This window comes from Pseudopipra pipra, chromosome 2 (genome assembly GCF_036250125.1).
Source record: "Pseudopipra pipra isolate bDixPip1 chromosome 2, bDixPip1.hap1, whole genome shotgun sequence".
Lineage (NCBI taxonomy): Eukaryota > Metazoa > Chordata > Aves > Passeriformes > Pipridae > Pseudopipra > Pseudopipra pipra.
In genome coordinates this window covers 44,840,792-44,960,714 of record NC_087550.1, presented here as the reverse complement: position 1 = coordinate 44,960,714, position 119,923 = coordinate 44,840,792, and the positions used below count along the sequence as shown (strand labels likewise).

General features: G+C 38.3%; 1 protein-coding gene across 9 annotated transcripts; it reads right to left on the bottom strand.

The window, feature by feature from the left end:
- Positions 1-11,394: 11,394 nt before the first annotated feature.
- ZMYM2 (zinc finger MYM-type containing 2) lies at positions 11,395-96,963 on the bottom strand. Of its 9 annotated transcripts, none has more exons than XM_064645295.1 (26): positions 96,884-96,963; positions 95,803-95,860; positions 77,548-77,663; positions 75,864-76,365; positions 75,506-75,599; positions 70,878-71,163; positions 66,853-67,018; positions 65,810-66,022; positions 53,525-53,675; positions 52,681-52,796; positions 48,020-48,136; positions 47,297-47,447; positions 36,298-36,470; positions 30,168-30,333; positions 29,327-29,361; positions 27,518-27,647; positions 27,231-27,346; positions 26,186-26,369; positions 24,698-24,808; positions 22,738-22,832; positions 21,418-21,586; positions 20,360-20,511; positions 16,639-16,753; positions 15,282-15,533; positions 14,820-14,940; positions 11,395-12,240 (listed from the first exon to the last, which is right to left on the bottom strand). In XM_064645295.1, the coding sequence occupies exons 4-26, from the start codon at positions 76,353-76,355 to the stop codon at positions 12,048-12,050; spliced, it is 3,798 nt and encodes a 1,265-aa protein (XP_064501365.1). In that variant the 5' UTR covers positions 76,356-76,365; positions 77,548-77,663; positions 95,803-95,860; positions 96,884-96,963; the 3' UTR covers positions 11,395-12,047. The 9 variants fall into 9 exon arrangements, with proteins under 9 accessions (XP_064501365.1, XP_064501366.1, XP_064501358.1 ...); XM_064645296.1 differs by lacking the exon at positions 96,884-96,963 and adding an exon at positions 96,197-96,286 and having other exon boundaries at positions 75,864-76,362; XM_064645288.1 differs by having other exon boundaries at positions 75,506-76,365.
- Between the last annotated feature and the right edge of the window lie 22,960 nt (positions 96,964-119,923).

Genomic DNA, 119,923 nt, shown 5'->3' with positions numbered 1-119,923 from the left:
GAAAGAGAGCTCAGTCCCTGGCTGCTCATGAAGGAAGTGTCATGAAAATCACTTTCTCATAAAGTGGCACAGTACTCACATTAGGCTGCAGCCTTTCCCATCTCACACCCAGTCACCTCTCCCAAGATTTGGTGTTGACTCCCAACCTCTCCTTCCATGCCGAGGGAGTCAAATGTGAAATCATCGCTGCACGAGTCAGTCCTCCTTCAGGCCAGGTATACCCACACACCCCCTGGCTGGCTGCAGGTCTCCTGCAGTGCTCTGCTGCCTTGCTTCATTCTGCTCTTGTCTGTCACACAGGAAAGAAAAATGTATAGTGTAAAATTCCCACCACCCCCTAACTGCTTTATAATTTTATATTTTTGTTTGAATTTTTCTGGTTAACATTGGCCCTGCTTTATTATAGCACACCCATATGGTTGGAAACCAGCAGCACTGAAAATGAAGCTTAGGCAAATAAGAGAGTTGAAATTAGGCTACTGTTTTCCCCGTCATTCTTAAATAAAATTGATTTCTTTTGCTTGTTAACAATACTATCTAATTATTGTATCTCATTTCACTCTAATATGAAACTCTCTGGGACCTGCATTGTCCATGTTCCTGAGTTTTCACAGAGTTAACAAAAATGTGGTTACATCAAGCTTTCATTGTATGTGGTGTCAGTGATGTGCTGAGGGCTTTGTTAGGCACTGGCTGTGCACACACCCACGTGACCGTCTCAGACACTTCACACAATGGCATAAAAAGTCTCGTCAGCAACACCAAATTTGTCAAAAAAAAAGAAAGAAAAAGATTTCAAACAACTGTCTTCTCTTGGAAAAGCATATATTTTAGTAGAAAGCTCTGATGTATCATTTGTATTTAATGCTTTTTTGCCTCACTGGGAAACATGCAATGGCTGCACAGTGGTCTGTCTTCCCTCATGTATCACCAGCTAATTTGCCTGGCACTGCCAGTGAGATTGTTTTACAGCACTTGGAACACTAAGTACCTGAAAATTATGTTGCAAATTAGTAAAAATTATGAAGTAGCATTATATATAAGCTACCTGCCTGCTGACACATATTGTTTCTTCTGTAAAGATGACAAACTTGAAACCCAAGACTTACGGAAGTCAAACCTGGCAGACACTACACAGTATACAGTAAACAGAGTTAATGTTCCTATTTACAGAAAAAAACCCTGATTTCTTATCGTAACTGAGAAATAGAATCACGTATGCCCACAGAGCTATATACAAACCTCATAGAAGCAGATGTCACTGCTTTCCTTTCCTGCAATAAATACCTCCAAGTCCTTCTCAGCAGGGCTGCTCTCCATCTGTTCATCCCCCAGTCTGTATTGATACTGGGGATTGCCTTCAGGTGTGTCAAACACACCCCTTAGCTTGGTGTCATCTGAAAACTTGCTGAGGGTGCATTCAATCCCACTGTCCATATAATTGATGAAGACATTAAACTGTGGTGGTCCCAACACGGACCTCTGAGGGGCATCACTTTTTGCTGATGTCCATCTTTGCACGTATGCAAAAAAACTGGAGCAGCCCTGCAAACTGCTGGGCAGCCGCAGTGGGGAGACTATTTGGTGAAATAGTTTTGGCTAGCAACCCCTTTTTCAGACCCTTTGCTGCACAAGCTCAGGGTGAAGCCTTGGAGTTAAGAAAACTTGCTCAGATTTCTGCTCTGTGGCAGTAACCTCGTGCTGGAAAAAGTGCTCACAGTTCCTGTCCTACCTCCTTTCCACTTTGGCTTTCTGGGTTATGCCAAGCAGTAAGGTTAGTGGCAAAAATCCCTGTCAGCAACTGGTCTAGTCCTAAAGGGTCCATCCAAGTGGACCTCAGTTTGGGTGGTGGTCACCAGCCAGTCAATTTGGTTTCAGGTCACATGGGTCTGCTGCAAGGATGGACCTTCTCCAGCAGACTGGGCTCCACCCAAAATCCACCTATGCTGTAATGTTTTGGCATAGAATAGGCAGAGCCTCTAGGACAGACAGAGAAAGCATAAAATGGGCAGAAGTGGGGTTCAAAGCACTGACATAAAGGAGGGGAAACCTGTGCTTTCTTCCCTATTGAGCACACCACTTATGTGTTATATTCAGTAATGGTTTCACGTACAAATTGCATAAGCCTTAAATCAGTAGTGTAACAATTTGGAAAAGTTTAGGTATTTCTTTGGTTTGTTGGCTATTGTGTTCACACCACTGAAAAGAGAGTAGATGCCTTCTCACAGAGACTATTTCTGAGTTCCAGGGAGGGATGTGTACCTACAGGCTTAAACTACCATGGAAACAACTCTAAAATAAGATTCCTTACTTGAAGAAGGATGCGCTTGTATTTTCCTGAGTTTCATGCATCAAACATCAAACAGCTGATGTAGAATTTTTTTTTTTTTTCTATGTCGTCACAAATTATCTGCAGGGAAAAAATATGAGTTCCTCTTTCAATATCAGCATTCCTTAGCCAGGCTTTATCCTATTCACACAAGACATAGTTCAGTATGGGATGAGCCTAAAGAGCTGCCTTCTAAAAACTTCATAAACATGATTATTTTTTCACTTATGCCACATCAGCTAAAGAAATCTGCTGCCTCTTATTCCTCTTAGAGGTATAGTTTAAGATACACTGCTGCAAGACAGCAGCACCTCTGGTGTTTCTACTGAAGAGGAACAGGTAGGGAGTGTGGGTGGCCTGGTGGGCAGCAGAACATCTCCAGAAGCATGCAGTGGGCAAAAAAGCAATCATGACTATGTTCAACAAGCTTTGACCCTTGAGACAGACAAAATAGCCCTTGTTCTCCATCTGAAATATCTGCTGACACGTCAAGAGCCATAACCATTTCTGATGTGGTCTCCTGTCACGTATTTCTTGCTCTGACCACAGAAGCTTCCTTCTGAGGAAATCAATCTTTGTTATTGTGCATCATGTGCATCTGCCATTGACTAAGACGTGTCCTCACAATAACATCTATCACTTAGCATGTCCATAGGAAATCACCTTTCACTCAGGGTCTCTGTATGAGTTGCTTGTGGGCTGAAAATGATTCGTGAAAAGATTAGTTTTCTGTGCCTGAACTCCCTGTTGTACTGAAATAAGGTTTTTCTTAGAAGTTGAAATATTGTCCTGATGACAACACTGGATTTTCTTCAGTTAGGCCCAATTACTAAGTACCTTGCTGGGCATCCTGGGATAGGTCCTCCCGTTGACCCTGGCAATTTTTCTAGCACCTTTCTTAACTACAGATGGAGAAAGCACAGGACTTTATTTACAGAGTCCAAACCATGACTTGCTATAGTCATGCTCTCAATTTGCAGAGCCAGTAAAGCTGTTTCAAAGGCCTTCACTGCTGTGTTAGTTATCTTCCTGAAACAAGAAGCTTGGATCTTTTGATTCCTCTAGCAACAGTTCAGCAAAATGATTGTCATGAACTAGAAATGACAGGTTATAAATGCTCATCTTCAAAATCTTTTTGAAGAAAAAGCAACTCAAGCCCTTAAAGGCTTCCTAGCACTCTCCCTGATACCTGCATTTTCTGTGCTTCCACCACAGGAACTCTGCAGACAGGATACAGTGGTCACCCTGTGACACCAGGGTGGAGCTGCCACTGCTTCAATGATTGGGACCTTTTCCCATAGGACATGGGAATTACTCTATTACTGAGAAGGAAAAGGAGCAGGCAAACACTAGAGTGGGCTGTTAAGGTGTTTCCCAGGACAGGTACATCCAACTCTGCCAGCAGCACAGCACCTCAGCTCCCAGCCTTCTCCACCAGACCAAATACAGCACCCATCAGTGCAACTCTAGTCCATGGTGGCAGTGAGGATCACAGTGGCACCAAGAAATCTTTTTCCTCCTGGTAATTTTCATCTCAGAAGATGACAGCAGCATGACATAGCTCCCCCTTAACTCAGGAACCTCCTTCCCTATGCTGGTAACGACTATGCCTTTAGGAAGGCAGAGCACAAAACAACTCAGGTGGTCTGGTTTCTGAGGCCCTTTTTGCTCCCGTTTCTCCCTGTCCTGCAGAAATCTGTCCCAGGGTCCTGCTGGAGGAGTATAGGGAGGTGGAATATTTGCTTTAAAAAATACAAACAGGGGAGAAGTGTCACTTCCTCACATTAAAACAGAAATAAATTTAAAGAAGCTATAAGTTATTTCTGTGATGCAAAAATACATCCACCCCTACCTAGAAGACTTAGCACTGCTCCTCTCCTCCAAGATCCCATTCCAATGGGTTTCTGCAGAGTAACAAAACACTGTGAAGGGGCCATTGCTCTTCTCATTGATTTTTGTTTCTTTTGCTCAACAGTTTGTATTGACATCCCTTGTTATTCATTTCCTCCCTCCTGAGTTCAAACAGTCCAAATCATTCAGCCCTTCTCCCAGAAAATCCTTTTCACATCTTTGCTAGGCTCCGATTCTTAGAAAGTTCAATAACTGCAGCATGAAAGCTGGCCCCTTGTTAAACTGCAGAGCCACCAAGGAATTTCACAGGCTTCTCCACTGTTCTGGCAATGCACTGAAACTTAGCTCACCGCTTGCCTGTGGTTCTGGAGGTTCAGTTGATGTGAGGAGTTGCTGCTCTGAACCTCCTCCTCTCTTCATTTGTGGGATTCTCCAGTTGAAGCTGGAGAAGAAATCACATTATATCTTGACAAGACACCAATGACGCTGATGAGAATGTCCTCCCTTGCGAGTGATCGCACTTTTTTAAAAAAGTCAAAATACACATGGGACATTGCCTCTGGGGATGAGGTGGGATTTTATTAGAAGAAATACTTTTTGCCTGAAGGCCAGCAGAGATGACTGCTTCAGTGCAATGTGGTCATCTCTCTGGATGAAGTCATACATAGGTATTCTATAGATATGTCTTTGAAGAATATCACTTCAAGTACATTGGCTTCAGGAGCTGTCCAAGATACAAGAACATTTACATGAACAAGCCTGCCCATTACAAAAGATGCCTGAGCTCCTATCCTCCAACCAACTTGAACTGAATGGACACACCAGTAGAGAATTCAAATTATGGCCTTTTAAGTTCCCTCAGCTGATATTAAGGCCAAAGACTGCTCTTCCTCCTGTTCTCTTTCAAAGCTTGTCTTTTTTTATTTATAATTTTTTAAAACTTTCACCTTTAATCCTGCTAAGGTCACTGATCCAGCCAGAATTCATCAGAAGGGGGGAAAAGAGGAATAAAAAAAGCTTTATTTCTTAAGTTAATAGAAATCGCTTTCTGTATTTATTCTTTTGATTACCACAATAGAGTTGCTACATACTAATGTAGGTGTCACATCTGGAGCTGGAGAAAAGACAAACAAAAAATACTTTAATATGTAATGAGGAGGGAAGATTTTTGGGATTCATTTTTTTCCAAAGGTATCATCAAGACTGATCATTTTGCAGTGATGTGGGCACCTTCCTTTGCCTTAGTGACGCAGCTTTATTCTGAGCTTTATTTCTGAGCTGAAAAGCTTCCTTTTCACTTCTGCGTAAGGTATTTAAAAAATATGAATTGAAGACTAGAAATGCAAATACATATTTGCCTTGTATAATGCATGCTGAAAGCAGGAATAATCTTCATGACTAGAAGCAATCTTCATGACTTACTCAGCAAACATACTGTGAAATATTTCATATTTTAAACCAGTAAAGCACTTTCAGTGGTTTTGCGCGAATGAAATGTCGGCAGTTTAAATTACCCAGATGACAAGGATGTTCCATTTCCTTTCCCAGAAAGGACACAGGTTTTGTATTTAATGAACCAGAATTTTAGTGTAAAAACAAAATAGAGGACTTACAAGTACCCAGGCACATTGAACATGACACAACCCACTAATACTCTGATCACTTCCCTCCTCTATGACTGTGAACCAGGAACAATTATCTAAATAAATAAATCAGCTAATAAATAAATGAAGGAAAAAGTTGCTAATAAACCTAACTCTCCTTGTACTGGGGAAAAGACCCATCCTTGAGGAGTTCTTCTGGGAGAAACCAAACCACCCTGCTCGTGTTTGGGAAGATTTAGCCACCAAAGCCTTTTTTTTTTTTTTTAATGTAAAGACTCAAACCCCGGAAACAACAGGCACAGTTTGAAGGAGCTTGGTTTAATGCTAGGTTTTGTTGTTTCCAGACCTCACAAGTCCCAGCCACTGTCTTCTACTTGACATCTGTGGGATTTGCCTTCCAAAGCCTTCACCTCCTGCACAGCTGTAGGTACCTGGCAACAGAGGGACACACATTTTCAGTATCTGCTCTTCTGTCAAACTCTCACCAATTCAGGCCAAGGTAGATAATATAACATAAAGATTTAAACTTGAGGAACAATTCTAGGAAGCTTTCAGCACTCACATCACAAAGGAATACAGCAGCTTTGTTGTTACCTTGATGTTGTCCCCAAGGCAGGATGGCAGCCAGAAATGGCCCTCACCAAGAGCCACTTCTCCAGGAAATGCCACATTTCAGAGAAAGCAAAACTCAGATCATGTTTGAGTCCCGTGGATACTCACAAACCTGGAGTCTGAAAAAGTACTTGAATAAGAAATCAAAGTGAAGCTGTATCTTGTAATTTTTTTTCTATTTGCTTTTTGTGAACATCTGCAAAAACTGCTCTGCTCAGAAGTGTTTCCAGGGCTGCCACCAACACGAGTTTACATGGGTAAAACCATGCTTCATGAGGGGAACAGCAGAGTTCGGGCAGTCATGCCATAGTTTTTCCCAGCTATGACAAACAAGAGGGCTACTGTATGGCTCCTTGCCAGTAGCCACCTCTCACATCCTCCTGCCAGCAACAGAGGAAATGACCGATTGTGTCCTTGAAGGATTTTTCCAAGAACTCTGTGATCTTCAAAGATTTTCTCCTTTCAATTCACAAAAACAAACAAACAAACAAACAAACAAAACAACCCCAAAACCCAAAAAAACCCATAAAAGTAAAAAAGCACACTGGAGATAGAAAAACATTTGATGAAACAATTAGAAGTGCCACAATACCTCATGGGTACCTGGGACACAATACAATGAGTTAACAACATCCTTCCCTACTGAAATTATGCACTTGCAAATGTGCCATGACTGCTATACCAGTGGCTTTACTCCAAAAAGACATTAGTTCTTGGGTGAGGAAGTATTTTCCAGACATCTGTATTTGGAAACAGCAACACATCAATATCCTGAAAATAAAAACTAGTCAGACTAAACCCTTTTAAATACATACCTCATTTCCACATCCACCGATGGCGTACAGCAGTTGCTGGGTGAAAACCTTCGAGCCAGGCTATGTGGGAAGTTGTTAAGAGGTGTCACAAGCTCAGAAAGCCTCACCACGGTACATATTAACCCTGCAACTTTTTAAACCCCATTAATTGTTCAAAGTGGATACAGCCAACCTTCTCTGTCCTGTCTCCCAGTGAATTTACTTACTCCCCTTGCCCACCACTAGCCTGTATAGTGGTCATCACATATGTCCCCCCCTGCATCCCAATGCTCTTTATTACACTAGTGTCTTGCTCAAATCCATTCTGGTATTTTGCCTTGGAGAATTGGGTGAAGAGCTGGGCTAGGGAGAGGGGAGGCTTTTGTAAAGGTAATGTTAAGGTGCAATTATGCCATATTGAGGAATCATGAACTTGGCTCATGTTGTAGTCACACATTTACCACCACAGACCAACAGCAAGGAACTCTGAAGTGATGGGAGCTCCTTGATAACAAAGGAAAGAGCACAACAGACACCCCATGCACAGTGGAGGTCCTGCCCTGACTGCGAGCAGGAGAGGGGGAGCACTGCCCACCAGTGCCCACAGCGAGCTGGGGCCCTGCCAAGGCTGAGCCGCTTGCCAGTGGTTGCCAGCTCCAATGGAGTATTGTGACGTGCAGGCACTAATCCCCACATCATCTCTGTGCAGCTGTGAAATGCCTGCCGTGCTCGCGGGTGTCCAGAGAGATGCCTCGTTAGCATCACAGACACTAACACCAGCCCAAGTTTTGAAGCAATGTGCCCCATTACGTGCTGGTTCCAAGCATCTGTGCCATGGCTTGTGTGCTGAGGCTTTCAGCTTTCAACACTTCAAATTCAAAAGCTGCCAGAGGAAAGATTTATTTCTCATTTGAGAAATGGGAAATTCCCACAGTTAACCGAGCCCTGGGTGACAGTGTGTCCTGTGCTGCGACCACACAACCCTCATGAGACACACACAAACCCAGTGGCTTAGTTCTAACTCTAAACAAAAGGTAACTCAATCTTTAATTCTTCCAAAACATCATTAACCTTTGCTGTTATAATCCAGAGACTCATTTCACATATGATGACCAAACACCCTCTTAAGTCTCAGTAACTTAAACTCCCACTCCACTTACTCTGCATCATACTTAGTCCTACATATAACACGCATGACATAATGCACAACATGAGCATAACAAACTGAAAAGTGAATGTTTAAAAAAATGGAAATGAAAATCTTTAACCGCCACTCCTAATACACAAAAACGGGAAAGTGTAACAGCCTTCTATACAATAAAAAAGGTCAGCAAAAATGGATATGAGGTGAGTGCTTACCACCACTCATGCCTTTTCCATCTCGCACAGCACCTCCTTTTGGGACTGCAAGGTTTATGGACCACCTCTTCTGTTTTCCCCATCTATTCACACAGCCTCTCATGGGGCAGAATCATAGATACCAAGAGAAAAAATTTTGCTGCATGATAGAATCCCACTGTGAGTACTTTAAAGGTAATTAATATTGTACACATTGAAATTACACCACAATTTTTTGTTCAATAAAAATTAACTGTCGTAATTTATGCTTAGTTCACTAATTACGAAAAGCTCCATTTTCCTCAATGAATGACCACAATTACTTACAAAAAGAAAGATGACTAACAAAGTAAATTTATTTTCTGAAAATTGTGTGATTTTTTCACTATTTCTCACACTGAACTGTATTTTCTGTGTAATTTGCTTACCGCTGCTGTCTAATTTCCTTAGTGTCTTAAGGCTACTACTTCACCTGAGAATTGTTCAAGACTCGATCTCAAACCAAGGAGATGCAGAGCACACGCTGGCATGACTGGAGAAATCAGGAAACCCCTGCCTGGACTGAACTGCATTGCCAGGACCATCTGCAGGGCTCTGTGTGGAAAGAGCAATATAGTTCCCACACTACGCTTCTCAGGTGAGCTCTGTCAGAGCTCACAGGGATGGCCAGAACAGCCAAGGTGCCACTTCACACCCTCTTAAGGGGGAAAGCGAGGGCAGGTTTTTGATACACATCAATAACCTGAAAGCTGTGTGCCTGTGTAGAACAAGGCATCAAATACTGTCCTGCATAGCAATGTGTATCTAACTCCTTGGCACCAACCTTATTCTAGTCCAGCTGCTGACAGTTCTTACAAAGAAAAAGTATTTGCCCTGAATTTCTAATTATTATAAAATTGCATGTCTTTATTTTTTCAGAACTAAGGTCTTTTATTGCATTCTGCATCATCGTTCAAATAAAATGCATACATTGAACCATGATGCATATTTGACTGCAGTATCTTTGCAGCTTACAACGTTCAATCTGAGCACACGAACCACTTGAAAAACATTATTGCTGATGATGGAATAGCTCCATCTTCTGGAATAAAAGTTCTGTTCTTGGAAACCATCTTTATATTTCCAACACGGATCTATATGTAAAAACTTCTATTTCAAGACCTAACTTGGATATTTTTTCCCAGATGAATCTTGGGTAGAAAATGGGAGGAATTTAGGACAATAACGTGATTTCTTATAACCTTTAGAAAGCATTTTTTATTTCCTAATGATGTTGAAAATGTCTATACATTCTTCAACATGCCACACTAAAGACTGACGTTACTATTTAAGAAATAGTTTTAATCTGATTTTGAGAACCAGAATTTAAAATTCTGTTTAAGACAAAACACTCAACAAATATACTTAACTCTCAGCTTCCTGTTAAAAGTTTGCAGTTTTACAAGAGTGTATTTGTGGTTAAACACTGTTGTAATCAGGGAGCAACTGAAGCCCCTGCTGAAGTATCTGAAGTCTGAACTGTAGAGAAGGGGCTGCAAGTGATCCTTACTGCTATTTATCAAAACTCTTAAAGGTGTTTAAATGAAGTATTTCAAGTTACGCACATGACGCATTTTACACGGGTAGTTAGTAACAACTCCCATATGTAATATTTAACTTATGGTCAATTCAGGTGCTAAAAAAGCTGGGAACACCAGAACAAAACAATGACTACAATTCCTGATTTCATCACTTTTATGTATGATGGGCACATTCTATGGCTGCTGTTTGAAAAAAAAACAACAAGTGTTAATGAACTAAGTATTCAGTCACAGAGGGAGAAGTGCATTGAAGCTGTTAGTGATCTACTCACTGGTGCTGCATAGTATTTCTTGATTTCACAGGAAGGGTAATGCCACCAGAAAGAAATGAAAAATTAAACATGTACATCTTCATCTCCATTTGAAATAGTAGTATATCTAAAATTAATACATACTCACAGACACACCAGAATAGCAGAAATTTAAATAAACTTGCTTAACAAAACAAAGCAACTGAAGCTTTATTTCTCTGTATAGAAAGATGCGTCCTTATGTGTAATCCTCTAAGCTAAGGAAAATGAAAAAGCCATGCAGCCTCTGCAAGAAATTAATGCTCGGGCGGTAATATATATACACAGAAACTTTCTCCTTTAGTAGATGGCTAATGCCATTTAGGAGAGACTTAAACTTATGACTACTTTATAGTAGAATATTCTACTACATTTTTTTCAGTACAATAGCAAACCCATTGCTTGAACCACCATATTGTTCGCATCAGTTAAATAAGAGCAAATAACAAAACTTGAGCAGTTAAATGTGTATCTGGAAATAAGACTACTTATGCAAAGTAAGTACAACAAGAGGATATAAACAAACAAAAGGACTTTTCTTCAAGAAAAATTGTCTTTCGACTTTCTGTAACTTCACATCTCATATGGCTTTTGAATGGAGGCATTAGTTAAGAATTTTCCCACCCATAGTCAAGTATTGCCTGTATTTAAATACAGCAATGCAAGGACAAACAAAGGTTAAAAATTTAGCGTACCGTATTACTTCATGTAATACAGCAGAGAACCCCTTTTTCTAAGGCTACAAAGGACAAATTTACATTAATATGAGGTACTGGCAACTATGATTGGAAAAGTAAAGATGAAAAAGGATTATACAGCATTGTCATCAGACTTTTTTTTCTTTTTCTTTTGTTCCTTTTTTTTGGGGGGGGGGGTTTGGTTTTAGTTTTCTTTTTTACAAAATACATGTCTTGATAACCCCATGCTCTAAGCTTATATTCATTTATTTGTATATATATTTTTTATTTGTAGGGGCAATTGAGAGAGAGTCACAAATAACGAAAGGACACTAGGGTTTTAATAAGGGCAACAAAAAATGTTTTCACCAGAATAGATTCACATTACAGTACACCAATATTGACAGCATTCTCTTTTGTCTGTTTTTGGTACATAAGATGGAATCTCTCTACATAACCTCATAAGGCTTCAGTAACTAAAAAGTAAAAAACCTATTAGTTTACAATTCATTTAAAAATTCTGAAAGACACAGCAAGTTCTAAACTTTAGTAGTGCTACCCATACACAACCATCCAGTTTAAGAAGCTATTAAAAGAGCCTCCTTTCGTGAGAGCTTCCAACAGCAGAGTTGTGCAACATGGATGTCTTGTACTACAAGGGGGGAAAAAAATACACATGGCACATTCTCATTCATATTTTGCAATGTAAAAAGTTACAAACATATCTAATCAAATAAATAATAAAAAAAGAAAATCTGAAATGTGTTTGTTATGTATCCTAAAACCACTACACAGAATAATGGAAACTTTCACTCACAGACTATTTACATGGTAATACCCACGTTAGGGTACACACTGCTACAAAACTCATAAAACAAAGGGTAAACTTGAAATGTTTTCCATAGTAAAGGTCTAGCAGCATGACTATATCTAATGCTGTTTGTTTTCTTGACAGTTTTTTGGAAGTTTGTTTTAATCTATGTCTTCATCCAGTTCATAATTGTCTTTATCATAAATATCTTTTACTAAAAGAACCCGTACGAGCATATTTTCCAAAGTGTTGCGGTCCAGTGAAGTGGCAGTGTACCAGATGGGACTCTCCGCAGAGACAGAGCACTCTGGTTGCAGATAGAACATGTCTGTCCTCTGATTCAGATTCTGTGGGCTACAAGGAGGTTAAAAAAAGGGGGTTAGAAAAACAGCCTCACAGGACAAAACAGAACACTAGCAATTCCAAAATCCTGATCAAACAAAACTTTAACTGCACCTAGGCAAGTTACAGTGTGGAGAAATGCAGTCTTGTTCACAGAAGGAGCCATGGCCAGGTCTGGCCCAAGTCCAGTCAATCCCACATCCTCTGAGCAGCCTCAGAGTCCCAGATGCCTGGGACTTCGCAAGCATACGAGAGACCACAGACTCTTCCAGCTTTCAAAAATCTGCAGATCCAGGACTTGTTAAACCAGGAAGTACTTTCTACGATTAGCAAAGAGGCCCAACACTGACATCTGTAATTGCTCGCACAATCACTGGCTGATAAGGCTATCTCTGAATTAGAGCCTGGGGTTCTCTTGAAAAATCAAGGATGGTAGTTCTGAGATGCTCAGAAATACAAGTTAAAATCCCCCCTCCTCCTATTTTACTTAAAAGGTTGGTTGTTATAAATCTTCATCGCTTAATTCCTTACCAACTATACTATGGAGTTCGATCCAGCTCAGAAACATCCTCTAAGCCACTAGAAAAGGCTCCTTTAAGGAAATTCTAGCATTTTGTCCATTTAGGCAAGTCTCAGAAAAGAATTTTCAATTCTGTATGTGCAAGTGCCCACTCATGCTCCCTCCTTCACAAATGCTGTAGATCTCAGGAGTCAACTCCATTTCATGTTTCTTCAGCAAAATTAAGAATTTTTACCAGCTCACCTTCCCAAACTGGCTGATGAGATTTTAAGTATTGCTCTTCACCTGCTAGGGTAAATGTTGGCTTATTCTGCTCTCACATAAATCAAAGTCAGATAAGAACCAAATATGAATGTTTAAAATATTCTAGTAATATCTGAACCTCCTTCCTACTTTCTTGAAAAGCCATTATTTTTATAGGAACAAGCAATCACAGAATCAATTAGGTTGGAAACACCTCTGAGATCATTGAGTCCAAGCTATGACAGAACAGCACCGTGTCAACTTCACCATGGCACTAAGTACCACATCCAGTCTTTCCTTAAACACTTCCAGGGATGGTGACTCCACCACCCTCCTGGGCAGTCCATTCCAATGTTTCATCACTCTTTCTGTGAAGAAATTCCTCCTAATGTCCAGCCTTAACCTCCCCTGGCACAGCTTGAGACCTAATGAGACAATGATATGGTGTTCATAGCTCTGAATGAAAGCATCCTGAAATTTCAGCTGCAGCTGTTCACTGGTTGCCAAATATATTTCAATCAGCTGGCATTGCCTAAAATTTTACAATACTTTTTAAAGTGTTAAATACTTCATTAGAATTATTTCAACAAAGATACAAGCTGTATGTTATTAGAAGCAGAACCAGGAGAAGCAGTCTGCTCCTTTAGTTAGCAATGGTGACCAATGTGTGCAAGACACCATGACTTGAAACCACACCATAAATGACGCTCCAAACGGCTTTAAGTGCATTCTTTTCGCCAAAGTTGAGATGTTTCTAAAAGAAAAAAAGAATTATGTGTTCTCTCTCCCTTAGTGGCTGTGTAACTCAGTTAAAAAAATCCATCTTCAACTCTTTAACAACATATCCTCTCCAAACCACGACAGTAGACAGTGAAGGCAAAATCCTCCTGCAACAATCAGAATTAACTGAGTTTATGAAAGACCACAAGCTACTCTTTAACTGTTTCTCTCTATAACACAACATAATTGCACTTCCACTGATGCTGTGTGTAAGTGCTTTCTTCACCTTTAAGACTAAGATGCTGTTTCCTAATGCATGTTGGGTCTCATACTTCATTTCATTTATTGTGTTGTATATACAAGGTGACTTTATTTCTTTGGTATCACTTGCCTATATTTCCCTTAGAGCTACATAAAATCTACATTAAAATCAGTCACTTGAATGGCTGTTACAAATAATGGAACATATTTCCCAAGGAATCCCATTTTCAAGCTTCCAAAACAATTAGCTACTAAATTAATTCTTTTAGGAGTTGCCTAAGGTTTTTTTTTAATGTATTAATTTCTGCTTCCTTCCCGCACAATTAATTGTGCAGATTGGAAGGAAACAAGCTATTTCTAAATGCTGGGTTACCATCCGTAGAACTTTTCCTAGGACAAAATACTACAAACATGTTTTCACACTAGGTATCTCAAAAGTATCTACATTTCAGATTCCTGATAACTTATAATGCAGGAAACCCATTGTCTCAATCCAGTTGTTACTGAAGAGATGGGGACCTCACAAACAAAACCCTCAGCAGCAAAACCTACCAGATGCCTTGCTGGTAATTCTCTGCAGAGATTCACAGATAAGAAAATTGAATCGTACTGCCATTTTCAGAAGGAGTCCTTGACAATTAACATCGAAGTACTCCGCTGCTCCCACACCTTCTGCCCATCTTGTCCAGATACAGAATGGGAGATTTCAATACTTTCATTTAGGTATTTTTCAGATGATCTCAATCCATTCCCTTTGCTTGAGTGCATTTCATGTTACATCAAAACAGTTCCCTTCTGCATCTGGTTTAGTCTAGACCCCTTCTGTACTACCCTGTATCATACTTACCTTTTAGACAGATAGCACTCAAACATTTTCACAGGGCATCTAGCTGGATCAGACGTGTTTTCAATTTGTTCAAATACTGGTACATCATCTTCATGTTTCCTTTTTCCAGTAGTAATTTTATCTTTAAGAAGAAAATCAACAACATCTAAGATATAACTTGAAGTTAGTTTACAATTTTCAGTAAACTTCCCAGTGCAGGCAGCCCACCACAACCATGCATATCCGCAAACTGGAAATGCCACCCACAGCCACAGCAAAGTCACAGCATTTTACAGGGAGACCAGTGGGCTCAAAGAGATCACTTAGCACAGAGACCCTGTAGTCTCCATGGACCACACACTCCGATTAGAGATCTGGGAGCTGAGAGCTGCTAAACTTTATGCAAAGGTAAAGCTCCAGCTCAAGGCAAGATGCCCAGACATTCCTCAGAAGAGCAGTACTAATTTTCAACTGTTATAGTACCTTCACTATCAGCTCTGCACAGGGAAGACACTTGATATCGAAGACAAGCTTTGCTTTCCATTGTTAGCGGATTTTTTTTCCACTGTCTAAAAACAGTGCCAAAAGAAAGCCTTAAGTGCTGCTCCACAGTTTTCAGGCCAAAATATTTAGTGTTAAAGTAGAACAGAGTATTCAGAAGAGCAACAGGTGAATGTGATCCTAGCTGTTTAATCCTCCAAAGGTAATCTTCTTCAACTCGAGAGAATATTGATCCTTGGAAAAAAAAGAATATTGGAGAAAATACAATGAATTAGTCCATAAACTGTCCAGGTGCAAAAAATCAAGTTTCTGTTTACTGTGAAATGTAACAAAATGCTCATGACAGAAGCCTCTAGTAAACATGTTTAATTATATGTCCTTACCCACAAAACCACCTCTTAAAGACATAGACACACTCACTGAGACAGTCAATGGGAAATATCAGTATAGGTAATTTCACAGGGAACACATTTCTGCTTAATTACAACAGCACTGCTGACACGCAGCTCCCTCATGTTATTACATAAAAATAAATGCTCAAGGGGTAATCTTAATTCCCTCATAAAAAGTATATTTTTGAGTTAATTTTATTCTGCTCAGGTAAGGCCTCCAAATAGCATACTTTCTTATTTTCTTATTACTAATGAATATCTCACATGGAAAGCACTCCTTGACAAGGATCATTAACAGGGTACAGGAAGGACCCAACACAGAGCCTCTCAAGAGCTATACAGAGAGAAGCCAATATCAAAAAGAGAGAGGAAAGCATCTGGCAAGGACAAGCCCTCACTCAAGAGAGGATTGTGAGAAAGATGGAAGAACAGTTGATTCTCCAGTTCAGCACCAACATTTATCTGCTGGGGAAAATTTGCTTTCTCCATGAACTGACGATCCTCCTGAGCAGAAGACCCATATCAGAGAGTCCTCCTAATCCAGCCAAGAAAGGCTAAAATACATCACTTGTTAGCCCTACCAACACATAGCCCACTGCCTGCCTGTCTGCTTCCTGCTGGGAAAAAAATGGACCAAAAAAAAAAAAAAATTAGCTCAGGTAAAAACTACAGGTCAAAGAGCTTATTCTAACTTTCTCTCCTAAAAATGGATAGTCAATTTTAACAGGCAGTGGTAAAATCAACTCTTGTAGCATGGATTACCCAGAAACCAAACAAAAAGAACAGGTACAGCCTTAACTGCAATCTTAGATGATATCTTCATAATTCTTCATCAGTTACTATCGCAATGCATAAAATGTTTTTATATACATATATATATGTGTGTGTGCTTAAGAATACAGAACTATTAAGAGATGAAAAACATACATCACTGAAAAGAAAATTACCATCTGGAAGTATGCTTGGTTGCCAACTTCTAAGGATTTTATTTAATTCCTGGACAAACGTCTGGTAGATTGGATCAATAAATATGTTGTCTTTTCGATTGCTTCCATATAAATACTACAGAAAAGAGAGAGAGACACAGCATTTATGATTCCAGATTAGAACAACTCCTGTGGTACAAGGTTCTTTTTTTTATAAATGTGCAAGCATTGTACTGAAAAAGAGTATCTAACAATAAAGCTATGCCACTTTTCCAATATTTAACAGTTAAAAGTTACCTCCAATATAATATATGTTGTAAATTCCTAACTGGATATGAATCATAGTTTAATTACAACTCTAACATTTTTCTCTAAGATTTCCTGTGTGCAACATTGTATCAGTGAATGGGGTGTCATTAAAAAAAAAACAAACCACAAACAACTTATTTATCTTTTCCTCCACCTAGGTCTTCAAAGAAGACCTTGCATGAACAAGCCTGTTAGTGAATACAATAAAAGTGACAGACAAAAAATGTACTCATTTCTGAAAATGGCATCTATTTCTGTACACATACTTGAAATAGCATTAAAGACAGCACTTATTAAACACTAGGTGGTCACGGTCCAGCATATCTTGGCTTCTTTATTTTTGCACTTAGATTTATAATACAGAAAAATGAATGAATACACTTCCTAGAAGTCTCCAACACAACTCCTTCATTTAGATAACTATTTTATACAATACATTTAACTAACTCTTCAAAGCACAATATTCCCCCAAATGTGCTTGTTTTTACATATACCAGTACTAGTTTCATAAAGCAATTCTAAACCAGATAATATAGCTTACTAGAAGCTTCACAGAGTCTACCCCTCCATGAATTTTTGTTTTTCTCTGGTTTGAATTGAACACTCACACTGAATGCTGGCAGTGAAAATGAAATCAGACTGAAAATCAGAACAAAACCAATTCACACAAAAGCTTGTGAGAACTCATCTAAAAATATTTCTGTTTCCTGGTTCAGAATAACTGCTTGGCTAAACCTTGACATCCTCAGTAGAAATCTGTGAAGCACTCCGGACCAGCAGCACTAGAGAGTCTAAAGAAGAACAGTGTCGTGTAGCAGGGGAGACTGCAACATAACACTCAACATGCATCTGCAAACCTTCATTCCCACACTGTAACACTGTGCTCTGCTACTCTACTAACTCTAAGGGAGGCAGGATTAGCATAGGCTATTCCCACCTGGGATGAGCTCTACTATAACTGCAGCAAAAAGGAAGGAACTGGCTGGATGGGCTTCTGAATCCCACAGAGGAGAAGAGGCTGAATCACTGCCCACAGCACCTTCAGACAAACATCTGCCAACTCCATCAGCCTGAATTTTGCCCAAACACCCCCATTACCAGACATACAAAGAAAACAAACCCCAAATCCCAATCTACACTGGGACAAAGAATGAAGGCCATGATGCAGTAGAGGAGCACCAGCATACTAACACCTTTTTCTAGATGAACCCTCTCTACTAGATGCCTGCCTGACCATGCGGCAAACTTTAAGTGTGATATTTTTCAGGATCAGCACTTCAGAGTTACAAGAACCATTATTGAACCACTTCTGTCTGAAAACAACAATTTCAACTGCAAATGAACCTGAACTGAGAGACTGCACTATCTGACTCAGGGACCAGATTCCTGGAACAGATTTTACAATGCTTCCTTCAGGAAAAGTTATTTCACAAAATCAAAAACCACCAACTTAGGTCTTGAAGGCTCCTGGGAACTTCACCTATGCTCAAACCACATTACACCCACGAGGAAAAGCTCCAACCTGCATGTGCATTAAGCCACAGTGAGTACAGTAATTCTGGTGGAGGGGAAAAGTACTTTTTTTACTAACCTATGGTTCCTACATTCTCTTCCTTTGAAGAGAAATTTACTCTAAATTAGCAAAGCATTGATGATTTTTGGCACAACTTCATCCTTAAATGGCATCATTTAATCTCCTCTGAGCCTCTCCTCAAAGCCTGTACCTTTCATGCAGTAGTAGACAATTTATTCTCTTTCAGGGGTACCCACACAGATGGAAAAAAAGACTAGGAAAGTTATAGAAGGCAATGGAGTTTTGTTGTACATTGTGACAACTACATTGCATTTAGTGTATCACTATCTTGTTTAAACGTGTTTCTTCAGAAGGGTAACACACACCCCAATATGTACACTTTGCCATTAGCACACAGAAGATGGCTGCAGCCCTTGACAGCTCACATGCTCACATGTTTCTGTACCTCACTTGCTGTCTGCCTTTGTGAAATGCAAACTCATCAGAAGAGGGCATGTCTTCCTACCAGTCCAAACAGCAGTGGCACAATTTGGACAACTAATCAGGCCTGTTAACATCACCTGAATTAAACACTGGACACTAAGTATAAGCAATAATTAAGTGACCACACATTGTTCCACTAGTGTTCCAGCATTGTGTATGTGCCACACACAAAAATTGTGTTGTGCCACACAAACTATGGTTCTGAAGAGCTGAAAAAAAAAGTTTTACACATAACCAGCTTTCATGACTGACAAAATAGACTATGTCAAAGGCACAAAGAGAAAGGTAAAAAAAAACAACAATAATTTGAGTTTCATTTTATAAACACATGCCTCACTCTGTGTATTGTTTATCAGCTTAACACAGGTATTTTCAATTCAACAGAAAGATACAGAGAGACAGTGTATCATGCAAGTGCAGAAGCAGAAAGCTAGCTGAATTTGAAACACGCCTTGCAGCAATATTGACTAAAAAGCCACTGACTAAAATGAGTGATTGCTTGTCAAATTTCAACCATGACGTAAAAATATAAATTAACTCTTTAATTTTGCGTACTTGCAACACAGAAGAATTAGTGAAGATATTGTTTAAAAATATTTCAATTAAAAAATTTGTTACTTGATTGAAGTCCTCTGCCTCAAGTATGGAACAGTTTAAGTAGGATTGCAAGCCCTGTGAACAGCTTGCTTTCCACATCATATGCATTTTTTATTGCCTTGAATGAAGTCTTCTGTGCTCTCAGCTCTGAACACTGCTTATTCCATCTGTGTTTTGCCTTATGTATCAAAAATTAAGATATCCCCCGCTTAAAAGCTAAGCTGTGGAATAGCTTTTCTAATTATCTAATGGTATATGTTATTGCCTTCACATACATTACATCTAACCTAACTTCCTTCTATCTTACTGTGTGTTAGACAGCCAATATAGCAGTTCCCTGCACTCTATCCTGACTGTCCACAGTCTGCAATATTCAGTAAATTAGACCCTCCCCAAAAGACACTTCAATTAGCTTGTTTCCACTATATGTTAAGTGACTGAATTAGTAAAACTTTTACAGATCATGCCTTGTTTCATTCTGTTTTTACATTAGACATCTTTAGCAAACAAAATGAAGCACAGCATTTGGAAAAACTATGTAATTTTTGACTGCTAATTACTTGCTTTAAGCCAGCAAGAATATTAAAATTATTACAATATACCAATTTGTATTTGAGTTTTCAGGATGGGTCTGCAAACTTGCTTTCTATACAGACATCCTTCTACAATGTGATTTACAGAGCAGCCTGTGTTCCAGATCATAGCCATATATTAAGAATAGCTCCTAGCCAGTAAATCCATGTTATCACCATTCTTCCACTGAAATGGGTTACAGTCAAACCAGCAGCTTAATTTCCCATCTCTACACCCTCTACTAACCTCCTGAATCCCAAGACACAGATAATAGATGCTGTCAGGTGCATAGTTCTCTCCATTTGGCCTTCGAATTTCATTGACAAAATGTGTCAACCCATAGTTTAACTCAGCTGAAGTATGTGATAATAGATCTTCCTTTAATTTCACAGACTTTACTGTAAAATAGAGAAAAAATGCTACATTATACAACAGAATTATCACACAGTGAGGGTGAGATGGGATATTTTTTGGCTGGAAAGTGAGAAACAGGCTTGATGTCCTCTCCACTAACCAGTGAACAAGACTAAAATATACTAAGTAGTTAAAATGTTAGGTTTGTATTAAAACAAACAAGGCTATCAGAGTAAAGTCTAGTTAACCAAATGCAGTAACACTCGCTAACAAATGTACTGTCATGCACAGCTGAGGATGATACAGAAGCAGCCCAAGATGCTGAAGACAATGGTGTAGAGAGGCACCTTCAGGGGAAACAGCAGTTTCCAAAGATCCAACAGCATAACACAAGGGTGCTAAGATGCTTGTAGGAGGTGAAGAACAGCAAGAGTAGCAGCAATTTCCCTCTTCTGTCACAGTATAAATGTACACAGAGAGGAATGTTGCAGAAAGAGCAGTAAGGCTCCACAGGATTGAAAGTCACCTTGTGCCAGAGTTCCACAGCCAGGTAATGCCAGCCTTAGATGAAGATCATTTTCCAGGAAAAAGAGTAGGATATCCCTCCCTTGCAATTTAGAAGTTCAGGAATTATGTGAATTCTGAGGTTAGAATATGAGGAAAAATAGGATGCAAACCAAAAAAATCAAAATGGTCACAGAAAGTCAGAAGATCCAGGACGGTGTTGTCCTAGATTGCATGAGAAGTGTGACACCCAGCGTTTTGAACCAAACAGGGAAAACTAGAAAAAAAAGAGTTTGGCTGCTCTGTGATAAAATAATCTCAGTCATGGTGGGAACATTAGGGACATGTGACAACTTCTATTAAAAATCCCAGCTGAGAATCATATGAGTAGAGCAATTTTCCCTACCAAATAAGACTCTGGATGCCAGACTTGTGGAAATACTTACTTGATTTCAGTTCCTCTAGTTCTGGAAGCTCTTCATCTAAATGCCGAGACTTTACCCAGTGCTTCCATGCATTCACACCGTACGCATATTTGAATGGGAAACTACACTCAGAGTTTTCAGAGCTGTCATCGTGCGACTGGTACTCAGACACCGCTTTCCTCTTGACTCCCTGCCGTGGAAACACAGTGGTTAACACCACCAGAAGTCACCAACAGCAGTAACACAGAACCTGGGCAGAACAAGCTGTAGGCCAAAGTACAAACTGAACGTTCAAAGAAACACACACTTCATCCAGGTGATGGTTTCTTTGTTGATCATCCTTCTACGGACAGCATCTACTTAAGCTGAGAGATGTTTCTAATTCACCTTTGAAACTGGTTCCTAAGAGAGACAGTAATTTTTGATAATGGAGTTGCTGTATTCGTTCTATTGTATTATGCAACAAACGTATGATGTACCAAATAATTTGATGTATTTATAGGATTTCATTGTGTTAATGCACAAGAAGCTAAAGATGCTACAAATCTATGCCAAAAGCTCAACTTTTAGGCTCAACAGAACCCATCAATGGAAAAGCCAGCACTGGTCCCAAATTAAAGCATGTCCAGTAGTGCATATGTGGATAACATCCAGTGGATAATACTGAGAGTTTAGAATCCAATCTTAATACTAGAAAGACACATCTGCTCTTAGAAAGCTTTACTAGAAGTTGGTTGGTTTTTTTAAAGCTGCAGTATCTACTGCAATTATTGGAACAAAATCATTTCAGCTTTGTGTCAGGCACAGGAAATTATTTCCTGTTAGTGTCCTTCTAAATAAAAGAATATGGGTAATTTATTTGCAACGTCTAAGCTAAGATTGACTGAAAATAAGAGCTGGGAAAATTACAAGGAAATAATAATTTTTTTTTAAACTCTCTTATATAGAAGATGCTATAGCTCCCATTATAAGCCATGGCAATGCCAGCATTCTTCCATTTTACTACCAAATTAAACCCAGACAGCTTTGTTCAAAGTAGAAGGTAGAAAAGCATTACTAAGAGTACAGCAGGTACAGTACAAACTAGCACATTACATCAATAATTCTACCACTGTGAAGCAAAAATGGGATCAGAATTTACAAACCACACTCCTCTTAAATCCAACAGTTATCTGCAACAGACACAGGACTGAAATAATTTTATTATTTGAAATATATCAATTTACATAATAAATATAGGATATTAGATATTAATAGACAGTAACATGTTTTAGAGCAGTATGATAATTAAACTTAAATTTTGTGCTTTTTTGGATATTTTTAATAGCATGACAAAATTACCTTCTTTTTGGACCGAGGCCTTGGTTGTTCCTCATATTCTTCACCAAAAACAGGAGGTAATAAAAACTCATTTTCTGTATCAAGCTCCTCAGTTGCTGAAAATACATTAACAGAAACTTATTTCTAAACATCCTCTGAATAATACTGCTTTGAAAAAAACAATGAGCTACATTAGTGTGCTTTAACATAAGGGGTCCACAAAGGCACAAATATAAACATTACTAAAGACTGGATTTTTATATTCAAAGACCTATTCTTATATTTAAAGTAAGACAAAGTTGTCAAAATGTTTATTTCTAAAAAAACTGTAGAGGACACAATGCTCAACACTTTCAAACATTATCTGAAATCACCATGGCAGCATTTCTTACAGTGGGCTCTTACATAATTTTTTCTGCCCAGGCTGTCTTGGTATCAAGAAGTTTTACTTATGGTGAGAATGAACAGCTATGACTGGAAAAAGTACAAATTAGTACATGCACTTCTGTTCATGTGTTTCTATCATTTCTACTCATGGTTCATATTTTATAAAGCACATTATATTTGATTAGAAATATTAAGAACCAGAAGGCAAACTCCCTTCAGAAAAACTGGTTTTAGTCTATATTTATACAAGTGGTGGAGGTCTAGCTCATGATGGATATTACAGTGAGTTCGTTAAACAGATATATGGTAATCTGTCAAAATACTATCTACCTAACATTTCATGGGTAGGGTGATGGACTCTGTTTCAGGCAGCACAGTGGAATGAGACAACATATGAATGGATTTAATGTTGGAAGTTCCATCTTTATTTATTTTACTGAAGATGGTTCATCCCTCATTTAGCCATCAAACAATGTCTTCACTCAAAATTGAATGCCTTTCTGATAGTCTGATTTTACCACCTTACTTCTCAAGACACCTCTCAAACTGGTGCGGATGAAACAGCACTCACATCCAAAGATTTATGAACTCTGCCCTAGACTAAAAAGCAGTCCTTCTCCTGCTACCACAAAGACTATTATCTCAGAAGTACTTCAGTGTAATTAATCTCTTACAGACTGCTGTTACTATTCCACTTTATTTCTTTTCTTCCCTGGTTTTCCTTTCTCATGTACCAAGCCTCACTTACAAAGACGGTTAAAAATCTAGTACACACCTGACTAGTAAACTTCCTAAAATTAAGGTCAGACTAACCCCCAGGCTTTCTCTTTAAAATAGACATACAGCAAAGTGAGAAACCCAGTCTGGGCATCTACTGTGGTTACCTATGGCAGAACACAAAAGGAGAGTGTCAACATTAGATACAGAAGCTACCCTGGTAAAGTATCAGTTGTATGTCCAAGAGAAGCTATGTCAAGAGGGACACTAACTAGAGCCAGAAAGAAGCATTCTTGGATCTTGGATTGAATAGGACATGGTGAAAGGAAACAGACACTGTTCCCTGCAAACGTACTATATAAACCCAAGAGCTTCTTTCAACAAAGGTATCAAAGTAGTGATTTCGCTGCTTCAAATTCAAACAACGCTACCTTTTTAAATACAGGTATGGACATTAACAAGATATTAAAATGTAATACAAGTGGTGTGCAGCATGCCAATTGTCATTTCTGCTCTAAACCATGGAAATACCTGGCAACTAAAGAAGGCATTCATTATGTTTTCCAAGACATATGCCAGCTGACTCCTTGAGTCTTCAAAACAGCTTTCCTAAATCCATGTTCAAAACAAATGATGCAGCCAAGTTCTCTGGGAAAGGTAAATTCCCTTTTTTTTGCATTGTTTCAAATACTGTATTTAGAAAGACAGGAGAACTAATTCAGAAGTCCCCAGTCTTACAATAACATGGCAAAGTTTTACCTAACAGTCGCTCATGTGGATCCTGCAATCAAATTAAGTTTCTCTGAAAGGACAATTAAACAAGGTACAATGGATGCACACAATGTCACAGTATTTATTAAAATCACAGAAAAATTACCTCTTGGAAAGTCTATTTCAATATCAAGGTCTGGCTCATATGGAATATCAGGCAAGCTTATCCGTGACTCTGTTTCTGAGTTTAGTAGACTTGATTCAGCTATCACACTTGCTAAAAAAAAAAGAAAAACTCTCATTATTTTAACCAACACAAGTGGTTCTAAAGCTCCTTGTCCTGCTCATCACCATCCTACATTTTGTTGTTATTGAGAACTCAGATTTACTTCTCCAATCTGACCTCCTTCAAACATAAAAGATACTTACTAGCTCTTTGTCCTCTTCATTAAGATGAGTCAGCAAAGCACACATATAGAAAATCAAATACTGATGAATCTGGATCATATCAACCAATCACAGAACCCAAACAAGCTTGACAAACCTAACTATCTATTTTTCAACCTGATTCTCCCATAACAGAACAGATTTTCAAGTTTCTTTTTGTAGTATCTGTTTAACAAACATGGCAAGCAGGCAGGGAGAAACAAAGTTTGACCTCTTTCCAACTTCTGGCAAAGACAGATTTCTCCAAATTCAGTCCTCTGCAAATGAGTAAGCTCTGATGCCATATATCTACTCATTTAGCTGTACTTCACAAAAGAGAGCAAGGAACTGCAAGTGACAACTTTGCAGCACCACCAGAAATGTGTAGTTGTAGTAGGGGAGTGGCAATAGTTTGGAAAGCAAGAAGCCTCCTGGGACTGCAGCTCCACTGGCCTTTGTTCATTAATTTATCAACATTCTTTCAGACACCTGTTAAAAGAGCTTGAAAGAAACTCACAAAATTTCACCTGAGCGAAGGCAAATTTTCCTGGAAAGACACAAAAGAGACCTGAGGATTGTGGCAGGCAGAGCCAGGAAAGAGGAACAAAGAGACATGTGGACTGAGAAAATATAGTTACAGGATACATAAATTTTTATTATGAGAATAATATTGCTCAAGGACTTTTCAGTTTCACATGTTCTGTCAGAGAGTAGGTGCGCAAGAAGCTGAGAGGGAGCACATCTAGAACAGTTGAGTTGAAGTGTCCAAAGTGACACCCCATACCACGGAATGTCATGTTCACTATATGAAGGGGAGTTGGCTGGGGAATCACCGAACGCTGCTTGGGGGAGGATGAGCATTTGTCAGCAGTTGGTGATCAATTGTATTGTGCATCACTTAGTCTTCCTGTGTTTTATTCTCTCTCTCTCCCCTCTTCACTGTACTTATTAGTGTTAGTAGAACTATTATATTTTATTTTGTTTCAATTATTAAACTGTTCTTAATTCACAAAGTTTACTTCTTTCCTGATTCTCCTCCTCACCAGATGTGGGGGAAGTGAGTGGCTGTGTGGTACTTAGTTGCCCTCTGGGGTTAAACCACAGGGCAACTTAATATAAGATCTCAGCACAGTACAACAGCACCGTTGTACTCAAACTTCCCCCACGAACCCAATGCTTCGCTTGATTCACACACATCCCCTAGCACTCCAATGAGCCAAAAACTCACAAGGAAACTCACTGGTCACATCAGAAGCTTCTGCTTTTCCAGCATGTTCAGGCACCATCCCTGACAAGTTCAGTAGATCAGTTTCCAGAGGATCTGAGGGCACTTTTCCCCTCAGCTCTTCTATTGCTGCATGGATTTTCTCACTGCTATCCGGAGTAGTGGGTAAAAAAACTGGAACTGGCACCTGTGCAGACAGGGAGGCAGAGATAATAGAGAAAAGAAAAAAATGCTGCAACAAAGCATCAACAGTAGCCAAGATAGAAAAAAATTCTACACTCCTCTTCTAAAAGACAGAGTTAATACAGATTAGAAATAAATCACTCAAATGTGAGCTAGCAAAAAGTGTTGACAGGTTAAAAAAACTCAATATAAATGATTGAGAAGAGAGGGAAAAGCAGGAAAGAATACAGAAGAAAAAAAATACGACAAAATATAGGTTGTCAAAGAAAGAACAGAAGGAACTTTGGAGCTTCAAACATGTCTGATTACAACTTCAGACTAACAGTTTGGACAAATCAGCATCCTGTTCTAATAGCTTGTTTGTGAAATACAGAATTTTAGGAAATCAGGGGGTTTTTTTCCACCATTTGGATGAGACTAGGTATATAAGTGATAACAAAATAAACTTCAGAGTTATTTTCTTTTGCTGGTACAAGTTCAGGTTTTGGTATTTTTTCCTTTACTTTTCTTCCTTCTGTTTATCCCATGCTGCCATCCCTCCCCAACACAACTTTTTGGCTTCCTCATTACTAGAACAAATCTTGCTGTTGAAGGCTTATTCAGCAAACTCAAAGTATCAGTCAGAACTGTTCCTTAAAAGTTCAGCAGCACAAGATTTTCACACTGAAAGCAGGCAGATAGGTACTAAAGAACAATCAGGAAATTAAGTGTCGCTGGCAGATTCTAATGCTTTTTCAATATATAGTGCTGCAGCATCCTGCAATGCTTTAGACAGACCAGAACAAGAACAGCCAACAATATAAAGTGGTCCCACACGTGCATGTGAATGGATGCAATTTTAAAATGAAGTTGAAGTCTCGCTTACAGGAACAGGAACTGTTGTAGGAACAGGAACATTTTGACTATACATATTCATAGGCACCGGAACATAGACGGGTACAGGAATAGGCACTGGGACATACTCTTTTTTCCAACCATCTTCTGTTAAAAGCAAAAAGAAAAAGGTGAACACTACCAGGTATTTAAATACATTTTACAACTGCCATTTAGGGAAAAAAACCCCAGAACATTTCCAATATGTTCAAAGAAAATAACAGTTAAGAAAAATCTGCAATAAAGAAATTTGTAGTTCCAGCACAGTTCAGGAGTTACCTGTCTGACAAGATTTTGTCTGCATATGAGGTTTACAGTACGTGGCTTTCGTCATTGTCAAAGGCTTGCAAAGAACTGCCTTGTTCTTCATTTCTCTGTTAGGTGTTGGAGAAGGTGGTGGTGCTGAGCCCTGCAGACAAGCAAATAAGAGAACGTGCTGTTGTTCCACACTGATTCCAACATGAAGTTCTTGACTTAATGTACCAGTTGATACTTTTCATAAACAAGATACTGAAGAGGAAGCTCACAAAAGCTTAACACCACAGGACCAATTCCTATTCCATAATTTCAAGCTATTCTATATTCCTAGTAATGAGGTGCCACTGCCAGGAATGTAACATTTAGTTGTATTTTACTCAGTCAGGGTTAGCACTATGAATAACAAATTCTTGCTCATTTTATTTTTTTTTTCTCCCCCCCCCTTTATTTTTGTTATTATTGTTTTTAAATTTAAGATAAAGATTTTTTTTTTACATTCTTGTTCAAATGAAAGTGCAATTTAAGCACTTTCATAATGTAAAAGTAATTTTAGCTGTAAAAAGAATTCACTATAAGCAGTATAGCAAACTATAGCATTCTTGAATTATGCTACAATCCAAAGATCCCATTTAAAAAAAAAAAAGTACTTCTGAATAAAAATTCTCTAAACAATTTTTTAGTGCCTAAAGTATGAACTTCGAGCTCCCCCTACTGGCTTTACAATAGCGACAACAAATACTTGGGAACATAATGCTCCAACTGCATCCTTACAATCAAGAAGTAAAAAAATCCCCCTTGTTCCAGACATGGTTTTTGCACCCTAGCACCTGTTTTGGAACCTGATTTAAGAAACAAACTCTCAGTTTAATTCAGTCATATATCTGTAGGAAGACTATCCCCACATGTCCTTTTAAATACGGAAAGAAAGTGAAGTTCCAAGGGCAGCAGTACACTCTAACAGTTGTACACTTTCTAAAATATATTAAAAAATACTGTATCACACATGGCTTTGACATGGTCTTTAATAATTTATGGACTGAATTAACATCATTAAACATAAAATACTAGAAATTTTAAACATGACAGTTTAGCTTGTCTGATGTCTCTAATTACCTAAGCAATTTTATTTTCTGTGTTTTTCATAAATATATTTATAATGCCATCAAAAAACTTTCACTTAAGTCTAAGATTTATCTTTAATGCCTATTTGCATTTAAAAAGTGAGTCAATTTTTTACTTGGTAAAAATAGGCAGTTCTGAGACCTTCCATGTGACAAATAAATCAAAACAAAACTAAGTTTCAAACAAAATACCCAAGGCTAACTGAAAACAATATTAATACTTTTGACAAGCCAATCAGACCTTGACCACCTAGAGCATTCTACTCTTGGGAATTATAAAATTTAAGATCTGAAGCCTTATTTTCAGCCTTTCAAAGCTGAGCTACAATCTTCATATTTTAATTGGCCAGTGAAATTCTCTTCCCTTTCTATACTCAATAAATACACCCAGTTGGTCTAAACATGTGAATAAGATACACAGTTTGTTGACTAACTTTTAAACAACTCCTGAATGCATTATAGATGTAAAACAAATGGCCGATGATTTAGTTTCCCAGAAGACATTAAAAAGACAAAGTATGAATATTTTAACTACTGACGTGAAGAAGACTAAAAAACTCTGTAAATTATCATTCAAAGAGACCAATTTTTGTTTTTTAATAGCATCCCCTTAAGTCACCAGGATCTCACGTTTAAAATATATCTAGTTATGTTTTTTATATATAGATATATATTTATGAGCGTGTGTGTGTTAAATATATGTACTTACCGTTATTTTTGTCCGGGGGGTTTGACAGCCCTGATCTAAAAGTATAAGGAAACATTTTTAGAATTGTTTTTCCCCTTCTTCAAAATCAAAGCAAATTTCAGTAAGCAACTCAAGACACCATCTCTGATCAATATAACATTAAATTAACAGCACTGATGAGCACTATATTGCAGGTGAGAACTCCACCCAAGACTTTTCCTTCACAGGCACCTCTCTACTCCGGTACTGAGTCTTACACAAGGGCAAACACTAAATCAGTGTTCTAGCCAGGTCTGAATACAAATATGAAAATAGTTATACAAAGAAGCTGTGTTGCCATAATTACATTAATTTAAAAGCTGATTTATATGAACTTTGCCTGACTTGCCCTATATCATATAAACCTGCACTGAGTGTCCATCAGCAAATTTACACAGTACCTATTGCCAACAGAAAGGGAAAAAAGCAGTATGTTCCTCTTATCTAGATACTTTTATTCCATTCTCTTTTCATTTCCATTTCACTTATTTCCTTTTAATTCCTTTTAATTTATTTTTTTTCATTCCTAGTGCATTTATCTGCTCTCTGTGACCAAAAGGGATTTTGAGAAGTGTTTCCACAGAGCAAATAATGACAAACTGGAGCACAATGAAAAGAGGAAAACATTTTCTGTTCCCACAATGATACAATACTAAAGTTACACTTAACCCAAAACAGCTCAATGATGCCTCTCATGATAACATAAAATACGATAATCCCTAATGCAGCTTATCACAACAAATAAATAATTCATGCAGCTTTCAATTTTTCATTTAAAGGAAGCATCTTGTTCGACATTTATCAGCCATAAAGCAGCACATACCATAGTGTAAGTTCTCAGGTCCTTTTTGGGTTGCCAGATTTGGTTCATTTTGTTGGCAGTAGAATCGGAGCAAACAGTGCTGATCGCAGAAGTGCTTCATTTCGCCGCGCCACTGCACCTTCTCTTTGAGAGTTCCTTGAGACTTACAACAGTCACACCGTACAGCCTTAATGCAAAGGAAGATTTTGACATTTTTAAACAAGCCTTGGAAAAAATTATTTCTACATTTTAAAAGTTCACATTTTTAAGAGTACTGAGGACTCATTACCACTACACAGTCAAGTCTCGCTCATCTACAATAGTTATGCTACCTTCTAACTTGTGAACACAGGAACATCTGTTACTTCATTCTTCATTGTTTGCTGGGGGTTAACACCCTGAATAAATCTACTTTGTTTTACTAATTCTTTACTAAGTCTTTAAAAATTGCTCACTTCTAAACAGTCAGCAAAAAAAATTAATTTTAGGCATCAATTTTAATTAATTCCATTGAAGCATTCTGCAAAACAAGAGCAGAAAGTGACAGACTCCTTAATGATCCTATTGAACTGAGGACAAATAGTTGTTTTATCTTCCCCTCCAAAGTTTGGTGGGTTTAAGTCACCAACAGAATCACTTCTCTAGGTATCAAATCAGCCCTTTAGTGTAAATAGGTTTTATATTTTCATTATTTTAGTAGTCTGGCAACAATTTTAGATTCCGGTTCTTTAGTTTGTCCAAATTTCTCTCTGATTTATAAACCACAATTGCTCTCAAACTAAAGAGGGTTCCCCAAAATCTAGTTGGCAAATTAACTTGAAACTCGAACATTATCTTTCACCAGTCTACATGGTATTTCATGAGGCATCACAAGACAGATACTGGTTTTCTCCAAAACAGATTCCACTGCATTTAATCAGCCATGCTATAAATTATTATTTGAACAGTGGTGACCCCAGTTTCACATCTTCAACTAAGCAAAGAACTGTTTGTACTACAGCTTGCCTCAATATTGTTTGCAACCTCCACCCTAAAGCAGACCTTAAAAAAATAAAAGCTTTATAGATGCTCAGGAATCCAAAGTAAGTCAACCTAATAACATAGCCAGAAGAGGAAGAGGGAAGTTATAATATGCAACATAAAACATTAATACATAAAACCATACACAACATTGCAGTTATCACAAGGCTCTGATGGCTAAAAAACAAAACAAACCAAAAAGAAGTCCAATTGCAGTTTTAGTGACTCCAAAAACGTATGAACAGGCCAATTAGTTCAAATTTAAAAAATAATTAAATGTTTAGTTCCTTCTCTGTACTTGAACAGTCTGGCACCATTCTCTGGCAACGTAAGAAACTAAGCTCTCAGCTGTAATTTTCAAGTATTTAAAGATGATATGTAGAGACTCTATTCTAACAGCATAACCAGCTTTAAATTGGGAGCAATTAAAGCTGCAGCTTCAGGATCACCTCACGCTTAGCACCAGGTGCCCCTGGAAGGGCAGGTATTTCTCCTCCCCCTCCTCTATGCAGGTGTCAGCCAGTAGTGCTCCGTACCTCCAGGGCACACAAAGTCAGAGACCTTACAGCACTGCATTATCCCTGTCCTCCCTCAAATTTGTTACATTTATCACTTGGACTTTCCACTGATGCTGATCCGCAGTTCTTTTTGCAGCAGATATCTTCTCAGTGGGACAAAAGAGCAAGTAAATTGTATTCTTGGAAGGGAGTGGGGAAGAAGATGAAATGTAGAGTGTTGCCAAAATAGTCTAGACTTATCAGTTCAGGGAAGCTGTGAATTCACACCTTTAATGTAAATGCATCTTCCAAAGCCACCAAAAGACTAAAATACCAGTAGAAAAAAAAAATATGTATAATTCACTGTAATTTTAAATCTCAAGCCCACCTAACACTGATTGACAGTTGACCCACATACAGAAAAGCTGATCTATTCTGACCTGTTGCAAGTTGCTTGACTATCAAAGCACCACTTTTTGCTCAATTTTTTCTCTCCTTCAAAGAAAGAAAAATGGGTCAAATCTTGTCAAATCCAGCAACTACAGCCTTCCTACAGCAGGGCCTATTGCGATAGGACAAGGAGTAATGGTTCTAAATTGAAGGAGGGTCAATTTAGATTAGATATCAGAAAGAAGTTTTTTAGAATGAGGGTGCTGAAACACTGGAACAGGTTGCCCAGAGAGACTGTAGATAGCACATCCCTAGAAACTTTCAAGGTCAGGTTGGATGGGACTCTGGGCAACTTAATCTTATTGAAGATGCCTCTGCTCATTGCAGGGGTGTTGGACTAGAAGGCCTTTAAAAGTCCCCTAACCTCAAACTCTTCTGTGATTCTATGATTCCTGTAACTGTTTTCTCCCTTTCCTTGTCTGCTTTAGGCCTTTGTCTCTCCTGAGCTGCTACCAAGTTAATTTGGTAAAAAAAAATTTTGGTTTGCTTCCCCATGGAAATTACTACTCCTTAGCAAGTTTGAGATTCCTTTATAGCAATGCCTCACTTTCTCATCCCTACATTTGTTCCATCATAATTCTACCATTTCCATAATCATGCTTACAGTCAGTATTATACACCCTTCCACACACTGAAGTTTCCTGCTACCTTCTTGCTCACCCACTGCCCTGACCATGACATTTAATGAAAGTAAATTAATGGTTATCATGACATTCTATGATTTTATGACTTTCTGCTTTTTCCTTCCTTCCCCTTTCCATTTGTTTTCATTTGGAATACTGTCACTATAACTGACTCTCCAAAATACCTGCCTTCAAGTCTGCTCTATCTCTGTTTCCAAAAAGCCCATCTCTACTTCCTATGCTTCAACTGCATATTAAGTCCTTTGCAACTCATAACTACTTTTTGGTATATTTCTTTTCCCGTTTCTTCAGCATGTTCAAATGGGCATGGTGATTAGTATAAAGCACTAATGTCTGCCCCAAATTTGGGTTAAAGAACAAACTTTTCATATGTGGGGCTTTTATTTACATTTTTAATCCTTCCATCACCTGTTCCTAAATGTTCTCAAATGGTATTAACTTGGCCTAATCTTAGCTGTCTATTACAACTTCAACTGCAATAAATAAGAAGCAAAAGATGTTTCTAGAGAGTGAATGATTATCAGAAAGGAGATCAACTGTTCTGAAAGAGTACTTACTGGAAATCGAGATGCCATCTACAGAACGGCTGAATTCAGATAAGACAAATTCCACAAGGCTGTCTTGCTGCCTTTACCGTTTTGATTAACGCTGGCTCCAGTTTCAAATTTTACCACCGCTGACAATCACTGCTATCTGAGCTCACCAGCCACAATAATTTTTCTATGCCTCGGACTGTAGCTCCCCACCCCTACCTCTTTGCTGCAGACATCTGACCTCCACTGAATACACAGTCACCACTGTACATGCTGAGTCTAATCAATTCTCCACTGTAGCCTCGAATGACCTGTGTGCACTTCAGCTGTAGTACTTTCAGCAATGTTTCTCAATGTATGTTTAAAGAAACAGATTTCTGTGCTGTTCTCAGAACTGTATATTCTTTTTCAAGGTACTTTCAATGCTCTAGGATAACATCAAATGATTGAAATGGTCATCAAACATCAGGCTACTAAAGTCATTTATACTGAAATTCCCCTGGCATTTTTCAGATTAATATCTAAATCAATGCATGCAAGTTTACAGGAGAATGTCTAATAACTTGGGGAGCTAACCTCAAGATACCAACAATTTTACCTCTTGTCTTGGAGCTGCATGGACACCATAGAGCAGAAACTTCCTCAGAAATTGGCACCAACTGGTAACTGTAGCTGCTGCCCAACAGATGATTAGGGCTGAATTATTCTTTTATATTTCAATGCTTCGTATTAGTTTGAAAGGACAATTCTAGATAAGTCTGATTAACTTCTAACACTTCTAGATAACAGTTGTTGTGTTTCTACCATTGCTAATTTCTTTTGGCTTTTTTAGAAGAGAATTTTGGCATTCAGGGAAGTTCTCCCATAATACTTGATTATTTCTAAACATTACAATATTTTCCAGATATTATTACATGAGAAAGATGTGTTCATAAAAAAAAAGTAGACAAAGAAGATGGAGACAAACACTTGTTTAATGAACACAATGATGGTGTTAAAACATTACTAGGTTATTACTACTTATTTCTCTTCGTGTATACAGTCATTGAAACTCCAAAATAACACTGAACATTGCATAAATGAGACAAAGCTCATACATATGTAACTATTCTTTTAAGAAGCTAACAGACAAAACAGCTAATGAAGTACAAATTCGGGGAGTGGCCCTTATCTATTCAGTCTTCCTACATTTTGATCATCATCTATTTATAGCTAGGTAAGAATATGAGCTATTGAAGCACTACCAAATCTAAGATATCTGGAGTGACTTTTATAAAAGTGGTGGAAGTTACGAGCAAGGAGGTAGAAAAAAAAAAAAAAGACAATTTTAGCAAAAGACACAGTTTCCCAAAAGTATTATATGTCTTCCCCATATAATAAATCCCAACCTCTTATAACCAAAACCCAACTGCGTAAAGGCTTTAAGAAGCACTTGAAAAAAATGACCATCAACAATTCTTCATCATGAAACACTAGTTCCACTAGCAAGTGTAAGATTCAAAAAGTAGAAATATTTAACACCTCAAAATCATCAAAAATATCAAAAGTCACTAGTTATCAGAAAATCTGTTTAAATTGCCTTTTCACAACAGCATATCTAACCTTCCCATAACACTGTACCATCAAGCATTTCTTAAGCAGACTTCATGGGCCAATTATCCTTATCCCATGAATCAGGGTTATCCGAAGCCCAAGTTTTCAAGTGGTTCTCAAAGCTGAATCACAGTACAAGCTTCCATAGAAGCTTATGTACATAAAACTAGTTTGGTATGCACACTCCCAGACTATATTGTTTGCTGAATCACCAAAAGATTCTAAAGCACACCAAAGATTTATGAAGTTCTCCATCAGAAGGCACTTTTTATGCAGGGATAAATTTCACCCCATATCCCAAGTTTTAAGGCATATAGATTTAATCTTATTGTATGAAGTTAACATTTTAGTTAAGAACTTTGCAGCCAAGCTTTCTCCCCCTATTTTCACAGGAGACAAAAGAAACACATGGTCATCAGTAGTTTTTTTTTAGGAATGTCTAACAGTACCCTACATACATTTTTCAAAATAAAGAATTTACAACATTTGGCTGTAACATTTCTGGAACCAGCCATTCCAAAATATCAGCTACGTCTTCATATTCAGTTCTTTTATGGTAGGTAGATCATCTTGAATTACAGGACTTGTATCTAGCCCTCTAACATTTCAAGTTTTTATTGCCTTCCAGGCTGTGTGCAGAGTTTTGGTACAGTGATGAATTTTGTACTGTCTTTTTGCAATTGCATCCACAACTGAAGTTCTTGTTTTGATATTATCAATGTAGCTTTCCAGGATGTTCACAACAGAGATCAAATATTTTATCCACGGTACTAATTGCAGGTTTTCATCTTTTTTCTTTCAAAAAATGTAAACAAAACCTCTTAATGTGAACTCTTTGCTGGTTGTGCTTCACAAGGTAGTTAAACTTCCAGAGATTTAGAAATAGATGCCATCTGTTTGATTTAAACTTTTATTAGAAATCCATTTGGTCTTGCTTTTCCCTTTGAATAAGCCTCTGCAGTTCAAACTGTGGAAGAGGGAAAAGGCAAAAAAGGAGGCAAAAACAGGAACAAGAAAAACTCTGCTAACCTAGTTTATTGTCAGTCAATTCAAGGTATCCACCTGCTACTAACAGCGTTTTCAACATTCTGAATACACATTTAAGAAGTTTTGACAAGAAAAATGTGGTATCAATTGAGAAAAAATTGGAGTTGTAAAGTAACAAATACAAACATAGTAATTTCTTGGTTTTCTGTAACTCAAGACTTCCTTGCCAAATGAATTAATAAAATCTGATGACAGAAATGCTGCTCCTATATCTACAAAAAACTCAAATTAATACATTTGCTTATTGTATAGCAAATGGTTTGTTGAAGTAATCCATATTTGCTGCACAGTCCTTGAGATATCCTCACATGTGCATTTTTGGTTTTTTTAACTGTGGAGCTCTCGTCAAAAATTCTGAGTTACTTGCCTTGTAGTACCAGTCCTGAAATTTTTTACAGCACTCTTCACTGCAGAAATCTCTCACTACACCATCAAGTTCCTTAGTTGCTCCCTTTTTGCACAGCTGTGAGCAGTAATTACAAGAAACACATCTCAGTCCTAACCGTCTTGCAAAGTCTTGTTTATATAGCAGCTTGCAGCCTGGAAACAGATTTTAAACATTAGGAACAAAGTAATTTTTACAGAGAGATATCACAGTTAAGAGTTAAATATCGAAAATTAAATGAATACAACAACAGCTAACAATTGGGGCTTCAGACAAATTCAGGTTGCATAATAAAACTATATTTCAAGACATTTTTACCTGAATATCTTTCCTGCATAACTCTATGGTTTCCTGCATCTTTTTTAACAAAACCCTATGCTGAATCTTTGCTTATCGAATCCCTGAATAAACAGTCAGGAAAAAAATACATAATTTTCTTTTAATAAAGACCCATACAGAAGCATTGACTTGGAATTAAATTGCTCAGTTGCACATCCTCAGAATACTAGATATCCAGATAACACTATCTACCAAAGAAATACCTATCATCATAGATCAACTTAATTTTATTACTACTTTTATTTATATTAATACCACAAATCACTTAATTTTTAAGAACACTAATATGTACAAGATGACCTAAGAACTGAGGAGTTTCTTTAAAAATATGACTAAAAAGTAAGTAATGACCAGTACTGAGAAAAATTATGCAATAATAGGAGATTACACATGAAATTAGTGAAGAATTTGTATGCAATTAATGTTTTAATTTTTCTTTTCATATTGGGGTGGGGTGGAGGTGCTGGTTGTGTTGGTTGGTTGTTGTTTTGTGTTTGTTTTTTTTTTTCATTTGTTATGCAGTCATAATTTCAAGGTTGCCATAATGACAGCTATATTCTTCCATAATCTGATCCTCCCTCAAGCAAATTGGAAAAGACATTCTAACATATTAAATGTGTTAAAAGATGAACACTGTAGCTATTACTTAGGCTATTTTGAGAATATAATGTATTTAAACTACCTCAAATCTAGTGTCTCTTCAGCTGATGCCTAAATCATATACCATATACCCCTGTAATTGTCCTAATTTTATAGAAGAGAACAGAATAAGAAGACAAAGTAACTCTCTATATTAAACACTGGAGGGACGAGATAACATTTACACAGACCTAAGGTACTGCACCTGTTTTTATGATCTCGCAAATATCACAGGACCACCAAAGACCAGAACTCAAGTCTTCCAAGTGTCCACTCTGCAAGGGCATATGTATAGTCTAACAGATGGAGACTTCTGTACTCCCAGTACATTACAAAACTCAATATGCAACATACATACCGCACTTCCTCTGCCATACAGAATACAAAATTCAGTAATTTCAATTAAGTGACTTGTGCTGTTGTCTATTAGGGTTGAATTCATGTGTGAAACTGAGATACTATTTTTAAATCACTAAAAACACAAGAATGTAAATGGAAACTGCAATAGACAGCATCTTCCAAAAGGTTATTGAGGAATGTTAACTTGCAATGCAACAAGCTTTGCTAACAAATTAAATTTGCTAGTAATTTCAAAACAAGACAATTATAGAATATTACACAAATAAGACATGGTAGGTAATAATAGCTTTAAACTAATTTGGATTTTAAATATACTGCTTTGAAGGAAATAACAATCCTAAAGATATCAGTGTGTGCAAGCTATTAGTTAAAAGTACCCATTAAAAGCATGCAAAATTTCTTGCCAGTATTTTTTCCTGCTGCTGTATCTCTTTATTACTGCATGGTACATCAGACTTTTTCCACTTCTTTACAATTCCAGAGATAGTTTAGCACCACAATGTATCCTCCTCTTCAGCTATGTCTTAGAAAAGCCATTCAATGCTGCATAAACATTTCAAGACTATAAATTAGTACTACTCCTCTACTACCAATCAGGCAACCTGTGTCCACCTGGCTAAATAGTTTACAAAAAGGACTGACAAAGTTGACATTTTTCTTGGCTGCTAAACTAAGGGGAGTAAAATTGAAGATGCTGCTGCTGTTATATTAAAAAAAGTTATCAGATAAGAAATTTTCCATTCTACAGTCAAACATCTCCCACATCTCTGTGACTCACGGAAAAAAAATGAGCAGTGAACATTAAGTAAAGGGAAACAAAAAGTCTAACATTCCAGCCATTAAGACTAAATGCCTGAAAACCACTTTTTTTTTTCAATAGATCACTGATTCTTGCTGGGTCACTGGGTTCTTGCTGAAGGAGGCCTCTACAGATGATAGAAAATACATCTTTATAAAACTTGACAGTAGATTGTTACAACCGTGAAGACTGTTAAAATGGAAGTACAAAGGTTTTCTTTTGCAACATCATAAGCAAAATTTCTTCAGATTTGTCTGAAACTTTTCCACATCTTTGTACTAGGTAACTTAATCTACCTGGCCAGGGAATATTTGTTTTAGCTTCAAGATCTTGTCATTTCAGACAACGAGAAAACAAAACGCCTCTCCCTAGGTCCTTGGTGCTCTGTGCAACCTAGGATACACATTTTTATGATAATGCTATGGTTTAGACAGGAATAGTAAGACTTTCTTCGTATGGAAAAAGGTATTTGCCTTTGACAAAACAGGTTCTGAGCTCCAACAACTTGGTCTCCATGGTGCACAATGGAAATCTTGAATCAACACAGCAGTAGCATCCATGATGGCTTTGCGGATATGACTATGAAGTGGGCTTTAAATTACAGTATGTTTCTGATAAGTAATACAAAAAGCACTGGTTGTCTGATCTTTCCAACATCAACACTAAAGTCCTGAGGATTTGGACAGCCTAACTCCCCTGGGGACTTGGAGTTCATGAGTATATGCACTGCCTAAAACAAACAGCTGACAACCTGCAAGAGACTGAAATGGTTAATGGCTTAAACATTGTAAGATCACCAAAAGACTTCTGTCCACTGTAGCAAACTAAAAAAAAAGAGCTGCTCATCCAGCAAAGCCCACCCCTCCCTCAATATGCCCCCTAATTTGGACTGTGAAAAGACTCTGAGATAAGATAAGGGGATATTATTGTCCAACTATCCCAGGTGCAGAAGGGCCTGCATACCTAAAGCAACAAAATGGATTTCCAGATAAGGGAAGAGGCTGATAAGAGGCAAATCCTGCGAGGTGGAATAATCTTTCTTATCATGCCAATGTCCTCCCTTACATTATAACTCTGCTGTGAAAATCCCTCCAGGGAGCATCAGAAGACATTTCACACCTAGCCTGGGCTATTCATCTCAGTTGATAGACCATAATGGGCCATGACTGATGCTGACATAATAGGCAGCTGTAACTTCTTAGAAGGTGTCAGAGACTCATGACATGTCCCCTGACACTAACCACTGTAAAACTCTCCGCCCCAGGAGAGGTACTAGGTGTTCCCACCTGAGCTTGCAGAGTATAATGACTCATGAAATCTTTGAGTTTAGGGGGTCTTCCCCCACCCCCAACGGATCAAGACCATCACTTCAACCAACAGACGTTGAAGCTGCAATACCGAGTTTCATCACTGGATCCAGCAGGTGGTGACTCCTTCCACCACTTTTATCCTTTCTTTCTCTTCCTTTCCTTATACATTTCCTTAAGTTTTATTTGTATGCTTGAACAACTGCTGTATTATTACAGATGGTAACAACCAAAATGGCTACATACCTGTTTTCCTTTGAAACAAAATTGTTCTAAAATGAACCCTACATATATATATGTTTACAAACACCGATCATTCAGTGCTGTTTCACTCTAATCCACCCCAAAGGATTTTTTAACAAGAAGCTGAGTTACCCTTCCCTTCTGGGGTGGGTATTAACACAACCCCAACATTTTGTACAAAAAGTTATGAGCAAAATCCCAAGTTCCCCAGGATTTCAGCTACAACACAAACACACAAGTTACAGTGTGACCAGATGGAAACCTCTAAGTGCTTTAAAGTGACTGAGAGAAAACAGCTCTTATTTTCAAAGAAAAGTGTAAGCACAGGTTATCTGCCTCAAGCTACATCACTTATGATCTTTATCAAAGTTCTAACAGACCACTCTGTAAGTAGCTGTCTTAGAAAGACCACTAAGGAGCATTTTCAGACAAAGTATCTCCAACTCAAAATCTGAAGCAGCAAAAAAGAAGTAGCTGTTTATCTCCTAAATTAACATAACATATCCTTAATTACACTACTAGAATTCTGGCTTCCAAGCAAAGCCCAATACAAAATCCATCTCTTCCAACAGTCCAGAATTTTGGTTCCCCACATAAATGGTGGAGAGAAGACAGGGATCTGAACACATGCAACAGAAGATTACTAAAAAGACAACACCCAACCAGTTAATCCAAACCTTTACCTCAGGTTCTATGTTAAGAGGGCTTCCTTTCTCTTGGCAGATCCAAGGGCTGCCAGGTCCAGCTGTGCAGAGTTGCCAGCACTGCAGAGTTACCCATTATAGGAAACCTTCACTTGACTGACTGCAGACTCAGTGCAAGCAAGCTACTAAGCTACCTGATTCTATTCCACCTAGCAGCACCTACCTGAATTAGAGGAAGTTCAGTACATTTCCACATCAAGCAGCTGTGAAAAAGGAATGCTGAACTAGAAATATTCCTGAGTCCTCAACACCAGTCTCTTTTTACCACAGAGAATAATATCTTTTATAGAGAGTAACTGTTCCATCCTAAAAGCAATTGGTTTTTTTACCTCTGAAAGGCTGTACTTACTAGAGTATCTTTGTCCTTCAAGTAACATACAATACCTGCTGTTCTCTCATCTTGTAATAACTTCCACTGTTATCCATTAACAACTTCATCTAGAGAAGAATAACAACAGGCCTGTAGCATCACAAGTTAGGCCTTAAAGATTTCTGGAGTTATGTTCCACTCACGTTTTTCTACTGTATCTCCCTCTGAATTGAATTGCATGCAATAGCAACCTCTTCCATACCCACATTCCCATCATCCGCTGTCTCTGGATTCATAAGAAACATCATTATCCTTAGGAAAACAATGCAGTGCATCCAAATTTTGGGTCCTGCTTGGATTACTATTAAAGTAGACCCCATCCTCTTTATGTAACAGAGAAGCTGTGTACCACTTCCTTCCTTGCATGTAGCTTAAGAATCTTTTATCATTATTCAATTCAACTTTTATACACTCTCAGTTTATCCTAATATTTTCTGATAATTAGATACTATCTCCTTCTGTTCTCCTCTCTCCTACTCCCACATAGTTATTCATGTTTTGCTTGTTCTTAAATCTTTCCAGGTTGATTATTCTTTCACGTTAATAAGAAGCATCTTTATCAGCTTTCTTCTTGTGCTCATAATCTCAGCACCTTAAACTGCATCACCCCTTACCTGCAACAGCCAATTCTTCACTTAAAGAACTACCTCAAACCTCTTTAAAAGACACAACAGTGGAATTAACACCAAAGGATGATAATTTAACAAGGACTACTGGTGTCAAACAATGCACAGGATTTCACTTGATACTCTTTACCATGTTAGAAATTAGCTCTACATGAATAAAAAAAATCTCAAAATTCAGCACAACACGTACTCAAAATTTAAATGACGTTACTTGAACAGTATCAGTTTATCTTCCTCTACAGACAGAAGGAAGATAAACATAATCTCTTCCACAGCATATTTTTCAACTACAAGAACACTACCAGAAATACCAAAATCCAGGTTAACAAGGTAAAAATTTCAAGTAATTTCAGAAGATATGCATCCAACAAGCACTAACTGGAAACTACATCTACACAACAAGACTCTTCCACAAGTAGAATACCACAAGAGCAAACTGTCCAGCTCTTCCATGTGTGTTTGCCTAGAAGGTATGGAACTATGTTTTCCTTTGGCATGCCAAAAGCCTTCACTTGGTGCTTCTGTTGCAAGGGAACCTGTTAAATATTTCGTAAGGGACTTGTCCGATTTGAATATCCTGTCTCTTTTCCCTTACTCATTTTTATCAGCAGAAAAGAATATTTGAGCTTTTACAGTAACAAAATTTTGTTTGAAATAGCCATTTGCAGCTCAAAGATTTAATACCAGACTACTAAATCAGATGATGTGGTCTGAACAACTGCACTGTGCCATCAGAGTTCCCTAACAAAAACTGTCATGGCTCCAGGGGATGTCAGGGATGTCCCATTGTACCTTCTGTCCACAGCAGTCAAAGGAGGTCATATTCTCTCAGAATAGCTCATGCACCTCAAAATCCCTCCACGTTTGACTTCCCCTTCTCTACTAACCTGACTTGTGGGAAAGGAATATATTCCCTTAGTAACAACATGACTCTTGCAATTGTCAAAGGGCATTTTTATGGATCATACATTTTATAGCATTTAAGACATGTTTTGCTTTTCATTTGTACCCTTTTGCCAGGATATTCCAACTAAGCACCAAATAACCTTCAAAGAGAGCCACCAGGAAGCTGATATTTTAGGTTAGAATTTGTCTCAAGAGAGACATGGCCAAAAGTGGTCACGAGCAAAGCCAAACTCTCTAACACGGTAGGCTACAACTGAAAAAGCACCACAGCAAGAACAAGTTATTTTAACATGGTAGGCCTCTGTCAAAAGCTGTAGAAAGGTGAGGCAATGGCTCTGTGAAGTACAAACCCAAGAGCTAGCAAAAGAAGATTTCATTATGCAAAACACTTAACTGTGATATTTACAAATCATTTAACTGTGATATTTACAAATCACATATGATTTACATATACTAAATATCTTTCCCCCCCTATAACCACATCCTATACTACTTACCAATGCTTGACAGCTATTGCAAAGCAGTATGCAGTTAGCAAGTTTCAATTATACCATAAAATTTTGCATAAAAAAGGGTGCTTTTCTACAGTCTTCAAAAATTTCTGTATGCTAGCCCAAATACTGTCCATTTTATTTTTAAAAGCTGTATCAGTGCCTCTAAAATAGATAGTTGATAATGTAAACTATTACAAAGATGTGTTTAAACAGTTTCTGTAGCCCTCACTTTAAAAATAATGAGACCAAACATCAGGAACAAAGTGATTCAAGCAGGCTTGATGGCAACTCCCTTCATCTAGGGGAACACAGCAGCTTAGCACAGCTTCCTTGGTCCACTGACCAGAGAAACGCAGAAACTATAACTAAGTCTTAGCACACTTCATATCACATGTCAGTTTTTAAATCAGTTTTTTTCAGTTTCTAATAACAACAAGAATTGCTATAAATTTCAGGTAGTATCTTAATTGGTTGTGAAACACTATTCTGTAAGCATCTGTATAAGATTTAACACATGTTTAGGCTAATCTCAATTATCTGTAATGTTTTCATGTAAATCTAAAAATTAATCAACTAATTGTTTAATAGTATACTTTACTGGACAATTCACTGTGCAGCAGTGGTCAGTAAAATCCCACTAAAATCTACAATGCTTTAAATGAAGGTTAAAGACATTCTAGACATTCTCAGTTCTATAATCACTTAATTTTCTAAATTTCTTTTTCTACTTGCCAGCTTGACAGCATTTCAAAAGAGGTTATCTCTACTCAGATGAAACATCAGAATTGTCTACACTGGGTTTAATTTGCAGAATCCATAATTCCCAGAAAATTATTAGCATGCTGTCAAGATGACAGTACAGTTGCTGGTTTCATAGCTGTCTTTTATCTGTATTATTCATTTGAAAGGAATTCCCAAGCATCAGATAACTGAGTTACTCCATAGCTTATTGACCTTCTCCTTCCAAGAAACAGACTACTGGATATGAATCAGTGTTATTAAAATTTGCATTATAAAATTATTAAGCCTATGTTATTTAAATCATAACACTTAGTTATACTAAAAAGATGAATTGAATGCAAAATAAGTCTACAAGTAAAATAAAAATTATGGTGATACTCATCATAAAATAGTTTTATTGCTGGATTGCCAAAGATTTTTTGGCCTAGACTGTCAGAAGGGATATATATTAACAAAAACAAACAAACAAGAAAACCACCCCCAAAAACCCCAAGCCCCAATAACTTGAAGATTTCCTCAGGACTCAAAACTTTCACAGCCTATCCTCAGTTGTCACTCACGCAACTATACATACATAAAAATCCACAAGCAACTTTGATTTTCTTTAGTGTACGTAATATGCATCTTATTTAATTTAGATACTGGTAGTTTGGAATGCACCATTCTAGTGGCAAAACACCACGACAGTTTAATTTCCAAAGCCTCAGTACCAGGGGAACAGATTAAACTCTTTCCACTAGTCCATTCAGGTTGATCATTCTCCACAAAGCATCCGACTTTTGAACAAAAACAGAAAAAACATACTATACTCCATGAAAGAATTAATAACCATCTTTAGCACAAAATCTAGGTCAGTTCTAATTATACCTTACTGTAATGGATGTTTCAGCTACTCCCTGCACATATTTTTAAATATCTCAAAAGAAATACATAAAGAAACAGAGTTGGAATGAAAGTGCACAGAAATACTGATCCCAGAGACTTTAATGTGGTTGCCGGGCTTTGTGTGTAAATACGTATGTATATGTAGGTGTAAAAAAACCCTCAGGTATGAAGAATATGAGCAGAACAATGATGACACCTTTAGTACTCCAGCTAGGCAGTTCTAAGCAGTCAAGAGATATTTGTCATTGATGTATGCCACTATGTATGCTTTCCCATAACTTTGCTTGAAGATGAACAAATAAGTACACTAGCAGAAATTTCAACACCTCTTTACTTCTGCTGATTTTATCTAGGACCCTTTATAAACACATCCCTGAAATTTCCCAGTATTTTCCCTTGAGAGTTCAATTTCTTCCACAAACGCCAGTAACTTCTGTGACTGAGTACTTTCAGCTATTCCTTCTCAAATAGTGATACATTGTCTTCTGGTGAAGAATAATTGCATGCTCAAAAAAATAATCTATATTGGTGAGGTTTCTTGAACACTTTGCAATATCAAAACCAGGATGGCCTCCATATCCAACAAGTAGTTGGTACTTCTACTAGTTTTTCTACTTGACAAACAGTTGGACGTGTGTCTGGGAAAAGGCCATGACATCGAAGACAAACTGGTGGTGTGTAGGTGCCTGGAAAAGGGGGAAGCAGCATCTACCAACTCTGATGATGGAACTTCTATTTGTTGACCTTCACTCTGTCCACCAGAAGTCCTGGTGCTCTTCTTCCCATGTCACATCTAAACACTGTTACCTCTTAGATTGCACTATTTCTGTAGCCATTGACGACAATCATTGGTTTTCCTTTAAAATACATGGTCTAGGTTGTTCCTATGGAATTTCTGTCCAGGTCAGCAGATTATTTGCATCAGGAACACATCAGCTCTTTGTCATATGCATCATCTCAGCTACAGCTTGCAGATATGTGCTATATTTATTCAAGTTATAATCTACTTAATGGTGCTTTTGACTACCCTCTCTCTATTACTCAGTGGTTCAGACCATCACAATAAGCTGATAAAATTTGGTTTTACAATAACATTTCACATATTCACCCTCAAAAAACCAATATTTCCTCCTAAGCTGGCAGTCCAACACTTGCAAAATTCAAGACAAGCACTAAGACATCTGGCAATAGATTTCCCCCACTTATTAACTATATTCACACAGCAGAGACTGTTTTTATTTCTTTCTTTTCTCAAATCTTCCAATAGGAAACACAAGTCCTCACTTATTTCAAGCCTCCTCATACAGAAGTAGTAATATGGTATAGCTGGCATTATGAATCTTACTAAGTTTGTTGTGACAGTCACCAGGCTTTAAAATGAGGGAGTTATTAATATTCACAGTAATACAACCATAAACTGTAATCTCCAGAAAAGTAGTTTGCTCTTGTTCAAATATATTCTGTGGAACTGTTTAATTCATAGAATCAATTTCTAGCTAGATGTTGCTGAGCACTGCAATGATACACTGTGAAGCTGGGCCTTGCTTCGTTCTTTTTTAACTCTCCAGCTATCACTTTGCAGTCCAGAACACAACAAAAAAACCTAAGTCACCATACTCCATTGTTTAGAAACAAAAGATTGCAGAGTCCAGAGTTATAAGGGAATGGCATGGAAGGAAGGCTGCCTCCAATCCTGCACTCCACCCTTCTCCAGCTTAATAGGATCCTCCTACAAGTAAGTGGGCACATCTACTGTTTAATCTGCTTGAAAGCAGAGATCTTCAGCAGGGTTTATCAATTGACAGTGAAAGCGTTTTTATTATAACTAAAGAAAAACAATATTCACCATATTCTTGAGAGATAGGTCATCCAAACCCACAGTTAAATTTCTAAGGACTTCTAAGATCATGATTAAATACCAGTATCAAAGGAGAGCTCACCAGAAGTGGAAAGGATTGGTCCTCATTAAGATTCTATTTTGCTGTTTCTATTAAAACCATGCTTTAATGCAACTTCAAAGAATCCTATGCCCATATAGTTCCCTTTTAGTTTGTATTCTTTTTGAAAATTTGAGTAATTAGTCAAAAAAATTATAGTGACAGTAATCAATACACAGCAACAGGCATCATTCAAGTTATTGCTTAAATAACCATTCTAAGCCAACACAGAAATTCTGAAAATACTAATCAAAGAGAAAGTTTGGTATTCATCAGTGCAGTTACTGTTGGTATATACTCTGCTAAACAAATTTTAAAAATTGATTTTTTTGTGCACATGTAGATATGCATGTGCCTACATATGTGTATGTATTTATACACACACACTCTAGAGCGTTACTCGCTCGTCCTTAACCTGGAGCAAGTGGTGAAAAGCTCTAAAGGCAGCTCAGATAAATTAACAAGTACGTGCACTTCATTAATAATAATGATGAAGAAACTTCTGGTTTAGCCTCAAATACACTAGAATAAGTTGGTACCTTAAATTTTAACATTAAATATTATCAAAGTAAGTCAACCACAGTAGAACTACAATGACCAATACCTTAAAAAAAACCAAATACATACATACCTTCACTACAAAAGGGTCTTTTGATACCAGAGAAATTCACCGTCTCATGCAGCGTTTTCTCTTCTTGACAGTATTCACAGTATGTAACTATGCAGTGCAGTTTCTTATAATCATCAGAACATGCTCTGCTGCAGAACTGATACACTTTGTTCTAAATGCAAAGTTGCAAAGCATCATGAATAGGGTTAATGGATAAAATCTTATGGTCTGGATAGTGCAGCTTTAAATAATAGTTGCCATTAAGACACAACTTGCAAAGTAAACAGCAGTGAGAACACACAATGACTTCTAATGCTAAAAATTAACAAATTCCAATTAAGCTAATAGTGAGTGCTACAAATACTCTTTATTTCACGTGAAAATATTGAATGGAAAATATGCCAATCAATCTTAGCATACCCTCTTCAGATACTTCTCTCAGTTCATAGAGAAGTGCAAAAACTGAAGATGAAAGCAGATTTCAGACTTACAGCTGACCTGAGAAATTACATTTTTCTTTAAATTCCACAGATACTATGACCCAGATACTATATATGAACAAAGACTTCTGATTTTATCCATACTGAAGTTAAATGATATTCTACAGAACTAGGTAGATTTTAACTGAACTTTTTAAGCTTCAATACCTTATAAAATATCTATCTAGAAAAACTGTACTGGAGCTCAAAGTCTAAACTTTTTAACACTTCATCATTGTCATAATAATACCAAAAAACCCCTTACCTCCCATTCCAGTACTTCTGGCTTTGAACAAAAAGAACTTTTGCAATAATTACATTTCAACTGAATATCACTGGGAGAGACAAACTGACCATTTGTTGAAGACTGCACACTGAGAGTCTGAAAAACATAAATATATATACACACATCACTAAAAAAGAAAGTTACTTCTAAAATGGTGGGTTTTCTCAATTAAGCTTATAGTGTTCGAGAATTTGGGAGTTTATAAATAAACTCAGGAGCATTATGGCAAAAGCATAGCAGGTTAGTCTTTTACCTTAATTCCTTTTCTGTTGTCATCTTAGGTTTTCCAATTTTGAATCTCTACCCTTGCTTCCACCATAATTACTTTAATTCATGTTTCTTTTACCTTACCTTTCTAATATCTATTATTTAAGGGTAAATAAATTTTTATAAAAATGAAAAAAAGTCTCCACAAACTGAACACTCGTTAATCACAAAACACATCTTTTCAGATAAATACACTTCACAGCTTGCATCATTTTGGTCACAGAAGCTCAGATAAAGATCCAAAATGAAATATTTTCAAATCCAAACGTCACCAAGGCAGATTATCAATATCTTACTTAAGCATACCACTTGAAAACACAAATATTAAAGTAAAAGGCTTTCAGTCAGAAACCACACATCTACTTAGATTAAGAGAAAACCACTTAACAGTCCTAGCTAGCCTCAATCACCATGGCAGGAAGATGCAATTATTAAATTTTTATACAGTTATTCAAACAATCCAGGCTTTTGAGATTGAGAAAAATACTACAGATTGCATGTACAGGTATGAGAATTTAATTCTGTAACTGAGCAATTTCTTTAATGCATTTCTGAAGCAATCAGTAGATAAGAGAACTCAATTATACAGTACCAGTATCTTCCAAGTAGGTCTTATGTGCATACAGAACAGTCTTTTTGCACATTCCCTGATCAAGCAAGAACTACTGGTGTATTACACATGCCATGTTCAAGAGAAAAAATCTGAATCAGTAGCAATCACAGACAGTTGAAGAATCCAGAGGAAACATTTCTTACATCTGTCTTCTCAAGAAACTTTCCCACACTGTTTGCTACAAGACAAATATATTTAAAGGCAAGTTCTCTTCAGACAGATTTGTTACTACCTCTCCACCCTGTAACAGTGAAAATTCAAAACATTTCTGCTACAGGATACTTTTCTTCAGACTCTCATGTTAGTAAGGGTTTACCTACACTAAAAAATAAAGGAAAAATTGCCATGAGACTTATTACTGATATAAACCCTGACATAGGTGGCACTGCTATGTGCTAGCTAGCAGTACCAGCAATATCATTTTATGCAGATGCATTAATTCTCTGTAAGGAGTTTGCAGACATGAAGTAGTCATGCACATTTCCTAATCACAGGCAGGACCTGAGAACCAAATGCCATACAGAAGAAAAGATGACACCTTTATCCCAATGGCCCACTGGCCCTTAACAACTTTAACAGAGATGCACACACACGGTATTGCCATACTTTTCCCATTATATCCAGCAAATGACCCTGTGGTTGAGTGAGGTTTGGTACACTTTGGCTGCTCTAAATAAGGTGCTGAAGACTTGCACTAACATGGGAGCCACAAAGGTCCAACCTGTGCCCTTCTGTATTTGCAGGTTTCTTCACAGAGCAAACATCATGCTCAACACAGGCTGCCATATGGGTCATGTAAGCACCATAGAAATCCTAGGAGTTCTAGTTGAAAACTAAAAGCAAGTATGCCCACCACCTCCAGTTCAGGAATGAAGGAAATGTAAATAACTAGCAGATGTGGCAACTTGTACAGAAACACTGAAGATAGAGGGAGGAATGAAGATGAAATCCTGCTTATAATTAAGGACTGTTTCTATATAATATTTTAATGAGTCAAGATGACATGGCATACAGTATTTTCATCATCTTGCCTTTCCTTTAACTTACAAGATATTTACAGTATCTTTAGAAATTATTTGGGAGTATTATTACACACAGAGAATAACACAGCAAAAAAGATCATAAATTCATTAAAAGCTTTCCCAGGTCACCCTGAACAGCAAGGTTTTATCTACGTTGTGCTTGAACAAAGATATCTTTGAAGTCATGTAGATACATTCACTCTTTTGAGAGCCTGTCCTGAACAACGAGAGCATGGGAAGTGCCAAGCAAAGCAAAAAATCATTGTAAAGCCCTTTTCAGCCTTCAACGCAACCAACTCAAACTGCTTTAAGTTGCCAAATTACTAATGAATAGTAGGCAGGCACAGCCCAGGACTCTTCTGAGAAGACCACCATAGCAGTACAGCTTCTGGCCTGCCCCTGCCACCACAGCATATATGGCAGAAGGGTTATCCTCGCTCACAGCAACACAAAATCAAATTGTGGAAACATTTCTATACCTAAGTGTACATGTGGAAGAGCTAGTAGGCTGCCAGACTCTGGTTAGTTTTTTTTCTAGTTGAGAAAAAAAAAGAAGTCTTTGAAAGAATCAAGTTGTTCTTAATGTGAATGAGAGAAGCAAACACGTATGAGGAATCTTCAACATACCGCTATCCACCAGGACTGTTCCACGTGCAAAATCAAGGGCATGAAATGAAACACGGAAGGAACTAAACGCTCTCCTCATGCTCATGCACACACAGACCTTCCAGCCTGAGCATGGAAGCCTCAATTATTGTTATTATGATCAAACTTAGAAAAGTATTTTTGTGTGTGTGTACATGCGAGTCCAAGAAAGAGAGATGTAACCTATATAATGAAGAACACTTCCAGACAACCATCACAATGCTGAAAGAGAACAATTAGCTAGAAACAAAAGGTTATTTGTAAGATAAAATTGTAATCAACCCTAAAGTACTGTGAACAAATTGTGAATTTAAGTATTCCAACCCATTTGTAAACTAAAAGGACTAAAATTTTTGCAGAAGGGAAGAGACACAGCCCTGCAATAGCAACTACTCTATTCTGAGAAGGATAACCCTTGAAGAAAAAATGTCTAGGAAAAACAGGCACAATAAGAAAAAGGAATGAATACGATCACAGCAAATTAAAACAAGAGTTATCTCCATCAGTAAACAGTAACAAATATGGAACCCTATAGCAAATTGGACATTTTTTCAACTTAGGTTTAATGCCTTGCATGTCTCTTAGGTATAAAACAAGCCTCAAGGGAACACCTTCAGTCCAATGCTCACATTGTGGTATACCATCCTTTCCACCTAAACACTACGTGAACAGAACAGAGAAGCTGTTCTCATACATTAAACTCTTACCTAATGGTGAATACATTTTATTCTTCTACATAAATATACAAAAACTATCAAAAGCTAAAACCCGACAGCGCTGTCTGAGCAAACCAACTGTAAGCAAGTGACCACCTACCTGTTCCTGGTCTTTACTGAGAAGTCACAGACTGTATGGCTGCTCAAATTAATACAATATTGAAGGGAGAGATCTATATGCAGCACTGAAACTGCAACAGAAGTGCCAGCAAGGTCTCAGTAAGACCGGAAACCCACAACCAGCATTAACTGATCTGGTAGTTATATTCAATAATGTCATTTAATGCTGACTTATATGCAAATCTAAAAAAGTTTAGGCTGTGTTTGGCATTCACTCGTTTTATTTGTTCCAAGGGCTTTTGAGGCCACAATTAATTGTAAGATCATGTACAATAAAACAGATGCTAAATGCGTTTGCAAGAAGTATTACAGATCTGTCGTGACATACTAACAATCTGCAGCTATTCTGTTTGTCAGTTCCACTGACAGACATCTATCAAATTGGTTAGGATGGAAACACAGAACATGGCTACATGATGGATATCCTGGATAGGATATATTAAAGAAGCAATTAAAAGACTGATCTGCTGTCCAGTTGACAGAAAACAGAAAAGTTCAATGGCAAATGGGAAAATCGTGTGTGGGTGTAACTGTTCAACAACATATGAGGAGGCAATTATCAATCATACAGAGCACATTTGGGAAAACTGTTTTCACAGACAAAAATTGAAACATTTTCTTTACAAATATTCTTTGATCACCTAGAGATGAATCAGTACAACACATTTCCCATATGCTTTAACCTTAAGTCATATTAAAAATATGACATTTTCAATAAGTATTGCAGCATCTTCCAATGTGCCTATCACTGGCCTTGCAGTTTCTGGACATAACTTGAACAGCTAGTTTCATCCATCAACAAAATGGCTTAGGCTCTAACCTTTCATTTCAGAGACAGTCACTCTACCCAATGACAGACCTTTACTAGAACTATATTCAATATGAGAATTCTGTTACATTTAGTATAAAAGAGACTAAATTTGTTGATCTTCAATGTAAACTAGCAAGGCTCACCTCTGTGAAGAGGCTGAGGTGATAAAAATAAGATAAGTACTGATATTGCTTTGTGTTTTCTTATGATATCAAGGAGAAATTGGTTGTTATTATCTGATTTTATACATTTAAGACAGCAGCCAGTGTTACCATTAGGAAACAGTATTTTAATCAAAGAAATTGTTAGGAGCCAGAATTATCTTCTGTGTTAATTATAACTCATAAGCACGTATATACAAGCAAGTTAGTTTAATATGTAACTACTTAACACAGACATAGGCACACAAATATTTAGGGAGGAAAAGGTTTAACACAACAGCTAACCTGAAATTTAGCTACACAACTGGAACTGCAAAAGTTGTACAGTTTTCCATCAGGCATTGTGGTTTGATATTGAGGTAAAGAGTTTCGTTTACAAAAGTGGCAAATAATTTCCATACCTAAAAGAAAAACGTAGTTTACAAACAAAATAAACACAAAATAGTCGTGAAAAAAAAAGTATTACCCTTTCCACTATTTCAATGTAAAAAACTACAACTTGTCTGTTTTCCAGTCAGCTTCTAGAAGTCACACAAAACTAAAGATCAGCATTAAATATGAAACTGCACCTCCTTCCATAAAATTCACTAGAGCATTTTCAACTTCAGGTTGAGATCTATGACTGCTTTGCATATTGAAGAATATGTGTTTTGAGTTATCTACCAGTTTCTTTCACCTGGATTAAAAACTTTACCTAGACAATATCAATATGCATGATAACTACTTCCTTCCTTCTCCATCTCTTGGTTGAGGAAAAAAAATGGGGTGGGGTTAGATCACATAAAAGAGTATATGAATTCATGAGCACAAAAACTACACTATTATTCTGTGACACATCAGAGCACATTATGTACCAGCATTTTTTCACAGGAGGCCTTAAGACAGTTGAAAATTGTTTTCAACACCAAGAAAAAAGGCTGGTGGGGAAAATGACCCCTCATGGGTCCATTTGCTAGTGTTCAACATAAGACGGTCTTTTTCTCTTTTGCTTTTAAAGAAGTTAAAAAACCCTATGAAGTCACATCTGCATAGACTAAGCGTAAAATAAAACCACCCACCCCCAGTCTTCAAACTTAAAAAAAAAGTCTACTCTTAGCAGTGATGAAAATCCACCATCCTTTTCACTTACTTTGTGATTTTGCATATTTTGATTTGTGTGTGTTCATGCATACAGTTGAGCAGTATGGCTCCATATATCCATTAGGTCCTATGCACTGAGTCATGTCAAAAAACCTGCACTGAGCTCTGCAGCCAGTACAAGATGTTAATTTGCCACATTTCTAAAACACAAAACAAAGTAAAACAATGCATTAGTTAAAACTACGCTTGGCTTTTGACTTTAAATTATGGTCTTAAAAAAGAAAAAACAAACACAGAAAACTTATTTCTGCAACCTGCTCTTCCATCAAACCCTTCCTATAATCAACCACCTCTCATAATCATCCTCTTAAGAGCATTCGGCACTATGGTTGGGTCTCTTACTCCTAGGGAAAAGCCAGCTAAAACTATTCTGTGTAAAGACAAAACACACACACACACACACACACACACCCCCTTTAAAAAAATCAAACCAACCAAAGTATCCCAACTCATTCCAAATCCCACCACCTGTGAACTGTGATAAGAGTATATAGCAAGTTGTGCTGAGTTGGAGAGTCTGAAAGAACTCTGTTCCTCTCTCCTTTCTGATAGGACAATGGTTGTTAGGAAAGAAACAGGAATCTGGCATGGCAAATATGATTCACAGAATGGGTAAGGTTAGAAGGAACCTTTGGTCCAACCTCCCTGCTCAAGCAGGGTCTTCCTAAGGCACATTGCATAGGATTGCATCATGATGGTTCATGAATATTTCCAGTGAGGGAGACTCCACAACCTCTCTGGGCAATCTGTTCCATTGCATAGTCACCCGTATAGTAAAGAAGTTATGAAGAATAAATAATGGTCCTAAACTTTGGAAAGAAAGTATTTGTACTCTCCAGTCCTCCAGGCAGGAGGAACACATTGCAGAGTTTCTATGTTCCTTATTGAAGTCAATGAGGAACTGTGATCTAGTAACAGACTCAGTTTTGACATCTCTCAACACAGTAGTCAGTCCATCAAGTTTTCCACAGAATGGAACAAATGTTCTATAAAAAGCACAGAAAAGCTGCACCAAGCAGAAATACTAATGACGCAGTCAACATACAAAATCAATAGTTCTGATGTGCTACATGTATTACATGTCAGTGGTAGGCAAGTATCTCAAGCAACATTAATCAAGTTTCAGAAAAAAATATCTAGACACCTTCCCTGCCCATACAAATAGTATCATGTTTTTGATAGTGATCACAGAAAATTCCTCATTTCAATAGTGATGAGCCTCCTATCAGACAGGCTCTTGCCTTAATGAGCACTAGAAAAGACCCTATCATAACTTAGGCACTTTAGATTTCCTGCCTTCTGTTGAGAAATTTTGGCATTACCTCTTCTTCTTTCCCTGTTCTCAAGGACTGAAGGGGGAAGGAAAGGCAAAGTATGTTTCACAGGTGCTTCACTTTGATCAGATAAGAGAAGCTTCAGAGGATATCTTTGCTCTTCCTATCTTTAACTACCTATGTTTGAGAACTAGCTAAAACCAGTCTTACAGACTGCCAGTTCTATAACATGTCATCTTCCCTATAATAAGAGCATGCAGACAAAAACATACAAATACACATGCCTGTACCACAAACTGGATGTAGCACCTTGCAGAGAACAGCAAAATTTCCACACGCTGCTTTGGTGAAACCTTTGCTGTGGGTTTCCTCCAAAAAAGGGTATCTGTCAAGATATCAAGCTCCTGCCTAGAGCAGAGTAAAAAGTACAACTCCATGATCCTTCCTTCCTATCTTATTTTTTTCTGTGTACCTTTAAATATGTTACCCAGCACCTAATTATCTTCCTAATGAGCCAAAATATTGACGAAATTCACGCTAAGTACCAAAACCAAAATGCAGCAATTATACTGTTCTATGAGCCAGAGATAGTCTGACAATATACATTCATCTCCTCTGACAGGCTAATAGACAAAGAAGGGCATCAAGAAAACTCCACACAGTATCACCAGTAACAATACAGGAGGCTACATTTATAAAGGACTTCACTTCTTGGAACATGCCTAATGGACAACCACTATAAAAAAAAATCTGCTTGCACAAACATCCTTGGTATCTCTAGAATAACCTCAAACGTAAATCTAGAAGCACTGAAGCAAACATGTTGGCAAATAACTTAACAGAGAGCATTCAGCAATATAATCAGAAAATAATGCACAGGTAAATGAAATCTGTACAAGTTCCATGTCTGAAAGAAAAATCAGAGGCCACGGTGACTTCAAGAAACAGCAAGATAAAAGTACAAGTTTAGTAAATTAATTTATACTAAGTAGATCAGAGCATAACTGGAAAAAAATCATTGTGTCAACAAACTACACATTTTGACTAAAATTCCTTGAAAGCTGAAATATCTTTTGCTAACCAGCATCTCAATTAATGATGCGCACAAAGAACAGTGCAACAGCATGTCAATCACTTCTAAATTTCATACATCCTCAAAATTTGTTTTTTTACCGATTTTTACCGATTTCACCCTAGCTTTTTCAGACTTAAAGCAACAAGAAAAATCTTTACTAATACCTAGTAATAATCTAGCAAATGCAGATCTAATTTATCGAGATTAATAAGAACACGAATTTCCAAAAAACCTGTTAAGGATGCAGAAGATCCTATCAGTGGGTAGAAACAAAACTGTAATAGCAAATCTCTCATTTTATTCTTGTCATAGCAACTAAGAAGAGTGTTCAAGCATTCCTGCATTATAGAAGTTTAAACATGCTGTTACACAAGTGAAGAAGATAGGACACTGGTGGAAAAAGAAAATTAGAAAGCCTAAAACCTCTTGAAATTTATTGCTTCTAAAATGTTGTAATCGTCTCCTTCAAGCTGAACATTTTTCTTCCATTTTTTATTACTCTTTTTCGCAATTCCTAAACTTGCAAGCTTGAATATTAAAACCATTCTAAAGACAAAGAGTACAGCACTATTATTAAAAAAAGATTAAAGCATACTTGAAAGTATTCAATCAGTATTACACAGCTATCTCAAACATTTATGCTTTTTAATAGTCTAACTCAAAGACTTCCTCCTGTCCCATGCTTTTGAATAGCCCTATCACAAACCAAGACTTTTGTCCTGTTCTTATGAAATTTCCAGATGAGACTGTCTCTTAAGGTTCTCAGGTAACTTATATTTTTACTCTTATATTCATCACTTGTTCTCTTTCATCTCTAAGAATCTGTAGTATTAATTCCTTTCTGTAGAAAAAGTAACATTTGAGAATCCTTTCCATAAAAGGACCCTTCTAGCTGGCATAAACAAATACAAGATTCCCTAAACCAAAGAAAACTATAGTAATACAAAGGGTCAAAGAACATCCTTATGAGGTAAGGATTTCTGGCCTGAAAACAAGATAACTCAGGAGGATAATGACAGAACCAAAAATGGTATAATGTAGGGCACTATGGATCAACTGTTCAGTGTCTTTTCTAATATCAACAACTATAAGAAATCACATTAATATCAACAGAAGTTTCAAAACAAACAACAGAAGGCAGCTCTTCGTGTAACAAACAGCAGGTCAGCAGAACCTCTTACCAAAGAGAGTCATGGATGGAAAAACTGTTTGTATGTGTTCACAAGGAGACTGGACAAGCACTAATTAAAGAGATTCACCAAAAATAGCATACAGGAACATTGCATAAAGTTCAAGAGATTCCCTGACCTCTAGAGAGTCAGAAGCTGAGAATGTTCAGGGGAAAATATCCTAAGTACCTGCCCTGTTCTTACTCTTCCCTGCATGCCCACTTACACACCACAGGAGTCTCAATCCCTGACTGGCACGAGAACACCTTTCTCATATTCTTACTACAGTACATTTTTAATTTAGTATTTTAACCATCCTCAAGGAAAAGTGGGTGTTCAGAAAAGAAATCAAGGAAAATGTAACACTGTTTCAATGTTGTTGATTTTACATGGCAGGAGACAAAAAGAACTTCACTGGTAGAGAGGAAAAACAGAACAAAATACCAAAATCTTCATTACTGATTAATTAAAGAGGGATCCAAAACTGCAAAATTTCCGGACTATTTTAAAAATCTCTGCTTCCTTTTTTGTTTCAGGAGGACAAAGTCACAGGATTAAATAGACTGAAGGGGACCTCCGAGATGTCAAGTGCAACCTCTTGCTCAAGGCAGGATCAGAGGTGGTTGCTCGGGACCTTGTCCAGTCAAATCTGAGTACCTCCAAGGACGAGCATTCCAAAACCCCTCAGGAGGATTTCACAACCCTTACAGAAAAAGCTTTTTCTCTATCTAAATAAGTTTCCCCTTGTTTTCAAGTGGTGTCTCTTGCTTCTCTTTCTTCTGCTCTGCAGCTCTAAGAACAGTTCAACTTTGTCCTCTTCTATCTACTTCCATCGGATAACTAATCCCCCTTTATGCTTCCAAGGCTGAACAAACAGGCTCTCCCAAGCCTGTCTTCCTATGTCACATGCTCCAGCTGTCTAAACATCTTGGTAGGTCTCCACTGAACTTGCATCAGTATGCCAATGCCCTTCATCCTGCGGAATCCAAAATTGGCCATGGTACTCCAGACACAGTCTCAAAAACTCACAAGGATGGGAGTCATGGGTCAAGAAAATCACTTCCCTTGTCCTGTTGGCTATAGTTTTGCTGATAAAGCAGTAGGTTGCCTACATGGGCTGTGGAGTCTCCATCCTTGGAGATACTCAAAAGGATGTGGTCCTGGACAACCTGCTCCAGGTGACCCTGTTTGACTGGCAGGGTTGAGAAGATGACTTCAAGCATTGTGTGATACAATCCAGGACACAGTTGGCTATCTTTGCTGCAACCCTGTTCAACTTCACCAGGACACCCACGTCTTTTTCTCTAAAGGTGCTTTCTTGGCAGTTATCTTCCATTTCAGATGAAGTATTGGCTTTATCTTGTGCTTAAACTGGTATATCAACAGTAAGCAAAAATGACTATAAACAAAACCTGCAGTCAAGCTAGCTTCAGCTTCAAGTGTCCTTCAAAGATGGAATTAACTCAGAACCAAGCCACAAGAGAGAGTATCAAGCATTTTCCTTCTGGGTACCACTTGTGGTAAATTCACATCTACAGCATCCTATGAAAACATATACACGTCTGAGGACTGTAATTTAAAGTAAAATTTAAGTAAAACCACTACCAAGTTAGTGCAGAAAATTGTATCCATTACTAATTACAAATAAATTAAGTTAAGCCAGAGGCAAAATTTCTAAAGAATAATGGCCAGTGCTCTTTGAGGGGAACCTTGATGCACAGTAGTCTGACTACATCTGTCCCTCAGTACTCCACCTATATTCTGCCTTGAGATGACCTAATTTTTGCTAGATTCAATTGCATGTTTGACCTCTTCCAAAGCACAGTCCATGGTAGATGCAAAAGTCTGAATATTCTCCTCTTATATTTTATTCTAAACTCATTCATTGTTTTATGACTTGTTGTATACCCTCTTAGAAGCTTAATTCTAGAAATAAGGTCTATTTCATGAAAGGTATCTCATGATAGATAAGACACATTATAAACCAATGTGATATGAAAACTCTTGCAAGTCACGAGATATAGATACATTTCAAATATTCATTCCACCCACTAGGACGGTGTCAAACTCAAATGGACAACTACAAAAGTGGCTATCAAGATCCAAGACAAGACATACCAGATGGATGGGATATATTCCAGAATTAAAAGAAATGTTTCAACAGAAATCCAAATTCCTTGAAATAAAGTTGACTTACAGGGTTTTTGAGGAACTTATATTCTTGCCATTATAACCAACTAAAATTTCAGGAATCTTGATCTTCCATTACATCTTACTGAAAGGAGCATGTAAGCTGTTGCATACATCCTACTAAGAAAAAAGATCAAATTCCAAAATAAATGTCAGATAGTCCAATAAATGGAAGTAAGGAGGAGTTTCCAGAAAACAGAAGCAAATAAACAGTAGAAGAAAAGGTAGAACAGGATAGTTTCTAGAAGGACATGATCTGCATCAGAGATGCAAGAAACTTGGAGTCATAGATACCAAGAGGTCTCAAAAAAAATCCCCACATGACTAAGCAGGAAGAAAGGGGAAATAATTATTCCATGGTTGATAAAGATTTTGTCTTTTAACCATGGCAGAGGGTAAAAAGCATCTAACTATCTCCATTTGTAAAAGTGTACATAGTACTAGACAACAGTATTATCAGAGATTACTTAATAGCAAACTAAGTATTACCTGAAGCAAACAAAAGTGGTTTACCATATGAGGAAGAGATTCCACTATTAAACCATAGTTTGTACTGGCTGAAACCACAGAATTTCTCTTTAAGAGTGACCAGAAATGGGGGGGAAAGAAAATTGAAGTCCATATTTCTAATATTTCAATGTTAAGGGGCTGTTCAACTCTCATAATTACTGACTTTGTCAGAGTATTTACTCTTGAAACAGACACTTGGAAATGAGAGTTGATAAAACAGTAACAACAGCAAGAAGCAGTCAATTTTGTAGTTAATTATGAAAATAAAAGGAGGACAGGAAGGACAGTTCTGTTTTAGTAGCAAAGAAGCACAGAAAAAGAACAAACACTGCATGGGACAAGACAAAGTTGAAAACCCCAGATGCTTCCATTAAAGTACTAAGTGACAAGACATTCTATCACTGCATTTGGTGGTATTTAAACCAGTAGATAACAATACACTGTATGAGACTAAGAACAAACTCTACATAAGCAATGAACTGTATGCTGCAGAAACGATACGCACATTGTTGTATACAATGAAGGCTCTTAAACCCCTGCACAGAAATAAAACAGATAAAATGAGTTTTAAGAGAGTTTCACAAAAGCAGTTGCTTGGCAAGGAGCAGAATAAGGAAGCACAAGTGCCTAGGGTGGGGGTTTTTTATTGCTTGTAAGCGAATAGCTTCAAGGGATGGCATAGCCTGGTTAGTCTCAAAGCACATTTAATAGCAAGTGTTCATGTAATCAAGGAAGTCAATCAAATGTACTTTCAGTCAGTATGGAAGAAAAATTTTTACTAGATAAAAAGATACTGCAAGCAGCCTTTCCAACTAGTAAAACACTCATTTGGCTTGCATTCATCTAGTACTCACTTCAGTTCAGAGCTATTAAAAAAACCTCTGAATAAATAGCTAGAGCTCCTTCCCCCCCTTTTTGACAGTAGATGAAGACCATCACTTCCAAAAAGCACCCAAAGAAAGCAAATCCCAGATAATATTCTAACAAGAATTCTAGTTATAGAAACAAAGCAGAAAAAGCAAAGAAACACCTAAAACTAGCAAGGCATTACATGTCTTTCATGGTAGAATCAAGAGCACTGTGGAGTGATGAGGCCAGGAAGCAAAGTATATTTTAATATGACATAGACTCAGCTTTAGCTTAGTTGAACAGCTGAAATTTGAAAGGTATGGTTGGTTGCACAAACTGAGTCACAGAATTGCACTTGTTCCCTAGAACAAGGCTGTCAAGTCTGTATCCAAATCCAGCAAATCACAACACAACATGGAAACTTCCTTGAAAAGAAAGTTAACTAATTTTGGAGAGACAAAACAGAAACACTGAGACAACCTAAGTAGTTGTGGTTAATACGTACTTATGGCAGGCATATTTGAGGTCAGTTCTAATTTGTTGCATAGATACTAATTTTCAAATGAATCACTACAGTAATTTTTAAAATGGTTACATTTCCCTTTAATGATATAGAATGCCTACGCAAAGAAATAAAATATTTCAGCATTTGCACAATTACATGGACAATTTTAGTCACCTCCTTTTCATATGTAATCTCATTCTCTTCAAGTGGTTTGTTATTTTTTTTTTGGTTGGTTGGTTAGATTTTTGTTTTGATTTAGTGTGATTCTTTAAGTTCCTCTTGTCCCTCTACACTAAAGAGTTTTAGTGCAACAGTTAAAGTTTACAACCTAGCAGTAGTCGTCATCTTCAGGTTTAAAAAAATATAACCACTTCCAAAAACAGTTCTGTTGTGACATTTTATTCAAATTGTTACAGTTACTTAACTTTTCAAGGAATGATTTTATCATTGTTTTCTCTTTTTAAGAAAAGCTTGACTTGCATTTCGCTGTCTTCACAAATGGCTGTTGTCATCGAGAAACTAATACTCTCTTGCATATAACTACATGAGCATTAATTAGGTTATGCTTATTAAATTTTTTTTATTCTCACAGAGATTATTTATTTATATTTCATAACTTTTTTATACGAAAGACACCTAAGCTCAGTAATCACTTTGAGTTTTAAGAAAGAAAGAACAGCCATCACCTCTCAGAAAAGCAAAACACACGATACAATATTAAAGATTATGTGTGTCTCAGTTTTAAAGCAAGTTCTGAAACTGGTACATAGGAAGCCAAGTGCATCCATCAACTCCAAAGGAGACGTAAGACACTTTAGAAAAAAACTGCTCTCTGTCCCAGGAATAACACTGTTTCTTCCTCCCACCAACAGTATAAAGCAGAGGAAAGAAACCCTTTGTAGCAAATGTGTTACTTGATGTAATCCAACTACTTGTCATTCTGAGAGCCACAGTAATTTTTATCACCCATAATTTCAAATTTTTCATTCCAAAAAGAAAAAAAAGTCCATGATAAATTATTGAAAATTAATTGTTCAAATCAGTGTAATATTTATTAAAAAAATTGGGATTAAGTAGATAGATAGGTACAATGAGTTTTCATTTATTACTACTACAAAGGTATAGCAATATTGATAGGTGTATGACATTTACAATATAAACTGCTTAATACAAAGCCCATACCAGTATGACCTATTTATTTTACAACTCTTTCTGTAAGAAAACATTTGCTAAAACTGTTAAGTGACAGACAATGATTACTTGTACAACACAACACTGTAATCAAATGATAACAACCAACTTTTTCTATATTATTGATTTCATTAAGTTTATTTCAGTATGTAATGACTCTCCCAAACTCTCTCCTTCACCAGTTCTCCTTTAAAAGCAGAAGAAAATATTGTTATGATTGAACAAAAACAACCTACAATTTATCAACTGTGGCCCAATGGGTTGTCAGTGACATTTTCTGAAGCTGAAATTTCTTTTTTAAAAACAGAATTCCTTGAACACATTCAATTAAAAAAACCTTAATGCAAATAAAAGTTCAAATTGAAATAAATCCTGCTAGACAACTAAATATTCCCAAATAATTGTGTCCCGAGTAACTTTGGACACCTACGGTATACACTAAAACTCCTAATTTTTGAGCAACATAGAATGGTTTGGTTTGGAAGGGGACCTTGAAAATCATCTGGTTCCAACACCCCTGTCATGGACAGGGACACATTTCACTAGACCAGGTTGCTCAGAGCCCAACCAACCTAGCCTTGAACACCTGTGCCAGTGTCTCACCTCCCCCATAGTAAAGAATTTTTTCCCAATATCTAATCTAACCTACTCTCTTTCAGTTTAAACCCATTACCTTTTGTACTGTCACTGCATGCTCTTGCAAATAGTATATATAGGGAATATAGGGAAGGGTTACAGATGTCATTTATCTGGACTTCTGTAAAGCTGTTGACATGGTCCCCCACAACATCCTTCTCTCTAAATTGGCGAGTGATGGATTCTATGGGTGGACTGTTAAGTGGATTAGGAATTGGTTGGACAGTCACATTCAATGGCTCAGAGTCCCACTGGACATCAGTGAAGAGTGGTGTCCTCGGGGATCTGTATTGGGACCAGTGTTATTTAATATCTTCATTAATGACATAGACAAAGGGATTGAGTGCACCCTCACCAAGACTGCAGATGACACCAAGCTGAGTGGTCCAGTTGACAAACTTGAAGGACAGGACACCATCCAGAGGGACCTGGACAAGCTCAAGAAGTGGGCCGTGGGAATCTCATCAGGTTTAACAAAACCAAGTACAAGGTGCTGCACCTGGGTATGGGCAACTCCCAGCATCAATACAGGTTGGAGGATAAACAGATCGAGAGCAGCCCTGGGGAGAAGGACTTGGGGGTGCTGGTGGATCAGAGGCTGGACATGAGCCAGCAGTGTGCACTTGCAGCCCAGAAAGCCAATTGTATCCTGGGCTGCATCAAAAGCAGTGTGGCCAGCAGGTCAAGGGTGGGGATTCTGCCCCTCTACTCTGCTCTGATGAGACCCCACCCAGAGTTCTGTGTTCAGCTCTGGGGTCTCCAGCATAGGAAATACATCAACTTGTTGTAGTGACCCAAGAAGAGGGCCAACAAATTGATCAGAGAGTTGAAGCACCTCTCCTACAAGAAAAGGCTGAGAGAACTGTGATTGTTCAGCCTGGAAAAGAGAAGGCTTCGAGGTGATCTAACTGTGGCCTTCCAGTACCTGAAGGGAACTTACAGGAAAGATGGGGCACTCCATCATAAAAAGCCACTAGGTTGGTCAGACAGGATTTTACCTTAAGAGTTTCTCTTTATATCAAAAATACTCCAAACCCTTAACACTCCAGAAATATCTGAAACCTAACAGTTAAGAATTACACTTAATCACCATTCCAAACCGGATGCACATGAGCACTCAAATAAAGCTTCTCACAGCCTATTACACTTGCACAGTACCAAATATTTCAACAAAGGAATTAAGAACCTGCTTGCATAAAATCTGCTTGTCAGAATACACCAAAATAATGTGTCTTGAATTTAAAGGTTCTCTTAAGGATCCTCACAATAATGCACAATACTCGACACTACTTGTGAAGGTTCTTGGTACTGCAAACTGCTCCTCCTCCCCAAATCAAACCAGAACATACAACTTGCTACCCATATCCTTCTCATTCTCTAATACATAAGTAAACAGAAAATACAACAATATATCTGAACAAATAGAGTACATTCTGTCTTTAGGAGTTAAGTATAAATTTATCATTCATCCTCTCAAAATTCCATGTTCACTTCATATTCCACGTGCAGTGTATGTTATATTGGTTGTGTGGGAATGTCTCAAGTTCAAAGTTAATCTCAGGCCTTTTTGTTTCTTCAAGATACAGTATTCAATATTTCTTCAAGTCTTTCCATGGCTTCTGGGCATGGCTATGTTTTTAGTATCTTGGAAACCTATCCTGTCCCTTTTGGCATAGCTGTGACAAAAGAATAACGCTTATGTTATGTTTCCAGTTACACCATTTCCAGATTTGCTCTTTACGCATAGCATATACACAGGAACAGCCATCCCCAAAAGCATCAGAACTGAATGTCCAATGAGAAAATACAAATACACGAGGCAACATTAAAGAACCTTACAATATTCAGCACTGTGATGCCTCTTCTTCTCTTGGACCACTGGTTTCTTAAAAATGGAAAGAGATGAAGAAAGAACCCCATGCAATGTGCAGCACTGGGGCCACTCACATATATTCAGGTTTGATTTTCAAAATCAGAAACAGAAATTTCTTGCAAGTAAAACAGTACTGTGATATTTGAGAACACTACCCCTATAAACTCAGAGCAGAACATACCAAGCAAAAGAACCCAAACAAAAAAACCTAGAATACCCCAATGGCATATCCTCCCCAGAAATATTTATTATTTCAGAGCTATCCTATTATATTGTAAATGCTGTGGTTAACATTTAAACCTTCCAGCCAGCATTAGCAAGATGCTTCAGAGCTAAGATGGCTCTGTAATATGTAAAAGACATCAGCATCTGTTGTCTTGATTTGGAATTATTTTTAACCACAACAATTATTACTATCTTAGCAATCTAAAGAATAAATTAAAAACAAACCAAGTAAAGATAATAAAGGCAGAAAATTTAACACATTGAAAGATGAGAGTAACAATATTTTTTTTAATCCTATGCTGTACAGTGGAGATTAGACATTACAAGTACAGAGCCAAAGTGTAACCAGTTAGAGTCTTCTTGCAGCAATGTCCAACCTGTATGCTCTGCATATTTTTGAATGTTTCAACTGCATATAAGTGAGCTTTTATATCTAAAAAAAGAACTTAAGGACCAGTAAGCCTCTGTGTTGTGCTTGCTATTAATACACTTCAGATACACCCATTAGAAAGAAATAAAAGTTATTAACAGAAACTTTAATTTCAATTATATTTTCATTAATAACAAACAGATATCGCTTTACAGCAACATTAAAAAAAGCCAGTAGTAAAAGTTCCATTGCAGCTACTTTGCCCTCATTGGCATTAATTTCATTTTTGGAAGTCTTTGTTACTTATGTTTTCTCATGAGAAGCAAAACTATGTTATTAGTAGTAGGATAAACTTAAGAAGTATTAAGGTTTATTTAATTCTAATTTGTAGATAAAGAAATAATTACCTGCTTGTATTCACCAACGCAGTTCTGACAGCAGAATCTTTTTTGCTGACCATCAATAGTAAGAACATTGTTTCCAGCTCCTTTACTGGGCAAATACTCCCCACAGTGCTCACAGCAATTCATTATTAAACCATTTGCCATCCTGTATCTATTGAAGCAATGGTCACTGCACAGCTTATGAGTCATATTTTTAAAGCTAACTTCATGACGAATCTAAAAAATAAAAATAAAAATTATTCTATCACCACACAAGCACAAAGTTGCCTGAAACTAGTAGACTAGCCAGAAGTCTTACATTCTAGTACAATAACTAAAACCAGATTATACTAGCTCACTACTTAAGAACAGAGATGCTTGAAATGACCATGAAATCTAGAAATAGGAATGGGTGCCTCTGTTGTGTCCAAAGTTCTATGAAAAAAATCTTGCTCTTTAGCCTATAAGGAAAGACCACAAGGAAGGATGTAGTCACTGCATATTATAGCAGGTCAATTTACACAATTTTATAAAATAGTCAATTTGCAGGCTAATAACACAGCATATGAAGACTGGCCAGACACATATGCTGTGTAAAGCAGTAGTCTAAACTATGGTGGGCTAGGTAACGGCATCAAGAGTAAATAAACACGTTCACAAGAATTCGAAAAGTAGACATATTCTACAGATTTCTACAACCATCTGCATTATCTTTCAAAAGATATAGTAAAAGAAGCAGGTAATACAGTAAAATCTTGACTTTTTTCCAACAGTAATTCTTCTACTGGGAGATCTGGGTTATAATTACAAGATTCTATGCCTAGTAGAACACATTATCAGCAAAAGGCACTTCAAGTTTCTGAAAAAAAAATCAAATATTAACCTCTTGGAATTCTTTCTTCTCTCAGTTGCTCTTCATGAATATTAAGCCTGCATATCTTAATATCTCATAGCATATGAAAATACTGAAAATAAGGAAATTTAAAATCTTCAGTTTTCTTATTTCAGAATATAAGTGAATATGTCATTATTGAGAAAGATAAGAGGAAAAAAACAGTCAATCAGACCTCAGTTAGTTTACCACAGATAGTGCATCTTGATTTATTCAAAGCTCCTTTTGAGGGATTCTGTTTATCTTCATAGAAGGATAAACATGATGTACTGCAAAACTCCTGAAAAGACTCACTTGAATCTACTTGAGCAACTATGGTACCCTTCATTGTTGTTATATCTCTGAAAGACAAAAAAAAGAATTCATGGCTTGTGTATAAATACATACATATATTTAAACAAGAACACTTCATATAAGATTCAATTCTTCCTTTCAATGCTTACATTTCAGAAGCTTATTTAGTGTACAGTTCTTAGTGAAGGACGAACACTAAGTTTAACAATATTTTTACACTACTCTAAGTACTGCAAGTATGTCTTTACTGTGCAAAACCCTATTTTATTTTCTTTGTATTTGGGTTATTTTTTCCCCATTAAATTATTCTAGAACTAAGAACATTAATGCACCATTAGGTGCAGTTGTGTCAAACTGAATTTTATACAAAAAAATTACCATCAAAATTTGAACAAGCCATTTTCTAACTTTACGTAAAAGTTACTGATGCCGTAAGCCCCTAATGTGTTTTTTTTTATTTTTTCTAATATTTGTAAGAATTGTAAGTTTTATAAGTAGTGGAAGTAGATTTTAAAAGCAGCAACCTCCCACCTCCCTTTTGTCCCTTGTTCCTTTCTCTCTCTCTAGCACCCTTGTTTATACATTCCTTAACCCTCTTACCCCATTCTATCCTCCCTATATCACTCATAGCCCCAAATCTAATAGAAATGTTTAGTCTTTTGTCAAGGCAAGGCCTAGATGGTTGACAGAACAGCATATCTGGGCCTAAACCACAGAATAGGTCAGGAATTAGGTAACTATGTACCCTTTGTGCTCTGATGATGGTGAAGATGGATGAAGGAGGGGTCCCAAAATACATCCCAGACCCATTTCAAGGAGGTGGACCCGGGGCGAACCAGAGTAAAGGCCACAGGGTGGACACATCTGGGATTGGATGGATGGCATTATAAAATGTAACCTCTCAGGCACAGCCTGCGCATGTCCTGTAACATCTTGCCTTGGCAGAATAAACCCTTTCCTATCTCACCCCTAATTAACTGCTCCTGGAGATTTTTTCAGCACCAAAATACAGCGGCAACATTACATACTAAAGTTTCATATGAAAAAACTCAGATTCATAGTAAAAAAATAATAAATGGTCTTTACTTCTATATAGCTCCACCATTTCCAGTATTAATCTCAGGATAAGATGAGAAGGAGAGAGTGAGTTGTTTTCTCATATTTCTGAAACTTATAAATACAACCAAAAAGCTTAAAACTCTACCACAAACTTGTCCTAAAGTTTTACAATTTAAAATTTAAAAAAGTTAATTCCACCATTAAAGTTCCACAGCACCTCAACAGTTCATGCAGTTGCCCATGAAACTGTGTAAATTTAACGCATTAAACCAGAAAACCAACCATCAATAAAACTAATTTGGAATTGAACAAACCTTCTAACCAAACTTACTTATACCATCCCAAACTATCACATACCATACATTAGAAGCAGCAAGGAGAAGAAATAAAAACTTCCCCTTTTTCCTTCAAAGCAAAAAAACCGCTGTTATTGACATACAGGAAATGCCATTGGTAACAATATATAAAAAAATTGACTGGGCACATCTGGATCACCAGCTGGAAAATACATGCCCAAGACACTCAATACCTATGAGCTCCAAAATGAAGATGAGTGAAAAAAACCTGGAAAAATACATACTTGCCTAGACAGACTCCCTTGAAAATAAAATTGTACCGCCCCTGGATATTAACACTTGCAAGCCTGCCTTCTTCCATCAAGGTCAGCATATTTTGGTTTACTTTCTGGAAAGCAAGTATGATCTGTACTAGGGAGTGCTATCTCTGCTGTTCTGCAAAACAAAGGCAGAGCTCCCACCTCCGAGGAGCCTATGGCTTCTGGCAGGATTCCACCAGGACTTACACATGCTATTAACTTGTATAAAAGCACATACTAACTTTCACCAAAGGAGACCAGCGCAAAGTCAAAGAGTGACACAAGACAATAAAAACTATAAACACTATGGGGAACGTCAGGTAATTCCTATACCTTCCTTCTTATGTAGTTACAAAGGTTCAGAAGAAAAGTGGACTACAATAAAATACCTAGGAATTTTGACTTTTCAAATGGAGCTATACAATTCTTTAAAGAAGTTTATTGTAGGCTTTACTTTCTCCACTTCAAAGAAATCTAAGTATTTAAAGATACATCTAAGTACAACCTCCAAAAGTCTGACATGATAACCAAAAGACCTGACAACTACTATCATCTATGCAACCTACATTCGAGATCTCCTGGATTTTCTGAAGTCCTCTTAGCCTTCACTGAACTGCAATCTGACAACATTATGTTTTCTTTAGTAGGAAAAGAACACAGAAGCAAGCATGGGGCATGGTACCTGGAGTGCTACCACCCAGTAGCAAAAAAAGGTGAATAAGATTGAGCTTCATAATGAAATCACACTACAGAGAACAATTTAATGCATATGCTACCCTCTATTTAACAGTAATTAACTAAAAATGGCATAGTAGTGGAAAAGCAAACACCAACATCACCTCAGAAATTGCCAAAGGTGACTTCACAGAGGTTGTCTAGAAATTAAATACAGTAAAACTATTTTAAATAACCCCAAAAGCTGGAAGTAAAGTATATTACTCATAATTTAAAATAAAGCCTTTTCATTTGGGGCAGTTTTGTATGTAGTCTCTTACAATACACAGATTAAGTATAACTTTATCATACAGTTAGCTGATTATGGTAGTCACCAAATTACTTCTAAAAAAATAATAGTGTATAAACACATAACATGCCAACAGAAAGAGTACAGATTGCTTTTGACTAGCCCTACAGAGGAAAGGGTTCAGAGAATTTGAGCTTTTACATGTATCTTAAAAAATATACAATATGTTAAATCTTCTAGGTTTTTAGTGTACTAGGGTATGAATACACAGGATATCAACAATCTTCTATACTTTATTTTTACTGAGTGTCAAGAAGGAAAAAAAAAAACCACCAGTAGTTTACATCTGATTACAAGCCATTAATCCACCACACTGCACACCAAAGTAAAACTTTTTCACTAGTTTAAATCTGTGATTGAGCAAAGACCACACACCCCAAAGCACACATTAACAAAGGCAGTCGTTACTGCAAGCCTTCTTTAGTTCAGCAAGAATTTGTCTTTTAACCAGGGCCACCACAGCATGTACCAGACTGAGAACATGAGAAAGTGCAGTAATCAGTACAATGAAAGAAAAAGATAGTACAGCTATTTTGTACATTTAACACTACAAGAACACAGTTATAGAAGACTTCTCTTTGGCAATTTAGGTTTAGCAAATAGTGAAAAATTACTAGTCAAACCTAACCCATAACTTAGAATAAGCCACTCCTAGGTATGCTTGCCACTCCCTCTGTACTGCCCACTTAAGGTTTCTCCAGCTACAGAATTGCCATAATAGCCCCACTTATGGCGAAAACATAAGGCTTTTCCTCTCACCATACTGCCAAGACTGGAAGAGCTCCCAAGTTCTTCCAGTTTCTTGCAATTATCAGTTTCTCCTCCCTTTAAAGCCTCTTGATTTTGTATCTTCATCTATCAAAATGAGTGCTTTCTACATAACACAGAGTCCACTTTTTCCATAAAGGACTTCATATATGAAGTATATCTTGTCACAGGTTATACTATAATTGGACACCTTGTCTTAAAAAACCCCAACAGTTTTTTTTAGTGTACTGGCTTTTAATGCAACAATTTCCCATGCTCTGAATTCAAAAGCTGGTACTTTTTTTTTTTGCTACAGCAGACACAGTAAATTCAACATTTCCAAACAACATTAAAGTGACACTATATAAACTACTTATATAATCAGATTTTATATTATCAATGGAGCAACTCTCACACATGCATGAGTATCTCAAGTATTACTGGATTTAGTTGCTAATGTTAAACAAAATAAAAAACTCACTTTCTGCACATAACACAAAGTTTCTTTGGAGTGGGTTTGTGTGAAAATGACGAGAGGCAGGTAGTAGAACAAAAAAGGTGAGCTGATCCTTTCCGCTGATATGCAGTCTGTCCCTTTTGTAAAGGCTTTTTACAGTTTGCACATGTGACTTTAACCTGCTTAGAAGGCTGTTGCTGGGCAGAAGGCTGGAAAATTTGCTTAGGAAGTGATGCTACAGGTGACAAGGAATCCACACCTGGTTGCTTCTGATTCCTAGGGAAGGAAGCTGACTGAGATATCCAAGAATCTTCAAGACAAAAAACCCAAACAAAAACAAAAGTAAGTGAAGAGACATGTACATACATATATATAGAATAACATTCACAGATGTATGATCATAAAAATAATTTTTCTGTTGGAACTAACAACAGAAGATATTTTCAATTCAGATTTAAAGTAAAATCCTATTTGATGGTACCATTCTCCGTTGTTACAATGCTTCAGAACATTAACAAATTTCAGGATGGTCCTATCTTACATCTAGTGACAAGTTTTGCAGACTTTGATTCGCTTGCACTGGGTTTGCAAACTGGCAATTTTATCTTCAGAAAACCAACACTGCAGTTAGCAACTGCAATTAAAAGACAAAAAGAGACCAACAGAGAACATGGAATGTCTAAACCAGTGTTTGAGACAAACTCTGCAAATTTGTAAGAACGTGAAGTCTTAAATTTTCATTAGTTACTTTGTTCTAAAGCTGTAACTAGCGACAAACCCTCGAACTGGGGTTCCCCATACTCGTTTCCTAGTCTAGCCTACAGCCAGAGAACTATACTGCAGATAGAGTGAAACACAGTGGCTCCACATCTGAGATCTGCATCCATGCCACTGATTCCTGCAAAAGTTTGTGGTTTTCTCAATAACCTTTTCAATGCAAGGAATACCAGTTAATGTGCAAACTTGAAAGGTCATGAGAGTTTCAAGTCTTCTTCAGTAGAAATCAGTGAACCTAGAAAATAATATTTCCTTTAGTTCTGGCAATACATAAATCCAAGACTCCGTGTTCCAGACTGCCCTAGTCTTCCATTTGTATTTTTGGAAAATAGGTTACCATGGAACAAAGTCATCTTTGCCCAAACTTTTGTAGCATAACCTGCTACATGAGTAACTTGCAGAACGAGAATGTAAGCAAAACATTTTCTCTAAAAGAAACACATATAGAAAGATCATATGTTAAGTTACATGCTCCATATCTTGGCTTGGAGCAGAATATACAGTTCTGGTGGAAAAAGAAATCCCCCAATAAAATTTCATTTCTAGACTTTTCTCTGGAATTTGAGCTTTCATTCAAAACAATTATCACCAGAATTTAGCAATGTTGAGCTTCTGAAGACTGCTAAAAATAAAACATTACTTAAACATGAATTAAAACTGAATAAAAACAATTTTGCATTACAAAAAACATTTACACAAATTCTCAACAGTATGTCTGTTATACCAAATAGTGTCACAGCACTTGGAACTTACAGCCTTGAATGTCTTACTGCAGTAATTCAGCGTATTCCTGGACTGTTATTACAACTGGTATTAATACCCAAATATAAGAAAGATGATTTTAAATTCTATGACTTCAGATGACAAAACCCTCAATCTACAGATGTCAGTAACCAACTATACCTCCTTCTTAAGGAACATTATCTTAGTCCATAATTGTTCATTAAGAAGAAGGCATCCTTTCCTCATATTATTTTATGAAGTCCTTTCTTTCCCCAAAGGTTTTATTAACAACCTACTCTGATGTGTTACTTTAAAATTCATTTTAGGGACAAAGTTCCAAGAACCCTTGTTAGTGAAACATACAACATACATTCATTAGCAGGTAAAAGATAATTTTCTGGTGTGACTTTGTAGCTGTCAAGGATGTCCTAATTCTCAGACATGTAAGACAAGCTAGGAATTCAGCCATTGTAATGCTTGAGGGTAAACAGAAGAGCTGGAATAAAGAGGTGAGGGGAAGAGGAAAAGGTCACAAAACAAAATACATTTCTCTTTAAAGAGGCTTACTTTGGAAAGCATGAGTATCCTTACTGACAAACTAAGACAAGCTACCGCAGTGCTTAAAGTTAAAATTCACTTGAGTGCCCTCTTCAAACTTTTCTATACATCTACTACTTCAGATATATACAGCACCTTAACACCTTGAAGTATTTTGAGATTCTCCACCTTTCTCACAGATTTCAAGTGAAAGCACATTGTCTCTCTTATCAGGAATGCACAGCATGTGCAGTAGAGTTGTATCTGCTTGTAATTCCAGTAGTGCTCAACTGCAACTCATGAAAAATGGAGTTTGTTGGACTCATTTGAGTTTGAAACTTTCACCATGACTTTCTAGTACCTCATTAAGACTACTTCAATTATTCCTTAGGTTCTTAAGGCTTCAAATGGCCACCCCTGACATTTTGTTGCATTTCTTCTTCCACAAACACACCAAAAGAAAATATTCATTTTTATATTATGCCTTATTTTCACATCTCACTTCTCAACCATGTTACCTCCTCCGCTTTAGATTCTCTGCAAAGATCTGTAAAATCTGGTTTTCATGTCCTTGAACTGAGAAGGTGTATCACACTTCCTTTGTTGATTGCTGATGAGTTTCCATGCCTCACTGCCTTATATCTTCATCCTTCAGGTTCCTACCTGCAATACTTTATTGGCCAAGTTTATGAGGCTATACAGTTTCACGTTCAACTTCTTACCACAATGGCTTTTCAGGTTGTTCCCATTCTTTCTTATTCATTCCTGCTCTAAACTGCTATAAAATTATTCCTTATTCTCATTTGTACCATTTATTTCCAGAGCTGTCTTGCAAAAATGACATCTTTTAAACGAGGTGACAGAAATGTGTCATTACAACTTGGGGCAGAGGTGGGGAAGAACATAGTACTGAAGTTTTACAGAGGTACACAGCTCAAAACATTTGCATTAATAACCTGCTTCAGATCAGGGCAATTCTGAAATGCATTCTCAATTTAGGTGTTGGCTCTGTTTCTGAAGCATTTTTGAAGCACAAAAACTAGACTCTATTGAGAGAAACAAAACCTAAGTTCCAGTCCAAAGCATGTGAAACTCATCTACATGGACTTCTCCAAGATCTTTGACGTGGTCCCCCACAACATTCTTGCTGCTAAATTAGAGACATACAGATTTGACGGACAAGGAATTGGTTGGATAGCTGCATCCAAAGAATCACAGTTAATGGCTCAATGTCCAAGTAGAAACCAGTAACAAGCTGTGTCCCTCTGGGGTCCGTACTGGGACTGATACTATTTAGTAACTTCATCAACAGCACAGACAGTGAGATTAAGCACACCCTCAGCAGATTTACTGCAGACACCAAGCTGAGTGGTGCAGCTGATAAACCAGAAGGATAGGACGCCATGCAGAGGGACCTTGACAGCCTTGAGGAATGAGCCCATGTGAACATCATAAAGCTCAACAAGACCGAGCACAAGGTCTTTCCTCTCCATCAGGGTAAGCCTCAATATCAATACAAACTGGGGGCTGAATGGATTGAAGGCAGGCCTGCAGAGAAGGACCTGGGAACACTGGTAGATGAAAAACTGAACGTGAGCCACCAATGTGCTTGCAGGTGATTCTGTCCCACTTCTCTGCTCTGGTGAGACCCCACCTAGAGTATTGCATCCAGCTCTGGGGTCCCCTGTACAAGACAGAAATGAGCCTGTTAAAGCAGGTAGAGAGGAGGAACATAAAAAGTGACAGAAGGCTGGAACACTGCTCCTGTGAAGAAAGGCAAAGAGTTCGGAGTTGTTCAGTCTGGAAAAGAGAAGACTGTGGAGACTGTATTGCAGCCTTTCAACATATAAAGGGGGCTTATAAAAAAAGATGGAGACTTTTTAACAAGCCCTGTAGTAACAGGGCAAGAGGCAATGCCTTTAAATTGAAAGAGGGTAGGTTTACATTGGACATGTGGAATAAATTTTTTACATGAAGGTGGCAAGATGGTAAGACACTGGAATGGGTTACCCAGAGAAGCTGTGGATGCCCCATCCCTGGAAAGTGTTCAAGGTCAGGTTGGATGGGACTTTAAACAACCTCATCCAGTGAATGATGTCCCTGCCCATGGCAAGATGGTTGGATTAGGTGATCTTTATATGTCCCTTCCAACCCAAACCACTCTATCAAATGTACTGCACTGCTTACTGAGGACATTAGGTTCTAAATTAATGCATTACACAGAAGTTTTGCTGTTACGCACCTGCTGCTTCATATACAGTGGAGGTATTTAGCCAAGAGGAATAGACTAATGCTGAACCTGAAGAAATCTTCCAAACCACATATATAATCATAAAATTATTTAGGTTGGAAAACACACTTAAGATCATCAAGTCCAACCATAACCCAGCACTGCCAAGTCCACCACTAGACCATGTCCCAGGCATCAGATCTATACCTTTTTTAAATACTTCCAGGGCAGGAGACTCAACAAGCTTCCTTGGGCAGCCTGTTCAGTACTGGATAAAAGACTAAGCAGTGACACTGCTAAAAATACTTTAATTAAATATTCTATAAATCAAATATTTCACAATTTATTTTCAGCTTTTAAGGAAACATTCAAAATTGCAACTTACCAGGATTATGATGAGTCACAGATTCTCCATTTTGAAATACATCTCCAGCCACATTCATTCTACCAGGATTGAAAGGTCCTACACCAGTCTTGGTCTGTGAAGTCAAAGATGGGGTGTATGTTTGCAAATTAACACCAAAATTACTTGACTGCAGTCCGTTAGATACATCTCCCAAGCTGGCATTCTGCAGTGACGTTACATGTGTAATCATTAAGTTCATGTCATGCCCTTCAGTATTTTCTAAATGACCGTCACTGACAGACCTCAAAGCACCTGTTTCTAATGTAGTAACATTAGCAATCTGAATTTCAGAGTCTGGTTCTGTGGTTATACCACTATTATCTATTCCTGAATTTACCTTACTTCTTGAAAAACTGGAAGCTGAGAATTCCATTTCGTTGGTTCTATTTTTACACTCTGGAAGTCTTCGTTCATTAAAACTGGAAGCATTCTTCTCTTGTCCTTGATTTGTTTCAATGTCTTCTTCATCGTCTATAATAATAGTTTCACTTATACTCCCCTTTTGAGAATTTAAGTCTTTTGGAGGAGAAAGCATTTTGCAATCATTCCCTTGAAGTTCTTCATTTTTGGATGACGTAAATGCAGTGTTCCTTTGATCTGCCACCAGTGACGTAGAATTTTGCGGAGGTTGTATAGGTTCAATAAAAACTACATCATCATCATCTTCTATAGGCGAGTTTTGGAATTTATTAGGTCTAGAAACTAAAGAACTCTGTGGCCCTCCAAATGTATTTCCTACATTTGCAAGACCTGCTGCCATGGTGGTATTCCCTAGCAGACTAGGAGTATATTCAGACAGGTCTAATCCTCCCAGAGGACTTGTGTCCATTCCAGATCTGCTGTTTGAAGAAAAACGAAGCAAGAAAAACCACATCAAATTTCAGAGTAAGATACAACTTATCAACAACAGTTATTAAAAATAACTACAGAATTAATAGTTCCAACTTTTACTTTATTTTTCCTGAGATAATGTAAAGACAAAACCAATGCTTTTCTTTGAATGTTTTAACATTCACTTATTTTCTAATCCTATACTAGCAAAAAAATACTGCCATAACTAACATTTAGCTAACACAATAGCTAAACATCGTTTTGACGGTATATATTACATTATCCTGATATCTCAGTCCCTTTCCCACACCACATGAGCACAAAATGAGCCTTTAACACTGCTTTTGCTAGACTGCAAAGCATGATCAGAAGTCAGACATGCAGAAAGAAAATCTGAATTCCTACTGAATTTCATTCCTATTAGAAATGTTACAGTTTCAATATAAATACAATTAGATGATAAAAGGCTGAAGTACATATCCAAGTGCCTAGCAAAAAAAAAAAAAAAAAGGCAACATCTTTCTTTATATTAACAACTTTGAAATTGAACTGATTTTCCTTCAACCACACACTGCCAAAGGTCCTTAGGTAGCCCAAAGACAAATGGCACAAGGAAGGGATATACCAAACCATTGCACATGACAGGAATAGACACATTATTGAGCAGCAGAAAGTGGATAGCAACCGTTCATTCATAGCCACTACCACTGGTAGCTCATTTGAAGTCCACGACTCACTAAGTCATGTTCTACTGCAACTTTCAGTAACTTCCTCTCTTAACAGCAAGTGATGCTTATTCAGGCTCCTTCCTAACAGCTACTTTGCCTGGAGGGTTTTGTTTGCCTTTAGTAATTGCTCAGTTTGGGGAATCTGTTCTTCATAACTGTCAATTCTACCATGAATTAAAAAATTTATAAAAGTCAACCTGGATATAATTGAAGCTAAAGGACTTGAGATCACTCTAAAAAACATCTGTATTAAAAATCAGTAAGTTAAATTGTACTTGATTTATACGACAAGAAAAAAACAGACACACGTGTTATAATTTGGGTATGTCTTGGAGTATACACTGATGTGTGTCATCTGAGCTTTTGTGAAAGGCTAGAAGCAGCTTTCTGAGCTTTTTAATAAAATCTTTATGCAGGAAAGCAAATACAAGAAGAAGAAATGCCCTGCTCATCAATACTTACCCATCCAGAAATCCACTGCAATCTGTTTACCTTAATAAGTTGCTCCAAGCGCTTTTATTTCCTGTGGGGAAACTGCTCTTGCACCAATTTGCTGCCTTTCACAAAAGTAGTGTGTTCTGAAAAAGGGTTAAAACAAATATTAGCTATTCAAAATGGTTTCTTCATCTCAAGCCTCATCTACCAACTATGTTCCTTAAACTGACTTCCTTCTAAACTTATAGTTGAAGTTAAAACCCGACTTTCAGTACTATCATCCTACAAAGTTAAAGAGAACATGAGCCTCTTCAATTATTGCTGTGAGTCAAGCAGCAACAGGACTGTTAGAGATTTTCTACTCTCACATCACACTTTGAGAATCCTTTGTTTGATGCTTTATAGACAGAGAGAAAAACTACCATGTTTGGTAAAAGACAGACAGACATAACTGCAATTAAGTAATCAAACGCTAGAATTAAGAAGTATATCTCTAATACAGTATTAAGGAAATAAATGGTTCAAGTAAACTGAGCAACTGAGAACAAAAAATCTGAGCAGTTACATTTCTTTCCTTTCTATTGGGTCAACCTCCTTGCTGCTTGCAGCACAATATACTATGCTAAAATTAAGATATAAAAGGAAAATTATAGAACATACATTATAAATCTGGCCTACAACACAATATAAACCTTGCATTGCTAATAATTTTCAGGTTGTATATATGCAATGCAGTGATGCTTAGCACAAATTCAGGCATCCATAGCTTATATTAACACATATGATTATTCACATGAGACTGAAAACGTTCAAAGTTCAAGCCACTATTTATTCTCCAGGTTTTATAATAGTCATTAGGCTTCCCAGAGTTGGCAGCATTTTTAAAAGAGAGAGTATCAACTTGTGTAGTTATCTACTGTTTGGACAGCCCTTAAAATCCCTGGACAGTAAAAATGCCCAGAGGAATAAAGCTCAAATACTCTTCTACACATTTACAACATTATACAAGCCCTCTTGTCCATTAGCTGAGCAGGAGCAGGGAGGGCAGTAAAGCTGTGAACCCGATTAATCCAAAAGAGAGGCGACCACCTTTTAATTCCTTCCTATGTTAGCCTTACAGCCAAATACCATTATGTAATAGCATTTGAACTGCAATAAAGGTAACATTGAATTGGAATGAAAGAGGTTTTCTTACAAAAAATTGCATTATCAATGCAGTTGGCTTGTACCTCCCTGGAAATCAGTCAGTTACACTGAAGATTAATTTAATCCAATATTCTCTTTCAGGTATCTTACTTTTTCCCTCTAGGGCTGAGTAATTTAAAGTTAGATTTTCCTGCATCTCAGCTTTTGTTGAAAAGAATTAATTCAATTCTTAGTTTTACAGGTTTATGTCATGTATTTTCTTTCTCTACAAGGACAAAAGCATCACAGGCACATAAAGCTTTTAATAAGGTTTTAAATACACCTGAACAGATAGGAGTGAAGAAAAAAATGAGACTATGCCAAGAGTATACTTCAGGCCTGACTCAAACATTTGCTATTCCTATTTTTACAAATCCTTAGCAGAAAGACAGACTTGGTCTGTATTACAGTACACACACATAATATGTAGCAAAGTTAAGATCCAAAACATGTACATTTTTGCCTAAATCTAATTCTTTTTCTGCAAAGCTCTTAGAAAGGTTTTAAATACCTGTATTGTTAGATATTACAAAAATAAAAAAAGCTTGTGTGCTTAAGTGTTACTGCATTTATCATAAGCCAAATCTGCATATATTTCCTTGCAAATAGTTCCTTCCTCTGCAACAAAATTACCCATAAAATCAGAATTATTTTTCAAAAAATGTGCAAAATCAGGTAGCTTATTTTCTAAATGTGCTAGTAGCAAGGAGAAACACAAAAAACACAAAGGCAATGTCACAGTCAGTATTTCTAAATTAAAAACTACCAAAAAAAGAATGATTTAGAGAGTGAAAAAGAGGAGGTTTAGAATGGGAAACTAGGAAAAAACTCACACCTTACAACTGGCAACTGCAAAAGATGTTTAACAACAGAAATACAACTATTAGAACCTGTAAGATTGATTAGACTGATCACTGAATGAGCGGGTGAGATTTTGGAAGAAAAACAAACAAAAACCAACAAAACCACCAACTAGTGAGACCTGGTCTGCAGAAAATGCATGTTCAGTACTGCTGCAGAATAAGCACAAGGCTTTCTGCTGCTGCACAGGCAGCAAAATTTCATCTAGACAGAAACAGAGGCACTGCCAATATACAACAGCCCTTCCTGAACTATGCCTTGTATGTCCCTCTTAAATTAGGCTACATCACTCACCTGTACAAGTCTTTATGCTGAAATAATTTACAACCCCACTGCTATATTCAAGGCTTAATTTCTCAAATAAATAAAAGGCAAAATGCAGGCTCTTTTGTTTAGAAGGATGGCAACTGCTACAGCTCTTAAGACAGTCAGCTAGGTAACACTCAGGTCAAGTCTTAACTCCATTGTTGAATGATAACAGTTAAATATATCATGAATTGCAGAAATTGAGGTGGGGTGTATGACTACCTAAAAAAAAAAAAAATCAACTCCACTTAAAGAAAAGCAGAAACTGGAATTTAAATGCCTTTACCAAGTGCCATTAGTAACACCCGGAATGAAGGTGGCAGAAGAGCACAGTCATGGTTATGTACACTTGGAGCAAGGATACAAAAATCAAAAGGAATCACTGAAATCCAGCTTAAACTACAGTTCCACCAACATAGAGCACTTGAAAAAGACATCCAAAGTAGGACCAGCATGTATAACTGCTTCCATAAAAAGGCTGTAAGCCTAAAAATAAAAAAAAGAAAACCTAGAAGACAACTTTCAAGATAATACATAACTGAGACATCTTCAAATGTGAACAGATGAATAAAATTTAGGAGACAGTATTACACTAAGATACAAATACAGGAACAAGAAGAAAGGGACTGATTTGCCCCAGCAAAAGAACACTACTTTCTCCAAGGAAAGCACAGGATCGTAACTAAATTATTTACCTCAACAGGTACTGTGCTACATTTAAATTCCACATCCAAACTAGAAGACACAGCATATCTATGGTGTACTATCAGTCGCTTCCATTCAGTGGTGACAGCACATGTGAGATAATGGGAAGGAGACAGCAAAGCGATAACTGAAGATTTCAGCTACCGTTGTGCAGACCAGGGGAAGAGGGCAAACGGCAGATCCAAAAAATGGGGAAAAAAGCCAACCCCCCACAACCCCAAACCAACTCATCACTGAACGACAGGGACAAATTTTTACAGCACAGCCAACTGCAACCAGCTAGAAGACAGGACAGAAGGAAAAACAACTCCCGGTCTAACTCTGAGCCATAGTTCACATATGTTCAACATGTAATTACCCAGACAGCACTCCTGAAAAGTGTATTTAAATTCCCAGGGGAATAAAAAAAATTAAAAATTAAAAAAACTCATTACTTCAACATCTGACTTCAGAAAGGAGAACAACCCAAGTGCAAGGAACAGAAATGGAGCAGCTAGAACAAAAAGCTCGAGAGCACAAAGGTGTTTTAAAAAACTCACTGTTTTAAGTATACAACCAGTCTAAAAAGACCCCAAAACCACTATAAAGACTGCTATCAGGAAGTCTCTGACCTACAAAGATGCTGGAATTGTACTGGAGGGAGTATATTTCAAATACATTTGCCCTATTTATCTTTTGCTAGATGTGGTTAAAGACAGGCTACTGAGCTATGTCAGAGCAACAGTTTGTCTAAAATGCCAATTCTTGTCAATTTTACAAACAGCAAAATTTTCCTAAAGAATACTCAAGAAGCCTGAACCACTGCAGAAAACACAGAATAAACTCTTTGCATTGATGTTCAGTAAGGAAAAGATCAGGGAAGACTATATCTTAAACTCTCTTTCTAGGGGTCAGGCCAGAGAAAAAAATGTCACAAAGTGCTAACACCGGAGGATTTTAGAACAAATCACTAGGGCCACGTGGCAGTCACTTAAGATTTCTAAAGACAGGAAGCAATTTTTTATTTCAGTATCTGCAATCAATTACTTAAGCAGAACGTGAGAACAATTACCCAGACTACAATCCTATTTCTATCAGTAGATTAACTAATAGAAACTACAGATGAATAAATTAAAAAAAAAGGAGAAGGGAACTAACATAGCTTTTGCAAAGCAAAGGTAACATCTCACAGGACTACTGCAGACATCTTTTGAAGGGTTCACATACCAACCCTGATTAAACCGGTACACACCACGTAAGTCTTCCAAAAGGCATTCAAACACTGTCCTCACTGGACTGCAGTGGAAACTATCTATAATAAAGATTTGAGAAAGGGTTCTCTGGGGGATTAGTAATTATTTTAAGAGAAAAATATCATGTCTTGTTTGCTGTTATCACAATAAAGCAAAGTTATCAGAAGGGTTCCAAAATAAAATTACATAGGTCAACATACAGAAGTCAACCAAAAGAGACAATGATTCCCAATGTGAGTGCTTCCTAATTACACAAACTTATTCACAGCAGCTGAAAACAAACTGACTGTAAAAAACTACAAAAGGATATCACAGTGCTGAATGCTTGGACACTGTCACAGGCAAAATTACTAGTGATAAACACAAGGTAATGAACAGGGAGCAAAGGGCAACTACAGACATAACAATTTAAGATCCAAGTTGCAATTCTCTCACTCTTTCAAATCAAAGGTACTCAATCATCAACAACCAAAGAGGAAAAACAAAATAAAAGAACAATCATGAACAAAACAGAATATATTTGTCAGTATATAAAAAACATAGTTCACCAGCATCTTGCTTATCATGAGATGTTCAGGTCAGTCCCTTTTCAGAGAAAAGGAAAAACAGACAAGTTCCACAAACAATTTATACTAAAGGAAAAGACTTATCATTGAAAGAAAAACAACTGAACATGCTAAATCTGCAAGAATAAAAAAAAATACATAGAAGATAGAGTTGCCCAGTGTCCTATAAGAACAAAAAGGTGCCCTGTGAAATGATTTAGTAGCTTTAATAATCTATTACGAATGAAAATCTTTTCTTCTTAAGTATGAGAGTTACTGCTGTAGAAGGCTACGGAGGCTAGAAATGCAACTAGTTTAGACAGGGATTGGGTAAACATGAAATAAATGCACTGATGACTTAAACAGAGTGGTCCAAAGGCAACTCTACAATTCTTAGCCAGCCAGCTCAAAACCAGAACACACCTACAGAAAATATCAGGCTATAACTGAAAAGCTTCAATTCCTAGACATCACTGTTGCAAAGAAGCTACTGAATTGGCTATTAATTGAGTACAGCTATTACTATAACCTAGTAGAGGAATAATCTTCATGCATGCAAAAGAAATATCACTAGCCTCATGGAAGCTCTACCCACTTACCCAAAATCTGAATTTTGGACTATGGCTGTCAGGTTGACTTCAGTGGGAGAATGGGTGCCAACATTTTGGCAAAAATATTGAGGTTAGAGACTAATCTGGACATATCTTGATTTTTTGTGAGGCTCCATGGTTCTAATGATCAGCTCCTGACCCTGACACTTCTTAGACCATAGCATCATTTAATTCCTTAATTCACCTACTTCCAGAAGTTCCCATCCTTATTACAGAAAGTCACTTCTTACCACTTGACTTTTTGAAAGTCTGATGATTAAAAACTCAGTAAAGACTATCTGTAAAGCAGTCATCAAGAAACTGTATAGCTTAATAGTACGTTGCATGTCTTGCTACAACTCTGAACATTCATTCCCTAGCCAACCAGATGTAATCCACATATCACAGCTTTCTTGGGGTACGAAACACCAACCCAGTGGTTGACTGAATATATGTCACAGTTGACTCCAAACGCAAAGTAAACCACTCCAACTAAAAACACCTTGAAGTAGCACTTGTTCACTGCAACTGAGGCAAACTAGTAGCCCAACTATACCCACACATAAGAACTGAAAAGTGTTAGAAAAACATAACACAAGTAGTCCAACATTTTTAAAGGGTTGTAATTTAAGCCAGCTTTAAGCTAAATCTAAATCTACTGCAGTCCAGTCTCGATTTGGGTATAGTGAATGATATATACTGTGTATGGACAGACTCCTAGCTCTGCACATATCAGAAAAAAAGCAGTTGCAGGGCCCTTTTGGGTCACCAGATATAAAACTCTTACCACAGGCAACCACACAATAAAACAATTTTTAAACATTCTTACTAAAAACATGCAGCAATTTTAGTTGCTGGGGGGGAGGAGGGGTGGTAGAGGTTGGGTGTTGTTTTGATTTGTGTTTTTTTCCTCCTTATATCCTTCCTGAGGGATATCTAGTCATCAGCCTTAGCATTTTATGCTCAGATAGGCCTTGGCTACATTGTGGCGCTGATTTACTGTTAACTTTTACATCTCTTAACAAAGGTTTTAACACTTCTTATTTATGCTATCATATGGCACAGCTGTTTCTGCAACCACACACATAACCAGACAAAAGTTGATCCAGCTGACAGAGACTTTCCTGCTGGAGTCCTTTCCAGCCAGGTCAGTTCCCCAAAACAAACATTTCTGTGCAAAAACACTACAGTTGTGCCTGAACATAACAAGGCTGGTGCCACTGAAGCCCCAAACTTCAGCACAGAAATGCTTTTAGCAGACAGCAAAGTCATGACAAGTCGACAGCCACAGACTGAACTGCACTACCCTGACAGTAACTATTGTGTAAAACACTGCAATGCGCATGTGCCAACTGACAATGAAGCAAGCAGTGATGGACTGAATATTAAACCACATCAGACTGAATTTTAAAACACATATATATCCACTTGTCACAATCAGGAGGGTATCTGAAATGTGCAAGACTTTAAGCAAACTGAAGATATTATGTTAATGCCACAATGACCCAACTATTTGATCAGTCTGCCAGCTTCACACACAAATCATGCGAGTTCAACACAAATACTTGCATACTTCGGGCTAAACTCAAGTGCAAGTATTCACAACACCAAAATAAAACAAGGGTCTTTCTTAAACTATTATACAAGTTAATTAAAGACTCTGAATAACATTTAACATAAACCTATCAATGTATTTATATTGCTGGTTTTTCAGAACACAGTATCCTGTTCCTGAAAGCTCTTACCTAAGTTTAGGTTCACAAATCTCATTTATCTATTCTGAGTACCATCATTACAAAAGTCTGATATCTCATTACTTCAATCTTGAGACACTACTCCAGAATTTATTTTCCAGTAGGTTTGGACCTGCTTCAAATTTCATTCTTTCCTCAGATTTTCAAAGAAGTTATACGGATTGAAGAAATTAGCTTACTAAAAGTCATTATGTAACACCTAAAATGTGTTTGTCACACAGATTTCAGAGAATTCAATAGAAAAGCATATGCAAAGACCTGTAATCCAGCAGAGACAGCAAGGAAGAACAGTAAACGGGAAAGATCTACATAGTGAAAGAAATATTTTGAAGCAGTTGAGTCGGTAAATTTTGGTTTTATTCACAAGAGAAACTATTTACACGCAACTAAAGCTTACAAGCTCAGGTTTCTTCTGAGCATCTCAACTGCACTGCAGCCACCAGTGTTACATATGAATGCTGACAGCTGGTTTCCAGCTGATGCTTCCAGGAACATTTGAATAACTTTACTTAACACAGCCTCTTCCTTGAGTGTTCCTACTAAACAAGTGCTAAGAAATGCTCCCTCGTATGCACTAACAGAATTAAAGTTCAGGGTTAACCTCAAACTTGATTCTGTGCAAGGGTATCCAAACCAAGCACCAATCATTCTCAAGATTACTCATCAGAGAATAAGCAATACTTAGCATGGGAATTAAGGACCAATCAAAATCATAATGTTGACTGACAGTGTATAAGTTTTAGGGCAGCCTTACTGACTTGTATCTCCCCCTGTACACACACTTCCCATGTATTTCATGGCTGTTTAATCATGAAAAGATGCTGATCAGCAAGAACACAGTACCATTGCTAGCCTTAAAAACCATTACGTGTAATGCGGTAGAGAGTAAATTTTCTCTCTCTAACACTCAAGCAGCAAGATGCTGCTTAAGGATATCCTTATTATAAACGGAATAGAAAGGTGAAACAAGACAAAGAAATAAAGGACCCACAGAGGAAGTTATATCTAAATGCTTATCTATTACCTATATCCAAAGGCATATCTATTTCCAGAAAAATAGGCAACACTAGACCACAGCAACAGACTTGAAAGATAACCTAAGTGGAAAGGGAGTACAGTAGCAGTAGAGCAACACCATGCTAAAGATATGAAAACAGGAAAGGGGCAAGTAAAATCCTGAAAAATAAATAGTAGAAAGTGGCATTAATATAGCATGCAAAGAAGTCAAATTCTCATTTGATGTATCTCAACTTTAAAAAATATAACATTTAATTGGAAAAACATAAATACTGAATGGCCAGATGAGAAACAGACCTCAGAACAGTAAAATTATTTAGATGTCTGGCCTGGGCAATAGAATACAGACCTGACATATGTCAGTGGGTCACAGCACATATTTCAAAAACATGCCTTATTCTTGTTCCCCAGGGAGCAATGAAGATTAATTGAGAATTCAAATCTATGCTAGCTTTTGCTAGCATTTCAGGAGCACCTAATACACACAAATAGCACACAATCTTTCAAATTTGCCAAGTTACAAGACATTGGGGGTACAGCCAATCATATATAAAATAAAATCTGAAAAAACAGCCAGAGATAAGAATTTTCCAATATTTGATTATCGTGGTTCTTCAGGATTTCCCTTGTTGCTACTATGCCCATTATGTGCCATTCTATCAATAGGCATCACTGAGAAGAGCCTGGCTTTCTCTGCTCCATATTTTCCTACTAATTAGTTGAAGACAGCAGTAACCTGCCCCTCCAGCCTTCTCTTTAGACTGAATACACCCATCCTTCTCAGTTTTTCCTTCTCTGTAATGTGTTCCAGCCCTCTAAGCTGGTGGCCTTACACTGAGCTCACTTCACTATATCTGTATCTTCACTAGAGCAGGATCTAACCAAAATTGGACTAAACACTGTAGATGGGTTTTTCCAAGTATCAAACAGTAGCGAACAATCACTTCCCCTAAACTGCTGGCTAAAGTCTTGCTTAACTCAATAATCAATAATTGATCACATTCACCCTGCAAGGGTGCACTATTCATGTTCAACTTGCTGTCCAACAAGACTAGTCAAAGCTGCCTTCTGTCTCATTTCCAAACATTTTGTAAATGAGGACACTTTTCTAATTGTCAACGTGGACTTTTAATGCTATTCATTAGTGCTGCTTCTTATTTGGTTGGGGTTTCTTAATTTTTATTTTAAACTAGTATTCAGTCTATATTTATATATGTACAGCCCATGAAACAAGCAGATTCGCAGGATAACCGCCATGCCTAGAGGCACTTCACTTCTCAGAGCCTGTGGCACAAATCTTTTTTACTAATGCTTCTAAAATACCTTCTTTTTACTTTTGCCTGTGCTTAGAAAGAGGAAAAACTGTCATGTCACAGAGTTCATAAATGAACAAGTTTGTAGGTAGACCATTTTTCTTGCCTTTAACAATAACTAACATCAAGTAATAGTCTCAACAATATTTTTCAGCCCTGAGAAATAATCAAATATTGGCTAACAATCAATTTTGGGCCTGGTATGGACATTAATACAATTTACTTGCAGTGATTACTATTGAATGCATCTAGTGATTCAGAAAACGGAATTTAAAAGAGTAGGTGAATATTATGCTATATGTAAAAGGGAAACCCATGCAGACTACGGTCAAGTAAACAGCCAACGAAGCTACAGTGCAACAAAAGAAAAAAAAACTTATCACCACAAACTAAAAAAGGAAGGGGAAGAAAATAAAAACAGCCACAAAACAGTTCAAGTTCTATGCTGGGAAGTGGGATCCAAGGCAAGAATAGATACGGTCAGCAAGGCAAGTATGATAGGTTTTCACAGCTGCACTGGCTGGCTGCAAGTTACATTATGCAATCAAGACTCCAGGTTATCAAACTATTTTTAAAATGTAAAAAGGTAGTTTTATTTTTAAGTAAGATGCATATTGTACTTGCTAAGGCTGCAAATCACATGCAGTCTAGGACAGGACTACTCTGGTTTTGAATTCCTACTCCTATCTCCCACTTTCTCCAACACAACTCTTTCTGCCTTTCTCCATAGCTGTTTATGGGTCATAACAGCAAGTCCATCATGGGAGCTAACACGGTGGTAAGCTGAAACACAAAAAACAGAGTAAATGCCCTACACCTACATAGCTCTTCACCTCCAAATTTCACTGTAATGATTCATGGAGCTAAATTCACTTCCAAAGTTTGAAAAAAAAAAAAAAATTTGTTTAAAAAGGCAGAAAGGGCCAGTGTTGGTACAAAAAGAAGACAACGATGACCAACGACAAACCTAAATTAGGCTGGTTTAAATGGTCAAGCAACCAAGGATATATACTTTAAATTTAAACTCGTGAAAAATACACTATACAGAATTTCTTCTAAGCCAATATTTTGTCTTTTGAGTCCAAATCAGCAATCAGAAGTGTATTCCAAGCCTTTAAAAAAAATAATCTATTATAAACTTTTCTAAAGGGGAGCTTTTCAAATCCTCTTTAAACTTTGGCCTAAAAAGAAGAAAGTGATGCCTGAAGAAGTTACTCCAACTACTAGTTATTGTACCTGCTGAGAGGCTACCACACTGTTTGTGCCCTGTCTGATTTTGTACTGTTTAGGCAATAATCGATGCTCAGAAGGTAAGCCTTTAACACTGGGGAGTGACAGGGGGGTGGGAAAAGCTCACCCTATATGTTATTGGGTGCATAGTCTCTCCTAGACCAGGATTAAGTCACAGCCTAATCAATTATCTTTTAATTGAGGAATAGACTGAGTTTTTGAAGTCTATTAACAGAAATCATGGTTTCCACTCCTTCTTCAGTCATTCTTGGAGGTTCTCTCCAAAATTTACGGTTCTTCTCAATTATTAGAAAATGCTGGACTTAGTTCACATCATATCTACTGTACTATACATAATATTAGTCAGACCATCTCAGTATTTCTATTTGTTAATTCTTTGGATAGAAGTATATATGTAATAATGGTCAAACACAGTGACAATGGCAATAGCACCAACATATATCCAACATTTGCATCCGATAAAAAACAAACAACCTTTGTTGTGCTCTCTATTTTCTGTCACTTCTAAATTGCATTTATTTTTTCATTATATGTATTACAAAGATCTTCTTACCTGGCCTCTCTAGATACTACTTGGCTTCTTTAATGAGGCACCACTGACCAGAACATCATGTCATTTTCTGAATGAACATTCTTTTCAAAAATAACGTAACTACCATCACAAGCAAAATTACAACTACTACTACTACTAAACAAAAACCCAATCATGCACACAGAAATACTAGTTATAAATTCAAAAGACATCTGGAAATTCTTCCAGCTTAATAAGAATTCTTAAACATATTCAGATTGGTATATTAATGACCAATTGTTGCTCAAACACCATGATGAAATTATTTCAGGTGTAAGAGAACAGTAGGTCTTCTTCCCCTATCCACAAACACATACATATAAAAAAAACCAACACAAAACACTGATACCACACCCATAGATTGCAACTCTTATCACAGACTCTCAGAAGCTAAAGCTATAGACTACATTATGCTAGCCACTGTGCAAACACAGAGTAAGACTGTTCAAAGAGCAAACAACCTAAACATAAGGGGCAACAGATGGAGAGAGACAAAAATGAGAATACAAGGAAACAGCACCACCATAAACAATGGTTAGAATTAATTCTTGTTCTAAGGATGGTATGTTTAAGTCCCAGGGTGACAGGAAAGGTAGTGGTTTGGTTTTGTTTTCAAACCAGCTTCTTTTGCATTAACAGGCTGCAACTGTTTGTAAGGGTGCACATACAGAACTTCTCCAAGCATGAGGAGCACCACAGGAGAACGAACAAAATTGTTTAACTGCTCATGATGTCACTTCCTAACATGCACTTATAATCTCATTAACAATGACAACAAAAGATAGATAGTATCCTTCACAGTTAATTCCAAGCTGTTTGTTTTACAGCCATAAAATACAAGATGCAAAAAGACTAGACAGTCAAAAAAGAAGATTGGGAAAGCATTCTGTTTTAGGATTTTGAATCTGTATCAACAGAGCAGGATCATTATTTTTACCACAACTATTAAGAAAAATTGTTACCACGCAATACAGAAATCAAAAGCACGGTATGTCATGTGATTTATTAACACAACTAACAAACACTTAATTGTCTATTAACAGTTAAGAGACCACTTGCTATGTGGGAAAAATCTGCAGTCTGTTAGAAGAGTAGTGTGTGCTATGTTTAAAACAAGGGCTGGATGATGATCTTAAACCAAAGATCTCATGACAGTGCTGTCTACAAGTGACAGAGAGCAGAGAGTATTCCTTTGGGGAAGGAAGGATTGCCTTTGCAAAAACAGCCTTAGCTAAAGGTCAGACATCCACAAAGAGAAGTCAAAAGCACACACAGAGATCTAGCTAGTATAGAAGGCAACAAGTTTGGAAGAGAGAGAGACTTGAAGGTCATCCATAGAGGGATGACAGTTGAGTTTATGAATGAGATGAACAAAATAACTTCTAGAGAAATTTGATGTAGTACTAGGGGTAAACACCAAGCTGGAGGGATCTTACACAGATCTAAAGAAAAGGAACTCTGGAAAGAAGCAAGGTTTTCATCAAGGTTAAACTTTCAAGGAGAGAAGAAAACAAAATGCAAAAGAAAGAAAGGCACAGTTGCCTCACAAGTGGTCTTTTGTTTAAAGTTCTGTATGGTTATATCGCACAGAAGAGCCTAAAGGAATACAAGATGCCAATACAGTTCCAACAGAAGTCTGCAGGAGGAAAACAACCAGGTCCATGTTTCTAGGACTGACTATGAGCCGTAACAGCCCTCAGTTAGAAAATCATGCACATAGTAAAATCTCGCATAATCCACTGAATGCTATCTTCTTCCAATGCCATCTTTCACAACAAAAGATTAGAGGAAACTGCATGTAGAAACTAATACAAACTCTTCCATAATACCACTGACTTTTCCCAATGATCTGCTTTCTTTCCTGGCCCCCCAGAGGTTACATCAGTGAGCTATGGAGCAAGTATCCAAGCAGCTGTTGTCCAATCAGTGTGTGCCCAAGGGTACATCACCACTTTGTACCATGTTACATAGGGAGAAAGGTGGAACTGAGAGGACACTCTGCTTAGCATGTATCAGTCTTGAAACTGATGAGTACGGACCATGCCTCAATAGACTTCTATACAGCATTAGGTACCTAAATTTAGGTACTACAGCTTTCGAAGTTACAGGGATGCTAACCGAAGGATTCTGATAAGTCTCATAAGGGTCAAGGAAACTGTACATTAAGGCTCATAAACCTTTAAAGTACAGAGTGCCCAATTCATGTATTTTAGGTAAAGAAGTAACGTGTTACGTGTTCCTTTTTAGAGACCTAAACCCACCATTTCTGCACAACAGCAAGCATCATTAAGTAGTCTCATCTCAGACAAACTTCAACAAAGCAAACAAAAAACCCATCACAATCCTCTTGTACTACTGACACTCAGTATGGTTGGCTAGAGCACTGGTAATGCCCGAGTATGCTTCAAACCAGTACTGCAGCTACTCTGTTCAGAGCACTGAACACTTGCTTCTGAGGCCCTGCCTCTGTGATGAATCCCTGCCACCCCCATAAGGTTATTCTCCAATAGCTGATGGTGGAAGGGGCAGAAGTAAGTTATGGTGAATCTAGCTCCAAAAAAGTTTAAGAAACATGGACAAAAACAAAGCACTTAAGCATTAGGACAAACTTACAAAGCGCAAATGCCCTCTGAACACAGTGCAATTTGAAAAACACTTTGGTGGCAATCATGTCACTGAAAACTCTCAGCTGACCACAAAAATTATTAATCTCTGTAGATTATGTTGGACAAGTAAAATCTGAATAATTCTGTTCTGACAGTAAACTGGAGTAAGAAAACAACTTTCATCATTGACATGTCCAATCCACGACATACCTCAGTGGACACCTATGATCTAACCTAAAGGACAGTCACTGATCTCATCTCTGGCAATTGTTGATGTTTTCATCCATGCATATATAATCAAATTTGTTGTGTGTCTGTGTGCCCTATTGAACTCTAGTGGCATTGAGTTTCACAGAATAAATATGGTTATTGTCTTAAAATTGGTAATTTCTGGAAGTTCACAGAAGACAAAAACTCAAATTGTCAAAACAATTTAAGTATAAAAAAGTGGCATTGAAATCATAGAATCATTTAGGTTGGAAAAGACATTTAAGATCATTGCATCCAACCATTAACCCGGCACCATCATATTCACCACTAAACCATGTCCCCGAGTGCCATGTCTACACATTTTAATTACCTCCAGGGATGGTGACTCCACCATTTCCCTGGGTTGTCTGTTCTGATGCTTGACAACTCTTTACATGAAGAAACTTTTCCTAATATCCAACCTACACTTCCCCTGGCACAACTTGAGGCCATTTACTCTTGTCCTGTCACTTGTTACCTGGGAGAAGAGACCAACCCTCACCTGGATACAACCTCCTCTCAGGTAGTTGTAGAGAGCAATAATGTCCCCCCTGAGCCTCCTTTTCTCCAGGATAAACAACCCCAGCTCCCTCAGCCACTCCTCATAAGACTTGTGCTCCAGACCATTCACCAGCTTTGTTGCCCTTCTCTGGTCACACTCCAGCATCTCGATGTCTTCTTTGCACTGAGGAGCCCAAGACTGAACACAGGATTCAAGGTGCAGCCTCACCAGTGCTGAGTACAAGGGGACAATCACTTCCTTAAGAGTCCTGCTGGTCACCCTATTGATGATAAAAGCCAGGATGCCACGGGCCTTCCTGGCCACCTGGGCACACTGCTGGCTCATGTTCAGTCAAGCCTACCAGAGTGGCAAAGAATGCTCCTTAGCCATCTCAGTGAGGGCAAGGGATGGAGATCCACATAAGAGCAAAGACACAAAGCTTGTTGATGCATTACAAACCACAGAAACACCCAAGAACGGTCCTACAGAAATTAAGGCCTCTCCCAAAACAGGTGGCAGGATGAATAGTGCAACTCAAGTGCATCTACACCAAAACACACAGCATTGGCAACAAACAGGAGGAGCTGGAAGCCACTGTGCAGCTGGAAAACTATGATGCAAAATCAATATAGTCAAAGTGCTAACTGAAGAAGCCATACCATTCAAACACATTCCAGAAGTCTCACACTGCTCCCTTCTACCTAAAATTTCTCTTAGAAGTACAAAACACTATGTTAATACTAGCATTCAAATAGAGCAGATCGTTCATATATCAAGTCAGCATCTACTGCCAGCCACATCTGCCAGCAGCACACAGGGTAGGTCACAAGTATGAAAGAAAAGCTAAATTTCTTCTGAACTGTAATCTCTCAGAAACCCAGTTATTCACATAGAACACTTACCTAGTAAGATTAAATCACTGAAACAAAGTTAAAAAGAAATTGCAAAGAAAGTACTTTCAACTATGGAGTTAAATGTAGCAATGTCAGCAGACCCAGAACTCCTGCAGCATACCGGGATTTAAGAGCCTCATGAGGCAACTATTACCTCCAACTTCTCATAGGGAACACCTTACTAGTCTTTTGAACTCTTCTGAACTTCAAATTTCAATCCTTTTCCACAGAGAGGTTGAATTCATTGTTATTTGTAATAGAAAAGAGAAACAGTTCTCCACAAAAAGTGATTTTTTCCATTGGTAACAATTCTTGATATAAATTCTTCACAGAACTCCTCTTTCTGCTTTTGTTGCAGGGTGTATTAATTGGCTGCAAACTCAAACAATGTGACTGAACTTCAGTAATTCTGTATTTAGTCCTCAAAACCAAAAGGAAAACTTCTGTAATAACACAAGACTGTTCATGATGATTCTGGACCAAAAAAAAACCAAAACCCAAAACCAACCAAACAACCTCAGCAAAAATCTGAAAGAGTTTGTACCAGTTTTGGTCCCACATCCCTCTGTATATTTGAACAAGCTCTACAAAAGACAAAGAAACTTGCTTTCCCTTTTTCACTGGCACTTTTACATTCTTGCTGATGCAAATTCCTCTTTGCATGTTATTCCAGGATAAGCAACAGTAGAATGCAATCATATATTTGGGGTCAAAGAGGATTAATAACAATAATATAAAGCAAATGTAGTAGATAATAAAGCAAATTTATTGCTCTAATTAAGACAGTCTTTTATTAAAACAAGTTATTCAGTTTAACCACCTAATCATGTGGCTGAGGAGTTCGGTTCCTACAGCTGAATTTGCAACACTAAGCACCAAATGTGTTCCAACACACAACAGCATGGTCCTATGACATGCCATAAGAAGGCTGTACCACCATCATCGCAGTCGGAGAAGGACAATGTGCCATCTACTAGGACACTTTCGCGCAAGAAGTTTACTGAGTCTTAGTAAGATTTGTTGAATCTTAGCTGTACAGCTGTTCTTGGCAGTATTCTCATCTTTTCATAGGTAGCCACACAAAGCTTCAATAATTTTCAAACTAGCTCCAGTACACAAAAGCCTTTTTCACTCCCAACACAACAGCCTCCCTACTTCCAAAGCATTATTAGCCTTGATCACTCTCAGAAGTAACTTTTTTTGACATGAAGAAGCATCAGAAAAAGCAGAATAGCTGTTAGACTGGAATGCATAATGAATCAGAAGTAAAATTAAATGGTAGCCTTACATCCAGGATATGGTAAGAGTTAAAACATTACCATTAAAATTTTTATATTGCAGTAGGAAGTCAAGGTTTAGAATACACCACTTTATTGATGATAACAGGCCATGCAAATTCTTTGGGAGTCTTTCATGTGGTTGATAATTTTAGATGCTTAAAATAAATCCAGATCTAATACCTTCCTCCTAAGCAATGAGGTTTTGCATCGAACCACTCATTCTTTGTATGTGTAAGCCACCAAAAAGTGACAAAGAAAGTTGCAAGCTTTGCAAATCTGGGAAATCTACCACGTACAATGGTGAAGAAATAAAGAAAAAAAAATAATTCAAGATACAAATGGTGGGAAAGACTGCAATACCTGAATCTGTGCTGTACCCAAGCAAGGGAGTCGGAGTGAAAGACAGGCGCTGCCTTTTTGTTTTGTTCTCGGGCTGCGAGGTCCCCACCGGAGCTGCAGGGCCGCTGCACCACCCACAGCCGCCTCTAGTGGCACAGCCCGCGCACCGCGTCCCCGTTCGGGTGCTCCCGAACCTCTCTATTCGTGCGCCCTCCACCTTACTTGCTCCTTCACTGCACTACTCTGCAATTTCAGAATCCCCCGTGCAGCAAAAAAATAACCGCATTATTAAAAAGGGCAGAAACTAGAGTCAAATTACATCCCAGTCCTGCTGATAGGGACTGGCAACCAGGCACTCCTTAGCCAACCCAACAGAGATCACAACCTGCTCTGAAAATCCCACATAGACAAAACACCAAAAATGCTCGCTTATTGAGAAACTGTGGGTTTCCCCAGCGTTCTCCAGCTTTTTAGGGAAGAGGCAAAGCAGACAGCTCAGAAGCCCTGCCAAAGAGAACAAACTGTGACTGGTACCCAACAAAACCAACCAGGCAAATCTAGGGGTGTAGAGAACAAGTCTGAATGCACAAAAGAGACACGATGGAGTGCACTTCACAAATTGTGGGGTGATTTTATACCTCTCATGCCTCTTCTTTGCTTCAAGATGTTATGCAGGAATGGGATTGGAGAAACGGGGGAAAAAATTCAAGATGGCTGAAGGTGTCTTGTCAGGATTTTCATGGACGCTCTAGAACTCTAGAGGGCACTCGAAATATGCCCTCGTCCTCCTCCCTCCTGAGCCGGGTAACGTGAGCGGCGGCAGCAGCCCGTCGTCTGCTTGCCGGAGTTGGTATTGCAGGAGCGATGTCTGCAGCAGCAGCGCCAACCCCGTGGAGGCGCCGCCTCACAGCCATTACTGGGGCTTCGCCCCAGGGCAGCAGCTGCTGGACCCAAGAATTTCCCCACCCAATCCTGGAGGCACCTCCTTCCACCCCTGCCCCCGAGGGAATAAGGGGGATGTGGATCAAGCCCTCCCTAAGCAGGGCTAGCAAAGGCAGAAATAGATACACAAATAGCACTCACAATGGAGCTCCCTCTCCTTGTTGGTCTCTGCCAAGGCTGCACCAAACTGGGCTGGAGCCTAAGGGAAAGACACGGGGTTAACACAGGGCAGGGAAGATTAGGCAGCGCCCCCAAGCAACGTTTCCTTCGCCTGGCCAGGGCAGGTACCGCCTGCATCACTCACCACTTCCCTTTAATCCCAACCCTTAAAATAAATAAATAAATAAATAAATTCGTTGCCCTCCCCGGGGGCGGTGGGGTACTCCTCACGGCACACCCACGCCGCCTGCCCCCGCTCAAGGAAAGGCGGACACGGAGCCCCCTCCCCGGGCGCCACCGCACCGGGGCCTTCTCCGCGCGAGTGCTGGGGGCAGAGGCAGCGGCGGCACCCACGGCGGGCAGCAGCGAGAATTACCTGCGAACTTGCCGGAGCAGCCCCGAACCGGCGTCCCGGAGGCCGCGGGGCCCTCAGCGGCAGCGCCCCGGCGCTGGGCGAGCGCCCGCGCCCCCCGCCCGCTCCCGCAGCAGTTACCCCCGGTCTCGGGTTTGCCCCCCTGCAGTCGGTCAGCAGCACTGCCGCCTCCTGTCCGCCATTAGAGGGACCCAACCGAACAATACGGGAGGGGAGCAGCGGCGGCGGCAGGAGACGCGGAGCGCCGCGCCGGGCAGGAGAGTGGAGGGAGGGAGGCACCCGCAGGGGGGCGGCGAGGGCGGTGGGTGGAGGACGCACCGGGGCAGAACAACAGCCGAGGGCCCGGCGGGGAAGGGAGGGAGAGAGTGAGTTAAAATAGGAGGCGCTAGAGCAGACCCGGCCCTTTCCCCCAAATGCCCCTGCCCCCCCCTCGGGGCTGCCCCCGGGCGCTCCCCATTTACCCCCGCCGCCCCGCTCCGTGCCGCGACGGGTACCGGCGGGGTTGCCCCCGGTGTCGCTCGCGCCCCCTCCGCCAGAGGTGGCGGCGCGGCGGCAACACGGGGTATTTCGCCCGGGTAGCCGGGAGGCACGGCGGCTGCTCTCCCATCCCCGCCCTGGGGGCAGCTGAGCGCCGCCAGCCCCCCGCCAGCCCGCCCTGGTGAGGCGCAGCGCCCCGCGCCCCCGCCTTACCCGGCTCCCCACCGCCTGCGGGCACAGACCCCCCCCGCCGGGGACGCACGCACTCTGCGCTACTCCTCCAGCGCCTCAACTCTAACTCGGTCCAGTCCCAGGCGAAGCGCAGCTGCTGGCGAAGGGGAGGAGGAACCGGGCCAAGCGAGCTCGGCGAGATCCGCCTTCCTGCCCCGGCATTGGCTTTCCCAGAGGGCGGGCTCTGGCGCTGGGCTAGCGGAGTGGGTGCACCGCCCATCCATCAGAGCCGCCCGCAGCCGGTTGACCCTATAAACTGCCAATCTTCCTCCTGGCCACGCTTTGGGTTCTTCCCACTTTGATCCATCAGGTTTGAGGAACCCGGATCGTTGCCCACAGACCGGCTCGTTACCCGCTCCAGGGGGCTGCGCTGGCGTTCCCCGCACCGCTCTAGGGCAGCGGCAACTTGCCGAAGTTGCGGGTGTCGCCGAGCCGCCTGGCCCTATCGGCCGGCGGAGATAGTGCGCTGCCCGTCCCGGCCGTGCACTCGGTCCCTGCGGGCGCCACCGTTCCGCCCGTGGGGCGCGGGTTCGCCTCTCCCGCTCCGTGCCCTGCCGCCAAGCCATAGGGCTGGCAATGGTCCTACGAGAGGTTCCGCTCCGCTCCTTCCCTTCCCTCACTAGGCGTTGAGCCTGGGGCCATATCCATGATGGACAGAGCATGGGTAATGGAACCGCTCCCAGAGGGAAAAGGGAGAGTTCACGACTCTCAGGGAGGGCGCCTGGCCCGCGCCCCGCAGCCTGCCCCACCGAGCAGCGCCTCCTCGCCCGAGGAGGCCCTGCTGCCCCCGCTCTCCGCGGGGGAGGGCGCCATGTTAGCCGCCGACATGGGTCCTGGAGGAGCTGGTGGTGGTGGTGGTGGTGGTGGTGGCAGTGGCAGTGGTGGCGTCCTCCATTTTGTCGGAAGCCGCTGCGGGGAGCTTGGGACCAATTCGAACCGAGGCGCAGCGGGGCGTCCATTTGAAGCGCCTCTGCCCGCCTTCTCCGCGGGAAGGGGAGCCGGGTGCCCCAGGCAGTGCTACGGGGTGGGGACGAGCGGTCCTGCCAGGCGCCGGGAGCCAACTCTCCCCCTGCCCTCCGCCAAAATGGAGGATGCGCACTTTCCCTGCGCGGCTCCTTCCCCCGCGCTGGCCATCGCACTCGCGCCCGCTCCTTCGAGGACCGGGAGAGCGCAGCCGCCCGTCTGGCGCGCTCGTCCCGCTCTGTCCATTTACCCATCCTCCTCTGCCCAGAAGAGGGAGAGAGAGAGCGCGATACCCGCCCTGCCTCCTCTAGCCGGGATCAATCTGTGTCAACCACGCGGAGCAGAGTCCCTCGGAGATATAGAGCCTGTTGTGTGCGCGAGGAGCCGGGTTTCAGCCGCTGGCGCCATTTCCAACCCGGAGCCTCCCGCGGGACAGCCTTCCTCTCGAGTTGCGCAGGAGTCACTCAAGGGCTGTCTCCTTTCTCCGCCATCCTTGATGTGTTTGGCTAATAATTTTCATGTGTAGAAGAGACCAGAAATTTTTTATCTTCCATTGTTACAACAATATCTCTAATTTCTTCAGGCTCCAGTCAACAACTCAAGCCAAAATCATCTACTTTCTTACTATATATTGTTGATGGGAATCACTGTGGATTTGGTTTTGTTGTTCAGGGTTGCTTGGGTTTTGTTGGGTTTTTTTTCACGACATACTACTCATCAGATGAAGCTGGGAAGGGCTACTTGGCGTGAGGGGGGAGAGTTACCTCAGGGCTGGCAGCACCTTGCTCATGCCTTCTAAAAAGGATGTGAGCTGATGGCAAAACAGCTCTAACAATCCCTGCCAAGGAAGAAAGTGCCATGTAGATGTATCACCACCCATTTTGAAGGTCTCCTCCAAGTTGCCTTATAAATTGATACTTTGTTCTACAGCATCACATTGTCTAGCTATGTGTGTGAGCAGACAGCTGTTGAAATTTCAACATTGAATCCCATTCACGTTAAGTTAAAATTCTGATGAAGTTCGGAAAGAAATTCAAGAGGGTTTACGCATCAGAGATGGATGGTGGAAAACAAGTGGTTTTCTAATTCATAACACATTAAAAGAAACCTATCGCACTTTAAAAAAGTAACCAAAGGATTACCATTGCCCTAGCAAGAGACATTACCTAATGGTGTTATCTAGGACTATTATGTAGCAATAGAAGATTTTCATTGATGTCTTAGATTATACAGCTCAAAAAAATTTTAATGTTTTTTCTTGCAATTTTGGAACTGTATTGAAATGTATTTATATATAAACATTTCATAAGTCCAGAGAACCCTTGTACCCCTGTAGACATCTAACCCTATTTTTAAATTTGCATGTTCAAATATAGCCAAAAATAATGAAAAAAATTTTCCTTTGTTTTTTCAATTGACATCAGGAAAAAGAACGAAAACGTTCAGGCACCTATGTAAATTCCTCTTCATCTATAAAACCATGTATAATTCTGATTATTTTTAAGAATAATCCATATAGAGCAATTTCTTTTTATGGTTTGAAAGAGTTAGCATTAGCTCAAACACTAAGCAGCAAAATCTCTTCATGAACGCCAGAGACCTCAAACTTACGTATTTTTAGGCTCCACACCACGGCTATCATGGACAGGCCTGATGTCAGCAACTTCACTAAAAAATGTCAAATGTATTGACTGGTGGTAGATAAATTCAACAAAGCTGAACCAACCACTCTTTGTTCAACAAAGAGTGACATCCTTCTATCTGTCATGGAGTAAAATTGCCTCAGAAAGCAGTCAACTGTCTTTGAACTGAGAAGGAGTAATCGAATATGTTTTGAAGAGTTTATGTTTGAGCAGAAATCTTAAGAACATTACCAAGCCAACCTTCAAGTGATGCATAGTATGTTCTAAGAACAGGATGAACACAGTTTAAGGCTACCTGCTGCCATCAGCAGTATTTCTCTGTGATAAAGAATAGTGGCGTTTGTTCCAGAGTTAGAAGGAAACATCTTCCTTTGACTGAAGGACTTCTTCTGCCTAAACACTGTTTTGGACTGCATCAACCTAATTGTTCAGGTGTCTAGAACAGAGTCTAAGGAATGAAGAGGAAATACTTGAACAAGATGTCTATCACTACTTCATACGTGTAACACTTGGAAAGCAGAAGCTCACGAAACCCTTCAGAACACAGTTTATTATAACTGATTTGAAAATTAGCTTGGGAAAAATTGTGTTTGAAGTGTAGATAAAGCTTATGTTTATAGAAATGTCTGTGTGTTTTCACCACCTGTGAAAGTGAAAATGAAGTGGAATCTTTTGTAAAGTATGTGACCCCAAAAAACGTGTCATTGTTGGCTTCTATACTGTCCCGCCCCACAAAGTTTGTAATCTCTGCTTTGCACAGTTTGATTTATCCTCTTTATTTTATTCTTTTCTCAACTCTCTTCCCCTACAATTTCTGCCAGTATTTCCTTTCTTTTTTGTCCTTAATCTCACTTCTTTGTCTATTTAGCCTCAATCCTGCTTGGCCATCACGAAGAAGAAAGATGTGGACAAACTGTATTTGTTGATGGAACATGTGTTCTCATAGTCATGGCTTAATGGAATTCTGGTCTACTAGTTGGTTGCTCAACACAACTTCAAGAAATAGTAGTGGATGGAAAAGAGATTAAAAGACAAAACCAACCCACCAACCAACCAAAAAAAGTAGAATCTTAAAACACCTATGATTGGTAACACCTTGATCATTTTGGTTTTATTATGTAATATTCCCCTCTATCAGTGTTCCAGTTTGTGGGTTTAATTAGGCATAGCAGCTATTCTTTATAGACTAAAGCTCTTAATGAAAAGATACTAAGGAAAAATTTCTTTATATGGGGGTAGCGAGGCATCAGAACAGGTTGGCCAGGGAAGTTGTGGATGCCTCATCCCTGGTGGTGTTCAAGGCCAGGTCAGATGGAACTTTAAGCAAGCTGGTCTAGTTGAACGTGTCCCTGCCCGTGGCAGGGGGGTTGGAACTAGATGGTCTTCAAGATCCCTTCCAACACAATCCACTCTATGATTCTATGATACCATATATTTATGTATGTTTGTACTGTACATAACAGAACCCATACAATTTTAAAAAACGAAAAAATGGTTTGTGCAAAATATTATCTGTGGTCTTCATTATGGTTGTTGAACTACATATACATTTCATGATATTTATAAACAAATCAATATGTATCTATAAACAGATTGCATTCAGCTGTTTAATTTGCAGCTTATTTAACCAAAAGTGATCTTTCAAAAGATCAAATAATGAGACAATATACACTATCCTATAAGATTACTATTAATTTCATAATATAATATGCCTTCAAATGCTACATCCTATATTTCAGTTTGGTAAAAGTAAATAATAACTTATGTTCTAAACTGGGCAATTTCCCACAGAAGACATTGCAATACTGTAAAAACTAATAATGTAATACCCAAAAAATTATTCCTCTGAAATAATTTTCAGAGAGGTTAAATAAACAACATAATCTACCTGCAAAATAATTTTTATTAATTTTTAAACATTTGAGGGTTTTAGTTGGATAAATCTCTTGTCTTTACGGAGACGAAATGACACTGCAAAACGAAGTATAGGATCTTAAAAGTAGAAGAGATTGCCTAGGTCACTGAGTCCACTTTCTTGCTATTACAGGAAACTGTGTCATCTAATCCCTTCCAGAAACTTTTCAAGCTCCATCTTAATGGTAGTTTGATATGTTTACCCCCTACTTTTGTTGCAAATCTGTTCCAGAACTTCATTGTTTTGGTGGTTAGAAACCTTCTTCTAATTTCCAGACTAAATTTATTCAAGAATCCATTTGGGTTTTGTGCCAATATTCATGCTTTGGCTTAAATAGCTCTTCTCCCTCCCTGGTGTTTAACCCTGATATATTTATAGACGGTAATCATATTCCCTCTCAGCCTTCCTTTTGCTTGACTAAACACTGATTTTTTAGTCTCTTCCTGCTCAACAGATCTTCATTCCACTGATCGTTCTACTAGCTGCCCCAGTCTGAACACATCTGTCTGAATGTGGGTTCAAATTCCCATAACATCCCATTTTAGGCTGATTACTACCTTGTACTGTACATCAATATTTCCATATCTCCATGAAATATTGCAGTCTTGGGTGCGCAGTTGCCTTTTTGCACGAGTACATTAGATAACCACCATCTCTTCTAGTAGTACCTATGTTCTTTTCTACACTACTCATTTACTGGGAAAGTTCTCCATTAACCGCAAAATTTAGCCTCCAAGTGCATGACCTTGCATTTTGTGTTATAGCAGTTTGTTTTGTTTCCACTAGTTCAATCACCAAGGTCATTCATTGTTTTTCCATATGACATCCCACTGCAGCTGTGTTGATGATGCTGCCTAGTTTTGTTAAACCAGCTGAACCAATAAGCTTATTTTCTTTTCTTTGCCAAAGAGTAAGATCAATCCCAAGAATAACTCCCAAAGAAATGTACTAGTAGACACTATTCAATTTGACACTCTCCTGTTTGGTACTACCTGCTGCCATTTCCCTCATTCTGCTCTGGAAAATATCATCTTGTCTATGTGCTTAGCAATGTGTAGCAAAGCTTTTCGGCTAGTCAGTCCCTCTTTCCCTGAAAGCTCTCTACTTAATTATCCATTTTATGAACTCTGTTAGCAGCTGCCCCTCAAAGAAAGAGCAAATGATTTTCATTTCAAACTTCTGACCTCTTCAGTTCTGTTGTCTTGGTTAACTAGGTGTCTTAATTTACCAACATTTGCCTTATGAAATCGAGAGGTTTAGATACAGACCAGCTTTTTTTGTTTTCTTTCCATACAATTTACCCCAAATCAACTTTAGGATCATTTTCTACAACCAGTTTTTCTATACTGTCCTCAAACTGTAAGTCCCAGTCTAAAATAGCATAATTTCATGTTGGTTTAGTGATGTTTTGCTGAGAAAAGCTGTCAGCTATGACATTCAGCTATATTTGGGGCCCTGCCACCATTAATAACATTTGTTCTCCAACCTACTAAACCAATTAAGTAAAAAGAAAAGGCGAATAGCTTTTTGCCACCTTAGTGAGTTGAAGTGACTTATGTGTCAGCCAGGTACCAAAGCCCCCACAAAGACAGCACAGAAGAGCATGCAGCCTGAAGGAGGAGAGAATGACTCCATTTCAGCAGGAGGGAGTTATTGCACAAACCTAGCTTCTCATCTTACCATAACCTATCTTTGGAGTGGCATCTGTGTATGTATTCGTATATATAAAGAAAATTCCCTATTCTTTCTAAATCCAATTTCTTTGTAGATTTTCATTAGAAGATCTCAAAAACTGTTTGATAAGAAATCTTAATCAAGTACTGGATTTGTTGAATCAAACCTTTTCTAGTTTCTTAAACAAAAACTTTCTACTTAAGAGGTTGAAGATCTCCTGTGGTGTTTGTAAGAACACTGTTGAAAGAGCAAGCTTCAGTATACCTTCACCTTTGTTTCTTTCCAGTAAATCTGGCATGTGGTATTCCTTTATTATCCTGGTATTTCTCATACTGAGGAACTTGAATAAGAGCAGGCTCCACGAGGTTTAGTGTATGGTTTTATCACAGGCAAGTTGCTGCATGATAGAGCTGCAGTAGTCCTGTCCTCTCCTCATTGACTGGCTATAAATTTGTGTCACCTTTCTGTGCTGACATGAGCATTCATGTGGCTAAAAATTGGCCAATTTTCATTTGTACCAATACATTGATCTCACTGTATGTGCAATCAGATGAGTGATAGTGCCAGATAAGGGGGTGCAGTGGGAAGCACAGGGGAATAATGTAAATCTCATTTTTGAAACATCACTGATAGCCTGCATAAATCAAAGTGATGCCATATATATGAAAAGGAATGAGTAGGTTTTGACTGGTGATCTGGCTTCTGCCTTATCTCAGTAAGATCCACAACATAATTTTTACTTAGTTACTAGAATTGTTTAGAGCTGTCTGAGAGAAAAAAACAAACTTGAAACACATGAAATTGTGAAGTGAATTTTATTTCATAACACTTAAATTTGGTCAGTTTTAAAAACATTTTTAATAAATTTCTTGTTGCAAATTTAATTTAAAATTCAAATTATTTAAGATCATAATAAGATTCTCTTACTGCAAATCACTGTGATGATAGTTATGACAATATTTTGACATATACTTCACAGGCAAAAATTAGAAAAAACAGTCTTTTTTTGTGAACCTTTTCATTTTCAAAGCAAAGCCATTTTTCTTCAGTTTCATTCGATGTCTGAGGCTGTTCTAGCAATTAACAAAAATGCTTTTTTAGGCAACTTGTCCTTTCCTGTTGGATGAGGACTGTGCCATAGTCACCACTACCTTCAGATTGGATTATTGCACTGCGCTTTTACTTGCTAAAAGGCCATTTGGAAAAATGAGTTAGGGCAGGACACAGTCAGGAAATTTACTAGAGGATCTTTCCATCAGGGCTTTGTTAGAGTATAAAGTAAATGGGAGAGTATCCTAAACAGCACTGTCCCTTCCTTGCTGTCCCTGACTCAAAATATGTGCCACAAGAGCCTTGCAAATGGGAAGGATCCAACCCGACTTTCCACAAAGACAAGATTGTGTGATGAGACTCCTCACTGACCTTACCATTTTTTCCTTTAGAAAGACTACAAAATGGAACCTTGACTTTTGACCAGAAAACTAAAATTCTTGTTCTTCAAACATCTGTCCTCATACTGCAGTCTCTTTTTCACATACCCAAAATTTTTCTTCTTTTTTTTGTTCCATTAACCAGTCCTTGATCCTCAGTTTCAGTCTCCTCATTGGTGCACCATTACCTCCAATGATGAATCTGTTGTGGTCTTCTCTTTATTTCAGTGGTCCTTCAAAGGTCCATCATTTCCTTTTAACTTTCTAGCATCCCTTAAGGCACCTTCCCTTCAATCTCTTGCTCTTACTCTCAAACTGTAATTTTCTTTTACAAACTTTTCTTCATTTTGTTCTAAACCATTCTTGCTCATCATAAATAAATAAGTTATACATGAAAAGATAATCAAAGCAATAGTAAGTTTACAGAGTCAAATGCTTAGAGGTTAGGAAATGCAACATTTCCTACATGCCCATGCAACAGTTGGCTTTTTAATGACATATCTAACCAGTCAAAGGAAATGATTATCCCACTCTACTCTGTTCTGGTGTGGCTTCACCCTGAGTATTGTCTGCAGTATTGCGCTCCATAACACAAGAATGATACAAAAATATTGCAGTGTGTTCAAAGGAGGGCAACAAAGATGGTAAGGGGACTAGAGGGTTTGACTTACGAGGAGCAGTGAAGGGTTTGTTCAGCACAGAGGAGAGTGAGGGGTACTGCCCTCATTGCTGTCCACAACTTCTTCATGAGTGGGAGCAGAGAGGGAGGTGCTGATCTCTCTGGTGAGAGGACAGAAGGGAATAGCTTAAAGCTGTGTTGGGATAAGTTCAGATCGGATATTAAAAAGTTTTTCACTGAAAGGGTGCTCAAGCACTGGAACAAGCTCCCCAGTGAAGTGCTCATGGTCCCAAACATGTAGGTGTTCGGTGTTCAAGAAGGGTTTGGACAATACCCTTATATACATGGTTTAACTTTTAGGTTGTCCTATGTGGAGTCAGGAGTTGGACTTGATAATCCTCCTGAGTCCCTTCAAACTCAGCATATTCTATTATTCTATGGTTCTTTTGACACCTATCACTAGCATGTGACAGCCTCACAAACCTTACTCCATTTACCCCTATTTTATACAAAGAGAACATACGATTATATTAATGTCAAAAATACGTGTTATTTTGGCTGCCTGTTTTGGGTGGCTATGTTTGTCAAGTTTATGGCGTTTAATTTAGCACTTTAGCATTTGGCAATCACATGTGACATCAACTTTGCTTGCATTTGAGAAGTCTCCAGAGCATGAGGCTGGGTACCCGAAAAGTGAAAAATACCTATTTCTCATTGCGTCTCCCAAAACTGCATTAAATGATTTTCAGCCTCACACAGGATCCCTTGAAATAATACGAAGAGAGAATCCAGTTGCTCAGGAGATATTCTTCTGTCCAAAAAACATAACTAGCTTTTTCTTCTTGAAATCATCTGCCTGAGTCACTGCACTGTGTAGCTTTTGTACTAAGTGAGGAAAGGGCATACAATCAACAGGCTACTTCATGTCTTCTATGTCTTCTTTTTACACTGAACACTAGGTATCCTGTGTAATGGAGTAAGGAATGGCCTGTGGTACAAATAGTATGGGATCTCACAGATAAAAGACTATCATAATACATATATTCCAGGAGTTTAAATTAAGTTTTCACAAGCAACCTGAGTTTGAGTGCTCTCTAATTTTTGCATGTTTTAGTCTCTGTATTCTTAAAACTTTCCAAATTACTTTTAGGAGGTAACTTTCTAAAAGGCAATCCAGAAAAACAACCATCAGAAATTCTATCTTGTTGAAGTAAATTTATATATGTCCTAACTTCCAGTTTGAGAATGCACATCCTGGCACATTTGAGGCTTATATCCTAGTCCCCTGTCTCTTTGAAACCTTGTTCTAGCTCCCATCCTTTCCTTATCTCTGTAATTATTCAGTCCCTTCAAGCATATCTTCTCACATTGTCCTAGTTAGGACAACTGAGACCAGTTCATCATGGCATGGGTGTAACCCAAAACTGAGTATTCTATAGCCTTCCATGCCATTTCCCAGAAACTGTTGTGAATAGACTATTCGCACCCTCTGCCCATAGAGCCTGACTCCTCAGGCTATAAACTAGGTGTTAAGAGGCCTGTGAGATAGGAGGATGCTCTTGTCCTCACACCCTTTGTGGAACTCCCCGCCCTGAGGGAAGCACTGAACATTACTGCCTGAACTGGAGGATATATAATCTTGGAGTCTTGGAACATTTTGGAACCACTCTGTGGGATCCAGAGAAAGACTGCAACAGCTCTTCCCCCAGCATCTCACTGCAATCACCACTTTTGACCAGACTGCAACAGCTCTCCCACCAGCAGGTTCTTCCCCTCTCCCTTTATTTGGACTCAAGCGGGGCCCAAGGAACACCACTTTGTTCATGCCCCAGGGTACTGGGTTATACATTTGGGTTTTGTGGGTTAAGACCAATTGTTTGTTTGTATGATTGTACTTACTGTATTATTTTAGTAAATTGTTATTCTGACTTATAATCTCTCCTTTGAGTTGAGTTCATTTCCCCTGCTGGTTAACTCTAAACCAGCACACACATTTATGTAGTCCAGCAGCTCTTTCCCACTGGGTGAAGAACCTTTTCCTAATATCCAACCCAAACCTCCCCTGACACAGCTTCATGCTGTTTCCTTGAGTTCTATGGCTGGTCACCAGAGAGAAGAGATCAGCACTGTGAGGAGGTCTCCCCTTAGTCTCAGGAAGAGGTAGAACTTTAATGTAGCACATGAGACAGGAAGCTTACAATCAGATAACCTAGAGGAGAAAGTTTCATCTGAACTTGAAGTATTGTTTATGATAAATCCCTTTACAACCATGCCAAATGCCATAAATTCTAACTCTATGCAGTTTGTAGACCTTTAATTTAATGGAAAATTGTCAACAGATACATGTTACTGGTTTAAAAAATGGAATATTTGACTCTAGTTATGTTACCATCTTTCAGGGGCTCTATCCTGGCCAGTGCTATTTGGATCACAGTGAAATATGATTCTTCAGCACTGTTTTTGTAAGCAAGAGAACCATTATAGTCCTTAGAACAAAATGTTAAAAGGTTCTAGGGAAGTTATATGACAATTGTACCTGGTGAAGTTATGGACCAGTACTGTGGTGATCATTGACTGTTTACAATAGTCTCTGTGCTTACTTATTCTAAATATCCAGCTTTTGGATGTCTGAAGAAAGCAAAGCCAATCTGTAGTGAGAGACACCATTGTACTGAGAAGCTCATGTGACTTTTGTTTTGTACAAATCCTAACTTTATTTAACATTTCTCCTATGGGAAATTTACGCTTGGTAGTACTAGAGCTCCTAAATGTGGAGGTCAGACATAACAAAACAAAAGGCAGGCACAGGCTGCATTGGAACCTACTTATCAAGCTTTGGTATGAATTCTTCATGACTACAAATGTTTTAATCACTTTTTTTTCCTTAAAGTTATAATATAACGCACACAGGAATTAATTCTGAGGAAGTCTGTCATTCTGTGTTGATTAGGCACCCGAAGGTCTATTCTAGATTCATTCAGTAGAGGAGACACAATAGCACTTTCTGGCTTTCTGTCAGTGAAACCATCCTGGATACCCTTATTTCAATAATAGGGCCCAGGTAGCTTAACTAGAATAAAGAATTAAGAAGACAAATGGAAACATATTCTGTGACACTTAAAGTAAATGTAGTCTAATCAGTTTGGCAGAGGAAGACAGATGATTTTCATGTTACTATTTATTTAGATGTGATTATACATAAGTAGATGGCACATCAAGAAACCAGTGAGAAAGAAATTCAGAATGTAGAACTGCTAGAGAACAGTTATCATCCCTTTCTTGTTCTTCTGCTATAAAAGAAAAATTAAATTGTTCTATATTCATCAGAATGTGTATCCTTTTATTTCTTTGGAAAAAGGTGGGATTGTGTCAAGAAATAACTGACTTTATTATCAATTTTTCTTCTGGAGGAAACAAATCAACACCCAAAGTTGTTGGGAAACCCACTGACTAAACAAAGGTATTGTATTTTCCACTAAGCAGCTTTGTGTTGTTGGTTTTGTTGTTTGTAGCCATTACATACTTCAGAGAGCTTTTCAAGCATGATTAAATCCTATTATAAGCATAGCAGGAAAAACTTGTGTTTTATTTACAAAGAACAGTTAATAGTAGTTGACCAGTTATTTCTCCTGAATCGGGTTGCATTTCTTAACTTGATTTTCCTCCAGCAACAAACAGCAAGCGGCTTAATTTTCTTCACATTTACCTAGATGCAAATTCAGATAGATATTTTACAATAACTATTTTACAATAGTTTTACTGGACTGATTCAGATATTTTTGTGTGGATTAATGGGTGCATTCAGAATTTGTTGCAGTTCTGTATCATCTGTTGGGAATATCATAATCACAATAGATGTATAAATACAATGTGATGCTTTCAGAATTAAAATGAAACTATTTTACTAGACGTAGAAGCAGAGAGGTAAACAGGAATTTGGATGTTACAAATTAAATTAACATCAAACCTTTCACTTGTATATTGTAAGAGATGCACTTCTGTAATAAACTTTTCTCAGTATATGGAGTAAAAAAGTCAAAAGTGTTTTAATTTTCTTTCTTTCATTGTCTCAGAGGAGGGTTCAGAAGCTTCACAGAATTCCTACCACTCCCAATTGCCTCAGTTCTAGAAATCCTAAAGCAGGTGTTTCTTGGGCATTGATGACTTTTAAATTTCAGACTAAATATGGATCATTTAAAGAAAAATGTAGAGAAATGGCAGCATTTTCCTGTTTTAGTGTTCTCACTTTCCAATTATTACTTAGAAGTTGATGTACTGAATATTCCCAGTTATGTCCCAGCTGAGGTAGTGGTTTTCTTGTATGTTTGGCATTGGCCCAGGGAAACATGGTTACTCTTCTTTGCTATAAAATGAAGGAATCATGTACCATTTGATAGTAAGTGATTGCAAAATATTCAAGTGTGTTCATCATTTAACAAAATACTCCAGAGAAAAAGAGAATTAGTTAACTCTTCAGAAAAAAAATCACTATGAAGTTTTCTGCATAGCACAGGACTTTTAAACGTAGGAATGCAATATTGCTTGAATAGGGAGCAGAACTAATCTGGTATATTTTGTATTATAGAGAAAGAAACATAAAAGTTAAATGCTTGGAGAATTCTCCATTTATATGTGAGTTTAATAATACTGTCTTGAGGTCAACCTTCTTTGTCTAAAATACTCTTGAGAAGCATTATTCTGAGTCTAGCAAAAGCCAATGGAAACTGAAAGCAGTTATAAGTACCATTTGAAATTAAAACACTTAAAACCATATATGTATTAATAGCTGAAAATATTTGCACCTACTATTTCTCAACAAGCAATAGAACATGCAAATAGGCCACAGCAAAACCCACAGGTTTTCACTGTAAGCAAAGAAGATGTTGAACTCAGGAGGACAGAACTGTAAAAGGATTTAGCACATTAAGCAGTCAGTCAAGTGTATGTCCACTGACAAAGATAAAAGGAAGCAAAGAAAATTCTAGTGTATGCAGAGAGCTGGGGTGATCTGGTCAAAAACAAGTGCCACTACTGGAGTGGGAGGGGAAACACTACAGGAGCAGAAAGCAGATCTCAAGAATACCAGTAAGAACTCAAGAGCAAAAGTCAGGATCATGATTACAATTGAAATACAAAGAACAGCAAAGAATTCCAGTGCTCATGAAATGTATGAGGTAGATCTCTGTTAAATACAGAGGCAAGGTCTATGATCAGCTTCTAACTTGTCTGCTTGTCAAGACTTGCTGTGATCAGCTGCAGAGCTGTTAGCCCAGAAAGTGACTCTCAGAGCAATCTGACTGGAGGACACAACAGGATGTAAGCTTTAACACGCTGATGCTACTTGGATTTCTCAGTGGCACAAGTGAACAACAGCAGCTCTCAGCTGCATGCAGCTGAGTCTGGTTTTACAGGGAATAGAGCAAAGTGTTTAAAACCAAACAAAGTAGAAGTTCTACTGTGGACATGTGGCAATATTTCCACCTGAATATGAGGAAGAACTTCTTTACTATGCAGGTGACAGAGCACTGGACCAGGTTGTCCAGTGAGGTTGTGGAGTCTCCCACACTGGAGATATTCAAGAACCATCTGGATACAACCCTGTGCAATGTGCTCTAGGAAGACCCTGCTTGAGCAGAGAGGTTGGACCAGATAACCCACTGTGGTCCCTTCCAATCACACCTCTTCTATGATTCTGTGAATACCACTGAAAACATTAATTCCATCAATGAAAAGCTGGTTTTAGACATTTTGACTATATAGTATGATTTGCTAAAGTTTGTTTCCGGGAATTTTAGTCATTGAAGCAGCTCCATTACCTAAAACAGGAGCAGAACAGCTAAATTCAAATGAAACATTATACAGTAGAGAAAAAAATGAGTTGGTCTCAGCAGACTGAAGTTTCCAGTTGTCATTACGTTTTTTTCTCTAAAATGATCATTTAATATCATAGTATATTTTTTAATATCACTTGTCATCTTCCTCTGGAGGCAAGAAAAGCAGTATTTTTAAATATCTTAGGATGATACTGAAGGCTTCTATATTTTTCAATCTAAAGCTCTTAACTGTGTAGAACCCAACCATGTTTGCATTGACAAGAAGTTCTGAGAACTGGAAAAATAACACCTGTATGGATATGGAACACCAGTATGGATATGGAAAGCAACTTACATTATAGGTAACATCTACAAATTTTAATTCTCAGAGTTGGAGATAGTACCTTTGTTGAGTGATAGCTGGATCCAGGTGGCCTCTTTTATCCACCACATGATAGAAAGAGTTCACCTCAGCAGGGATGCTAATGTGAGACCGGGAGGGAAGCTAGGAGCAGTGCAACATGGACCTTTCACCCTTATCTGTAATAAAAAAAAAAAGGAATATATGGAATGGCAGGTGTCTAATTAGATAAAAAAATATTTTCAAACACTTGGTCATAAAGGTACAGAGATGAAAAGTAATGACCAACAGAATAATGGACTTCTCACACATTTGCCATTGGTGATGGCAGTTGAGATTATCAAGATTCACAACTAGAAGCAGCTCCTCTGTTGTGTACAGCACAAATGGAATTCTGTGGAAACAAAGAGATGCAATGTGAAATCAAAAGTGTGCTAGTGCTGGCTAATACAGATCTTATAGTGAGAAAAAGAACTTGCTCAAGTGAACACCTTACTCCATCTTTATTTGCTTAAAATTATAGTTTAGAGTATACCAAAGATAGTGTGAAGCACCAGAACAGTTATTCCCGGGAAATTTACCACTGTGAGTAGTAAAAATGACAATTATTACAGACATAGCCTAATATCTATCTTCTGCAAATAGAAACTACAAAATCAAGGAGAATCACAACCACAATACATGTAAAAGAAACTGTCTTGCACCTCTGGGAATGGCTAATTACTCTGCAGCAGTCTGTGCACACTGAGTGATCAGAAGGGGTCAGCATGTGACAATGTGCCATACCAGCTCTACTTAGAACATCAGACAAATATTCTGGGACTTTTCAGATACTGATCAGAGGATGAATAATTAATTCCATTTCAACTACTGTGCATTTCAACTACTGTAGTTTTAGGTGCAAAAGGTGTCTGAAATAGTCTTCAGTATTCTCTGCAAAGAAGTGTAAATAGTGAAAGTAATAAGGCCCACAAAGAAGAATTCCCTGAACAGACAATAGGTGTCAATGGCTCAGTTCACATATGAAGAGTTCCAGCTGCTTTTGGAGGAAATGGTATCAAAGTGACACATCAGCCTCTTACCCTCTTGCCATTAATGGATTAGTGAAATGATTCATTCAGCCATTTGAGAAAGCAATCTGTGCTCCCATTCCTGCATGGTATTAAGCTAGCTAGCTCAAGATAGTTACCCACATAATAATCTTCTGTCTGTAGAAACATACTCTATCAATACCGTTTGCAGGACTTAATTTAAGACCTCACCAGAATGTCCTAATCCTTAATGTACAGGATACTGAAAAATAAATATTATGACTGAACAGTTACAGCTAAAAACATCAGAGCAAGCAGTTTTTATTAGGAAAAAAATGTATTTTGGAGGCAATTTGGAAAGGTGGAGTAATTAGGACAGAGACTGATCCTATCCTCTGCTTCACTAGGCTGAAATCTCATAGAACTAATTAGGCTGTGGAGAAGACATGGAATGATAAGGCTAAAAGAGTCTTGTAGCCCATTGCTTTAGTCCAATGCAAAATGAATTATATCTTTAACATTCCTGGACTGCTCTTTAAAACTTTAGCTTGTTTTTAAACAACTTCTACAACCTCATGAATTTTATTCCAAGACTTCAATACCTTCAACATTCAAAAGTTTTCTCTAACATCCAATTTGAATTTTTCTTGCTTTTTCAGAACAAATGTAAACAGACTATATTCTGAATTTCTTTCAGTCTGTACTTTCTGCAGCTCTAGTAATTCTTTTGATTTTCTTTGGACTCTTGCCAATTGATGCATGACTTTTTTTTCAGTGCCATGAACACAGCATTGTATCAGAAGAGTCTTCAGAGCCATAAAATGTGTGCTTATTTCCTGTGTCTTGTAGACTGTATTCCTATTTATTCATCCCACTATTGCTAGGGTTTTGTAACACCATTGTTTTGGCAATACACCAGGAGTCTCACATCGTTCTTTGCATAACAGTCACCTGAGCACTTCATTGTTCTCCATCCTACATATGATTATTTTTGCCTGAAAGTAGCATCTTTTCCCTGTTGAGTTATAGTCTTTTTTTCCTCCAGATGATTTCTCTCGTTTACTTTTTTGAATTCTAGTCCTGACTAAACACAGCTAAAATCTCTCCAATTTTTGTGCAAGATTGGATTATCTGTTTAACTACTCAGGTACTTTTTGAAATAATGAACAATATTGGACCCTGTCCCTGCAGGACACCAGTTAATACGCTGTCCACTCTCCCACTTGTACTGAAAACAGTCAATAACTATTGGTATAGTTTTGCATTACAGTAGTTTCATCTTGGTCATGTATCTCCAGGTTATTTATCAGGCTTTCACATAAAGGAATATCAAACTATTACTTAAGTCAGTATACAAAACATCAACCAGTTCTTCATCTGTAAGACCCATTAACCAGACACAGAAGACAGTTGAACTAGCTTGCTGATTTGGTTTGTGTTGGTTGTAACTTTTTTTCTTTCTGATTCTTATAAGTAGTTTGTTCCAGTATTTTTACAGGAAAAGACTGTTTGGTTTATATTTCCCAGATTTATCTTTCCCTATTTTAAATGCTTTCCTTTTTCTAATTACTTTTTAGGATTTGTCAAAGATAGCTGATAAGTACTTTACCCATATCTAGACTGAGGTTTCTCAGGTTCAGGCAGTTTGAGAGCACACAACTAAAAGTATTTTCTTATCTATACTTTCCTATTCTTGGCTGAGTACTTACTCCTTTAACTATGGGCCTTTTGCTACCATCTGATTGCAACTGACCTTGGTGGTGGAAGCTGATGTGAAAAAAAGGCATTAAACTATTAGATGTCTTGATAACTTTCTTGTGTATTGATCAGTGGGCTAATTCTTTTCCTGATATTCATGCTATTGCTAATGTATTTAAATACTTTTTGTGCACTTTGGCCTTTCTGATTTTTGTACCTTCATATTTATGCCATATATTTTTATTTCTTCCCTGGTAATTTGGCCTGCTTTGCAGTTTCTCTGTGTTTCCTTGTTATTTAAGAACTCATGGTTTAACCAGATTGGTCTCTTTGTACATTTACTGTCTTTCCTACACAATAAAAAAGTTCACATTTTTGTATGTACGTTACTAAGGAACTAGCAGTTTGTCCAATGTATGCTTGTTTTTACTTTCTCAAAGATCCTCAGTCCCTGTTTTCTAGTCTCTCCTTCCTAGGTGTTCTCCTAACTTGCCATTTTCAACCAGTTCCTCCATTGGTTAAAAATGTATCTTGTAGAAGTTTTCTACAAAGTGCTTTCTCCTGCTTTATCAAAAAGTCTTCACAAACTGAACAGTCTGTGTCCCATTTTGTTCTTTTTCCAACTTAAGCTTAAGTAATAATCTACATTTCTATCAAATAGTTTCTCCGGATCATTTGTCTACAATTAGATACAAATTTGGTTTACTGATCTATAATAAGTTCTCACAGTGGTGACACCCATTCATATTTCCTTTATTCTTTGTACAAAGATCTTCAGCATAAGATGTCCCTCTACTACCCGTAGTATTGCTTATTTCCTTATCTGTGTCCTTTTACAACAGGTTTTACCCTATTAGTATTCCAGCTCCATGAAAAACAATACAATCTGTTACTCCAATTTGATCATAACTTGAATCATGTACTAGGATTTAAAGGTCTTTAAACACAGTCATTTAGAACAGCACTTAAGTAGAAAAGTGAGGAATGGGAGTGTTCATCTCCTAAGCATCAGATGAAGACTGAAGATTCATGAGTGCTTGTACTAACCATGAACACTCAGGGGTTCTGTTTATTTGAAGTTATCCTCATCATCCTGTAAGTTTTTATGCTGCAAGACTCAGAGTTTTCCTTACTCCTTCTTATGCTTCAGTGGGGATCAGCAATTTCTCAGCCTAAAAGACTTGTCTGACAAATCCCAGTGCACTCTCCATACATTTTTGGGGCCCTTGAAGCAGTCAAGGTATATCAGGACAAGGGGTTCCAGTTAGCTTTGCTGTGGGTTCTCTGCTGGAGTAGTGGTGGCAGGTGTTGCCTTCCCCCCTATTCTGGCAAGAACAGTATCATAGAGTCATGGAATATCCTGAAATGGAAGGAACCCACAAGGATCATTGAAGTCCAACTCCTGGCCCTGCACAGGACAACCCCAAGAATCACACCAAGTGCCTAAGCACCAACTCTGTTACCTACTCCCAGACAGGCCTAATGGGGATCCCCCTCAGGGATGACTCCTCTCAGAAACAATGAAGTGATTACAGGAATACTTATCTCTTTCAGAGAAGCAGGAGGAACAGGAACAGGTATGCATAGACAATACTCTGTAGCCAAGCTATGCACGTGTCTTAGTCTGAAAGAAGTTATCTGTGTTCTTTTGTCTGTTCACAGAGTTCTTTCCCTAAGTTGTAGTTTCTGGTCACTTCTCTTATTTAGGCTGGGAGATTATACACCCTCAGTCAGTCATACATAATTCATGATTGCAGTATTTCGTTCACTACCACATGACCAGAAATTTGCTTTTTAAATACAAGTCCAAGATTTTTTTTAAACAATATTGTTCCAGGAGGTAGACAGCAGGCACTAGGATATAATATGTATGCTTTAATCCTACCCTAGATAAAGTTAAATCTCAATGTCCTAGAAAAACTCTAGAATGCATTATTCAGATCAGGTAGATTTTCTATCATGTTATTTGTTAGGCTAAGAATGAGATACTAAGATAGACATTGAATAAGCAACTGATTTTCAAATGTGATACCTGACAGTTCCTAATGAACTTACTGGCAGCTGTAAATTACTGTTGCCCCAAATCAAACTATATATTTAGAAACTTAAATATGGATAGAAATAGTAATTCTAGATTTCCGTTAGAAAACTGACAATTTTGGGGGGATCTATAATGTGACCGTACAATTACCACACACCAAAAACTCCTTTGCCCTGAGATTAAACAATGGACTTTCCATGTGACACGTTCTATTGTGAGAAAGAAACATTACTTGAAACTGTCCCTATTTAAGTAATTTTCACAGTGCTTTAGCTCAGAATCATTCTTGTTAATAATCTTCATACAGTGCAACTGAAATTGTTACTTGGGTGCTTTCATCAAAACTACAAACCAAACCAAAACATACAAATTAAATTCAGTTGTTGGTTTCTGAAGACACACTTCCTCTGCTTGATTGTCAATGAGGGGACAGAGCTGAGATCCACTTTTTGACCTTTGATGACATTATGCACACAAAGAGGTGCTAGGCAATAGTTCACAAAGGTAGCACCTCTCTTGGAGAGTTTGCAGGCTTTCAGATGAGTTACAACAAAGAGGAAGTTGCTCAAAACTTGTTAATTGGTCAGCTTGACCAATGCATTTCTGCACATGCCCCAGCTGGTGACTAGTTTATTATACAGAGGCCATCTGATATTAGCATGTCAGGTTCTCTCTCAGGGGTGTAATTTTTACCATGGTAATTAGTCCTAGGTAACCTTTGGGCAACCTTCCCCCCTTCTCCCCTGTATCTCTGAACAGGTGGTGATTCATCTTTAACGTTAACTTGCCATTGTCGTTCTCTACTTTGAGGACCACAATATCAGATCAAAACCGTTGAAGTAAGGTGATGCAGTCCTGTGCTCATACATCCCCCACCCCTCCACCCCCTGTAATATAGAAATAGATCCCTCTGAAGTAGTGGATGCTAAGATCTAGGTACTACAAGGTATTTGGCTGTCACACTGTAGTGGCTATAGTGCTATATAACTTGAATATTTTAGTTTGAAGCAGTTTTAAACCACATGCCAGTGCTGCACCAGGATTTTTTTCTCCATCATCTGGAATTCAAAAATTCAAAGTCTGTCCAACTTTTCAAGTCAAACAAATTTAATAAAAAAATACAGGACTAAAGATAGAATATAGATGAAAGCTTAATTGTGCTGGCAACAGTTCTACAGCTGTAACGGTACACGGTTTCTATAGGTAAGAGTGAACCAATTGAATTGCATATTTACCTACAGTCAGCAACAATGTATTCTAGTGAAGTAATCACAAAACTGGGAGAGTACCAGCTCCATCTGAGTAAATGAAGATGTAATATTCTGCCACTTAACAGTCAATTAAGTAACCACACTTACTTTTTACTTTGCAGTTACTCCCAGTCAGTAAGTATCTGGACAGTGAGTAGAAGTGGATTGGTAATTGTAACTAAGAAGAAATGTGTAACTTTGAAAGCCATGTTGTCTGGAACACTGGTATTTGGGATACTAGGTATGTACACCAGAGTGTCTTTCTAGGTAGATGGATAGTTTCATGACCAGTTCCATATAGATCTTTAAATCTGCTGAATGGAGACAAATGGAGAGGCAGAACACATGCTCCTATAAAAATGCAGCATCTAGTCTCCAAGAAAAAGCAGGCTGATGAATGTTCTTCCTTCACCATTATTTCACTGTGTAGCACAACTAGCTGACGATGTAGTGGTGATCTCTAAACCACTTTTTACTGTAATTCTTGTCATTCTACATCAAATAACTTTGCATATCAAGAAGACTTCTGTAATTTCTGAAGGTATTTTTTCACTGAAAGTTCATTCAAGCTTGATCTCTCTGTACCATTTATCCATTAATTTAAGTTACCTGGAGAGCAAGTTTTGCATTTATATGTCTTTCCAGAAGTTTAGAAAAAGAATATTAGTTGCCTTTGATGGCCTTACTGCAGTATAAAGTGAGCTTTTCCCATATTTCTCCAACGTACTCAGTTTTCCTTTTTGTAGTGTTTGCTCCTCTGATCCTCAAATGTATCTGTTAGGAAAAGTAAAAGATTCATACCAGAATACGGAATATATATTTTTAATTCTTTAATTAACCAAAACTTTTATCACACTCTCAAAAGGATTTGCATCTGAGGCTGCTGGGATTGGTTTCCCTGGAGTGATTTTGAAATCCACAAATAATGTTTTATAACAGGAAATACAGTGCTTCTCACAGGCAGCTCTTCTCTAGATTAAACATTCACACTGTCTGGATGGACTGCAATCTATGTTCACAGATTTATGTGTATTTTTCACCCATTTTGCACAGTATGGTCTTCTGAAAGTTCACTTGGCGAGAAACAGTTCTTACTAAGTATAAAGTGTGAAATCTGGCAATAAAGTTTTAAATTAAACCCAGCATTTTTCAGCCGACATTCTGGCAACTGCTGCCTTACTAAACAGTATCACTTTATAGCCAATATTATGTGTAGTCTTACAGACATGTCCACCACCATTTTTTCAGAGCAACACACTCCCAGCCACTGAGATACCAGGTATCACAAGGCAACAATGGTTGGGCAGGGATGACAGCAACACCTCTGCAGAAGATATGGTGAATGTGGTCCATAAAAATGAATAAATTGAAAAAGAAATAGACAAATTACATTATTATCTTTCAAATGAATTGTCCATTAGATAAGTGTCCTGTAAGAGCAAATACACATTGGGGAATCCATCCAAGTCACCATCAAGGTAAGTGATGCTTAGTCCTGTTGGCAGAGGGGGTCCTGTCTTGGGAGACAGCTCTTGGTCCTGACATGTCCAGGCATAAACAGATGGATCAGTGTAGAGTGAACATCTATTTACTATATACATAAGAAAGAGAATATACTTATTAATATTTCAATGCTCTCTTCTTGTGTACAAATCAGTTATAGGACTGTGTAAATCAATTACTTAGCCTACAAATTAAACTGATTGCATTGAAGGTTATCTATGCCATGTGTAGGCTTATTCCTAAATTCTGCCCTAATATGGAGATGAGGATTGTTCAGACTCCTGCACTGTTGAAAACCACTGGGACCTCTATCACCGCATCCTTCCAGCATCACAGGCAGGGATGTGCTCTGTTGACGACCATTTCCCAGTACTCCCAGAGGCGAAGGCACACCCTGTGCAGAGGTTGAAGCTGCAGTGTTCAGCGCCCTCTTTAAAAATGGCATCCAGTTCCCATAGTTCTCAACGGGAATGAAGCCGCCGTCGCCCCCAGGCCTCCATTTGGAGAGTGTGGTGGCTTTGGGGCCGGAAGGTGGGCTGGGCTTGCCAGTGTGGCAGGACTGTGAGTTTGATCCATTGGGAACAATGGCACGGGGCTGGAAGATGGCAGAACAAAACACATCAGCCTGAGACCTCAGGAAGAAGAGAAGGCATTGTGGAAGGGATCAATTATTCATGAGTTTCTCACAGGCGACTTTATGTGCCCGCCTCTGCTGATGGATAAACCTCCAGCTTTAGTGGAAAATAAAGTAATAATTAGACAAGGAGTTTGATCATGAGTGCTAAATAAGTATTTTAAAAGGTAACCCATGGTAGCACATTTTCTAAAAAAATGATATGAGATTAGAATAAAAAATGTGCAATGCTATGCAAGGCTATAGGGATGTACAATAAAGGAGAGAATTGCACATGTTTTGTAACACACACATGAAAATGCATGAAAGTAATTCCCACTTCAAAATCAACCTGGCCACTTACTGCAAGTGCAGCTAGATCTCTTGCTGTTTGTGTAGCCCAGCTCCTCCTCCCAGCTCACTCTGCTGTCCACTTCAATACTGCCAATTTTTGTGCTTATTGCAGCA

Excerpts from the sequence above, each read along its gene's own strand:
- ZMYM2 (XM_064645288.1), bottom strand. The coding sequence starts at position 76,355 with ATGGACACAAGTCCTCTGGGAGGATTAGACCTGTCTGAATATACTCCT. Across the intron at positions 20,512-21,417 it reads ACTAGAGGAACTGAAATCAA|TAAAGTCTGTGAAATTAAAG; the intron begins GTAAGTATTTCC and ends TCTATTTTACAG. Across the intron at positions 12,241-14,819 it reads GAGTGCTATCTGTCTAAAAG|CCCACAGAATCTGAATCAGA; the intron begins GTAAGTATGATA and ends ACCTCCTTGTAG.